At 38.2% G+C, this 144,179-nt stretch overlaps 1 protein-coding gene across 1 annotated transcript; it reads left to right on the top strand.

The window, feature by feature from the left end:
- The first annotated feature begins 6,577 nt into the window (after positions 1 to 6,577).
- Positions 6,578 to 114,993, top strand: BICC1 (BicC family RNA binding protein 1). The gene is made up of 21 exons (XM_086616751.1): positions 6,578 to 7,037; positions 43,329 to 43,375; positions 61,171 to 61,240; positions 88,843 to 88,922; positions 90,098 to 90,256; positions 91,215 to 91,268; positions 92,211 to 92,405; positions 93,385 to 93,636; positions 96,584 to 96,715; positions 97,855 to 98,041; positions 99,505 to 99,663; positions 100,056 to 100,252; positions 100,555 to 100,696; positions 101,829 to 101,985; positions 103,492 to 103,657; positions 105,019 to 105,058; positions 105,741 to 105,895; positions 108,349 to 108,505; positions 111,062 to 111,222; positions 113,332 to 113,431; positions 114,863 to 114,993. Exons 1-21 carry the CDS (start codon positions 6,578 to 6,580, stop codon positions 114,991 to 114,993), a joined length of 3,201 nt encoding a protein of 1,066 aa, XP_086472877.1.
- Positions 114,994 to 144,179: the final 29,186 nt, after the last annotated feature.

Below are 144,179 nucleotides of genomic sequence, written 5' to 3' on the forward strand. Positions count from 1 at the left end.
TCTATTAGTGCACTCTGAGCCCTGACAGCACACGAGCATAGGTAATGAGGACTGACAGGTGAGCAGTTGTGTGGGATAAAAGCAAGCAGGTTTTAATCACTAACCTACCTAGGTGTTTTTTCACAGAATAGTGACTCACAAAGTGCAAGAAATTTTATAGTAATGAAATCAAGCATTAGACTTGTATGAGAAAACAAAAAAATCCTCAAATCCCATTTTTCTGTTTGATTTCTGGTAGACAACCAAAGGCTGATGTCAGCAGCTATTAGCCTTTACTACTGAAGTGCAAATGCATGAATTACACCAGCCATCTTGCACAATACAAAAGCCTTGAGTGACTGCACACCTGTGCAGTGTAAAGGAGAATTTTTCTTAGTTAAGGGAATATTATAATAACTTAGTAAGTCTTATCTGCTGCTATAAATGGAAGAATATATTTTAAGAATGCATCATTGTTAAATTCAGCATTTTAGCTATGCAAGATGCTAAGAATGTACACAGCATGTACAAATACTAGCAAACCAAAAAAATGACCAGAATATTATTAATAAAGAAGGTCCATCTATTTGGTATTTGACTCCAGAAAACACTTTAACCTATCTGTAATTTTATTTCAATTACTTTAGGAATATAAAGGAAAACTGCTTAACTATATATTTGACTTCAAGCGGAGGATTAACTCCCCTCAGTGGTAAAGTTGTATCAGAAATTATTTTAGATATCTTCTTCTTTAAGAAAGACACTTTTTCCTGCCTGCCACTTTACACTTATTTAAGGGAAATAGAAAGAATGTAAAATACCTACAAATCGCCTGTGAATATTACAGTGGCAAGAGGGGAGTTTCAGAACAGGAATAATTTTTCTTAATCTGAGAGGACTATTTTCCTGTGGCTTCTAGAGCAGAGAGAGACGAAGTCTCTCTTGCTCTTAAGTAAGGAAATAACATGGTTATCAAATTCAGGATTTAGTATTTAGATTCTAATTTATTGAAAATATTACAAAATAACTTTTCCTAACTGACAGACATGTAATGCAGTTCCTTTGACAGCAATGCAGGATATTACCTGACATGACAAGGAGATCACCAGTGCAGTATTCATGTTCTCAGTCTTTTCGGTTCTTTCTAGTGCCATCTCCAACTACACTCTAATTCATGTTATTATTTGTCAATTACTCTCCTTACAAATTAGGCAATATCAATATTTTTTCTGTAATTGGTAATATTTAAATATCTCTTTATAGTTGTTTCCTAATTAGATTTAGAATGTGAATTTATTACTTTGCTTCTGAGAGCCAGAAGAGACAGGCTGCACTCTTGCCAGAAATTGCCAGTGCAATTTCCAAGAGTGAAAATTCCTGGATTTCCGAGTCTCCTACATTTGTTTCTAATTCTCCTAACATTTCAGCAAAGACAAGGTTCACAAAGTCTGTCTGTTGAAAAGTCTTCCAAAGATTAAGATGTTTAAAACTGCATGGCTATCATAAATTACAGTGTACATACAAGGTTATAAAGCACATTGAATGTTACCAAATGTTAACACCTTGTGTGTGATCAGTCAGACTTTTAAGCCTAGATCCTATGGTTTTCTGTCAGGTTCACCAAGGCTGTACTTATTCCCCTGCTCATTCTCACAACCACGAATGGCTTTCTTTAAAATTCTTTGGTGATAGGTGAGGTACCAAAAAAATGAAAAGGTCAAATATAGTGACTGTCGTTAAAAAAGGCAGGAAAGGAACCAAGACACTTTAGCCTAGGCAGTTTAACTTCAGCACCCAGAAATATTCTGGGGGAAAAAAGTACCACGTGAATTGGAACAGGTAACTTGGTAAGATCTATACACAGCCAGTACAGATCTGACAAGAATGAATCCTGTCAGACTGATGTGCTACTATAATAGACCAGGAATATCTGCAGATAGGGGAATAGCAGCAGAGGCCATACTTAGGACTTGAGAAGAGTTTAAACCCCATTTCCTGTAACACCTCCATAAAGTATAGCAAAAATTGACATAAGAATGGGTGAATAAGCATGTGCATACAGGATTGATATGATTGTTTCACTGTCAAAATGGAAGGATGTATCAAATAGGACTGTGATATTCTATTCTGGCCCCTGTTCTGCGCCCATATCTGTTCTATTGATGATCTGTTTCATTGATGATCTGGATGAGGAAACTGAAAGTATGCTTCTTAGAGACATAAAAAATAAAACTGCAGAAGTACAGCATTAGTGCAAATAGATGCTAGAAAAGTCAGGAAAACAGCCTTTAAGAAAAACAGGATGAAATTCCACAAGGGCAAGACCAGGAGACCATGATGAGCAAGAGTAAACACCAAAAATATACAACAAAGAACAATTAGCTAGACAGTAGTTTTTCCAGAAAAGGACCTAGGGAATATAGTACATCTACACAAGCCAGTAACGTCATGCCATGGAGACAGGATAAGCACGACATAGAAATGAATAAGCAGGAGTAGTACAGACTGTGAGACACTTGATAAGATCATGCAATTCTCTTCAGCACTGGTAAGGCCTCAGCTGGGCTACTCTCTCCAGTTGTGTCCTTTGTATTTCAAGGATGTAGATTACTGTGGAAAGTGTTCACTGGAGAACAACATGGAACACAACATCTGAGAATGAGCTGAAAGAATTAGGAGTGACCAGCTTACTGAAGAGAACACTTAAGGATTAATCAATGCTTGACAAAAGTATTCACAAGCATCTAAGTTTGCTACAAAGGAGAAATAACCCATTCACTGTGTCCATGTTGGACAGGACAAGAACTAAGGGCTTTAAGTTGCAGCAAGAATAATTCAAGTTACTTATTAAGGGGAAAAAGTACTTCTTGATGGTAAGTGAAGCACAGGAATTTCCTGGAGAGGTCATGGAGACCTCATCATTAGAAATTGTAAGGAGTGGATAAACAAATATCTGTCAGGAATGAACTCAGCATAGTTAGGAGACGAACTAGATGACCTTTTTGAGATCTCTTTCAATCTTTTTTTATGGTCCCATGATTCAGTATAGCTTAAAAGATGTTTCAGAATCTCTCTGCTCTTATGGTTAGAAAAAATTTATCTTGGGAATTTCTAGGGATGGAGAAGTTTTTACAACAGTTGTGGAGGAACTTTTATTTATTTGCTAGCAGCCCTCAAGTGCACAGTACTTTAGTACACAGTAGGCCACATTATATTATTCTGAGAAATTGGAGTTAATGAGGCCTACTTGGGGAATATGGCACAACATCATAAAAGACAAAATATTATGGGCTTTTAGTTCTGCAAAATAGATGAATGCAATAAAGCCTTTCAAAACATCACCAGCATTAATTTTCGCCAGTAATAAACCTCTCCCAAACAACTAAAACCAAATTTAGCACTCTCCCTAGAAGAGCATTTCTAGATACCACAGACCATTAAAGATTCTGTATGCCTCCTTCTCTTTCTCCACCCTGACTTTGCAGCTTTCCAAGCTGGTCTTTTTGCACATGGCTCCCACCTCAGAAAAATACCAACAACGGCGCTTTGCTTCATAATGGTGTTATGAAGTAGATAAATTCAAGATCAAGAATAATAAATAAATGCAAGCTCTGGAATACAGACCGTGCTGTATTAATGATAAGATACATTGCGTCACTCCTCCATTAATAGATAACTCCTACATCTTGCGCTCCTGGAGTGCAGATAGCCAGCCATCAGCTCGATGCTTTGCCCTAAGGCAGACCTGAAGCCATCTAACGGTGCTCTCTACGTGGTGACTGTCACTTCTTGTCCGCAGGCTCAAGGACAGACTCACATCCTTCACAGGAGAGATCCTACACTGCTCTCAATTTTCAGGGGGTTTATGCAGTCCCAGAGAGATCTGATTTATTACAGTAGATCAACCGATTCATGAATCCCCTTTAAAATCATAGGATCTAATTCACCTCAACAAATATTATACAATAGACTTTGCATGTAGGCTGAGTGTAAGAATAAAACATTTTTCTATTCAGTTACGCTTTTTCTGAGATTTGCAGATATTATGTGTGTGTGAGGTGAGGAAAAGAGACCAGGAAAAAGAAAGAGGGAGAGAATGTAGCAAAATAGACACAGTATGCCAAAATGAGAAAGATCCTGTTATTCTTTTCTTTGATCAAGATACTGGCCACAGAAAAATGGCCAACATAAATTATACATGCCAAAGTCAACTTCAGCTGGTGTTCTTTCTAGCCATTTGATCTTTTATTTGCCAACTTCCACCCATTTTCCCCAATTGTATCCACATTTAATATTATTTTAGCCATTAAAAATGTGGTTTTCTACTTAGCTCAAGTTTTCTGTTTAACAGATATTTTATTCTTCCACTGCAATATACTGGAGAAATAACATACCATTTATGCAACAGAAGTGATACTCTACTGAATATATACTACCAAAAATAACGCCTAATCACTAAAACTGTTTCTTTTTTGAACATTTATACAGATTTAAATAGGAAATCAGAGTTTACTTCTTATTTTTAGTCTAAACCACACCATGAAAGTGTTATTTTCAATGAATGAAAACTAAACTGTGTACATCACTATTTTTTTAAAGATCTTTGATTTATTATATTGTTTACATGGCTGCTGAAAAAAAAATACTGCTGAGTTCAACCATAGCTAATTGATGAGAAAGAAGATTTCTGTGGCTCTATTGCAGGAACTGATAAAGCGCAAGGAAAGAGACCTCCTACAGTGAGAATCTCACTAATCTGACTATAAACCTCACTAGTTTATGAGTGGAAAATACCCAAATAATGGTTTTGCTCGGAGGTGCTAAGCACCTGTAATTGCTGTGGACTGTAACTGGCACTGTCAACACTCATTTCTTCTGAACATTTGAATTGTGTAACTCACTGGTCCTGGCATCTAGAAGACAGACAACTCGAGCTGGTGCTGGTCTGAGGTGAGGCAGCAGACTTCGCTGAATTTCAGGTTGTTCTGATATGGACAATGTTCACTTTCCCATCTGAAAAAAAAAAAAAAAAAGAGGCAGTTGATAACTGTAAACTTCTACACTGGGAAGAAAAAGATTTTCAGTCTTTCCTCAGACTGCCCTGCACACCTAAAGTGTTATCACGCTACAAGCAAACTATTGAAAGAAATGGAGACTGCGTTGTTTTCATGATTTATATTCATATTTTGTTCTATTGCTTTTGACATCAGCTGTTTTATTTCCCCTGGTCATGAGAAGTACCAGAGGATCTTGTGAGCAGTGTGCTGCCTGCAAGCCACTGGCTAGCATCCACAGAGGCTGTGAGACCACCAAGACAATTGCATACTACAACTGAATACTGGACATTTCCAGTAAGAGTGCCTCCCTCTGTGCACGTAGTGTTCAGTAAAAATGAAACCTTGGGAGATGTAGAATTCACACTGTCACGGCGCTAAAGTGAGAAATATGTAAAGACTCAGTAAGCCAAAACCCGAACCTCCGTAAAAATGACCACATACTGCAGCTGGACACAGTGCAGTTCCCATCTACCTGGAGTATCAGTGCAGCTCCTGACAAATTTTAACATGGTCCTTCAAGCTGATGTTAACTATAAGGTGAGTTCCATCACCTGAGTCAGCTGTAATTTTTGTATCACTTTCCAGCGGGTGTACAGCAACCTGGTTCGGCCATCACAAATATGTGATGGTCCAGTACCGGAGAAGGCAGACAGCAGGCGTCTGCGGCACTGCAGGTGAGGTGTGATGCTCTCAGGGTGAGATACCTCATGGGATTCCAGACACGGCACTGCCGGAGCTCCTTGTAGCAGACTGCTTTTTCACCGGAAAAAAGTGATTCATCAAAACAGAAAGCTTTTGTTGGAATGCGTGATATGCAGCATAACTTTTTTTTTTGTCAGAAAATATTTCCCAGATTGAGGAGAAACAAGCTGGCTGTCACTGGAGAGACCCAAAGAACTAGGGGTGTGCATGCCTCACCCTCGCCTTCTAGCTTTGGGCAGCCAAACTTCGGGCAGCGATCGGCCTCCCGGTCCGTGTGTCCGGCTGCGGGAACAGAGGAACGGCACTGCGGCAACTGGACCAGCGCGGCCGCTCACGCCGACGGTTCCTCTACACTAGTGCACGCTTTTTGGGCTTAAACTGTTCATAAAGGGATAGGAACTGCGCGGCGGTAAAGCCTGGCACTGGGATGCCGGGTGCGGATTAACGCAATTACGCCTCGAAGGTGAGGGATGCGCGACGCCGCGTGCGGCGGTGCAGCGCGGCGCGGCCAAAGGCTCTTCGCCTGGCGGAGTTTCCCTACGGAAACACGGCCGCGGGGAAAGCCGGGGCCCACATCGCCGTGAGCTTCGCCGGACACGCCGGCAGAACTCTGGCTTGTTCGTTTCTCCCGCACACACAGGCGCGTTTCGGGGGGACCGTTTTTGGGCGAGGGGGGCGTTATTGGCCGCCCCGAAGCGGAGGCGGTGCCGTTGGGGGCGGCATTTCCCCTCCCCTTCCCCTCCCCTCCCTCCTCCCGCCGCGCCGCGCCGCTGCCCCCTCCTCCCGGGCCGCGGCCGGGGATATCCCCGGCCCCTCCCCAGCAGCTCGGCGGCGGCCCAATGGAGGCGGAGATGCTGTGCGGGTTGCGGGCGGGCTGGGGGCGCCGCCGAGCCGCGGACGCCGCCGCCGGCCCGGGTACGCGCACACTCGGCGGGGAGCCTGAGGCAGAGGCGGGCGCAGGCGGCGGCGCCGGGGCCGGGACTCTGGCAGGCGGCGGCTGGGATGAGCCGGGCGGGCGGCTGTGGGGGCAGATAGCGTCCCGCGGGGAGGCGGCCGAGTGGGGCTCGGAGCGGCGGCGGGGTCCGCCCGGCGGCGCCATGGCGGCTCAGTGCGACCCGCTGAGCGGGTACCTGCAGCAGCCGCTCTCCGACCCGGGCTCCAACAGCGAGCGCAGCACCGACTCGCCCGTGCCCGGCTCCGAGGAGGACTCGGCCGGCCTGCCGCGGCCCCTGCACAGCCCCGAGTGGGGCGAGGAGCGATTCCGGGTGGACAGGAAGAAACTGGAGGCCATGCTCCAAGGTGAGGGCGGGGAGAGGCGACAGCGGTCCCTGGGGGGCGCGGGGCGGCGGCGGCCGGGGAGGAGAGGGGGCCGCGTCCCCGGCCCGGCCCGCCGTGCTCTGCCTTCCCCTTTCCCGCCGGGCCGGGGATCCTCCTGTCAGCCCCTCCGGCGCCGCGGAGGGGGCGGCCGCTGGCCGGCCGGGCGCTGGCCGCGGCCCTGGGTCGGCAGAAGCCCCGCGGGCCGGTCCCGGGCTCCCGGGAGCTGTCGTGGCCTCCCCGGACGGGGCTGCGCGAGGCCGGGAGAGGAGGCTCCGCGTTTCGCCCCCGGAGCGGAGCCGAGCGTCGCGGCCTGGGAGCGGGTGCCGGGGGCACCCCCAGGTCGTCAGATGTCGCTCGGGGCCGGGGCCCCGGCGTGGCGGGTGGTGCCGGTGCCGGTGGCCAGCGCCGCCGGGCTCCTCCCGCGGCGGCGGCCGGCGCGCTGCGAGGCTGCGGCGTTGAAGGTCGAGGTCTCTCCGAAATCCTTCTCTGCAAACATAATATCCCGCTCTAGCAGGCTGGTTCAGGCTCTCGGCTTTCGAGGAACAGCCGGGGCCGCCGTGTAGCGGGAAGGCAGCCTCCGAAGCCGGGCGTCCCGGCCGGAGGAGCGGGACGGCTCCGGGAGAGCTGACAGCGGCAGCCGCTGCCTTTGGACTCGTTCTGCCTTTGGCTCTGCTTTCTTTCTTCCTTTTTTTTTTTTTTTAAGGCAATTTTTGACAAAATAGCGTAAAAGTAGCGATTGCTGGTTTTGTTGCTAAAGAGCAGACAGATTTAAAGCCGTTGAGGGTATTGCTGAGTGGGACAATTCCCCCGGGTTGTCCCTCTGAAGAGCCCCTGAGAGCGGAGGTGAGTTTCAGGTCTTGTATTGTCAAATCTTAGGGCATGTTTACATCAACAAGGAAAGATGAAGCCTACTCTTTCCTCTGGGATTACTGTTTTGTAAACATTTGATGTTACACTTAACATGGTAACTCATGTATTTACATACATTTTTCAAAACAAATAAACCCATAACAAATGTTTCACTTGTTCATGTGGCACGTTACACAGAAGGCATTTCATTCACTTACTGGAAGCCGTTAGGTGCTCGTTGTCTGACCATCCCCTATCTGAGCACCTGCCTCTTGCAGCGATGGGAGGCTGTGGGAGCTAGCATGGGAACAGGAGTGGGTGAGTTGAGCTGGTCACTGAAGAGCTGTGGCTTGACTTGGTGACTACAATGACTGGAATTTGTTTAATTGAGATTCTCTCTCTTGGGGGTGAGTTAATCTTTAATCAGTTAATTCTTTAGTGCTAGTAGAAAAATCTCATTATGTAATGCAGTAAAGAGAAAGGAATTCAGAGAAACAGAAGTCTCATAAGCAGCAACTATTTATAAAGTTGTGCTCATCAAAAGTGTCTTAAAACCAAAAACGTGGATATTGAAAAGTAAAAGTACTTCTGTGTAAGAAGCGGAAAGAACAAGAGTCAAAAGTTACAAAGTGCTGTAAGAAGATTGAAGGTTGCCTTAACGTTTTCCTCTAGTAGCAAAATAAATTTCCATTATCTCATCCCACACACAGTCTTTCCTTCTACGGCCTGAGGTAGTAAGCATGCAAGGGTCAACCAAGCTCCTGAACAGAATCCAAATAGTGTATTGGTTGTGTCATCCAGTAGTAACCAGTGTCAAGATGTGAGATTGGTTTGTTTGCTCCTTTATAATTTTTTTCTTACGTTCATAAGAGTGTAGTAAAACGCATATGATTGGCGTACAATGAATAAATGCGAACAGAATGCTGCCTACTTTTTGATGAGAGGTTGTTGTATGTCCAGGTTAGAATACATGTGCTTCTGGTGATGGTTTGAGGAGTTTTTGCATCAGATAGTTATCCTTTTTGTGAAGAGAAGTATGTGTTGGACGTGGTAATATGTGATTTTGTGTGAAAATTTAAACTTTCTGTCTTATTGGTAATGAGAAACTGTTTATTAGGAGACATGAAGCAAACATAATAGTTCTTTCTGTCAGAAAACTGTGAACTGTTTGTTAAACATTATGGCTTTCATTCAGTTTCCTCTCTGTACTTTCCAAGTTTTTATCTCCTCTCTTGACTTCCAACAAGATAGGTTTTACTTATCTTGTTCTTGTAGGACAATACCTCAAGCACTGAGTAGCTCTGCCAGGATGTCACAAAGAGCATCATGAAGCCAGATCTGTAACTGGTACCCAGAAATTCAGAGTCAGTTATACTGCTGATTAAAAGGCAAAATTGATTTTATTTTTTAACGCTTTGTTTCCCTCACTTTTTGTTTTGTGACCATCTTTTGGGAGTGGAAAGTTTGACTCCCCTTAGTAGGAAAGCAACAATGGAAAGGATGCAGTGTGCCATCTCCAGAAACTAGCTTTTGTTACAGTTCATAGGGTCGTGTTTCTAATAACAGATCCTTTGCTAGAAGTTCTTAAAATACGCATAAATTGCACTGTGAAAAGGAAACATCTCTGTAGTCTAAGTGGTGTTGACCAGGTTTCTGATTTGCAAAAGTTAGGCAATTTTTGGCTTGCTTTTTTTTAATTCAAGCTGGTGTAAAAGATGCTTAAAGGCTCTTCTTTTGCTTTTACCAGCTGCTAGAGAACATGTTTACAGTTGTGAAAGTAACTTTTTAAATGATTTAAAGACTTATGATTTCTTCCAGTGTTTACCATAGCTTTCTTATACTATGGGAAAGTGAAAATACATCATCTTTAGTTTCGTTGTCTTAAAAGCCAATTTTGAAACAGCATCTGTTGAAGAAACTTGTCAGGAAATGTTCTCATTCTTGCTTGGAGAACCCTTATTTTTTTGCTAGACAACATCTGTTGTTTACTGTACTTATGATGAAATGTGGAAAAAAAAAAAAACAATCAGGCGTAGAAAGAATATGAAGGAACTCAGTGTTCGGCTTGGTGCTTCGGTTACATTCTGTGATTGCGTTGCTGAATTTTTTATGTGTTTCTGCCATGGTTATTTTCATCTTTCCTGTGCTTGATGTTTTGTGGGTAGTTTCTTGTGGGACAATGCTGACTTGAGGAAGGCTCACCTGGACAGAGCAGACTGTGTAGCTCTTGGGTGAGACTGGGATACCTGACCGTCAGGTAGAGAGTCCACAACTGAAATAAGTGCTGTAGCAAGACACTGGGCAGCTCTCTCTGAAACAAGAGATGGTGTGGCTAGTTTGCTACCAATTGCATCTGAACCGGAAACCTAATCTGAATTGAGGTGTCAGAAAATACTAATAGATTTGAGAGTGCTACTGATACTTTATTCTTCTTTTTCCATTTGGAAATAACTGTTTTAGTATTTTTGGTGTGGCGAAGTTTGGTTCCGAATAGTCTTAAGATAAATATGTTCAATGAAAGATAGAGGGAGCTTCTCTCGGAGCTTTGGTTTTTCTGTTTGGAATATCAGGAAATGCAAAAGCTGTGGTGAAAACCTTGGACATAAGAATGATTGTTTTCTTGTTGTGTCCAACTGTTTTGTATGACTTTTATTATTTGCTTATAGATGACTGGAATAATGTTCTGTAAATGAATCTCGATCTTTGCGTTGGGGTGCATGTCTTCATCAGTTTGTTGGTGAACAGATTTCTTGAGAATAAAATTTTATTTTTTTCCAGGAAGCAAATTTGAAGAAAACTGATCAGCTATTCTTTTTGATAGTGATAGAAGATGATATTTCATAGTAGGCCTATCGATTATAGTTCCTCTGCACTAAATTCTGGTGAATGCTCAGGTGACTTAATACTATGGAATGATTTACTGAGTGTTTGAGTGCCTGTTACCATAGCAGCTGAGTATTATTTAAAAAGTGCAAAACATTAAACTCAGAAAAGCTGTCCAGAGAGTATAATCTAATGGCTAATGTTGCAGCCATCAGTAGATTTAGATGTTAACCATGTAACCCAAAAAACCCTAAAAAAACCCTAACAAGCAAAACCCCACACCAGCACCTTTTTCTCTTGCACGTTGTGTCTTATTCTTGGCTATAAAGTGTTACGCGAGTATTGATTTCAGATAATCCGTTTTCTATGTCGTGTTCTTTAACAATTATTGGGGATTTTGATGGGATGTATGTACTGCACACACTGAAATAATTTGTGATTTTTATAATGCACCATCACACAACAGTACTTGAGTAAAACCAACAAATCCATGTCATTGTTTTAGTGGTGTGGATGCTGTATTATATATGGCTCTTTCTTTAGAAAAACAACTGTGTGCTGTTAGAATTCAGCTTTCCTCTGTTCTATTTTGGTTTTTTATGCATCATCTTTCAGATTGGGAACTCTTTTGGGTAATTTTAATTTTGGGATCTAGAGACTTTTTTTATGGGTGATTTTGTGTTTTGTTTCTTTGTTGTTTTTTTCTCTCATGAGGTAATTCAGCATTTGTCTTGGCTATTGATAACCAAACACATGAGGAAAAGCACAAACCTACATGCTTGGGAAACTCTGAAGAGGACTCAGCACCATAAGCACCCTGTTTGCTGTTGAGCTCGTCTTCCAGAGCGGGTTGTGTTGATACCAAGTGGGAATCTTGGAAAATAGCAGTGCCCTGTGCTGACTTATAGTGCCTTCATATGTTAACTGCAGTAGGTCAGAATTTATAGGAATCGTGTCAGTTTTAATTCACGTGATGTAGATGTGATTTCTAAAAGTAAAAAAAAAGCATCACTTACTATTTTTCAGGCAGTAAGGATCAAAGTACTCCAGTTCAAATTTAGCATGAACAGGCAGTACGAGCAGCACATTCGAGTACCTTTGCGTAGCTCTCCCTCCTGCCATCGCAGTGTTGAGTGAGCACTTCCCCGTCCCGCTCCCTCAGTTTTGGTGCTCTTTGCCTGTCATGGAGAGTTAGAAGAATGCTCAACTAGTAATTTTTCACCAGAAGTAGCCCTACTTTTCTTAGAGGGGAATGACGCAAATCCTTAGCTATCTTTTTTGCACAATTTCATCTAGGTGAAACTTATTTACTGTAAATCTACTGAAAATGAATTTCTAATTCCTTTGCCTAAAGGTCAGCCTTGAGGCCATTGCCCAATCCCAAGACCGTGCTTACGCAATGCCTAGTTCTGATGATTGGATGATAACCAATTTATTCTGTTTGCTGATCCATCAGGTGAAACTTGCTGTATTTAAACAAGTATATTTTCCTTACTTAATACATAACTATGTGGGAAAGTGTACTTTTAATACCTTTCTTGGACTTCTCTACTAGTTGTTTCAACTACAGAGAACGATAATTTGATAAGTCCGACAAGCACAGTTTGGGGGAGACGAGGGTGCAGGAAGAAAAACGCTTGTACTTGAGTGTACTGAAGAAAATGGAGATGTTCCTGGAAACCTGGGCCTCTGCTGAAATTTTGCTACAAACAATAGTTTTATTAGAGGCTATGAAGACATGAATTAATAAATTTTGGGCAGATTAGCTGCTTAATACAGTCACAACTTAAATAGAATGGTCCTGACTGTTTTGGTTTTTGTGTGGGGATAGCAAGCTCTGTGTTAGATTTATGTTGGGTTTTTATGTTTAAATGGCTAAGCAGGAATTACTACTACTCTTTGGGATGTATTTTTTCATGTGTGTGTGATGGCGGCAGAAATCTGTGTAATAGAGCTAAATGCACTGTGTCCTTCAAATAATTAGTGTACCTTGCTAGCAACTGAAGTTACAAATACTCAGAGCTGTTGATTTATACTCTAATTATTTAGAGTTCTCCGTGTCCCTGTTGGAGCTTTAAGAGATACGAAGTACACCTTGTCTTTTACCAGATTCTTAATGAAGTATATTCTCGAACTCTTTTTAGTAGGTCCTAAACAGAATTTCTTTTCCTGGAGGAAGAAAATGTGGGTTTGTTTTTTTTTTTTCTACTGAATTGTGAGATTTCTGTTGGTGGTTTTTGTTACTGTTTTTGTTCCTTGCAGTGTATCAGCGTAACCTGAACGAGGACATAGTTGTGGGGAAACTGGAGACTTTCTAATAGCATTTACATTTGGTGTTTAACTTGCATGTAGCAGGAAAAAAAAAGTTATTTGTCAGGTTTTCAAATCCCTAAAGTGCTGAATAGTCTATTTCTACAAAAATAAATAGATGAAATGAAGTTGTGTGACTTGTAGTTTAAAAATGTTCTTGCATTCCATTGTTAACAATTGTAATAATACCACTTTCTCAAGTTTCAGTGTTTTTTAAGTAGTACAACGGACTATCATGGTTTGGCATGAACTGCTAAGTTAAGTATTGCTGGCTTGCACATTCCTGTTGGTTATATTGTAATCTTTACCTCCATTGGAAAATATGTCCTATTTTGAGTACTTATTTAAAACTTTTGGCTTTATGCCTGTCAAACAATGAAACATGCTAGTTTTCTTTAATTTCAGACCTCTGAGTTGAAGAACTAATAACTTTTTTAATTTATTTTTTTGTACAGTCGTGTCCCTTATTGTGAAGACTCAGTAATGACTTTCTTGAACTTTGAGCATAAAAACTAATATGACTATATGTGAGTTGGAGTTCACATAGCTTATTAGTTGTGTGCGTTTTTTGTAGCTGAAGGAATGAGTACTTGATTTAAGGATTTCTTCTTTAAGATGCTACCTGTTTATCAGTAGTAGTTTTTAGTAGTTTCAGTCAAAATTATTTTAAAAAACATTCCTTGAACATACCTGCAACTTCTGTTTATTTTTGTTTATGACTAGGCTTTCTTGTCTCTAGTTCAGATCAGTGTGGCTACATGGCATGAGGCAGTGAAACTCTTCATGTTTCAGTGCCTTTTACAGCTGACTTATGTAAAAATGTCTACAGTGATATCCTTTTTACTGGAAGAGGAATACATAATTTCAAAAAAATTACTTCCTGTTAAAGGTTCATTGCTACTGTGAGGGAACGCTTCTGTGTGATAGCAACCCTCTGTCAGGTCATTCTACGGGCGGAGCTATGGGAATAGCTGTAATCCTCATAGAAAACACAGAGCTGTATCCTTTCTGCTGTATATGTCTAGCTAATAAGAGTCCGAGGAATCTGGGTGTTCAACAAATTATTTATTCATAGAAGCGTTGGTTTTGGATGCTGGGGTGGGGGAGAACCCTTAATGTCTCTGCAAGAAGGGATGGGTGTGATGACTAGGGAGTTTAAAACACCCATTCAGACACCTAGTGTTATCTCTGTTCTGTATGTCACTGGCCTAGTAGCAGAACTACGTTTAATTTTTCTACTAAATTTCATGAAGAGAGATTGAGGGCCATGTAGCAACATTGGTCTGTCCTAGTCATTATCCTGGCCGAGTAGCTCTAGTGTAAGAGAAACCAGGGCATGGAAATTGGGAAGGCACACAGTAGATGGGTGCCTGCAGGATAGTTACAGGAGAAGCTCTTGTACCTTTTCTGGGAAATCTCAATGAGTGGGTATCTCCCTGAAGGGCCTGATGCAATGCAGGCAGCATGGAAGTCAGACAGGTAGAACTGGAGGTCTGCATGCAGTCACAGGGCTGTGATCTCGCTGAGGTTGGAGAGGTGTGGAGGGATAGCTCTGGGACTGACATGCTTCAATGACTGGATACATGGTCTTCAGGATAGACAGGCTGGGGTGCTGAGTGAAAGGGCAGTGGGGATGCATGAAGCTCTGCCTTGGGGCATACAGTGAGCCAGTTGAGAGTGCATGGGTCAGGATCATTGGGTAGACCAATCTGAGTGCTGTTATGGGAGTGTCTGCTACAGACCATCTGGTTTGGAAGAAGCAGCAGATGGAAACACCTTCAAACAACTGGAAGAAGCCTCATACTTGCAAGCCTCAGTCCCCATGGAGGACTTTAACCACCCTGCTCTCTGCTGAAAAAACATCACAGCAGGACACAAACAATACAGGAGGCTTCTGGAGTGCATTCATGACAACTTCCAAACACAGATGATCAAGGAGGTGCTCTGCTGGACTTTGTACTTGCAAGCAAGGAAAAACTGGTCAGGGATGTGAACGGTGAAGGGCAACCATTCAGAGGGACCTTGACAGGCTGGAAAAGTGGGCCAACAGTAATGTGTGAAGTTCAGCAAAAGGAAACATGAAGTTTTGTACCAGGGGAGGAGTTACTCCATATACCACCACAGGTTTGGACCTGACAGGCTGGAGAGCAACATCCCAGAAAAGGAGCCGAGGGTCCTAGTGGACAGTCTGACCGTGAGCAAGCCTGGAGTGTGATGTTGTGAGAAAGAAACTCAACAGCATTCTGGGCTGCATGAGAAAGAGTGTTACCAGCACGCCGAGGGTGGTGATCCTTGCTCAGTACTCAACCCTTGTGAGACACGTCACGAGTGCTGTGTCCAGACCTGGGTTTCCCAGTACAAGAGAGGCATGGGCATACTGGAACAAGCCCAGCAAAGGGCATCAAATATATTGAGAGGCTGGAGCATCTGATGTAGGAGGAGAGGCTGAGAAATCAGGGACTGTTTAGCTTTAATTTTGAGAAGAGAAGGCACAGGGAACACCTGATGAATTTTGTGTATATGTGTCAGGGGGCATAAGCAGATGGAGCCAGACTGTCCTCAGTTCTGCCTAATGACAGGTCAAGAGGCAAAATTTCATTTTATGACTTTTCTCCTTTTTCTGAAAAGGAAACAATCCATAAGATCTGGAGACTTGTCAGTTTTATAGTGTTCGATGCTGAAGTGAGATCACTACTGTCTCTCTTTTGGAGAGGGAAGGAATCAAAGGATTCTTAACTACAAAGCTTAACATTAATTTTACATTTTCAATTGTTGAGTTAAAATACTGAATTTAATATTGGACTGTAATATTAAAGCATAATATTTATTCATGTTATGTATTGAATAATACTATAAATATACATTTTAAGGTAAATGCTTGGTCAGATACTAATATTAAAAATGGCAGCTTGCAGCCTGGACTGTACTCCAGGGTTGATAAAATTATGACTCAATATAAGGGTCAATTTGCCTTCCCTAAGGCAGTGAGAAACATCTGGGAAAAAAAAGGGTCTGTAGGTAGGATTTATATCCTTTTTTTTAAAACTTCAGATGTTTTTGTGCTTAATTATTGATGCTTTTTAGTGTCATGTCAGTGAAACTGAAAATACTGATGGAGCAGTCAAAAGTTGTTTAGGTTGGTTTTGTATTTTTGAGCTGTGGTTCTCCTGAACATTGAACAGGTAGAAAATCACCAACACTTTTTAAACTTTGATTCTTGTTGTATTTGTTTAGTGTGGTTACTGCTGTTCTTTAGATACTTACCACTTGATAATTTATGGTGGCTCCTAAATATTGACTAATCATCATCTTGCAAGTCATTGTTTACTATTTTGTAGTGTTTTCAAATTCTTTTTTCTATGTGCATGATGTGGTTTCACAGGCCAGTTGCTGACCACCAGCCTCTGCCTGGGAACTGTTGTTTCATGATGAACAGTGAAGATCAAAACATTGGGGCAACTGACCTCTTCCTCCTATACCCACTTCTTATTTTATTTTGGCCCTTGTATGATATCTTGTGCCAAGACTGTATCCTATTTCCTTGAATATTTACATTTTGACAAAAGAAAAAAAAGGAAGTATTTTTGAATAGTCTGTGTTAGGTGTTGATGTAGCCCAGGCTTTCAATAAGCAGCACTGAGAACAACTGACAGTTCTGCTTGAGCTTAAACTGAGGCATGAGGACTCACTTACAGGAACTGCATGAACTGGAGGTTCAGTGGTGAAGGAGTGGGAGCTGGCTGTGGGTTGGAGTGGCCTTGCTGGTTCAAGTGGTGTAATTTGTAGACTTCACGCTATGCTTCACACTGTGTCCTACTGAGCTCTACGTTCTTACTGATGGCATGTAGCAAGTTGTGGAAACGGGTCTTCCTAATGCAGCTTGGATTGGAGCACAGTCGTGTTATCTCTATCGCTTGGTTTCTGTTGCATAAACCACAGAAAAACTTGTTGTTCAATGTATCCTTCCTGGAAGTCTCTTCCTTGCACATGCGAGTGAGAACAAACAGGAGAGATAACTTGTCCTTTAGATTTCTTTTCAAGGGTGAAGAGTTTTTCAAAAATGTTTGTAATTGAATCACTTGTGATGAGGAAGATGGACAGTAATAGACGCTGCATTTAAAAGGCACGAGATTTCCAGTCATTCTGACTACCTCCCAGATGGCCAGCTGCCAGCAGCTGTGTCTTTTGAATTTGACGTCTTGAAATCAACAGTTTTATAACTGCTGTGTGATAAAGCCACTATTTTTAATACTCAGTTGTAGGGATTTTTAAGTTGCCCAGGTTGATGTAGAATCCTACAATGGTTAGGGTTGGAAGGGACCTTAAAGATCATCTGGCCCCAACCCCCCTGCCATGGGCAGGGAAATCCTCCACTAGATCAGGTTGCTCAAAGCCTCATGCACCTGGCCTTGAACACTTCTAGGGATGGGGCATCCACAACTTCTCTGAGCAACCTGTTCCAGTGCCTTGCCACCCTCAGAGAGAATTTCTTCCTTACATCTAATCTACCTTAAATCTGCCCTCTTTTCAGTTTAAAGCCGTTACCCCTTGTCCTATCACTACATGCCCTTGTAAAAAGTCCCTCTCTGTATCTCCAAAATCCCCTAGAACTTTAAAGATCAGGTTTTGAAACATTTTATTAGAAGCTAAGGACTATGGAAGCACACCGTGGTCACCTGAGAGGTCACTTGCCAGGACACACACAATGTGCCATCAACTGAGGATTATTTTGAAGATGTGTTTAGCACCTGGTAAGTGATACACGTGTATATAGTTAAATGTTTTAGCTGTTAAACTACACAGTCTTTAGCTGTACCTCTAGAGAGGTACAAATGCAGCCTGATAGAAACATCACTGCACTGGGAGCAGTATCCTCCATTGATCTGCCTTGACACCTCGATTAAATTGCTTTTCTTTCCCCAGTCTGATGTGACGGTTGAGCCTTTTTCCAGAGGTAGCAAGCTGGTCCCTGCCGTGCCAGCCACAACACGGCCTCAAATTCCCTCTTCCTGTGCAATTCCAGTACTCATCTGGTGTGTAAGGGTTCCTATAAATCTTGTGAAAAATACTCGTTATGTAGAAAACTTGATGAACTTGTATGGAGAAGCGCTCTCTCAAATATTAATGAAGTAGTGACTCCCTGTTCCTCTTTTGGCTTTTTGCCTGTTGGGAACATGTGTAGATGCAAGTGAAGCATAAGCCGTCCGTTCTCCTTTTGCTAAACCTCTGTGCAGGCCAGGCCTGGGAGGCTTTGCAGAGTCTCAGTTCCATTTTCTGCTAAAACTAGGTGATATGAATGAGGTCTGTAAGAGTCATTTTCAAGGAAAAAGAAGCAGTAATCTTTGTGCTTATACTGCAAGCCTCACAATAATTGTATGTACATACTGAAGAATTTCTTTGTAATACTGTGGCTTTTATAGGTACTTTTTTTTTCCCCTTGTCCCATAGAAAGGATATTCTGACTTATTTTTCTGTGGGCCTGCTCAAAATTTTATTTAAGAATCTATGGGATGGTAATTTTTTTTAGGTATTTCAATCCTTCTGTAAAGCTTTTTAACTTGCAAAGGTAACTTCTGTTTGCAAGAATTACAATGCCACAGGATGCTTTTGCTCTGGGTGCTAGAATATTACAGAGCTTTTGAAAGCAAAAATAATTAATAAAGTATATGCCAAGGGGAAAAAAAAAAAGACCTCATTCCAGATTGTTCAAGTGAAATAGTGTATAATTTCAATATGGATATAAAAAAAATATCAAGCTGCGCTATTTCTTACTCAGTGCAAAGTGCCTGTAAAAGGTAGATTCATTGCCTATACTAGCAATGAGATGACTAGCAGAACAAAACCAAAATGCCATTCTGCTGCCTGTGGAACAGGTCAGATCATGGACTTCATCTGGTTAAACTCCATTCTTGGAAGGGGATTATACTATGTTTCCTTATGAGGAAAGCTTGCGACGTTTTTATAATGAAGTTCAGCTGAACAGTTTATAGTATAACACATCTGAAAAATCAGCATTAAGCCGAGTAAATCTGGCCTGAAAGAAACAATGCTCATAGATAGTTGGAGGTAGAAATTGGTAATGAATGATTTATCCTAGTTTTTGAAAAAGTGCTGTTTCAGTCCTTTTGAACATGTGGTATACATACATGATATTTTCTTCATGTAATATATGCACACACAAACCATCTGTTGTATGATCTACCTGTCCTATTAGTATCTTGCTGTATAAAGTTTTAAAATTCTTAATTGTATTGATATTCTAAAGTTTCATGGTGAGGTTACTAGATATTCCAAAGTTCAAAATATATTTTCACTACTTCCTTTTTTGTTTATAAAATATTTTTTAATTCTACTTACAGGCGATGATACTTTTTTCCATTTTAAGCGAAGTTTGGTTTTAGGAATCTGTATTGCCATGCTGAATTAGTGTTTTAAACTAACCTTTAAATTTGCCTTTTTCCCTATTGCAAATAACTTTGTGTGAATGGAGGGCTTTGATTATATCTATTTTCATTGGCTCTGTTCTGTTCAGACTGTGCCTGCAATAAATTTATGGTAGTTGAATATAAGCAATTGGTAACTTAAGACTAAGCATCTTGAGAAATGTAAAAAATGAAATCTGTAATTCCAAAACAAATATTAAGTCAATTAAGTGATGCATTTTTATGTTACGGAAAGCTTTAGCAGATTGATATCTTCTGAAGATATTCCCCCATGACTTTATGGTAAGATAATTGAATTGCTTGAGGGAATGTAAACTGGGATTTGGTGAACTGTTTGCATTATAATTAAGCCAGAAGCTATGTTGTAAGGTAGTTCCTCTGCAGATAGTTATACTGTGCTACAAAAGCCGTGATGAGTGAAAGGTTAATCACTTGCTGAAAAAAAATCTGTGTTTTAAATCATATTTATATGTGTAATACATATATTTAAATAACAAAAATGTGTATATAGTTGAAATGAAGGATACATGTGTACGTTGTCCTTTCTGTGACATGGAAATGCTTCATTTCATCGTGATTTACTTTAAAGAATGTAAGACTTGGTCTCATTTTTTTGAAGGTAAGTGCATTTATGGGTGAGAAGTGCTATAGAACGGTGGTATTACTTAAAAAGGCCTTTGTTTATATACAGTTAAAGCAGTTAAAATAGCATTGATTTAAAGAGTTTGGATATGGAATACATTTTTTAAATTTTGTTTTATGTAGTGGAAAAGAATCTTGGTACTTTTTTAATAGAACAAACATAAGTGCTGTTTTTCCTTAGTAAATTTACTTCTGGAGTGTGTGTAAAATAGCGGATAAGAGAGAATCTGCTTCTAATCTATTCCATGTGCAGAAACAGTGAGTAAATTTGGTCAAATCCTCTAGTCCTTTATAAGCAATTCCTTTTTGAAATACGAACATATCCTGCAGAATTTTCTTTTCTCCCTCTGTGTGGAAGACGTTACCATCTTTAGAGCCCAGAATACATGGATTCTCAATATGTGTGAAATTTTTTTAATGCACTAAACAATTGAACAAGCAAGGATGTTTTCAGGGTTGCTTAGCAGCAGTCAGGTTTTTTTACTTTAAGTGGCATTCAGTGACTTCTTTAGATTGTTCATAGATTTGACAGAAACAAAAGTCATTTCAGCACTTGAAACAAGAGGAATTGTTTAAGCTGTGGAAAAAAAAGTAGGATTGGCCTATTGTAGAGTCTTGTTTAAATATAAACATACACTAAACTTTATATTCTGTGTTCTTGTAAATGTTTGGGAGAAGTGAGTGCTAGAAGAATATTCTGTTGGATGTTGAGTATAGTTTTAGGTGACTCACCACCTGAAAGATGCAACCTTTGATTACAGATCAATTGTACCTGAATTAAGTTTTTAAAATTGGTATCTATCTAGTTGGAAGTATATTTTCTGTATTATATATAGAGCTGAGTATTGCTAGTGGTGTTTTGAGTTGAGAATATAATTCAAACCAACTAAAATGTTAAATATTTAATATACTTTTTTCCCTGTGGGATATCAAATGTGTATTTACAGGAATCTTTTAGTAGGGTGGGTTGCCTGTATCGCTGCAGAGCTTGCGTTGGCACTGCCTTCCACTGTGGCTTGAATAGCCAGTGTAGGGTTTGAGGCTGGTTTTAGCACGCGTTGAGGGGTTACATGCTGTCAGCCTTGTGCTGCAGCTCCTTGCTGACTTAAGATGCTTTTAGTATCTCTCTTCCTCTTTACCTTCTTTCTACATTGCACAAGTTAAAGAAGTGTTCGTCCTCCAAACGCAGTAATGGCTTGGATCTAGCAGGAACATGCTGCTGGAGCAAGTAAGGTGTGGGAGAATTGAGTGGCTGAGTTAAAGGAAAGATTGACATAGCTGCCCATGCAGGTTAGCCAGACCAGAGCTTGAGTAGAAGGATGTAAAGGCTAAGTTTTTCAGATGGATAGGAAAGATTTTTAAAGTGGGAAATCTTGGCACCCAAGAGGTGAACAGAGACATGACTAAGAGAATTAGAAAAGTCCAGTAGCATTGGACACACACAGGAATGGACACGCTCCCCATACATCGCACGGCAGCCAGATGTGTTGTTCAGAGAGGAGCTGCTCTTGGCGCTTCTGTTCAGCTTGTCTTCTACTCTCTTTCTGCTCATACTGTTTTATGAGAGGAGAGGAGGAGAAACCTCTCACCAGCTCTGCTCTGCCTCCTTCCAGCACTGTGATGAATCGAGATCAATTGGAGCACGTTGTGGCATTTTTGCAGCTGGTACGCAGACTTGATGCTGTTGCCGCTTCGTACAAGCGAGAGCAGGCTGAGGGTAGGTATTGGGAGCTGGGAACTTGCTGGGGCCAAATGATTATGCAACTTTGTTCCCTCCTCCTCTATCCTGCCCTTTCAGGTGTAGAGCTTTGGTTAACACTTGTATGTTAGTGTAGGCTTTGGTGTAAATACTTTCCTACTTACCTACCCTGGCTTGCCTTCTTTCCATGTGATGTGTTGAGCAGGGAGTTCTAGTGCTTATGGCAGAAGAGGGCTACTCCGGTTAATCAGATCTGCTTTACTGGACTGGAGGCAGTGGTAAGACAGTTGGGATAGTGCATTTGCCATTCTTGGTGGTAAAGCAAATTCAGATGCCTCAGTGCATGTTGACTTCCATATTAAAGATTAAACTTGGAGAACCATGATGTAGAGCTGCGGGTTGTGCATCAGCCATCGTTGTTTTGCATCATTCTACTCGAAAGAGAAAAGCAACAACCATAAAATAAATTTTGCAGTTTTCTAGGTAACGCTGGAGACTTTTAGATTATAGCTTTGAGTTCAGATGAGTATTCACTTTGTAAAGCATTGGTATTGTGCTGTTTTACTGATCATCTTAATGTCTTGCACATTATTTATAAATAATTTAGACAATATACATATTTTTCAAGGTAGATCAATTTTACCTAGTAGCGTAATGGTAAATTTACAGATAGAGCTTCTAATTCTGAAAGACTTTAAAGTCCTTAGTATTTTGTGTTATGTTGTTCTTGATCCTTTCTTAAATCATTTTAATAATCAAAGGAATAAGAATGCGTTCTTAACAATGTCTAAGTAATTTTCTAACTCGAAAAGGAGTTAAGCATCAGTGAAAGTTAAAACATCATAGTATTTTCTAATTATAGAATAGAAAAATCTTTCATTGTGATCCCTTGTAATTCCCAAGTGATGTAGTCTTCTCAAACGTTCTGCTCTTGAGCTGTATCTCTTCAGTTCAGGTTCAGAAATGGAGAGGCAATTTATCTTTTTAAGTAGTTCATGAGTTAAACTTTAATGAATTTAAAGGGATAGTATTCCAGTGTTTTTAAGGACAGAAGAGATTAAGAGACTGTTTAGGAGGAAGACACCTTTTAAGGCAAGTTATGATGTAACTTTTAGTTGAAGATTTTTTTAATGTGTTCTAATGACTCTAGTACTTTCTTCTGTAAGTGGCAGATGGACTGCAGGTTCAAACTAGTATGTTACCAGCATCTTTAGCTCAAATACAGACTGTTTTGTGACTTTCTGGCAGGAACTAGCTAATTGCTGCAAAGTAGAGGTTGGCAGCTGACTGAGCATCCACACTGAATACATTAGTGATTGGTGCCTGAGCTAGCTCCCTGATGCTGTTTCTCTAGCAATGTAAGTACAGTTTTCTGGGGAACCTCTCTGAACTGTGATCCAGTGGGCTCATGCAGGCACAGTTAGAGCTGGTAAACATTTCACTGTGACAGCTTAGGCAACAGATGCCAATTTATTTTTTTCTAAAACAAAATGTTTCTTCTGACACCTTAAATTTGGTGATTATTCTTCAGCAAGTTACAGAGAAGATTTGTATCAATTTCTGCAGATTGGTTTTGCCAAGGTTGCGGGTTCACAGTAGCCAAGCTGTCTCATGATTTCAGGGTAGCAACTTACAGACTCAAAGTATTTTATGGTTAAAGCCGGCTGAGCTGTAACAGGAAACCCAAATTCAACCAAAATCAAAATAAAAGAAAAAAATGCAAACAGGAAATGTTGCTTTTTTTGACAGTCTTAATAATAATGGCTTAGGAACTCTAGAAATGGGGTAAACTGTCCAAACTTTCACCTCTGTTAATGATGGATTTTTTTTTTATATTACGCACTGTTGAGACTTGCAGAGACTTTCAAAACCTCATGAACTTTTTTGACTTTTATTCTGGCCATTGCAATATTTTTTCCTCTGTGTCTTTCCTCAAAGACAGCTTTGGGATCTTTGCTATGTCTATGGAAAAAGAGTAATTTATAAACTTACATACTTGTCCTTGCAGAACAATCTACTAGTCTCAATACAACTTAATTAGTCCTAACTATGTGCACCGCCTCATTGTTTTTAGTAATATGCCAAAAAAAAGCAAACAATAGCCAAATTTTATTTAAAGGAACAGCTGAAATTGTTGAAGTAGCACTGGTAAGAGAAATCTGAAGGAAGAAACTTAAAAGCATAAATTAAGTGATAATGTCTTTGTTTGCACAGTAGAAAACAGTACTGTCATGTTTATCTCGAGAAGAAGCTGTGGAAGAATTTATTTTTCTCAGATAATGGAATTGTACGAAGTGTGAAGACTGGAGCTGCACGTGGTGCATTGTATTTGTGCTATTGCATGCAGTTGATGTTTGCACTTTTGTAGTATCATGAGCTGAAAAATAAGTAGTATTAATGGTAAGTATTGTCTTTAGAATGTGACCAAATAAATAGTGTGTGTATTCTTTATATTTTTTTTTTTTTAAATACCCAGATTTCAGTATTAGGAGATGAATCTTGGGTTTGCATTTCTATGAATATGTGGACTTGTCTATTTTTACAGTTAAAAAAAAACCCTGATATAAAATAGCTTGGAGTCTCTACTATCCTATTTTCCTATGGATTAGTTGCAACTCTAAGAAGACTCAGTTAAATAAAGTCAATAGTAGGAGGCTTTGCTTGATACTTATCATGTGTGGGTAGGGCTGTGTTTGCCAGTTTTCTGGAGTAGGCATAATGTAGTTGTATGCTTCTTATTTTAAATGCACACTTCTAATTTAGGGAGGATTTTTCTGAACTTAAAATGCTCATTTTTCTCTGGTGTCCATTGCATCTGCAGTGTGACAGCAGAGCTGAGCATCTGTTTTGCTTTTAAGAGTTCTCTCTACAGTCACTTATCCTTTCTCAATGCCTTTGTGATTTAAGATTACTGAATGAGAGCTCCTTTGAGATTTCAAGAGCTAGTTCTTACGCAAATACCTCATGTCTGGAAGTGGAAGTTTCCAGTATGATACATTTGCAAGAAAGCTCTACGTATAACTTCAAGTATTATTAACCTTCTTCCTCTCCAAGTGCAGTCTTCTGCAGCCTTGAGATACTGTTTACTCTGCTTAAAGACTCCTGAAATGTGAACGGTCCGAACGTTCAACAGAGGAACTAGAGAAGCAAGTCGTCTTTTCCCTTTCTGCTTAGTTTTAAAGATGATCTATTTTAACCTCACGAAGAATGTACTTTTTTTGTTAGCTGGTTTGCACTGCATGAAACTCTAGTTCACATTGTGGAACATCTTAAAGTCTATATTATTGTAACGGCAATGGAATGTTAGGAATCTTTTACGGACAATTTATTATTTGCCACAGAGCTTTCTGTGTCCTTGCTTTGGATGGGGAAGAGCAAAGACTGTAATTGCTTGTCTAATTTTTCTGTTCTGTAGTAGTAGGCATTTTCTGATGCAAGGGTTCCATGAACTATCCTCTGCTTCCTGTCTTAGGGGAAAAAAAAAAGTAAACATTGTAGGGTTGGAAATTTTAGGTGAGATATATATCCTTAAATTTCCCATTTTTGGCTGGTGACACACCCCTCCTTTTTAGTTTAAGTTTTTTTCCTCCTGGATGACTTAGTGGCATTATTCAGCATTTTCTATGCTTTGCATAGTCTTGCAAACTCGTGAGATTACTGACCTGGCTTTCTCTGTCTTGAGTAGCTGTGTGTGAATAAGAAAGCTGAAATAAGAGGTGAAAGGCTCAATATACTGAGAACACCACATAAATTTAAGAGGTTGGTCAGTGAAGTGTTGTTTTTTATCTTAAATTATAAGAGGAAGACGCATTAGAGGGTAAAGTTAACTTGCAGAAGTTCCCAGAAGCGTAAATTGGACCCATTATGTGAAAGATTTCTTTTGTGAGGGCTTGATAAAGCCTAGATGTAGTAATGGAGGACTTAAATTTCAGATTTTTCTGGAGTTGTGATACTTGCCTGTATGCATTGCAATTTGGTGTTAAATTTCTGTGGCTTAGAATAGTAATCAGAAATAAAGTGAGACTGAATTATAGAGGGTCTACCTTTTAGGTAATCTGTATACTTTTTAAGGGGGTCTTTATATTTCCACTGGTCATTGTTTATCATTTTCTTGTATTACTCTCTTAATACAAACTTTGATGGAGAATGTAATCTGAAAGCAATTTTTTTTTCAGTATTTATTAATTGGGTATGATTAGGAACTAGAGCAAGGCATTGTTGCATTTATTTTTCTTTTTTAAATCAACTACTGACTGGTGTTTAAGGGAGACAGTAGTGAAATATGAGCACATGAGGAGTATTGACCACTCTGTGCTCCAGGGTGGTGGTGGTGTTGGTTTTTCACTGCAGTACGAAACTGGGATCCCCTTGGCTGTCAAGTGGCAAAGGTGCCATTGCATTTTACACTCCAGCAAAACCGGGTACTCTATGTTTGGCTTACCATTAATTCTGTTGAACATAAAGCGTTGATATCGTTCCGTTTTGACTGAGGGTACTACTGATGGCTATTGCAGACAAGCATTTAGTCGTTTTTCAATTGATGGGTAACTTGTTTCCTCGACAGAAGCCTGACCCCAGTCCCTGCGTATGTCTGGGAATGCTGACTGAGTTACTTTATGCTGCTCTCAAGTGGACTGTGTTTCTTTAGGATGGTTTGCAGTTCAAAGACCTTCACCTGTTTTGAACAAAACTGCTGTTGAATTAGACATTACACATTCATACAGTGTTCTTATTTTCTTACATATCAACTACAGATATAATTATTGTAAATTAAAAGTAATTTATTTGTGTAATTGAATTGAAAATATATGCATATGCTCACTTGAGTTTTACATTGTATAAATCAAATGCATTTAGGTACTTCTCAGGAGCAAATGTAGCTCAATAAATAAAGGAGTCATTTTTCTCATATTACATATCTTTATCATTCCTAGCTAGAATTACTCTCAAGAATAACCTCTTTTCGTGTTCCCTCATTATAGTTGTTTGCTGTGCTTCTTTTGATAAGACTTTTGGGTAATATATTTCCTTTTACTAGGCTCACTTGATATTTAAGTTGATGTTTTAAGCTAGTTATTTCTTGGCCTATTTTAAAATAACTTTATCAATACTGATGTACCAGTTAAATAAAAGCATGCTTTCCTGTAGTTAACAGTCAGACACAATCGGCTGCTGTAGGAATCTAATCTTTACATGTCCTGGGATAACACTTTGTTAATGTTTTTTGTCCAACAACTGGCCATGATCTTGGTTTTATTTACTATCAAGTCCTCAGAATGACATTATGCTCTTGATTATGAAATATATCTTAAAAAAATTATAAGGCTTTTGTATTACGTCAGCTCAGCTTCAACAGTTAGGTCTGGATGTGTGCGTTAGTTAATTATGACTACTCCAAATAACACAGATTGGCAGGTATCAGGGCCAAGAACAAGGTTTTAAAGTAGGCTTGATTTAAGTAGACTTGATTTTTCTCATTGTTTCCCTGACATTCCTTCCAAATTAGTGAGATTTCCATGTCACTTAGAAAGCGAGTGTTTTGGCAAAAGCTTTACGCAGGCATGAAACACATGGTTAATATTTATAAAAACTAGGATATTTTGCAAGTACAATGTGTTGAGAGATGTTACACAATGCTCAGTCCGTAGTGCTTTCTACTGATAGGTGATAATGTCCTTCTGCATTTAGTGATAAAGGATTGTGATTTTTGTTTTTGTCACCCCATTGCTTAAAACCTGCTCTAATTTGGAAGAGCTGTAAGCCTTATCAATTATTATGCAGTGTACTGTAGGCTGTCTTTGAGTATTTTTTAGAGGAGTAGAGTGACATGCTGCCTTAGTAAAGAGGCACCACACCATGGTACCTGAGAGACAGATTGTAAACTTTTTGTTTTAGTATGGAATATGCATGCAATAGCAAATGTAAATATAGACTTTAAGGGCACTGTTTATGCTGGTAAATGTCATGTTGGGGTATGCTAAATGTTTGCTGTGATGTTTACCATCGTTTCATCATTGATTGAGATGTGCCTTGAGCTAATAATCAGCAGACACTTAAAAATGGCAATTTGAAACAGTAAGTTGTGTTCGAGGTTGTTTATAAATGTGCATTACGACGTATTAAAACTTTCTGCTGCAGATTAGGTTTTGACTAACTTTCTTATTTCTTCTGTGTACAACTTACTTTATTGCTATGTAAATAGTGAAAAAGGAGTTGATCCTTGACATAACACAGAAGAAAAAACATATTCACATGACCTTTTACTGAAAGGATCTGAGTTGAATAATACTGAGCAGAAATCGTAAAAAATTATTCCTGAAAACAGCATTACATTAAATCAGCTGCACTAACATCTTGCTACTTAATACTGTTTTTGTTTGCAAAAATACAGTATTTCTTGAGCTAAAGCTCCCACACAGGAACTGGAGGCAGAAGCAGGCCAAATATTAGTTCCTTACTCTTTATCGTTTGTTTTTCTAGATTTTGGCAGAAATTGCACATTCTTTGTTTTAATTTTTCACTTCCCCACACTTGACATTTTATATCCTTTAAGTTTACAAGTTTCTTTCCAGTTTATTTTTGCATTAGCTTAAAGGATTTTGGTATTGTATCAGCTCTTCTAAGCAGGACTTTCGTAAGTCTTAAAAGTGGAAAAGAAGGAACTTTAATTTCAGAAATACTCAAGATTACTAGATAAATGAGTTGCGTAACTCAGAATTACAGTTGTCTAACCACAAAACAATGCTTTCTTGTTTACTTGTGGTTGCTAATTTAGCTTAAGCATTTCCTGCACTGCATCACAAGGTTGTGTAAATGCAGTTTTGTAGAATTTCTCTGGCTTACATATTTCTTATAAATAACAGCTTTAGAAATAGTTTTGTGTCCATATAAATGCAAATTAGCTAGTGGGGTCTAGATACTAGTCTTTGAGATCATACAGTAGGTAATGATTTGCCTGTGTGTAAGAGGAGTCTTATGATTTGAGTGACATATTTTGGGCCTGTTTGTGTAGGCAACATAATTTCAACACGAGTCTACTCTCCACTTCTTGACTCTTTCTTAAATGCCTCACTCAGTTCAATAAAGGTTCATTAATCCACAAAGGCTGGCTTTCAAATCTTGTTACACATACTCATACATGATGTTTATTTAGAATTAATTAGTCTGATACCCATGGCAGTTTTGTGATACTTGCTTTGACTGCTCAAACCTATTAGAGGTTTCGGTCCTGTGCAGGATTGCTTCCTGAGTGCTGGAAAGTGCAAATGGAGATTTTTATTTAATTTTTTTTTTTTCATCTTGCAAGTGTAGCAGTTCAAAGGCGTTACCAGGACTTTACAACCTCTCGGGAGCATTTCAGCTACCCTGTGGCAGGACCTTGCCCCTGAGAGGTGGAAATCACAAGGGATCTTATGGTTAGTAGATCTAGCTTTCTAAAAACCTATTTGTTAAGAGGTTTGGAGGAGCTTTAAGTTTCTATACATCTCCCATGTAGCCAGAATACATAATTTGGAAACCAAGAAAAATTGAGTTGAGCATGTTTGTGTATATGAATGTGTGGCCCAAAAATACATGTGGGGTTTGATGGCTGAGCTATAAAGTTGGTGATAATCTTCATTCCTAGAACTTGTTTGTATATTTTCATTTGTTCAAGTATAGCAAAATTTGCATTCTTGATTAATTTTTGTCATTCTCTTGTCCTTCAGCTCTTCATTCACTGTAGAGATAATAATGTGTTGTAGTTTTTCTGTAGTTATTGAAGAAAAATTAACTAGAAAAAGTTGGTGAAAGAACATAATGATTGTTCACCTGAAGTTCACAATGATTTGTAGCCGCTCTGGAAAGTTTTTGTGGAAGATTATTTGCTTTGATAAACATGTTGGTAATAAAAAGACACTCTACCAGTGTAAGTGCAGAATTTCTTTTGGAGCTGCATCTTTTTGTCCAGAAGAAAGCTTTCTCCTAGAGCAATTTTGTTTTATTCCTGGATACATGCATCTGCTATGTCTCAATCCAGTACTGTTGATATCTCTAGAGTTGTCTCAGTGAAGAGCCAGGTAGGATTTCCCAAATGGAGTAATTTAACTAGGAGATAAAACTAATGTAGTTGTTTGTTTTAATTTACTTTTGTCTAACTCTCTGAAATTGGAATGCTTTTGCTTGTCTGAAGTTAGCTGTCCTCTTTTCTGCTAAATGGTCTACAAGACTGAAGTAAAAGCTAACAAATTATGCTTAACAGCTAATGCAGTCCACATTGTCTAACATCACGTGATTTGAGCAGATATGGATGCCAGGCTCCCAGCTAAATTTCATCACTGCAATGTAAACCAGTGCGGGCTTTTATCTTACTGTAAACTGTATCTAGTTATCCTAATTATACAACATTTCTTTCTTCACTCTGTGTGTGTATGTTTCTATGTTTTTATTTATATGCATACACATAAACAGCATCGTTTAATGCTTTGGCAGCTGTATATAGCAGTTGTGTTTTTTAATACGGGAACTGTTCATAGAAAAAATCATGTAAATGTTGAAAATGCGGGCGTAAAAACCGCTGTGAAAATAAAACTTTCACCTTCGCTGGAAGGGTCTAGATGTCTGTTGTGCTTTGATCTTCTTACCTAAACAATTACTTCACTTCCTTAGCTTCTTAGAAAGAGAAAGATCTCGGTGCTTTGAGTAAACTTCAGTTTGCCAAAGTAGCTTATATTGCTGTGTTTTTGTGCTGATACATAACTTGGATTCCTTGCCAAGCTAATGTATGGGAAAATGGGTGAAAAATGAGTGCACGCTTTGTTGTGGTGGTACATAGCTCTGAACTTGATGTATGAGTAAGTTTCTCATTTCCTCTACCTCCGCCCTTTGGTGAGATCCATCCCACTCTCTCCTTTACATGACTACTTTGCAACTTCCACATGGATGTTATTTGCTCTATATGTTGCAATGCACAGAACTAATTTTATTTATTCTTGAGTGAAACAGACGAACTTGTTTTAATCGAATGTTATCTAGATTATGGTGATATCTAAGAATAAGCCAAACTGGGACAATTTTTTTCTGTCTTTAAAGCTGTGGACAGTACAAATTGGAAGTATCGAATGCATTACTGTAAGTTGGGTTACATGTTCAAATGTGATTTTTACCTTCTGTGTCGAAGTACAGGTTTTTGTCTTTTCTTTTTTTTAGCTAACTAAATACTTCAACGTGTTGCCCCAGTGGTTGTGCATGTACTTGTTTAAATCTGTTAATATCTTATGCTTTTCTTGGCTTTTTAAACTTTTTGTCCTTTGCTACTTATACTAGTTTATAGCCCAGTTATGCTTTTCATGAAGTATCTGAGTGGGTTTACATTTTTTTGCATGTAAACTTAGACCTCTGTCTTTTCATTCAGGGGGAGTAAAAGATATAAAAGGATCTGATTTAGCAAATGCTCAAAGCAACAGTTGATATCAAGTGGTTGCTGCTCAGTGGTAGTGTCAATAGTGTACTGCATTATAAATTTAATCTAGAATAATGACTCACAATCCTACCCAGAACTGGAAATCAGTTATTCTAAATTTGATAGTCCTATTCTAGAATTCCTCTGTAGTCGCATACCTTACATCCTAGAATTAGAATATACGAAAAATAAGACTGAACTGGATTTGATTAATGCTTGAAATATCAATGAAGGCATTTTATGCTTCTGTATGAAATGGAATTTTATAGGCTTGTAATATATCTCTATATATTTGATAATTAATAGAACTTACTTTCATGATGCCAATTACATGTAGTACAATAGGTAATGAACACTTGACCTCAGTACTAAATACTTTGTAAGGAAACTGGAGATGTGAAGCAAAAAGAATGAAAGGATCTGTGAATGGTGTCTGGGAAGGAATTTACATCTGAGGTGATCCATCTCTTTTCAAACTGATTAACACAAAATTGAAAAAGGCAGGTGTTCAGAATGCTGAGGTTAAGGGGGGAAAAATGATGCCAAGCAGCCTGGGTGTGTGGATTTGTGAGTGTGGTCTTTATCATCTGAGGTGTTACTGGCTGTGTGGATGTGCAGAAACAAGAGCTCTGATCCCTGGGAAAGGATTCGTAACATATATCCTTTAAAAACTCTGAGACTGTTGGTCTTTTTGTGCTGATAAAGAGACAAAAATGAAAAGACTGTTTTTTGGACAGAGAAAAGGAACTGTTTGTTTTGTTCTCCAGATACTTCAATTGCATCCAGGAAGCTAGAGAGTGTGTTAGTTGTTTTTTCTTAAAAAAAGGAAGAGACCTCTCAATTCCAGAGAATGTTTTTTTGTCCCTGTCCGTATGTATTTGCAGAATCTCATTCAGCATAATCGTTCCAGATAGGTGCAGTGTCTCATTGCTATTTGAAAAGTGTTTTTTTATCTTGTAGCTCAGTATGTAACCTGCATTGCAACAGACTTAAACTGGTTTCCTGTATAAAGCTTTGTCTTTTGACTTAATCTTGGCTTCTCTCCTGTAACTCCACATCTGTGAATGACTCATAACAAGCAGGACCATCAGAAAAATATTGTGTACATTTTTATCCAAATCTGTAGGGTTTTTGTTTCTAATTTTTTTACAGCCTTGCTACATTCTTCCCTCCCATGTAATGAATCATGCTGTATCTGTACGCATACCTGACCAGAAAAGTGGTTGTGCATTGAAAGTCGAATGCTAAACAAATAGAAAGAATATCCCCAGCCATCAGTCTGCTGAGAGCAGAGCTTTTGTATTTGGCAGTTATCCTCTGTCAGCCCCTGGGGCCTTTCTGATTATTATGATCTTCTTTCCCCCTGTAAACAGCAAGTTCTGTTAAATGGATTCTCTGGCTTGGGGGCAGAGTTGGATCTGTTGGGCACTGGCAGCAAGAGAAGTTCTGCCTCGTGAGGCACTCCAGGGCTTTGTTTTGAGCTTTCACAGCATCCAGTGACTCAAGGACAGCCCTGCTGCAGAGCTTTTTAGAAAAATGCCAGGCTCTATGTCTCTTACTTCTCTTACTCTTACATGAATATGTTTGCTAGTTTCCAGATGTGTGACAGCACGGGGTTAGCTCAGTCAGCTGTCCTGTCCCTCCTGGAATGTTTATGGTGTTGAGGCTGCAGGGAAGAGAGAAATGCTAGAGCCTAAAAGATGGGTCCTTGTCTTCTGTCTTTTCCTCTCACTAAATACCTTCCTAGGTGAACAACAGTCCCTAGATTCAGCCGGCTCATACGCTAGTAACAATAAGGGAGTCAGCTGAGGTAGGCAAGATAAAAGCGTGACTGGAATTGCTTAACTGCAGTGTTTTGATCTCTTCCCTTGTGTCAGGGAGTAAGCATATAGGAATGGAAAAGTCGGTTACTGGCATAAATACCTCTTCATTGTTGTCATGAGAAGTATTTTATAACAGCACTGAGTCCTATGGGATACTGGTGAGATTTTCCTACAGCTACCAGAGCAGCCCTTCTCCAGCTGTCTGCCCCAAAACTACCTCTCTTTGGACCATGAGTTAAGGGAATCGATGTTATCTAGACTGTGTTTAATGTGGGAGAGTGCTCTTACGGACTTCATAGCCGGCTGCTGACTGTTCCTCTTGGTTTTGTGACTACAATTGTGACTACAAAGGATTTGGAACAAGTGGAAGAAAAATGTTGCTTATAATTAAAAAAAAAAAAATCTGATGATAGTAATCTGGGAATCTCTTTGCAAAAAAATATCAAAAGTTAGGTCTCTGTGCTTGAAAATAAACCTCTTCACAAAGTGAAGAAAACCTCAGTTTGCCCATATCAAGTGTGTTCTCTGACTTTATATAGTATATCTGGAACTTTAACAGTGTTATTTAAGTCTTGGTGATAAAACAAGAAATAATTAAAATTATCCATTCTTAAATTTACTTTAAGAATGCTTACAGTAATGCACCAACTTTTTTTTTCTCGTTTCAGAAAAATATCCAGTATCTTTTACGACCAGCAGCCCTCTGGTTGGGATACCCTGTCTTAAATTCTTTCCTCCTTTGAATTCTCATCTCCTTTCCTACAGCCTGGCAGCTGACTATACTTTCTGCATGGATATTCTCCTGTAATTTTAACCTCTTAGAATACAGTTCAAGTGCTTACAAACTTGAAATGGAATCTTTGCGTTACCTTGGGACTCCTTATACTTTAAGGAAAATTCTAAGTTGTCTGTGTTTCTATGTTTTCTGGGTTTTTTTTTTGTTGTTTTTTTTTTTTTTTAAACTTCAGTGGAAGTTTGATTAGATAAGGAATTTCCAACAACCCCTCTGCTGCTCCGAGAAGCAGAGCCATTGATTGAATCTATCAGTCATGAAAATGAGGAATTCGAGAGTTTTTGAAGAAAAGTGTAGGATGTGTAGTGACTTCTGAAGAGACTCTTTACTCCTTGGTTTATCAGGTTATGGTTGAGCAACTGGATATTCTAAGGGAAAAGAGGCTTTGGTTTCAACTTAGATTTTGGCAGTGAGAAATAGAAAGGTGAGAACAGGCTCTAGAAATGCCACCATCAAACTAAAGAAGTTGGTAAAAGTGTGGATAAAGGAAGAGGACATTGAAAACTTTGTCTAGAAACATCAGCTGGCCTGTCTACTATAGGAAACAAGCAAAAGTCCTTGAATGCATCTGAAGGATGATGTAGGAGACTTCCAGAAATGTATTACCCAGTATGCTAATGTACAGAGCAGAGAAATGGGACTGCACAGTGTTGAGAGAGACTGCCAGTAATCATTTTTGCTTTTTGTCCTCTTCTGATCTATGATTGCAGTTCTATCTTAGCAGTCCTGATCAAGCTGCTAGGCAGAAAATTTTGTTACTAGGATTTCCATATGCAAGGAACGAAAAGCAGAATAATAGAAATGACAGCATATTTGGGGTTTTAATAGTGAACAAGTGTCAATCTGAGGCAGCTAATAGAGTAATTTTAATCAGGTAATACAGTGCTGACAGCTAGTCAGTCTTCCTGGCTTCGTTCTTAAGAGTGGCTGGCAGGAAGCGAAGCATTTGCTTCATTATCTTCGTTAAAATCCTAAATCTTGTGCCATGCACTCGACTGCACTCCATGTCACATAAGGAAGTGTTCTGTGGTTGTGTGGATGAGCTAGACCCATGTGTGCCTTTCAAAGGAGAGATCCCTAACAAGGAAAAAGGGGCTCCTAAAACAACCCCAACTTCACAGCCTGCTTTCAAGCTGTGACTTGGCTTTAAAAATAAATAAATAAACAGACTTTCTCTGCGCAGAGGCTTGGCAGACAGCTTTTTCCCTAGAGATAAATTTGTTTTACAAAATTAAAAAAATCTGTTGGTTTATATCAAAAATTTACAGTTGTTATGTATTAAATTATTGGTTCTGGATGGACTTGATAGTTATGCAATTCTAAAAATATTGATGGAGGAGGGGGAATTGACAAGGCAAGTAGCCTTCAGTGTAACTCAGTTGTTCTCCCCCCACATGCTGTTAATCATCAAATCCATGGAGTCCTGAAGGAAACTAGGACCAAATTTCTAGGAATACTTGTTAAAAATCAATGTTGTTGTAGTCTTTAGAGTATATATGTTTTTTTCTCTCACATTTTCTCTTGGCAATGTATGCAGAGGCAGTGGAAGTAAGCATAGTTTGTATTTAAGCTTTCCGTTTTTCTCTGCATTGTTGTTCTTATTCATCATAAATGAAGAATGAAACACTGAATTTTGGTTGTAGGATGTTTTAAGTAAATTACCAACAATCTTAATTTTAATATATTGTGCTGAGGGGAAAAAAGGTTATTGAGAAGTAAATATTCTAATAAGTGTATATGCCTGTATAGTCTTCATGATTCTGTATCTGAGAGTAAATGCGGGCTTAAGGGCAGAATGAAGAGTATGAATATCTTACCTGTCTGTGTTTACACGCACATTCAGATGATGTAGGCCATGATCCAAGAAACCTCATCCAGTTAGCAAGTAGTCCAAACAGAGGCCATAGACACTGAACTTCCAGGAGGCTCATAGGCACTGTATTTCAACAGCAGGGTAAAAGTATCCTATACTCCGTCTTTTTTTTCCCAGAATTAGTTATGTCTGTCAGAAGTTATAGCACATCTGGCCTCTTTATGGGTAGCTTAGTGCTGTCCTAACAGAAGGAGAACAGTGGAACCCACCCAAAAATGTCCAGATATTTAACAGTCTATTTATTGTCATTTACTGAGCATGCTGAAATTCTTCCAATTCTTCTTTTGGCTGCTCTACCAGAGGAAGAATGCTCCCATATAAACATTTTAAGTTTGTCTCATAGATATCTTTTTGTCTACATTGGTTTTGAGTATTTCTGCCCACTACCCCTGCAACTTATTAATAAAACGTGACAGTCTTATTTTCACCTTCAGTCGAAGAGTACTTTTGTCACAGAATATGTAGACATTGGGTAGTTTTTGTGATATTCCAGATATCATGTAGGTCCTGACTTGATAAATTTGTCAGCATGGTATATGCATAGGCACATTTTTCTTAGTTTTCTTGGTTGTTGAGTGGCCAGTAACTTCCTGAGTATTTTATGTTTTGTTTAGTTTTATTAGTTTTAGTTTAGTTTTTATTTTATTGTCTTTCTTTGCGTACCCCCCTTTTTTGATACCTGCAGTTGACTTTGTAGCTTTACTCTGACCTGTCTATGGTAAGCATCCTCAAAACCTAAAGGTTGCTTTATATATGAATTTAAGAAAATTTAAATGTCTGATTTTCATTTACTGACTCTGGAAAACTTGGTCATGTTTATGAAGCACTTGAGACCCTAAAATACTGAGATTGATGTGTTACAGGTTACTTCATGAAGTTTATTATAATAAATAACAAAGTGAGAAGGATATGTAATTGTTGTGTTAATAAAAAGCTATTAGAAAAATAGTATTCAAGGTTGATTGTTATGCAGATTTCTTGTTTGTTTAGGCCTTGTTACACTTTTTGCCAGACCCTTTTGTTTTAGTTGTATTGCCTCTCTATTTAGCTGCTTAGTTTCTAAGCTGAAAACTGAAAGTAAGACTAGCTTTGTAATTACAAGAAAAATGGAAAATTGTTTTGTTTGGATTTCAACAAATTCAGTTTAAGATCGGATTATTTTTCTTTAACAATGTGTGCTCTATCTTTTTGTTCCTGAAGGCATATTCTCAGCAATTTGGCTTAACTCTGTGGCCTGTGGGGTGGAATTCTTTATCTTGGCTTGATATAAGCAAGCTTTCAGATTATGTATGGGTTAGTGTCTGACTTTGTGCACAGGAAAACACAATCTTTTGTCAGGTGGTTTCTGGTTCAATGAAAAAAGTTTTTGGTTGGGGCATGATAACCAGCGTGGTAACTTCTGAGAAATAGCTCAGGCTTTCAATATGAATAACAATCCATTTCACTTAAAAAAAAAATATATATATATATATATTAAGTAAAAAACAACCTGGCTATGTAGCTAGGATGTTTGTATGGCAGTCTTAGAAAAAATCAAATCTAATTAACTTGAGGACAATCTTAACGTAAGTGTTAGGAACTCTTTCTCATTGAGTGGATAAGAAAGGATAACCAATTACTTACCTTCAGGTATTTTGTTCTACGGTTTCTTGAAATCTTGTTAAGTTGATTCGTCTTGCTAAATTAAAATAATATCTAGTTATCTCTCCTCTTAGAGTACTTTGATGCAAGGAATGATTTTGTTTCATCATAGCTGAAACCTGAAGAGCAGAACATGCTTTTATGTGTCTTACAAATGTAGTCTTTCAATGCAAATAGAAGAAGTAGTTTTAGTACTAATCAATGTAAAAGCGAATCCGCAAACATAGTACATTGTGTTTCCAATAACAATTTCAAGAGTTTAGAAGATGAGGCACAAAGCTAATGTGCAAGATCAGCACAAAGTTGCAATAATTCATTTAAACAAAACTTGACTTAATCAGTGTATCTTGGGTTCAGTCCCTGTAAAATATGGCCTGTATTGTAACTTTTTTTTTATAATTAAAATAACATTTGAAGTAAAAGTTCAAATTCATTTTTCCATGTGAACTTAGAAGAAATTACAATTAGGCTTTTTTATGATTTGGTGATTAAGTAGACAAGTGGTGTACTTCATGAGTACGATAATAGTTAACACCTGTTTCAACTGTTTTATATTTGTATTGGATGGAACTTCAGCAATCCAATATATCTTGAAAAGCAAAAACCTGATATAAAATATTTCATGGTATGGAAGAAATTATAATAAACAGAGTACAGCTTAAAATATAAAATGCTTATTATGCACATTTACATAGCCTTTCGTCTGTATTTCTGAAACCAATGTTACCATTTTGTGTAAAAAAAAAAAAAAAATCCTACTTTTTTGTGACGGTAGTGAAGTGATTATTCAATATCATAAAATAAATACTATTTCTAAGAAAACAGTGTTTTCTGAGTCGCAGAGATTGGCAGAAATCAATATATTAGTCAGTACACTGTATTAATTACCATTTGTGGCTTCTCTCAAGTCTACTCTGGGGACAGGGACCATTGGCAGAAGTGTGGAGTGGTTTCTCAAGGTGAGTAACCAGGCATGGCTTTCTAGAGCTCAGCTAGAAATCCTGCCAAAGCACTGGTGCTTCCCTATTTCTCATTAGAGACACTGTTCAGCAATTTTCATTGGACACATCTAGTTGAGTTCAAGGAGTACTTTCATTGGCTTGGTCACACTTTTGCTGTAAAACATGCTGTTAGAAAGCTAATTGCGCTTCTACTTGGGTCATGTTTGTGGTGCCCGGTCCTGCTGGCAGAGGAGCGAGGAGCCTGTGGTTCTGCAGAAGACTTAAAAAAAGATAATTTTGTCTGCTTCTGCTTATTGAAGCTGTGGTTGCCTAAACACCTTCAGCTGGCATATGCCAGAGCTGCTGGCTACGTGAGCCCTGAAGATCTCCTCCTTCTGCCCTTCACAGCTAAGTAGGACCAGGGGGGCTATTCCAGTAAATGCTACTTTTTATAGCAAGTCTGAAGCTAGACCTGGTCCCTGCCATCGCTGCACAGAAAGCCGTGCCATCAAACAAAGGAGAGCAGCATAAGGTGGAAGTGAGCAGGAAAGGTGATTTCTTTTGGTGGCTGAAAGTGTTCTTGTGAAACAGAAGTCTCTCTGTCTGCCACAAATAACTACCTGGACTTGTATTTTAAAAAAATTCTCACAACAACTGAGGATAGTGGGGCACTAGTGACCTGCAACTGTAGGAAGAAAACTCTAAAAGTGTTTTTAACCATTATTTGAAGTGGAATCTAGCAAGTCATTAAATAATTGTACTATTTCCTAAATCGGGATTAATGATCGTAAAGTGTAGGCATTAGTGTCACTTCTTAAGGTTATTTGTTGCTGATATGCTGGTTTGGAATCATTAATTCTGTTTGCCAAGTCAGAAGATGAGAAACTTTGTCTATTAAAATCTGAAAGCTTATTTCAAATTTAATGCTCAGATGCACGACGTTGTTCCTTCCATGCAGTGCAGGCATGGCGCTGCTGGCTCCCTTTGCCTCTCAGAAAAGGCTTGTTCTCTTGAGTGTTTGAGAACTTGCAATTTTACAGTTTTTTTGTTTCGTTTTTTTTTTTTCAAGAAAGCTTGGTTTCATATTCAAGTTTTAATGAATACTAGTAAGATTACTAAAATAATCTACAGGCGTACATCTGTCAGATGTAAATCTTGGGAGCTTCTCAATAGATATTTCAAGGAAGAGGTTTATTTTGAGAGTCAGAGTTAATGGTCTCAAGATTTGTTTACAAAGAAGTTGAGTTTAGGATGCAATGACCTAGCAGACTTTTTTTTCCTAAACACAAATTAACACTTGCTTTTATCTCAGTTTATCTGATCTGAGGTAAACCTCAATGACTTACGGAATTGCAGCTCGTTGTAGTGAAGGCTGTAGATGTTTTCTACTTTTAATGACTTGTGCATAAATTTCATGGCTCTGGAATGCTTCTCTTGCTCATTTCCCTGCAAAACATGCTGGTTTTGTCTTGTTGCTTGAACAAAATCTGTTTAGACTTTAAGTTATGAAAGCAATGGATAAATTTCCCCTTGTGTTTGGCTGCTCTTGCTGTTTTAAGAAGTGCTGGAAGTGTCTTTGCCTGTTTTGGAGAGGAAGAAGGGCTTCAAGACAATTTCACGTGAATAGTAAATGTTTTGCACACATGTTGGAAACTTTCTGAAACATAGGTACTTAGTTTGGAGGTAAATGTATATTAAAATGTCTGTAATTGTGGGTAGCATCCCAAAAATCATTAACTGCTGGTGAAATTTAATTATTCATAACTAATTTCTCTTCTTAGAAATACGAAAGCAAATTGTAGGAAGCTAACTAAAATAAAACAGTAAACAATATAATTGATACAAAGAGCTATACCAAGAGGAGGGATGGCAAAAGGAGGAAATAGCTGGAGAACAGCTAACCTAAAAGGAAACGTGATGTATTGCTTCACGTAGTTTATCTTGAAATTTTAGGCATTTGCTTTTTATAGCGAAAGATACTATCCGAAGTGTAACGCCATACTATAAGCTGCAGTTCTGAGCTGCTTTTTTAATTCGGTGCATTATGGAGATGGTAGTGACTAGATCGCCTTAATATACAAGAAGTATTCTGTATGAAAAATGATCAGAGACATCCCTCTTCATCCATTAAACACTGCTGCATCATGGGCATGAAGTGACAAAATACTACTATATTGCAGTATGGTTTTAATTATGTGAAGAACTGCTTTGAAGGTATAGAGACCTTAAACTTCGGTATCTTTTCCAAAAAGCATCATACAGTCTTTCCTGCCTTTTTGTGGGTATCATGAGACTTGACAAATGGGTTATAAATGGTTGGAGACCATCTGTTGTGCCATACAGTTTGTGGTGGGGCCAAGCTGTAAATCAGGTCACCAGAATGATTCAGCTTAAAAATAAACTTACAACAAAAAGCTTGGAATACGCTTTGTCAGCATTGTTTAAATGCCCTGCAGGGCGTCACTGCTATTATCTAAGCCATCTCTTGTTTGTATTCAATTTAGAAATTGTGTATTTGCAGCTGGAACAAAATCTGTCTATTCTCAAAACTGCATCTTCAGCCTTGCATCTGCCGTGGTCTCATCTCCAGTTTATCTCCCATACCCTCTGGTGAAAATCATGTTGGTCCCATGTTTCACTTGAAGTAGTGTGGTGGTACTCATTTCCCAAAAGTGCATTATTAGCTGTTTCTGAGTTAATGGAGGACTTGTAAAACAACAAGCATCTATGAAGTGGCTGCTGTCAAAAGAAAGTTGTTTTGCTGCTACTATCTGTAGGTTGTAAATCTGAAAAACTGATTGTTTTCTCTGCTTCTGGAACCCCTTGTTCTGGTGAAATGTGCACCCGTTTATGCTTCTCTTCGAGGCACTTGTGGATTTTAAGGGTGAGGAGGGCTTTGTTTTCTTCTCAGGCATGTGGAATTGCATGGACTGGCATTGCTCTACAGCATGGTGACTGCTTGACAGGCTTCATTCACTGCCTGGGCGCTGACCACGCTTGAGTTAAATAACACAAACTTCTGAACTGTGTTAGGTAAAACTTTGTAGTGTGTGCTTTCTCCATGGCATTTAAGTGGTGTTACTGATATTTTGAGAAGCCTGTTTCAGGTGTAGTGGCATTCCTTCCTCTGAGGCAGAAAAAGCCATCTCATGCCTCTAGCTTGTATCTGCTTGATTGCATTTGTTTTTAGGTTGTGTTACCTGAATTAATGTTAACTTAAGGGTTTGGAATTGCTTGTGTAATCGGAAGAGTGGGGAGAATTAAGTACCTGAAACAGAGTTTTGAAGCCAGGGTGATGTTGTGAGCTAGAGGTCTGTTTTGTACGTGAGAAATACATTAAAATCGCAATGACGATGAGTTTTTCAGCAGTCCAGTACCATTCAGGAAACTTTTCTTGCACTTGGGGTTCTGTTTGCAGGCATCCCTTTCTCCAAGGAAAAGGAAATTATCCTCTTCATAATTAGCTTGTCGTATTGTGTTTTGAATTGGTTGCGAGGTCTTGGGTCGCAACACGGATAAACTAGAACATAAGCTGTGTGCAAACAGTTGTATCATTTTAAGTGCAATCATTTACGTTAACTAAATATACAGATATTGGTTTAAGTACATACGGGAGATAATCCAGGCCCTAATCCAGGTCTGGCTCTTGAAATCACTGAATTATATGATTGCTTCTTGTATGCTTCCAAGTTGTGTTCTACAATGGTGTTTTGTCCTGCCGTTCTGGTGTTGGCTGTGCTGTTTTTGAAGAGTGCTCTGAAGGCTCTATACTTTGTTTACAGCCTACATGTATTTAGTTGTTATTAGCTCTTTCCTTTGTCAGCGTTGCCTTTTATGTAAATTTGAATGTCCCAGAGTGACCAGTACAGCCCTAGAGTACAAGGGGCGTTTCTGTGTGCTGGCCCACGTACCTCTGGCGATGCCTGTCTTACCTGCTCACCCTCACTGAAGCCGAGGTCCTGGGACCCCCTTCAGCTGTTCTTAGCTTCTTGCACTGGGTCAATTGACACGACCAGAGTTGTGTGGTGGATGTGAGGGGAAGGGCAATGTTCTCTGTTGTCTCTTCTCCAGACGGGATTGGTGTGAAGAGTGTTTTCTGATGGTGTTACTCTTTTCAAAGTCAAGATTTTCACCTTTCAGCTTTTGATTTCCTAGTCAAAGAGAGTTAACATCTCTTAGTTTCTCACTGTGTAACAAGTGCTGCTTTGCCCACCACTGCCAAGCCCTACTGGTAGCCATGTTCAGTGCTGCTTTTAGCTTTGCATCATCTTTCTTGAACATTGTTGTCACATGTTCAAATGTGCTCGTGCCTCTGGTTTGCACAAGGGCACCATTTCTAGTGGAAGTATCTAGGGTTGCCTTTTGGTTTTCAGCTGCTTTGAATATAGTAGCTTATAAGCATTGGGTGGTGGAAAGTTCATGTTGCAAAATTTCACTGGATAACAAGCAATTGAGAAAGGAATGTTTAACAGCAGTAGTAAGTATTTAGATTGTTGTGGTGCTTTCACAGTCTCAGTGAACCAAATAGCAGTAGCTCTGTATTTCACTTCAATTTAAAAAAATAGCAGAATAGAGGAAAAATATTTTTTAAATTATTCTGACTTATCGTAATGCTTATTCTTGTTTTGGTTCTAATTTTTAATCTTGATATAGCAAATCTTGTGCTCTCCTAGCATTCTTTTGATCATCTTATTGGTGGAATTGCATTGCAAAGTATGCAATGTGAATAAATCATTAGACTTAAATGACCGTATTTACTTTGCAACTAAAATAATGTATCGGTATACTATAGCTCTAGTATGCAAACACGAGCATCTGCTTAGACTCCATCTTAGCAAGTGATTTCAAAAGGGTTATTCCAGATAGTAGTTAGTTGTTGACAAAATTACCTGGAGTTATAATTTCACTGTAGCATGTACTCATTGGTAATTTCTATATGTAAACCTGTAAGTTTTCTCCTATGTATTTAGTAACTAGATCCTGCTTTTGTTTTACAGCTGCTGCAGAGGGCAAAGGGAAAAGTGGGGAAGACTTTTTTCAGAAGGTAAGAAAGGTGTTTTAATTCTATAACACCAATTGACTAAAGGAAAATTTATGCCTTTTGCTCATTCATGAGATCAGCTAATTAAATTTAATGTGCAGTTTCCACATAAAAATCTTTTAAAGACCTTTTTGTCATTTAATGTGTCTTCTGACTATCAGCTGTGCATGGAATGTGATGGGAAATGTGTTTTGGTGTATGCTACTCTCATGCATGCACAACAACTTAATTATTCTGTAACTGACAATGTCAAAATATGCATTATGGAAGTTAATTTTGCTTAATAGCAAGAGGTTCATCAAAAAGATGTTGTGAGGTGTTCTTAAGGTTTGTATGTCCATGGATAAATGCTACATCCTGTTATTGAAAAACTGACATGAAACCGTCTGTGATATTGTTGAAAGCGTAAATATTTGGTTGAGAAACTCAGAGGCCTTTTAAGAAAGAAATGTACAATCCACAGAGTGATTCAATGAAGCTTGTGGTTAGACAGAGGCACGGAAGGACTGGAAAAAATAGTCCTGCAGCAGCTAAGCTACAAAGAGAAACATGGTCGAGTAATGACTTTGAAATTACTTTTGCAAAGCGACTTGTTTGTGGTGTTTGATTTTGTTTTTTCAAGGATAGTGTGTAAAATGTTATTTAAAAGTTACGTTAATGGAGATCTGCATATAGAATGCCAATGAAAATGGTGAGCTGTTTTGTCTTTGTGCTGTAGAGAAGACAGTGTAAATTTTCATGCTCTGTACTGAAAAGCCATGAAACTCCTTTTCGACTGGCTGTCTGTTAAACAAGTAGCTTGCCGTGTTCTCCATATTTTCTTCACATTTATAAGTGGTACTTCCAAAAGGTCGCTTTCTAGATGTGAAAGAATACTTTATCCTGCACGTGGTTATCAAGTGCCTTTGATGGAGGCTGGTGAGGAGAAAGTGGTTTAGAAAGTGTTTTATGGGAGTCTTAAGATTACGTTGCTCTAGAATGACAATGAGAGTTACTTTTCTGAATGTGATGACTATACTTAACTTGTACTAACAGTAGTGTGTGCAGAGGAGAATATGTGAATAATGCTTCCTCAGAGTTTTGTCAAAATGCATGGGTTCTTTTTTGATTTGCTGCAGCAAAGCTAAGCCACAGTAGCGTATACTTCATTCTGGTCATCATTCACTTTACAACCTGGTGCTTTCTCACACTTGTATAAATCTGCTTATAATTCTCCAAGCTGTAGACAAATGTTTCCTTTGTGTGAGATTGATTGACGTGTATTTGGATACGTGATTGTTTACTGTAGTTAATGATGTGCCCTACAATTATGTAGTTATTAGTGTAATAGCAAAAAATAATGATTTGAATTTAATAGAGAAGCGAAATGTGCTAGAACTTGAAGTATGTGCATAAGAGTACTCTACTTATCCACATTCATAATAGATGTAGTGGCAATTTTGGCATTAATATCTTGTCAAATGTGTGCATAATTATTACATAGACACAATGTGGGTGCTGCAGTAGGTTAAAGCTGCTTCATTTTGACTGGCACTCTTCTTACAGTCTCATCAACTCTTAGTTTAGATTACTGAAGTTTCTACTTCAGTACATACACACGATACTACAGCTAATAAAAACAGATGGAAACAATCTTCTTTGCTAGTTTTCTTTTGTTCAAAAAAATCTTTGGACAGTTGCTCATAGCTTACTCACCGTCTCTGTCTGTGCAATTTCCTTTAATCACGGTTAAGCTTTTTCCTTTCTCATGTGAAATGAATAAGGCAGAGATTCTGGAGGTAAAATGAAGAGTCTTTGCATATGTTTCAGGTTGTGTAGTGAGGAAGAAAGTGATTTGTAGCATTAGAAACACATTGCAAACTAAGGCAGCAAGATCCTTTCAGAAACTTAATATAAATTTGAAGCTATAGTAAATGCATTTTTTAAAAACAGTTTTGAAAATGATACTTTCTTCAGGGCTGTATTGACAGGCTTTTGAGTGGAACAAGAAAGAGAAGCGTATAATTTAAGGAGCACATCAAGAACTGAGGGTGTAATTTGCAGAAGTAATGCCATGTATAGTATTTCTGACAAACTCTACCCTCGACATGCTTAAGTTATTGTTGGGTGGAAGAGGCGTGTGAGGTGAAAGAATGATGCTGAAATGACAGAAGTAGCAAGCCAAAGATCCAAAAAAGAGGTTTCCGTATGTCAAGACATGCAGACAGAGAGGGACGAGGGAGTGAGACAGTGCTGACTTCTTGCAGATGACTCGGTAAGTGGCTGCTGGGTCTTGCTTGGTGGCTGGTCAGCGGGGGACAGCGCTCAGTTCTTTATTAGCTTGCCCTCAGGAGGAACAGAAGTTGCTCATGTGGTTGCTGAGCTAGGCTCAAAGTCAGGAGGGACCCAGCCTGGATTGTTAAACTATATAACAGTATGCTCTAATGAATCTGTCATACTTTTAAGGCAAGTTAAGTTAATACGAAGTTTTGGTACTAAGTAGTCTTTTACTGGTCTTCAAATGCGAGCAAGCAGTATTATTTTCTTGAGTTTTCTTAACCAAGCCGATGCTCAGTGGATGTGAACTAGTCCTATCAACATTTAACTTAAGAAGTGTAGTAATAATTTAAATGTCAAAAAGCATTATTTCAATGAGCATTTTAGCAGAAACAGGCCTATGTTCTGCAGTTGCTGATGGAGTTACAGAATAAGCCCCATTTATTGACTACAAGGGGCAAGTTAATCTAATATTTCTAGCCTGTCATGGTGAGGAAAAATCAAGTGAAGTGCCCCTTCCTCTGCTCCTGAATTAAAGTGAAAAGTAGATAGATGTTTTTTGGTAGTGTCACTTAAAAAATCTGAAGTCTTTGGCATACTTTCTTCTAATATTTCTAAGTTTAAGTACTGCTTCAAAGGGGATAAAAAATAATATAGTCTAATGTAGATTTTTTCAAATCCACTGGAAGCTGCTAATAATTTAGCAAGAAATAAATAACATGATAGTTTTCTGTCTAGAGCTTTCCAATCTGCAGTTCAGTGACAGGTAATCTGAAATAAACATGGATTGGTTTGCTGATGTGTTACATACTATTTATGTAAAAGATCTTTGTGGACCTTGCTCTATATATTATTGTCCTAATTTATTCTGTGAGAGTAATACATAATACGAAGTTATTACTTGTTCTTGATCCGAGGCCTGTTTCCAGTTGATGGTGGAATTGAGCTCCATAACATCTGGTTCACGCCTCATAGGCAAGCAAGGCCCTGCCCAGACATTGTTCCAAGAAACGTGTAATTTATGTAGCACTATAGATATGCATGGCACTCGTATAAAATGTAAAGGTGATGGATTTCTGACCTGAAGAGTTCATAATCCGAAACAGATGAGAGGCGGCTGTGTGGACAGAGAGGAGTTTAAGCTAACAGAAATTATGCATTGAAGTTTTTGCCTCATCAACTCTTTTTTTTTTCTTAAACACTTGGAAATCTTACTGCTTGTGATAACCTTTCATTCTGAAATTTCTTAGGGCATGAGTGTACATCTAGCCTTATGGGACTGTCAACAGCATGGTGAGTGATAGGTGAAGGTTGAGGGTTTAGTAGAAGTTGGATGGAGTTCTTAGGCTAACGTGGGACTCCATGTGCAGAAGGTAGTGACTGGAAACGATAGGGATGTGGTGCTCTGCCCAAGTGCTTGGCTCTCGGTCAGATGTAAGTTGCTCATTTTTTGGGGAGCTTTTTTGTTTGTGGTGCGTGTTTTTTTTTTTTTTTAATCAAAGAGAAATGGTGTTTGTAGGAATATATTCATTGGCACAGTTTCAGATATCACTGCAACTGGGGTTTTTAAGGTGTCACTTGATTTAGGCAAAATGTGTGTTTAAATGCTGGTGCTTCTCTTGACTGGAGACTCTGTTACTCCCTGCTGGGGATGTGATAATGCTTGGCAGTGCGAAGGTGCAAAGGAACGAATGTTGCATGTGTGTACCAAAATACCCTCCGTTAATTATTAGGAGCTTAGGAGTGTGAAGGAAGAGTAGGGTTTTCTTTTTTCATTTTCCTTCCTGTCCTTAAGTGTAACATGTTTCATATGTAGCTTCTTATTTTATTAAATGAGTAGCACCTTAAAAGATACTGAGGCCATTTTGGAAGTAATATTTGCTGAAACCATCCTTTAAAGTGAGTCGTTCTTCCAGTATAAATATTGGAAACAGTAGCAGCAAGAGATTAAAAAAAACCAAACAAACCCACAAAACCCACAACAAAACCAAAACAAAATTGCAATTATCTGAAGACATTTAAGAATAGGTGTGTCTAATTAATCTTTAATCACCGTTCTGTTAATTTCCTCTTCTGTATGCAGTAGTTATTAATGAATGTACATTACCTTTTATTTGTTTAAGGAGCTCTGGCAGCAAAGGCAGTAAGGAAGCTGCCTCAAGCACTGTTTGTTTATCTAAGAAAGTAAAAGAGCTTGTTTTGCAACATCCTGTATTTTTCACTTGTATCTTTGAAAAATGTTTGTTAGGTTGATCTGGGACAAACCTTGTGACTTTTGCAAAATTCTCATGTGTGAACGTATCATTGTTTACGTGTACATGAATGCTTTTGTAAGTTTAAATGGTATATACTGATACAAATAAATTCAATTTGAAAAAAGTTTTTTTTTTGTCAGCAGTAAGTCAAGTTGAAAGTTGGTTGGTCTTCCTTTTAATCTCTGAATATGAAACATGTAGGTAGAGCTTCAGATGTGAATGGCTTAGGGCATTTTCAGGCATAAAAAATATTAATCATTGACCTGAGACTAAGATGTCTCAGGCTGATTATTATCCATGTTCAGCAGTAACTTCTGAAGGGCTTTCCATGTGTCTTCATCCATAACTTCTCTTGAACTGCCTATTTGTAATTTTAGTTTCCCTGAGGCTATACACCCATTTGTGATGGCAACCACTCAACTATCGGTTTCTTCCACTGGTATTTATCTTGCTAGTGAGACATACTGAGTTCATGGTTTTTTATCCATTATCATGGGGTTTGTCTCTGTTTCAACCACAGGAGCTGTTCTGAGCTGCAGAAGCTGGTTCCATACTTTCCACTTTTTCTGAGTAGAAATCAGTATCTGCATTAGCATTAAAATAACCTCTTGATTTAGAGTTTGGCTCATAGCATGTGACAAGAATATATTAAGGCTATACGTTTCCAGAATGTGCTTGAAATGCCCGGCTGTGCTAGACTGCGATGGGAATGCTGGCATGCACTTCTGATTTACATTGAGCTTCCTCTCATTTAGTTTCCTGAGAGGAGGAAGTGATTGCTCAGAGAGGGTGGTATGGATCACAGAGTTGAAAGAATGTCAGTGGCAGTCCACATTTGCAGGAAATCTTGAGTTTGAGAGGTTTGTCTCCCTTTTGGCAAAACCACACCCAGTGGAAAGAAGGAGACTGTTTAAGTTGGAACGATTTTTCTAAAAAGGTAAATCAAGAATGCTTACTTAACTTTTTGCTTAGTTCAGGCATAGTTAAGTAGGGGGAAAGCTTCATTCTTGTGGAAATCTGCATTCGTCACGTCTCTAGTACAGCAATCATTCTATGCAGTAATTACAAGGCTTTTTTATTTAATCATTAGTTTATTCTCTGTTGCTTCTGATATAATGGGGACGATCATGAGAGTTTACCTGTAACATGAAAATGCTCTCTGATGGGTCTAATCCTTGAAGTGCCCACTGCAGATAGAAGTCTTAAACTAGCAACTGTTCTTGTTGACTTGCTTGTGAATAATTCCCTTGGCCAGAAACAGCGGGGGTTTTGATCCTGTCCTGTTACACTGAGTAACACCTCTACATCACTGCTCTGAGCTGAGTCTGAGTTGGAAGTGAAGCAGAGCTTTAGTTGATGATGAAGTTCCATTTTATGCCACCTTATTGCTTTACTTAACATTTTGTGCAAGATCTCTTGCATTGTAAAGCAGCAGAGGAGCAATTTGTCATGATGGTCTTGAGATGCTTAATCGTTTTCACTCTGACAGTTGAATTCTGCCTTAAAATAGAGGAGGGATTTCAGTCCTCAGAAATGCTTGTAGTCTTTCCTTTCCCTCTGGAAAAAAAAAATGAAGAAAGAGAAGATGTGTATGAGAAAGATACAAATTATTAATATACACTGGGTTCTTGATTTCTAGGGAGGAGACTTGTTGCTTCTGCTTTTGGAGAGAAGAGTTGGCTGTATATTTGTCTTTCTAATGATGTGCTGTGGGGGCTTAGTTGTTAACTAATTATTTTTTTCTTAGATAAATTTCCCTTTTTTCTATTAATTGCATAGAATTCATTAATGCTGTATGTACAGATACATTTCTAGGGTTTTTTTGCATGCTTAGATGATCCCTTTACGCTTTTGACTATACCTTGTCATTTATTTAAAATAAAAGTATTACCTGTGACCTTTGATTAATATTTCCATTGAGGGTGAACAGGACATTCAAGTCAAGTAAAGGAAGGAGGTTAATGTTTCTCCATAGGTGAGGGCATTTGATGGATAAAGTTTTCTTCTCATTTAACTTTATTTGCTGTATTTGTAAATAAAGTACAAAGTTCTGTAAATGTTGTTGCAGAAGGTTCACTTAGTGCAGATTTGGACACAGCAACAATACTGCAGTATGTGCTTGCTTAAACAAGACTCTTGATCTAAGAATGATTCTTTCCCAGTTTGTTTCAGGTAAAGTGAAGGTTAAAAAAACATACAGTGCATGCATGTATGTGTTCCCTTCTAAGCTAGAAATGCCTTAATAGAAAAGGAAACAATGTAAATTCCGAAGTCATATCCACATAGGTAGCTTTCCTTAATTCTCTCTTTACTTACTTAGAGCTTTTCTTTATAGCTTGGAAGTTTGAGTTGTAAAGCTGATGATGTTTACTGTGCCGACTTTATTGACTTTATATATAATCTGTTATTTAGGTTTTTTGAAGTATTATCAGCTGATACTTGTTGCTCAAAACTATGAATAAATGAATACATTTGTCTATGATGTTAACCTTGTCCTTGAATTTTAGCTTCAGTGCCTCTTCATCCTGTGCATGCTTGCCTTAATTCTTGACAGTCATTAGGAATAGCTGTGAATACCTAGCGAAGGCAGTTAACTTTTTTTAGAGTTAATCTGGACTAGGATGTTGTCTTTAACAACAAACAGCCTGCTTGCTTCTTTGTGGAAGTCTTAAAGTCGGTACATGCAGAGCACAAAGCTGTTGGTCATGAGAAGCTGGAGAGAAGCATGTCAGTATTTTGCTTAGTTTGACGTGAAGCTGCGTAGAAGTATGTGAATGGGAGACAGGCATGTTTTCCTTCTCTTGCCTTTTTATACATGAATCTAGATTAGTTGGAAAATTCAGAGACACTGATTTTTTGGATAAAGTTATTTTGACATTTAATAAAGTTAACTTAAAATAAAAATCAGTTTAACAAAAATGGACAAATTAGTATGTGAAGATCAAATTCCTGCAGTATTCTAACAAATGACTTGCAGTGGAAACATGAAAAAAAAACACGTATGGCAGTATTGAACCTTGTCCATATAGATTATCTCATAGGACAGTCTCTGAAATAATTTTAATATTACCCTTTTCAAAGGCAGGTAAAGTTAGGGGAGAAGGGCTAGCCAAGTAGTTAGACACATTTACTTTTCTAAAATTGTGTTTGATGTTTCTGACAGTTGGAATATAAAACAGGAAAATTGGGTACCCCTGCCCTACAAGAGACACATGCACTAATGTCCTTGCACTTGGGAAGGCACTTTTTTTCATAGTGCTTTTTCCTTACTCAGCTGGATCCTTGTCCTCCCTATGTGTCATTTTGTTGTGTATTGTGAAGTAGTTCACGCTTACATGTAAACTATTAGTATTGGCAATCTAAATTAAAGAACAAACTTATTAAAGTTTTTCTATGTTTTATAGTTTTAATTCTCACTGTGCTGCCATTCTTCATAGGAGATGGTTTTTCTGCCATGCAGGAGCACGAACTGCAGACTCGACTCGAAATGGTGTTTTAGTCAGGAATGCAGAGGTGCCCGGGCCATCTGCTACGGCTCCTGCTCAGAAACAGCCCTCGCCCTTACCTGCAGCGACGCAGCATTAATGCTGTGGAGTCGGACACACTGTACCACCCTTTTGTAAGAGTAGTTGTGGTACGTGACTTCTAGTTTTGAATTTAATGTGTACACCGCCTTATGGGAAAAAAATCTGCAACAAGGCTTGGAAATAGGAATCCATTGCTATACCCCAAATGTAGGCTAGACTGGCAAAAGAGCTATGTATTCGCACTGAGCTTTGGGCTAGGTTTGGTCATCTCCTCTTCAACTTCTTAAATGCCTGGAGTTTCCTCACCAAACCCAGGAGTCCTTGATGGTGTACAGTTGATGTGTTCTGGCTCTGGCATCTCAAGCACTTACTCTGGCCTCACCAGTTTTAGAGGCTGAGTTCACACTGTCAGTTCCTGAGTAACTTTAGACAATTCCTTTTTGTGTCTTGTTCTTCCTCCCCATCCTTGTCCTTCCCCTGCTTTCTCCTCCCTCCCAACCTCAGAAAACAACAAGCCATTAAATATAATACTCCTTCTGGTTCCAGCTACATTTATTGCTCTGTTCTTGCTGCCAAAACTCATGTTCAGGGATTAGTCATCCTCTCAGATACTGCTGTGTCACCACTTCGCCATTAGAAGAAGAAGAAGAAATAAATATCAGCCCACATAAGATTTTACTTGTCTGCTGTGACTCTCCAGCTCAGGTGTTCTCCTGCTCATATAGAAATATACATATGTCTTTTTACTTTTGTGCAAATGATATTCCATGTTTCAAATGAACTATAAGAGTAAACTTGTTCATGCTGCTCTGAATGTCTGCATACAGAGGGAGCAGGAGCCACACTAATCTAGCTTTGATACAACTTCTTTGAAAGCAGAAGATGCAAGATGAACACTTTATGTCTGTGATGCAAAATATTCATAGACTGGCAAAATTTTTGTGTGTTTTGTTTTTACTAGGCATCCTGAGGTCTGATTTTAAAATTGTCACGTCACCATTTGATTAATACTGAACTAGAGTGTACATGTAATGGCTTCATTTTCTCAAGTGACCTCCTCATTTGAATGTTAAAATATTTTTAATGAGTGGAATCTGCAATACTGAATTTTGTTTTTTCTATGAGAGTTAGTAAATTGGATAACTAATTCCATTGCCCTGGTACTCTTGTGGTGTTAATTAGAAGCAGATTTTGCATCTAAACCATGACTGCTTATGTTGAACTTAGTTTGTCTGTGTGTCTGTCATCTTAGAAAGAAAAATATTTTTGTCAAAATTAAAATAAAATTGCTGATCAACTGGAACCTCAAGTTTTTTAGTATTCTGTGCGGAGCCCCAGCTTTCATTATGGTTCTTAAAGCAGTATTCAAAATGCAAGCGTATGCTTTTAGTGTTCAGTTTGATTTAGAAATACTTGTTGAGTTGCCTATTCACTTTTCATGGCTTTTTTTGTTGAACTGAAGCAGTTGGAGCACTTGGTTTATGGAAACTGGATGTTTTAGCAGAAAGTCTTGATACGTAAGGCAGCTTCTATGCATTTCTAAATGATGGTGGGTAAGGACCTGTATCTGTCTTAGAATGAGAAGTTTTGTCTGTTAACAAGCCGTTTTACAGATATTGCGGAGATTAAGACAGTACTATGTGTCAGTTTTATATTAACTGGTTTCACTACTTATTTAAGATTGTTCTAGGGAAAGGAAAATTAACAGCCACAAAATGAGGACAATGTTTATCTTGTGGTGAGACAAATGTGATCAGACCGCTCTAGTATCTCTCATAGTGTTTTCAGTTAACTATTGAATTAATTTTGTATCCTGAAGAATGTTTTGGGTAATATTGGAGAAACAAATAAAAATCTGTGTCAGATGATGGATGATGGTTAGTCAAGTTCCATCATATTTTGGTCTCCTTTTTGAAGGAAACCTGGCTTTGGAGTGGTTTTGGTGCTTAAAAAAACCCCACCTGACTCGTTACAGCCTTTGTTTTTAAAGCTCACTTTATCATTCAAAACCATACTTAAAAAGCTTTTGCAGTTATATTATCTGAAGGTTATTCAACCAGCATTGTGATTTAACCTCACTGCTTAAGTATTTTCCATTTTATCCTTTAAACATTGTATTCCCTCTGAATAATTAAGCAATAAAATGTACCTGTAGAAGAGCAAAAAGATATGTGGTAGGGTTTGGGAATCAGTTGTGCTGGGAGAAGTCAGAGTGGGTGTTGATGTCAGGAATCTTTCTTTCTACCTGCAGAGCTTAGTAGAATATCAACATAACGCTTGGCTTGCTTTCTGCACCCACAGCAGCAACTGCTTGACTGTTTTGGATTTGCAAAAAAAAGTGTTAGGTTTTTATGACAGTGATACTATCTTCCCATTAGTACTCCATTTTTATGGAGAAACATGTTTGTCAAATTTTGAAAGGCTATTACCATGGTACTGCTTTTTCTTTTACTACTGATATTCCTGGATTTCATTCTTTTTCTCTGCTGTCTTGCACAGTAAGTTTCATCTTTGTCTTCTGTAAAATTTATGGAACGAATTTTCCTGAGAATTGAGGAAGAATGATTCTCAGAAAACAGCCCCTTTAAAAATGGGGATGAATACAGTGATATAACAAAACAATCAGTCACCTTTCCTTCAGCAGCTGTGTATGAAATATTTCTTGGGTGCAAGTTGTCCTCCATAAATTTATCAATCCATAATAACCCATTAAGTAATGCTGTGTTTTCTCTAACTTGGTGGAGATTCAACTTCAAAACAAGATTACCAAATATCTACTTACAAGAATTTATATTATTTACGTAAAGCTCATGATAATACTTTTTCTAATCTTCTCTGTCCCTCCCTGTCATCATCCCACCCTCACAGGTGGGATTTTCTTCTCTGCAGCAATTTTTAATTGTACACATGTATGCTGGGAAGCATTTGTTTCTCAGTAATACATGTTGTGGGTTGCTTCTGGCTCCAAGCGCTTTATAGTTCTTATCTTTTCTCAGTGGAGAAAGGGATATTTATTTAACAAAGCAAAGGGATATTTGCTTTGTTAAAACTGAGATTAGGAGCCATCTTGAACTTGTGGATGCAGTTGGCTGTGAAGTTCCAGATGGTCAGGCTGCCAATAATAATTCACTGCCCTTACACTTACTGCTCTGAGGTGTGCTCACAGAATATAAATGAACAGTCTGTCCTGTGTTTTAAGGTTGTCCCCATCTACTTGATGGAGAAATTGATGGAACGTTGATCCTTGCAATTTTTTTTTGGAGGAGATGCTGCTACTGATGCAGCTCAACCATCTATATTTTGTCTCACATTTCAGTATTATTTATTTTTCATCTTTTTGTCTCATACTTAGTTTTTTTGTTGTTCTTTTTCTAATTCGGAGTAGTTTTCCCTTCTTTCTCTGTTTGCTTTTTGCCTTGACTTGTTACATTAGCATTGCTTCAAACTTTTTCCAATTTTAAGCTTCATACTGCTTGGAAAAATTGCATCTCATTCGATCATACCTTATTGTCTTGCTGGAAGACGATTTTATACCAAGAAATGCTTTCTCTGTGTGATGTGTAAATGCGAAGTTGAGAATGACATGAAGAGTGACTCTAAGGGTAATTCACAATATAATTTGGACCCTGTCTTGATTGTACACTTTGTGGTAATTTTTTTTTGTCTGCGCACAGAGGCAGTTTCTGAGTAAAAACCAACATCAGGAAGAATATAACTGTTTTTCCCTATAGTGTCCTTTTTCACTTTGTCACTTAAACTGCTGAAGTAGAAAGACCTGCCCCCAGTACCCAAAGGGGAACTGGATCACTTTTAGAAGGGTTAATTAGATTAGAAGAATCACTGCTTGGTTCCCTCCCCTGCTTCTCATCCACCTCTGTGTTTTATTCTGCCTCAGAGACAATGAGTTTTATTTTCATGGATATGATCCAGCTTAATTTTCTTTTCTATAATTTACCCAACTGGTCCGCTCCAGCCAGTTTTACAGTCAGCTCTTGTAAGAAGTAACTTTGCCTGCAGCCTTAAGAGTGCTAGAGGCAGTTCCCCTTAATACGGAATTGATTTCTGAAACTTGTTTCTTGGTGCCCAATTAAAACGGAGGATAGTTGCTTGTCTTACCTCCACTTAGTGAAACTTTAGGTCCTTGCTTAAAATGTATTTTGGTTTTTATTGGGGCATTGTGGGATCTTTTAAGCTAAGATACTTCATGCAGGATACTCAGCTTTAAGTGTTTGTCACCAGGCACTCGGACAGGATTTGCAGTCTGCTTATCGGAAGTGGAGCGTAGTCTCTGAAATATTCCAAGTAGCAGAGAGTGAGGTGCTCTCTGAGGATTTGCATTGTTTGATAGTTGAAAATAGGGTACCGATGCAGTACTTCAGATGTTCAAATGTCTAGTGCCTTTGATGTTGTTGATCTAAACCTGGGTGTTTCTGTTTGTTTTAACCTGCACAGAGGACAACTCTTGGAATGCAAAAACCCAGCTGTTGGAAACATGGCAGGACAGATGATAAATAGAAACACCCGTAGGCATACAATTTCATTGCTTTCTAGGGTTTGTAATAGCATGAAAAATTCAGAATATCTACAAAGCCTACTATTGTGTATTTTAAAAAAAACCTCAAGTATAGATTAAGAGAAACATGTATTGGTTCTAAAAGTATTATTTAAATGTGTTTACAAGGTTTTTAACATCTATGGTTATTCATTGTCTGAGTACTCTGTGTTAAAATGGGGTACGTACCTACTGTTGTATTAAGCAAGGTTAAACTGATGAAGTTAATGCCTCACACTGAAAGAGAGGGTTTTTCCATCAATGAAATAATAAACGGGCTTTTTTTGGCAGTTACACTTGCAGTTTTGAGAGTTACTCTTGTCATTTCTGTTGGAATGAGCTCTTTGAGCTGAAGTTGAGAAAACCAATTGCAGAAACCCACTGGCAGATGCAGGTTCTCCTCTCACTTTGCTTTCGCTGTAAGAACCGAGGCAGAAATGGCCAAGATGCACGAATCCCAAAGGTGGGAGGATCAGAAATAGATAAATTTGTAACAACACTAACTATAAAGAATCTACTCTCATTTAATGTACTTGTTTTAGATGCAGAAAGGTCTGTTTGATAGGTGGTTCTTTTTCATCTATTGTCTGTTAAATACTTCCTTTGAATTCTGAAATGCTTCTGGGCTTTTGGAGAGTTTTGTTTGGTTGGCTTTTTTGTTTGTTGGTTTTTTTTGTTTGTTTTGTTTTTTTAATTCAGGACATTCCAGTTTCCATCCAAAATCAGCTAAACAAAAACTACAACTTAAGGAAAAATAACTTCTTACCGTCTTAATGTAAAAACTCCCTGAAGTGCTTAAGCTATACGCTTTTTTCAAGCTGGAATTCAACGAAGCCAAAAGCTTTTCCTCCAGCTGCCTTACAGCTAGAGGTTTTTTTCGTGAAGGCCTAATGATTTGCAACTACAGCCAGTTTTTTTTCAGGGTCAGAGCACAGTCTTATTTGTTTTGTTAGTATCTTCCAGTATCTTGTGTCATCTTCTCTATGTTCTCCACTGAGAATAGCTTACATATTTTGGCTATGTAAACACCACAGCTTCTCTTGAGGAAAGGAAAGGAAGGGAAGATGTAGATAAATTATTTCTTAGGATTTCCCACATTTTGAGAAGCAGCACCATGAGATTTACTATGTGATTAAATCTTGCTGCTGAATGTGCTTGCTCCTTCTTTAAGTCAGTTGATCCTTCAAGGTGAGGAGAATAAACCCTATCACTTATTTAACATGAAAAGAAGGAAAGTCTAAGCAGAGGTGCTGTTCTGCAGTCTAGATGATCATGAACTGATTCGCTCATCCCTAGGCTGAATTTCCTCTAAACATTCTTGTAGCTAAAGTTTTTATACAAATAAAATACAGGTGTATATTTATATCACTTGTAAATTTACTTGTTTTCTGTTTTGTGCATTTGAGAGCAGTATGGCTGATTTCAGCATGCATGATGTAACACTTGAGTTTTCACTGATAAAACTACTCCATTGCAACATGCAGTTGAGGGTTTCATGGAATGATTCCAACTTTGTTTCTGGAAAAAAATGAAATCCTGACATTTAAAACTGTCGGGGTTAGAATGGTAAAACAGAACTAAAAGTTGGTGCAGAGTTTTACTGTCACACAGTTTTCAACATCATGTTTACCTTTAAGCTTGACAGCTCTAGTAAAAACTCAGTTTCTTGTTTTCTAGAGCTTTGTGGCACTCCTGTTAAAATAAATACAATACATAAATAATAAAGTAAATACAATAAATAGTTAAAGCAAGCAATAGCGTTTAAACTGTTCTTAAGTGTTCCTATGAAAGCCGTAACTTCTCAAAAATAAAACTAAAAGTTACTTTCCATTGCAAACCTTTTTAGGCAGTTAAAATTCTCCAATTGTTTTACAGGCGAGATAAGTTATTTTCACTGGTGGAAAAAATAAATGCTGCAGCAAAAACGATTTCGTTTTTTTCCTGTATAATATATGGTTTTCAAAATTGTGAAAAAGATGATTATTGCAATCAGCTTGGAATTTATGATAAAGTTTACTGCTTGGAGTTGAAAGCCAGCACATACTCTGAGCATTTTTATACTTCAATAAATGCTCTTCATTTAAATGCTTCCAGACTTAGGTTTGTCTAAGCCAGGAGATAAAATTTATCTTTGTAGTGACCAAACCAAGTAGTCTTATTGGTCTAATGTGGTAATTTTTAGCATTGCGTTCTCCAGAGAGCTTAAGGATATTAGGTGGCCAAATCTCAGTGGCTGACAGTCAGACGACTTTTCCTTTTGAAGATCTCCTGTGCATCTTTCTTGTCTGTCCCCAGAATGTGTGCATCTCAAGTTGTGGGCTTCGATTTTTGTTTTGGTTTAGCAGGAGGAATGAGGAGGATTTAATTTCTTTAAGACAAAAGTCTCCAAACTTTATTGAGAGGGTAAAGGACTGATGGGATGTAAGGCTTGTCTTGAATGACATTCATTCACTCCTCTTCTGTCTCCTCTCTTGTGGTTCCTTTTATGTTGATCTTCTTTAACTCAGTCCTGCACCATTCTTTGTTTTAGCATTGCCCTTCTCCTTTAGCTAATGCCTTTTTATTTTCTGTGTATTTCATCGCCTGTTGCGCAGTTAAGAATAATCCTGCCCAAAGCCCAGTATCAGATACAAGTGAATTCTTTGAAATAACTTTTTTCACATCTGGATTGGAAAATGGTGAAAAAGTATGTATATGTCACTGATTGAATTTCACCCTCTTGGAAATGTCTTATTTCAGCTGTAACTTATTATCCAATAGTTGCTGAAATGAAAAATATAGTATAATGAAGTCTGGCTGACACTTTCAGTTTTTTCACATGGTGTACTATCTGGAAGCTGTTGTGGTGTCCTGGGTGTTTGGATGTGGAAGATAAGAATTGTTAGAGCGGTCTACCTTAGTTCTCAATTATAGTATTACAGAAAATGTATTAGTATTGTAGCTGTTTTCTTAATGCATTCATTCTCTTCTTGGAAGTGGCTTTGTTAATTACTTTGGAATTTTATTTTTTTATTATTGTTTATTTGTGTTGCAGATGACTAGAAGTACTAAAATGTACTGCTCTACTTAATTCTGCCCTGCCACCTCCACCCCCTCCCAATTTTGGTGATTTGACTTTTTTTGATAGTGTCCACTTTTTGTGTATTGTAATTCTCATTTGTATCAGCAATCAAAAGAGCACAATTATTTTTTTAATCCTTCTATGGAAATTGAAAAAATATTATTTCTCAGGGTTCAGTTCATACTGTATAGTTGCCCTCTTGAAAAGCTCTCTCCTTTCCCTTTCCTGTCTGTCTTCCTTGCAGCAATCAAGTATTCTTTCAGTTCTTCTGATTTATGGTGTGGTTTTTTTTCTAGTTTACAGCCTAAGTTTACAGTGAGCATGTTACCATTATATATACATTAAATAATCTTCTCAGTGTTAATGACCTCCCTTTTCTGGCAAAAGTATTTTTACATAGACTCACTAACTTAGATAGTATGAGTCAGCAGATCAAAGGAAGTGGTTATTCCTGTCTGCTCAGTTACTGTCAGGCTGTGTATGGAGTACTTTGTCCAGTTATGTCCCTCTCAGCTCAAGAACCTGATGAGCAGCAGTGATTCCAGTGGGTGATCACCAGCTTGATCAAGGGCCTTGAGGAGATGATGTACACAGAGAACCTGAGAGCAGGATTTGTTCAGCATGGACGAGTTGAGGTAAAAGACAGATCTGATGGCAGTCTTCAGCTACCATATGGGTCATTAGGAGGTAGACTGAGTCAGACTCTTCCTAAAAATGCACAGGTAAGAACAACCAAAGATTGAGCAAAGAAGTCAACCAGATGTGAGAAATTAATTTTTCGGTAAAAGTGACCACACACTGGAATAAGCGTGCAGAGAGGCTGTGGAATCTCCTTCCTTGGGGGTAATGAGAGCTTGATGGGCAATGTCCTGACAGCAACCTGACCGAACTTTGCAGTTGAGGTTGGGCTTAAATGACTTCCAGAGGCTCCTTTCTTCCAAACTTGTTCTGTGATTCTAGTTCTATCACTTCTAATTAACATTTGTCAAGCTGAGCAAACTGATTGCTCTTAATCTCTTTTATAATAAGCTGCTGAAATTTTCGAAGGAGTGAGGACCTTTTTGTTTGTTGCTGTACAAAATCTTGTCCAAGTGTGAGCAGAACTGGACAATTTGTTCCAGGTAAAGATTCATGAGGGCCCTCTATAATCAACATCTGTATTAAAAAAAAAAAGTGTCTTATCTGATGCAGCCTACCATGATACTTGTTTAATAGATGTGTTTTTCTTGTCATCCTACAGCCATCTTGTCGTGGACTAATATGGGCAGATCTTTCTTGTTCCATAGATCCTCATAATGATGAGATACTCTGTTGTTACTCATGATGATCAGACACTCTCATCTCCTAAGTACGATGAGAGGTATGATCTCATCATAGTTATTAATGAGATCTCAATTAGTAGACAGGCCCAGCATTTCTTAGAACTGAATTTCAATTCATATATATGAAGTCTTTGGTGTCATTAAGTTCCTTCTCCTGTATTACTACCAAATGTGTTAGTGAAGCACTGTAACTCTGTGCCAGTATTGAATTTCAGTATAATATGCCTATGGCTGGTGGATTTAGTCACTAAAAAACGGCAACAGAATGACTCTATATGGAGCCAAATGACTACGTGGTTTTCAAAATGTAAGTGTGAGTGCGTGTGTTGTGAAGTCTGGTTAGGCTTACAGTGCAAAGTTGTTTTCACGTAAAGGTGGGGCAAAAAAACCCAAACTCTGTGAAGGCAAACTTATGGAGACTCAGAAGGACTTGATTTAAATTTGATAGGTTTTACTTAGAAGCAATTTTAAGGTAACTAAATAAATTATTTTTTTTATTGAATTGTAAAACTTTGAAATTCCCTCTGAGGTGGACTTAGAGCACGCTGTAGCAAGTAGTGGTCATTTGAACTTCATGAAAACTGTTGAGATTCTTGGTTCTCTCTTTGGTTTTCTTTTGAATTATCAGAACTCAGCTCCACCTATCACCAGACAAAAATTATTCTCTAGCAAACCAGAAAAGTAGTTAATGACTTGTGCTATTTATAAGTAATAATAGTCAACAGATTTAAAAATGGTAAACATAATGTTTTCCAAGAATGAGCTTTTGACTTTGTAGGAGAACAATAAAAGCTTAATTTTTCATAAATACTTTCTTTTTAACAGATTATGGAAGAAACAAATACACAGATTGCTTGGCCATCGAAGTTGAAGATTGGAGCAAAATCAAAAAAAGGTATTTTGTTTTGTTCTTTTTATGGGTTGGCATTAGTTGTCAGAGTAGTAAAACCATGAAGTAAACAATTCTGTCTTCAGAGTCACCATTTAAATACTGGACACCTGAAATAGTTCCATTTCAGTCTACTGTTTTTATAAGAATTTCTTGTTGAAGTTATCTCAGATTTATATAGATATTTTATGTAGAAACCTTTTTTCAGTAGCTTGCATGTCTGCAAGTACTTTATCAAGACTGTTGTACTTACTGTCTTTAGCATGTGTGCTTTCTTCTGTATAATTCTACGTCTCATCTGGATAATTTCTTTATTTTACAACAGCGAAAGCCTGTAAAGTCTTCCTGGTAACATTGTAGATCAGTGGGTATTCTGTAGGGTTTTTTTTGTTGTTGGTGGTTTGGGGTTTTTTCGTTTGTTTTGGTTTGGTTTGGTTTTTATGGAGTACAAAGATGTGTGTTGGTCAAGCCCAGTTAGAACAATATCTGCTCGTTGTGTCCCTGACAGACAGTCTGCATGCTTTATTGATCTCTTTAAGAAACCTAAACAGAGCTGTTTCTTAGGAGTGGCCAGTATTACATGTTTTAAATTATCCTTCTTTTGGAAGTACAGCCTACTAATGTGAACCAAATATTCAACCTGGAACATCACTCCTTGAAACAAGCCTTCTAGTTCTGTTCTTAAAGAATCATAGCTGTGACTGAATGAAAGGAATACTTAATTCCTCTTTTACAGGAAAAATGATATTGGCAGTGACTTTTAACATCGCATGTATTTCTGTTCAGGCTGATAGCTATTAAAAACCAAGAAAGTGGAGTTAAAATAATCTGTATGTTATATTTAGAATGTATAGGTGGAGATGTGGGCTAGCATTTGTAAATGAAGAAGGTCTTACAGGAAGAAAAATAATCTCTGTAGAAAGGTGCAGGATTAATAACATTTTTATGGTGTAAAGTGAGATTCAGTCTCTGAGGTACTTTCCCACATGGTATTGAAGTACCAATTGATTCAATTTTTTTATTCCCCCACTTGTATGGAAAAAGAATCTCAATTGAGAGGGGAAAAATGGGGAAGGAATTGAGACTGGAAAAAAATGCAGGTGTCACATGTATGTATATATTCATATGTGGGGTAAGGGAACTGACTGGTTGGGACTCTGGATTGGGACTGAGAGATGCAGCTTTATATGTAGATTTAGTGATCTCAAAGAGAAGATAATGTTAGTTTTGTGGTAAAGCTCTATCAGTATACGGAATGAATTTGAATACCAGGGGAAATAAAATGGCTAAAAGTTATAAGCTGATAATAAAACTAACAATTGAGGTGAGGGAATGCATAATGCAGCTGGCAACACTGAGTGCATCTGCAGTGGGAATGATTATCCTGGAAAGTCCTTATCCCAAAAGAAACTTTAGATAGTGATGGGCTGCAAACTAGGCATTTCAGCCGTACGCTATACTCATAAGAAAAAAATAAAAACGTTTCAAATGCCTGTAGACCGCAGAGTGGCTCTAGAGTTAAGACCTTTACTCCCTGGCTAGCTTGGCTCTGGGAAGTTGTGTGTATACATACACCTAAGATAGTAAATTACAATGTGAGTTCAAAGAACCCCTTAACCTAAAGGTTCCTATTTCTTGTGAAATAGCATGGTTTATATACTCTGTTTACACTTGGTGTCAATTGTTTGCAATTCTTTAACTTTCCATTTGCAGCTACAGCAGCTGTTTATATAGGGGAAAATATTCTAAGTGTTTAACATACTCTAGCTTCACTTAATGCCACTTTGTGATTGAGAAGAGAGTCTGCAACAAACAACTGGCCAGCTCCCCGGGGACTTGAACTCAGAACATGCTCTTCCCAGTGCCCTTGACTGGGAACCAAGTGCATGATAAGCAGTGCAGGAGAAGCAGTTACCAGTGGACAGTGTTGCACCCTAGCCATGCACTGCACCCCATCATAATCAAGTGATACCAGATTTTTCTTATAATTTTCCAGTATAATTTGCCTGCAGTTTCAGTAGCTTCACATTCTGTAGATGTACGTTGTGGCTTTTGGTCATTAACAGCTTTCCTCCCAAAATATGAGGGGAAAAACAATCATTAGGAAGACGTCTCTAGTTGTGCTATTGTTTCTGTCATATTATTTAGTCTATCATGAGACATTTAGGACTTAAGGTAGTGTCCTTCTCACTGCTGTTGGCAGTTTTTAATTTTAGATCGTCGATACTAAATCAGTAAGGAGGGAATACATTTTCTTTCTAATTACAACACATAGGTATTGAAATTTGCAAATGAGGTGTGCATAATAAGATTCAGCAGGGATGTGAAGATTAAGTTCTGTTTAAGACCCAGAATCTTTTTATGATCTTGTGGAAATAAATTTACTGTAAAGCTGGAGCACTAATGGTAGATGAGCTGCAGGTTGCTAAATTGTCTCTGTCCTATGTTACACAGGTTACAACTTTGAAATCGATGATTGCAAAAGTACTATATATTGAGTATCATAATGGTAATTCATTAACTCAAACTTGATAAATATTTTCTGGAATTTTTTCAATTGCAAAAGACTAATACCTGGATTTAGCATATGCAGAATTAAAAAAATTGCTAATTAAAATTTATTGGTTAATATCAAGTTGCTAAAATAGCTCTCTGCAAAGGCTAGAATTAAAAAATCTATTATCAAATCTCAACAGTTTAATAAAAAGCAAACCAGGAATTTCCTGGCTTTAATGAGCACCAGATGCTGCAGTCTTGCTGCAGTGATGAGGGGTGATGAGGGTTAAAGTATTTTGAAATACATGTTTAGAAAACACAGAAACAGATATAAATCTTCCAGTAGCATCTTTAAGCAAGCCATTTGTTCAGGTTGACAGAGAGATCCCATAACATTAAGGCTTCAGAGAGGGAAGCGAAACAGTTTAAAGCACTTCTGTAATGACTGATTCCTGTCCAGCAGTAATGAAACAATTGGCACTGACATGGTCTACCCTGCTTTGCATGGGTGCTGAAGAGTTCAGGGCATAACAAAACCTCATGTTCTGGAGGTTTGAGATCTTCTGTAGTCTAATGAATTAAAGATCAAACTGAGAGACAGCAACTTTTCTATCCATTCCCCTTTTGCTTTCAACATACTTTTTCGCTCTGTTATGGTTACTGTTCCTTAGGAATGCTATTAATTGTCTTTTAAAGATTTATTCAGTGGTATAAAAGTTCAGAGTAGATTGCCAAATCGTAAATGGTAAGATGCTGTAGTTGAACAAGCTCTTTCAAAGCAGGCGTAAGCTAACATTTTCTCCCTCTCTCTTCCCAAAGTACTGACCTGTCCTGCTCTCCTGTTCCTGTCCAGCCCTTTCTCCTGTGCTGTCAGTGGTGCTTATATTGTTGCATAGGGGACCAGGCTGGCTTAATACTAACTGTGGATGATATTTAGTATTGGAGAGGGGTGTCTGGGTCTTTTTGTGCACTTGCTAGCTGTTCTAACCCAAACTGTGTCCACAGTCTGCTTCACCATATGGTTGTATGACTCTGTAATGCTTAATGCATTGGGAGCAGGTGAACATCATGTTATTCAGCAGCAGTGCTTGTTTAGGCTAATTTAAGGTACTCTTTAGGAGCTTTAGGAAATGAATATATGTGAGTTTAGATTTCACTCATATTCCTTGCTTTCTTTACTTTTAATTTTTTCCCCCTCTATACAGGTGTGTGCCTTTGTATTTCAACAGCCATAACGAAGTTATGGGAATATGCAAGTGCTCAGAATGCAGATAGTCTTGAAATAGCATTTGGGTAACAACCAGCCTAAGAACCATTTCAGCTCCTGGAAACATAGTGGCTCTAGGGAGGAATTTGTTCGGAGAGTTGGAGCAGGGAAAACTTTGTGAGGTTAAAAAAGGTGGTAAGGGGAAATGCAAAGTAAGTTGAGCTTACAGAGCAGGGATAATTCTGAGTTATATTTCACTGTTCACTTTAAAAAAAGGCTACTTTTACTGAACTTCTGTTGCTCTTTTTTCTTTTTCTGTTCTTCCCATATTTTCATCCCTCTTCCACTTTCTCCAGATTACAATCTCCAGCTCTGTATTTGTCATCTGTTGAAGTTACCCATTCATTTCTTTTCTTTATTTCTTGAACTGCTCTTATTTCATTTCACCTGTTCTTTCATTTGCTCTTTTTGGTTTGGGATTTGTTGGGTTTTTGTTTGATTGGTTTTTGTTTGTGTATTTCTGTTTTTCCTCTCTGATTACTGATACATTTCAAGATGGTTAAGAAAAAAAAATCCAGTCCATGTTCTGTTTGTGTAATTTTTTTCCCTTCACCTGATTTTTCTTTTTGCTTATTATTTCATATTCTGTTTCAAAAATCAAGCTTCAGTAACTTTTTTAATTTAAACTACCTTCTAATATCAAAACATTTACTACATGCTGTTTTTCATGAGCATATCTCAAAGGCAAGTCAGGTACATAGCGTGTCAAATTGGTGTCTAAGGAGAATTGCAGGAGAGGAGGAAACAGTGATACTGAAGTCATTAGAAGAAAGACAATAATAACTAGTGCTGGGCACTGCTGGCATTCAGTGCCTCACAGCTTGGTTTCACGCGCTTTGCTTAAAACTTTGCCTTTTGCAAGCTGTCTTGCAAGCAGAGTCTAGTATTTCCTTCTTTGCGTCTTAAGCTGCTGAGAAAATATGCAAAATAAATTTAGCAACTGTAGTGCTGTATTTGATTCAATAACCGTACTGAGAGACTTGAACCAAATTAGTAAAATATTGTTCCCATTTGAGTGTTATTTAGACACAGGGAAGAGCGTTGCATGTGCCAGGAGGCATTATGATAAAAGCTAGAGACTTACTTTTTTTGTTAAAACAGCAATATCACTTCATGGTGGACTTTAAGGCCAAACTTGCATGCAAGTTATTGCCTTAGATATGAAGAGTAAGCTAAAATGTAATCTTTTTGTTGCTTCAGACCTTTAAGTCAACTTTCAATTGTATCCCAATATTGTAATAAAAGCTGAAGTTTACGTTTTGAGAGGAAGAAGGGAAGGAGAGAAGAGAGTTGTGGCATCAGGCTATGCAGCCTTATGAGTGTGTGCAAATACAGTGCTGTGTCATTTACTCTTTTGGCACAGATTTTCTGATAAAACTCCAGTCTGATTTTATGCTTTTCAGATGATTTCTTTTTCTCTTTAGAAATACTTGATTTTTCTCGATTTAGTTTGTCAATAAAATCTTTAAAAGGAGTGAAAACTTCTTTCGATGCTCAATCTCTTACAGTAAAATATCATACATGGAGAAGTGGTTAACATAAGAGCAGTTCAGCATTGTGCTTGCCAGTTTTTAGTGTCCTATGTGGAGACACTTCATAATTTACACACACGTTCCATGGAGAGATTACATCATTTCTTAAAACATAAACGCATTCTCAACTGTTATGCAATATTGCCTTCAGTATTTGAACTGAGCTGAATTCTACATTCATACAAAGGAGAGACTGCCTTTCCCAAGTAGAAATTTCAGTGAAACACATGGCGAAAGAGCTATAGATAACACCTCGAGTTGTTTGTTCCAATAAATTAATGCATGCAAGAAAGACGTTGTCAATGGTCATGTTCAAGCCTAATATTTTGTGATGAAGTGTCAGTGAAAATGGAAGAGTTAATAACCTTGTGCAGCATCGTTCTGTAGGAATTATGTGAGCTTTGAACAACATCATAACCTTTTCTAGTATGTCTGGTCTCTGGATTCTCCCTCTCCTCTCAAAAAAAAAAAAAAATCAACCCCAAAAAAACAACCCAACTGAAAACCGCAACCCCCAAAACCTCAGCAAACCAAAACACCCCTGAGCCCAGTGAGGCAGCAGTTGAGAAACTTTGAGCACTGTGAAAGGTGTCTGTGTGGCATAAATTGGTCTTGGGCCTTCACTTCAGGAGATTGTGTATCATGGCATTGATGATATTTTGTAATAAATACGAAGTTTAGAGAAATGAATGGATTTTTCTGCTTTCAGTTATCTCTGGAGTCGCTGGAATGCTAAAAGGATTTCAGTATATGCTACTAAACTTTAAGTTATATACTTAATCTTTTTCTAAATACCAGGTGGCTTGTTGTACTTCAGAGGCTGGCATGTTTGCAAAGTGCAGTTATATAATCTGAAATTTTCCCTCAGAAATTGGCCAGGTCTGAGTTTAGTCAAACAAACATAAAAGTAACTAAAAATTACCTAATAGTTTAGTCTATTTACTACTTTGTCTTATATAACTGCTTAAGTTGAAAACTGTAGACTTTTTCCAGCAGTTTGACATCTACAAGACTGAAGACCTTGCAGTTTAGATACATAATACTGTGCTGTATATGTACACCTCTGTATGTGTATGCATGTAAAACAATGACTGTTAGGATAGCTTTAATTTTGAAGTCTTCAGTGTTTTCCTTTTATCAGGTTTTACATGTACATGTTATTCCTACTTAATATAGTTGCAGCCATAACAGAACTTTTTAATTCTCTATTTTCCTTAAATGACTTTATTATTCTGGGCTGAAAAGGCATTAAGTTCTTTTTTCTTTTTCACAGTGCATATATATATGCTTTGAATTTTGTTTTAATTTTGTTGAAAAGTGATTTGGAACTGGCTGTATTGTGGAAAAACTGCAGTTGTTGGCAAAACAGCATCTATAAAATACCCCTGTTGAGCTTGGAGATCTTTACTTTCTCATTTTGATTGTGGGTGTGGAGACAGCATTGTTTGGCTCTTTGGATTCAAAAAATAATAATCTACCTCAAGAAACAAAAACCCAACCAACAAAAAAGTAAACTCCACAACCTCCTCACAATCCAAAACCTAATATGAGGCTTTGAAAACCCATTGATTTAAACAGCAAGAGTTCTGTTGTAATAAATTCTGTCCCGGTTCATTGCTTTCAGTAATGGTTACATTCTGTACAATCTAAGATGACCATTTCTTAAAGTGTTCCTAGAAGTGAATGGTAAGGAGGAATTGCTTGGTTTGTTTTGTGTTTGTGTGGTTTTTTTTTAATAAATGTACATATATAAAATCGGCATTTCAAAAAATGACCCTAAAAAAAAAATCTGTCCTATTTCGGTACTCTGTTAAACTCAATGTACTGTTTGTGCAATGTAGTGAGGGAGTAAAGTATCAGCTTTTTTATATCTGAATTAATGAATTCTTCATGGAGAAGATCAGTATAATCTGGAAAGTCAAAGGTATGTGTGAAGGTGTACATATACTTTTATATATAATGGCAGAACATAAGCAAAACTCTTCTGTGAATATGGACACCGAGGTTAACAATATTCTCAGACTTCTTTATATAGACTTAGTTGATGGCTGCAACCTGAACATAGAGATGTTTCAAACCAATTGATGTCTATTACATACACTGCTTGGCAAATTGAGACTTACGTATCAGGGCAGGAGGAAGAGGAATTTACATCTATATATAAACCTGAGCTACCATGTTAGTGTGTTTTTTTTGTTGGGTTTTTTTCTTCAAAAGAAATTAAAGGTTGTATATTTCAGAGATGGTTTAAGTTGCATGAAAAGATTTTCATTGCTAAGGCTAAATTTTGTAATCACACTTGCTTTGATCTCAATTCTTTGACTGTAGAAGTGAATCCTGCTACTTTTCTAGAAAATATGCCTGTATAAATTGTGTGTTAAAAGTCCTCCTATAACTTCATTCACTTCTAAAATGACAGTCTCTTCATTTGTAACCATATCTGACCTCTGAAACTGCCTAGAAATGATGTGGTGAATAATGGGAAGCAAAGCTTATTGTGCAGAAATGGCTTGTATGTTTGGCTGTACGTATCTGTGTTGCTAATTTATCAGTCTTTAAGCTTAAGAAGAATTCTCTTTACGGTAAATTACTGTAAAAGGAGCTCATAAATTGTGTTTCTGTAAATGCAATAATGCATTGAGTTTTATTTTGCATGTCAGTCTTAAATGCTGAGCCAACCTCACTTGAGAAGGTCACATGGCATCACTACCAAATAATTCAGACTTGCTGATGAAACAAGTACTATAAAAGTAATTTTTCATAATTTTGGTCAACTTTTGTTCTTGACCTTCTTTCATCTCTTTGTGTGCTGTTTCTAGTTACAATAATTGTAGCTTCTGCTGTTTTCACACAAAAAAATCAAAACAAATAGAGTGGAAGAGGGTGAACGTGGGATATAATCAGCTAATTTTCCTGCCTTAAATTCAGTGCTGTGAATAACCACATAATTGGCTTAGAGCCTTAAGTGTCGCTTAAAAAAAGAAAAGGAGAAAAAAAAAAATAATCAGGCCCTTGGAGACCTGCAGTGATCTGTGGAGCTTTTTGACAAACTAGCTTCTAATCCATTAAGATGCTTTTGAAAATTGTGCCTACTGTCTTGTAAGGCTATGCTTTAACTCTAATAGGAATTGAAAACGTATGGAATAGTGTCCACTTCAGAACAACCACAGGCTGTTCTATCATCTTTAACTGGGGATGTAAAGTGATGCAGAAAAGAGAGCACCTAAGCCTCTGGAGCGCTTAAATGCATAAGAAGAAAGGTAATTTTTGTATTGGTTCATGATCAAGTTGTAATTCCTGCTATCTCAGCATTGGTTTCAGTGCAGATGAATGGAAATACAGGTTCAAATTTCCCAATGTCATGCTGCTTCTTACAAAGAAAATGTACTGTATACCAGCTGGACCTCTGCCAGTAGCTCTATCACTGCTGCTGATCCGAGGATTGTTTTAGGCTCTTACAGTGCTGTTGGGTGCTTTCCCTTGTTCGTGTAGATCACCACCATTACAGGGCAAGAGAAATAGTCTCCTGTCAATAACCCATCAGATAAGGTGGGTGGAGGTGATGATTTGGTGGTTCTGTGCTATAGGAACCTGTTCCCTCGGGAGAGGATCTCTCTACTTGCTTACACATAGGTCAGTAAAAAGGTGCTATAACATGAACTTTTGAAGTTAGTCCACCTTGTTCCTGTCTGTAAGTGGAAATGGGATCCTAGTGCATCAGCTTGAGACAACTTTCATAAAATAGCAGTAGGCACAATAGCTTTTCATCACAATACCCCTACATTCGCCTTATGTTGCAAATAACAAAGCTGCACTTGGTTGTACGTTTTCCAAGTACTCCTAAAGGGAAGACTAGTAACTAATTTTGCTAGAAATGAAATCAGAGGAGGCAGAACTGTTTTCACAGCTGCTAAACAGCACGACTTTGCCGTCTTATCTCTCCTGCCTTACTGCATGCTTAAGATCTGCCCCTCTGCCTCCATAGCGACCTGCTAGGCAGCTCAGCCCTCCTGCCTGGCATGCCTTGGTGTCAGACCCGCTGGCGGAGAGGGCATTCAGCGCTGCTGGTTTATTGAGGCCTGTGCTCGTTTGTCAGCAGAATTTTTCTTAAAGCTATTTTAGTTTTGGTTCCCAAGGTATGAAGTTGTAGGTCTGACTTTATACCCGTTCAGTAGAGGTTTTCTTAAAAATCTTGGCGTTTAAATGCTTTTTCCTTGTTGGTGCCCATGACAACAGAACTGTTGATTTGGGTATTCTGTGTCAGCTCTCTATGCGTGGAGCAAAGTTCTTTTGCAGCTCTTACTTGACCTCACTAAAAACAAGAAAAAAGATTCATCCTGTTATGCAATTGTCCAGCTGATAACTGTGTATTAGTAGAGTTTTTTAAAAATTATGCTCGTACCTTAGAAGCACATGAATTTCACAGCATGTTTCTGCGCATTGAAGGTAGTCGTGTCAGGAGATAAAGGATGTTCTGTAATGTTTCTTGAAATGCTAACAAGATTTGAGGGGGGAAAAAGGATAATTTCTTATATTTGCACTTGCTTCTTAAAAATAAAATTTCAGTCAGATGTAGTACATGATCAGGGAAACTAAGTTTTTTCTGTTCCTTAGAATGCCATTAAATTTATTTTCATACTTGACGTTTCTGCAGCAAAGCTAACGCTATTCTGCATTTCCCCATAGGTAAAAAGGGATTAACTTGATCAATGGGGAATCGTGTAGCTTTTTTTAAATCATGCAAGTTAGGTGAAATAGAACTGAAGAGTTACATAATCTGAAGTGCAGAATAACTTCATTTTGGAAGTTCTTTCTAAGATGAGGTACTTGCTAAATTATTTTATGCCTTTCTCTAATTATGCTGGATTGTTACTTCTCCTTTGAATTGCTTAAAATCGGTTTATCTGACTTAATCTTGCTTTGATGTAAATCAAATAGGCATATTCAAAAGAAATAAGGTGACAAAAATGCACTAATAGCCTGCATTGTCAGTGACAATCATCAGAATACAGAGAAGGGAGGTTGGATAATTTCTGTCAATCAGTTAGGCATTTTAGTCTGTCAGGCTTTAGAATGCAGCTCTTGGGGAGGCTGCAGTCATCTGCTTGTGGTGCTATAACTGCTTGTTAACTGTTACCACTCATTAATTCTCTTTTCCTTTTGAGAAGGGATTATTCATGCTCTTCAGTGTTTTCCATAAGAGAAGATAAACTCTTGGTGTCAAATGTCAGTTGAAGCCCATATCACGTTTTTGTTGTTTTGGTTTTTAGCATGTACTTTTTCCTGGGTTTTGTTGGAGAAGCATTGAGAAAGGGGAAGTGTCGTGTTTCTTCTTTTCTCAACTCACTCCTGCTTCCATGTGTTTAAGTCATAATGGTTCAGAAGGTTTCAAGTGATGTCGAGGTTCTTGATGCCAATCTAATGCATTATTGTATGAAAAAAAATTTGACATTAAAACGAAAAACTTATTGTAAGACCAGTTGAAGATGCTAATTTAAACATATCAGGTATGCATTAAGCATTGGTCAGTGAATGGTAATGATGTGTTAGGTTAGCAAACATGATTCGAATTTTTGTTTTGATTTGGAACAAAATTATTCTGAGTGGAGGAGACTAGGATTCCAAAACAGCTTTCAAAAGCATGGAGAAACTGGCATGCAGAGCAGAAATCCACTTGAGGACCTTGTCATGGTTTAAAAAAAGAAAAATAAAATCTTATGCTCACCAGTATTACTGGAGAGAACACTACATTTTTAAATTCTGAAAGAATAATACCTAATGTGTGATATTCTGTAGCTGATAAAATATTTTTAAAGTCTTTCCTGTTTCTTATTACTGTGTTTCTGTAACTGCTATCCAAAGAGCAGTCTTCTCCAAAGAAAGCCAGTGCCTCAGCTGATACTCCAGGCTTTCCTGCTGACCATGGCACTTGCAGGTGGGGCTGGCTACTGTGTTGCCCTCTTCAAACCTGTGCAACTCCTATTAACTGTCTAGAATTACAGTGTAAGAGTAGCATCCTGTCTTGGCAAATCTCTTTATGTAAATGAAATTCTGAATATTTTTTTTTAGATTGCTTTGGTTTCAAACATTCTTTATAGTGTACATTCTAAATATAGACTGAGTCTGTGCCAAAGACCAAGTGCAAACACACAAAACCATCATTGAGAGAAAGTCTTTAATGACTTCCTCTGGAAACTGTAATTTGAATCATATGATTATTCTGGAGTAGCAGTAGGAGGGAATATCTGAAAAATAACTGTAATATGGTTTTCAGAATTTTAAGCTTTTCATCTGTACAAACTTAACTTTGTGTAAACTGTGCTATTCATTTTATTCCTTGATTATTTGGCAAGACTAACATTTCCTGTAAAGCAAGTCAGATCTAAAGAGAACAAAATCCAGAGCAAAAATGGTGTTCTTGTGATTCCCCCACCCCCAGTTTTTAGCAGTTACAAAATAATTGTTATTTTATGGTAAACGCTTGTCGAGAACTCTGGTAGCCTGTAGTTTTTTTGGCTGTGTGGCAGCAATTGAAGCTGCTGAATTGGTATAGTTTAACTAGTGAGACTGATGCCATCTGGCAATGTTTATCAAACGAGGCTAGTCACTGAGGACTGTTGGCAACATATACTCCCTATGTTAACTCCTGTGAAAGGGAAAGGCAAATGATCTCTTGTTAATGGGAAGAAAGCTGTGAGAAAGGAAAAAATTGGGAATGAAGTGGAATGGGGGAAGTGAGAGACATGGAGAGGTAATGAGAGACTGATGAAGACCCTTGAAGACAATTGGAAAGAGGTAGGTGTGATTCAGCAAATGAATGGTAGGAAGCATGAGGTAGAGTGGGAGTCTTAAAGAAATTAGGCTTTTGAAAGAGCAGAATAGTAAACAGTAAATTACAAAGATGATGTAAAGAAAATGTACGTGCAAAGAAGTAGAGAGGAGCATTACAGTGCAGTGTTCATAGGTGTCTGACGTAGGCTTCCAATACGTATCTTTGTCTTATGAGACTGGATGCAATTCTGAAGTTTCTGCTTGATTAATATCCTGGGGAAAAGCTGGTAAACACCACTGTATTCATGCAGACTTTCATTACTGTGCTAGACCAGTGATTACTGGGAACAGTGACACGTTAGGTATTTATTCTCATATCTAATATCTTTGTGCTACTTCCATAAAGATGCAATTTAGATGACTGCAATTTCAATTTGTTAAACGTTTAACAGATGTCTTGTCTTGCGTCAAAGCATATGTATGATTTAAAACACTGGGAACGCAAGACATTAATTTCTAGTCCATGGGAATTGAGGATATATTGGCACTTTCTGCTAAAAATCAGAACAGAATTAGAATGTGTGCAAGTGAAACAAGACAGCAATAAAAAAGATTAAGTTTGAGTGCAACTGTCGTCCAGTTTATTAGATTTGCGTCCAGCGCAATGTCAAATAATATCATCTGCTTGGTTTTGCAATGCTGGAGGAGAATAATAGCCAAGAAAGTGAGCTGAGAAAATACTGGGCTTCAAGAACATGCAAGCTGTTTTGTGGAACCTGCTTAAAATATTGCCATGTCAAACATTTCCCACCAAAACTTTTAGTAATAAGTTTGTAGAGTTACAATACACTATATATGTGCAAAATACATTGCTTTGTATATTTCTCCTCTCCTTTTTCTATGGTAATGGAGTGCAGTGAGAAGTTGAGCTCACCTTAGCTTTTCTGCCTGCGGGTACTGTCGTGTGGGAAACTACAAGCATGAATTGACTTGATTATAGATACACGTTAGATCACTTAAAAGAAATCCAAACTTTCAGAATGAGCATATGCTTTCTGGGAGGGGAATAAAACACTGAACATGACTGTTCTGGTGCAGTATTTCTTGTTTTATTTTCTGCTTTTAAGAAATCTGCCTGAAATGTAAGAAGATCCAGTGACTTCCTATCCCTAAAATGATTGCAATGTAGTAGTATCTTCTGTTAAATGTTCTGATGTACTGTCTTATACTGGGCAGTGTTTTCATTGGTCGTTAATTGATGGGATAGTATGTATTTATAAAATTTGCAAAGGGTATGAAGTTGACAGAGAACAGAATTCACACCCCAAAAAAATTGGTGAAATGTTGCAAAATTAGTAACAGTAATGGTAACTCAACACAGGCTGCTTGAAGAAGAAAGATCAAGTGCACAGGATTGAAGAAAGGGATTTAAACATCTTTGTGTACCACTGATTAAACAGACACTACAGTGTGTTGCTGTATCCCGGAATAAAGCAAACTGGGATGTATATTCAGGCTCATTATTCATAAATTAAATATTTTTGTGCAACTTAGTACTGCTGAGATTTCACCTATGAAAACATACTGGTTACCAGTCCTGATCTTCAGAGTTTGGACAGTTTAAAGAAAATCCAGGAGAAAACAAAGGAGATGCTTTCAAACCAAGAACTGGGAAGAATTTTTAAAAAATATAGTGCTATATATAATGAAAAAAAAAAAACCAAAGGCTATGTGGGAATAGGAGAAAGGTCATTATTATCATTGTCTGCTTAGGGCAGGATTAAAAGCAAACATTTCTGTCATAGAGATTTCCCTTGGATTTTAGGGAGAACAAGGATAGTTAATTATTGTAATAAGTTACGTAGGCTTTGGAGTCCTTACTAGTGAAGATTTTTCAGGACAGACTACATAACTATCAACAGTGCTCTAGTATACTAGATCCTGCCACAAAAGTGGCTTAAATGACCACCTGTATTAGTTCAGTTCTTCACTTCTAAGACTTTTTGAAAGACCTGATCCAGATTTAGATGCTTACTGAAGGACGCTGCAATAAGGAATCCATGTAGAACAGCCATGACAGCGCACATCTGTGCACTAGGGAGCGGAGCAGACTTTTGGATTCTGTAAGTAAATACGAGATTTATTTCAGAGTGAAGGGGTTAGAAGAAAAATAAGCAACAAAAAAATTACTATAGAGAAGGCCATTTGTAGCACAAACTACTGGTAAAATGTGAGACCAGAGATAATAAAGTCTAGGAGCTTATGACAAAATGGATTATGCCTTTAGTCAGCTGACTCTTTATATTAAAAACATACTACTTAGCAGTGTAAATAGCATACCAGCCCAAAGGAAGAAATTGTCAAGGAGTAAGAGATTTTTTTCTCCCCTTCTCTTCATCCCCAATATACAATGAGAGACAGGGATTTTTTTTTTGTGCATTTTTTTTCCTTTTTCCTCTTCTGTCATTTTAATAAATAAAACTTCAACCACAGTCATCACTGACTTCAGCAGCAGCTGAAAATGAATGCCTGGTAACTTATATTTGAGTGCCTAAATTTAGGTTCCTAAATCTGTATCTGCCAGCAGTGTCCTTTGCTGTTCTGTTCTCATCTGCTGGCAGGGAAAAGATGTGAGCACAGAACTGAGCTGCGAGTTGGTGCTCTGGGGGGATCGTTCCTCATGGGTGAGATTATGCAGAATTTTTTGCCTTTTTTTAAGTTCTGTCACTTTTCTTGCCACGGCCCCAACTTTTTGCAGTTGTAGTATTTCACAACCAGTACTCTGCCATTAGCAGTGCCTAGACACTAAGAATGAAGTGGTGAATATTGTGCTATCCCAGCCAGTTTTGCTAGTGGATGGCAGGTTACTAGGTTTGTTGTGTCCTTTGAACCAAGGCTCTTACGTGCAGCAGCTCAACTGTGCCTCCCCTGGCCTTTCGCTGCCTTATTAGGTGGAGAAAAGCCAGTCAGGTACAGAGCAAATATTTGGAGTAGATCAGAGTAAATGGTTATGAAGAACCATAGGATAGCTCTGCATGTCCGCGGTTCTATCTGTAGAAGAAAGCTGTAGGACAAGCAGCTCTTCCATTTTCGCTGAGTTGAAAGGACAGGCTCTGGAACTGCTGTGAGAGGATGGAGAGTTTGCTTTTTAAAGCTGCCGTGCCTTTCAGAGGGAAGGTGGGACTTCAGAGGGCTAGATGAGCAAACTGAGACTTCTGGGAGACAGAGGGTTTGTATTTGTGCCACTGAAGAGTTTTGTAATGAAAATGTTGCACATATCTACTTCCTGCTATTAAAAAGGACTCTTTCCCCTCACTTGCTGACCTTTAGTTGCCACTGGCTTAACCACGCCAATGATACAGCTTGCTTTTTTATTGGCATGGGCAGGCTAAAGTTTTATCTAGACAGTGAGGTATGTAAGGTGATAGCTGCTAATTAAAATATTGACATAATGCTATGCCCAGCATTGACTTTCAGGAGTTAAACCGGCAGGGTAGTATATGGAGAGTGCTAGGTCAGATTTTTGAGTTTCTCTCAAGCAGTGTCTTTGTTTTCTAAGTCTTGTGTTTGCAGGTGATTTTTCGAAGTGACTCTTATCCCTGGTAGTAGCAGTAAAGAAAAAGAAATATTTGCAAAAATTCTTTAATTCTGGTTGAAGCTTGTCAGAGTAAAATCAGTTGAAGGCAAATTTTGAATATGGCATAAATTTATTATTGATTGAATTATAAATTTTTACTTTTAAACTGTACTTATGAGCTAGAATTTTACTTCAACTTTTCTACAGTTAATGGAAAATTTATCTTCTCCCACAAATATTTAGACAGCCAAACCATGGGGACAATTTTCAACTGTCTTACATTGTTAGTCCACAGCTGTTCCTCTGCTTTTTCCTGGTTTCAATTGATGGGATATGATGGATTTGTAGGAGATGTTGGAAAGGGGCTGTAACTTTTTAAATTTTTTTGCTATAGAGAAATAGTGGAAAACTAGCAATGGGAAACTTTTTTTTTGCTTTAAACTGTGAATATAGAACTTGAAACAAAGACTTTTGAGATTCTCAGCATCTCACAGCCACCCTTTTTCTAAGCAGACCTATTCTCTACCTGAAGGCCCAAATTTTATATACCTCACTATCTTCTAGTCTAGTTTTTCTATAATTTGCCAAGAGTGATGGTATTTTCATATTTTGCAATCTGAAATACAAGCATGCACACAGAATATGCAGTCTCTTTCATGAGTGGCTGTTCTCCTTAGGCTGAGATAGAAAACTGGAAAAGTCCAGCTGTTTTCTCTGTTTATCGTGTTTGGCTTGTGAATATATCAAGGAAAATAATAATTGTAGTTTTAATAGTTCTCCAAGTTTTCATCTTAGGTGCTCGCTACTAAGCTTTCTAATTAACCTACAGACTACCTGTTGCAGTTTTTTTAACTATTGCTTACTCTAGCCCAACTTTGCAAATGGTAGATGTGTTGCTAAGGCAATGAACACATAATTGACTTAAAGATTTAAAGCAAGTATCTTGCTGACATTGTGTTTATTGTTTGGAATGCCAGATTAATTACAGCATGTATTGCAGTCGCTGTGTTATGAGCTACATCTGCTTTTTGTTAACTTTCTCTGTAAATGAGAAACTGACAGTGCATACTGTTTCTCATTCTGAAGAAAAATTCCCCAAACTCTATAATTATGTACTTTAAAAATTAAAGAACTGTTATGTTTAGATCACAAGTTCGTTTATTTCTTTTGTTTCTGGAGGAGCTGACCCAAGCATAGCTGACTCCTCCCTGTTTTGCAATAAGTAAATTAACAGAAGACTGTCCCAGGCTATTTGAATCTTGGCCGCAGGAGTTCATGTTGGTTCTCTTCGATCCGAGCAGATAGACACGCACAAATCCACAGCATCCCTTGTGCCAGCAGCTGGCAGCAAATACTTCATTTACTGGAGTTATTTAAACGAGCCTCCAGATTGCTACCATTTCAGAAACCAGCCAGATCATTGAATTCTCTCCTCTTTGCTTGCAGCGTGGGTGACAACTGAGAAGCCTTTGTAAGGAAGGCACGTTCTCTTGAGCCTTTTATCTTGTTTGCGGTGAACTTGTCAATTCTTCTGTGTTAGGTGTGCGTGTGTTCCTACAGCAGTGAATGCTGTTTCTATGTAAAAATGTGAAATTATGAATTTGTATCAGCTCAGAGAGACACAATACGTTTATGGTCACATTTCTGAATGATTCAAGGAAACAAATTCTAAGTAGCAAAGGTATCAGCAGGTGGACATGGTACTTTAAGTAAACTTACGGTAGGGTGATTTGAACTATGTTCATTCCTGTAAGAAGAGTAGTAATGAAGTTTTGGGGTCTTCCATTTTTTGATTAGAGCTTGCTGTACTTGCTGTAAAGAACAGCAATTTGCTTATACTCAGGCAGATAAGAGAGAGCCAAAATATAAACACAGTTGTAATATGAAGGGAATTATCAAGGGGCTTGACATCCAATGAAATGGTTTGGCAGTAACTATAGTAAAAACTGAAATTTTGAGCTCTGGAATGTAGTAATATAAACTCTTATCATTGTAGTTAAATTACTTGGGAATACAAGTTTGTCACAATCTTTCAGTGAAAACTAGAATTAGCTGACATACTGGTTTTGGATTTTTAGGGGCTTCTATCTATTAGCAGATAACTTGCAGTGTGCTCTGTACTGCGTTTACATGTAAACTAGAGACTGACATAGTCTTCCACTCTGTGATCCCCATCCTCCTATTTAAATTCAATTTTAGGGCACACAAAAAGCAATTTATCAGAATGACTGCTGACATTTACATCACATAAATGTTCAACAGGCAATTAATTTTCTAGAAGTGAGTTTTGCAATTGGTCTAATACTGGAGAGAGACAGACAAACAGATGAAATGCAGAGAAGATTCATCTAAGAACAGCTCAGGGATGATTTCCTGATTTAAAAGGCAGTATTTGTGATCTTTCAGGTTTGTTTTTTTTAAGCATATCACAAAAATTACTTACAGGGAACAATGTGGATAGTGTGTTGTTTACTTGCTAAGAACCCCTCCCTGGAAAGAAAAGCAGAAGATTTTAAGTAGGTCACTCTTCTTCAGGAGATGAAAACTCACTTCCTGGATCAGCTGCAAACTACCTGAATAAGAATAATATTTTAATTTCAGATATACAGCTGTTACAGTGCAATGTGAATACTACCATGCTAAAAGCCAAGAAACGGTAGATTATTATATGATTAAAATGTGTAATGCAGTATTCATGTAAAAAATGACTTGTATAAAATAGTCTTGACATTTTCAACAGTCATAAACAATTTCCACTAATTATTTTCTGGATTAGGTGCATCACAAATGGATTTAGAAGAAAGATGAAAACACTACTTCCTCTACCTGCCTATTTGCTTTTTTTTCTTCCTGGAGACTACAGCCTGCACAGCATTGATAGCTGAAAAAGCTATTACCTTGCCATGCTGGCTGTAAAAAAAAAAAAAAAAAAAAAAAAAAAAAAAAAAGCACCTTGTGCTTTTAAAAAATAAAAATGAATAATAATCTTGTTCAATGAATGGCAGAAACTAGTTGATAACAATCATAGCAATTTTGATTTAAATTTCGTGCACTTAATATTATCATAACTTCAAAATATGTATTGATGTCTAACATTTCAAATTTCAAACCCAAGATATAAAAACGTAATGTATGTGACAATGATAGAACTTTCTGTAACAAAAAGAAAATGACTGCCTTCCTTGTAGCTTCAGAAAGAGTTAAGGAGGCTTTTCTTCTCTATTATATATCTATTATAAGTAATGTTATTTGTATCTGGTAGATGAAAATACAAAATAGGCAGTGAATATGATCTGCTTGCACTTGAGTTCTCTTTCGTAAGAGACTACTAAGCCATTAAATCAGTATTGGACTGTGGACTGTTAGACTAGTGTTTTACTGGATTGTCAGTGCTGTAAGAAAATCCCTGTATTGGGCTGCTGTGTGTCTTTATTATGCCTGTGTCTGTTTGCATGCTCTGTGTACCAACAGCACACAGGCAGCTGATGCAGATACATCACGCACTAGGATTTATGAGCAATACGCCAATGACTTCTCAAAATACACAGATGTTATTTTTTATTACAAGTAAGAAAAAGTAAGTACTGTAAATAACGTGTGTGCAAGATAAGTAACAAAAGGTCTGTGAGAGCTCTAAACTCAGTCTTTAACAGTAGTTGATAGATTCATAGATTTCTAGGTTGGAAAAGACCTTAGAGATCATCGAGTCCAACCGTCCCTAATCCCCATTAAACCATATCCCTAAGTAGTTTGTCCACCCTATTCTTAAACACATCCAGGGATGGGAACTCAACCACCTCCCTGGGCAGCCTATTTCAAGGCTCTAATTCAAATGGTAAAACCGTCTAATGGGTGTCCATTTCACTCTGTAGAAGTGTGATACTAAAGCAGAGCAAGTAGTAAAGTGTTTGTAATGGTAACCAAAAATAGTATGTTTGACTGTCTTTGGCTTTAGTCACCAGGTGTCTGATGTCCTATCTAGAACCAACTCTTTCCATCTTCCTGATAACATTTCATCTCATTTTGATTCTCAAGAGGTTCTGTTTCTCCGGTTCACTCAGGTGTATCTAGTGCATTAGTCTTTGCTGAAGACTAGCTGCCTCTTCCTGTTCCAGCCACAGAATTCAAGGCTTTCCAATGGCCGTAGGAAAACGGGCTCACGCAGTGGAATGGAGTCAGTCAGAGCAGTGAGACGTTAAAAGGCACAGCAGTAATCAGGCAGCGTGAAGATGCAAAGTAAGCGTAGTTGGATTTGCATGTGGGAGAATTTGCAAAGAAAGCTGAGCTTGAAGGCAGGCATTTAGGCTCATGAGTCACATGTTATGATGCTTTTTATTTAGCAAAACACAGCCACAATGACTCTTCTTGCAATTGTGTGTGTAAGGAACTAAAATTATCTCAAGGCTTATGCATCAAAATTGTAACCTTGAATATGACTCTGTGTGCAGTGAAGATATAATGGTGTTATTTTTCATAGGAATGTTGTGGGTTGGGTTGGGGTTTTTGTTTGTTTGTTTTTAAGTCCTCTATTAAGTTGATCTTACAACTCTATAGCTTTTTTCTTCTCTTCATTTCTTATTTTCTTTCCCAAGCATTGTGGTTGTATGTTTGTGCTTGAGATGCAATGCCAACGGACATTTAAGTAATGAACCGTGGATTCATTGGTTCCATGCTGAAAAAAGACATAACAGACTTCGTGTCCTGCTGAGAGATTGCCTTGCCTTGGGTGGCTGCTTAGGCTAAAGGCTGGAGAACAACTGCCCAAGAAGCAGCAGAATTGCAGCATGACATGTGCTTCTTAGCATCTGAAGGCATTTATAAAATGTCCCTGATGACCTTTTTTTTTTTAGAAAAAGTAAAATAAGGAATTTAAGCTAAATATGATGGTAAGAACCTGAAATTGTGTAACTGAAATGGAGTCTCTGGGTGATTACAATTAATTCATTCTCATTTCTTCTTTTCAGGTTTTCTTCTTCTCCACCTTGGCCTTCCCCTTCTCCCTTCAAATCTGGTCACTTTTCTGTTTAAATTGCCATATGTTCTGTTACCTCTTCCTTGTCTTACCTCTTTGCTTACACTTTAAGAGAAGTCTTTTCAACTTCATTTCCTCTGTCACTGGGTCCGAAATCCAGTCATCAATAGTTTGTTTCTCCAAAAATAATAAGTTATGCAGGTAATCTATTTTTTTTTAAGTTTATCTCATGTTTATGGCTAATTTTCACTTAATTCTGGGCATTCTGAACATTAATTTTAGGTGTTCTGCTGGGATGTTTCAAGACTAAGAGACCTGAATGTGAGATTCAGCTATGATTTGATGTATAAATGCTACTTATTTTATTTCTTTTCATTTGTGAGACTACACCAAACAGATATTTCACTTTAAGTAGCCATTTTATTTAAAGTAGCCCGTTATGGATTTTAAAGTTTTCTTTTGAACTACACTACAAAATCTTTGAGAAACAAGATTCTTCGCTCTGCTCTACCAGATGTTGCACAGCATTTCTTCAGTTTTGTGTGTGTGTGAGGTTGGTGTTTTACCCAGTCTCTGCTTCATTAATGTCTAGGTGTATGTGTGTTTCTGTATGTATATATGTATTTATAAATGGTGGAGAGAAGTAGGGAGGGGATAGTAGGCTTTTCTGTCATACAGTTGTTACAGTGCAGGATTGAAAAGCAAAACTCTGATATTTAATACTCCTCAGGTGACTACATAACAGCAATCAAAATGCAAGAAGAGCCAAGGGTTGCATGTAAACTTCTTTCCCTGGAGCTCAGGGAGAAGTGCAACAAGTGTTTACTTTTTCTCAGCTGCCGCCTTGTATTCTGAGTAGAACAGAAATTCTTCTCAAGATGGCTTGGAGTTAGATGCCAGTAAGAGGGGAAGTTAGGAGTTAAAAAGATCTGAGAAGACAGAGTCTTTCAAATGTGTGCACACATATAGGTAGTCACTTCAGCTCTTTGAGAGGACGTTTTGTAACAGCTCTTGGTCCACAACAAACAGGTCCAGTAGAATGCCCAGAGCTTCAGGATATGTCTACTCTGAAGACAGTATTAATTTCTTGCAGCCCATGTTGAGTTTTGTGATGCTTTGGGTAGGCTTTTGATCATGTCCAAGTAAACTACTTGAAATCTTGTTCAGAGATGATATTGCAGTCTAGTTTTAACTACAAAAAAATCCCCAACCCGAAACAAAGAAACTCGAATCATTGAGTGGTATGTCTAATGATACAGGGGGAGTCTGCAGTAGGAAATGGCCCGTTGCATTCTGCCTTAATACATGAGTAGCTTTTTTTTCTTCTCTGGTTTTGATACTGGGAGGGTGAAGTAAATGCACTGGGGTGCATTGGAGAGAGGGTGAGAATTCTTTCAAACTGATAAGCCAACAGCAAGAAGTGCCCAAGCACTTGCTTATTCAATTTGGTTACTTTGCATATGCCCTTAATCAGGAGTATTTGCTGCCTGCTCTTAGCCTTAGTGTTTCTTCTCCATGGGAACAGATTGAGCCTTCTTCAAGTCTATCTTGGCTATCATCAATCTATCTAGTTTGGTCAATGAAAGTCCACTCTAACAACTGTACACCCAGGACTTCCTAATTTTTTTAAAGCATTAAATAAATTGGTTTAATTCAGTTATCTCTTTTTTTCATATTGATGGGAAGTCCTACTTGACCTTTTGATTAATTCACTTGTCTTATAGACCTATGCTTCATCTTGTTGTTGTAGGCTGAATGATGCACTTATTCTTTCAGTTGAGAAACATACTGACTTAAATGTGTTTATTTGGCTTTTATTTTAACTCCTCATATAGCTCAGTGTGATTTTGCTAGTAATTTTGGGGCAGATATTTTCATAACTTGTCCTTAAAAACGCTAGGTCTCTTTTGTCTTTGTTTTTCTTTGAATGGCTCAAGTTCAGTAATACTCATGGGCTATTCAGATCCTAATCAGCTGCTTATTAAGAATGATTGTTGTCTGCCCTGGTGTTGCCCAGTTGTCTAGCTATTTTTAGACTAGTGGCATTTCTGTAACTTAAGTAAAGTCTATTCATTGTGTAAACAAGGTAGATGCATAGCTGTGGTCTGAAGAGCTTGCCCAGACATTAAATGTAACATCTGATTTGCAGGAGACACCTACATAGTTAAATTTGTTAGTTATTTTAAATACATCGTGCCTGACAAAAGCTAGTGTAGATGCACGTGCACTGGCACAAATGTATTTTTGCTTGGAGGAATTTTTTTTGTTTACTGAAATGTTGCACACAATAGTAGCAAAAAAGCTGGAGGCTTATTGGTATAGCTGTGGACAAAGGCTGGGGAGGTGGAAACTCTGCCAAAGTATCGAGTGAGGAATTTGAGGATAGGAGCAATAAAAGGCCACTTCAAGGCAGGAGTCTGGCAAAATGAAGACTGAGGAAAATTTCCAGTGTTTTCTGTTGCGTAACTTTAGCTTTCTATTTTATGTAAATATTCTCTCATTCTTGAGAAGCGGGGGGGAAATCTGTTAAAATAAATCTTATCTTTTCCGTTCTTAGGGAAAAAGATACTGCCCATCAAAATCTATTGAAAGATAGATTACTATACAAGGAATTTTTTTTTGTATTTTGTAAGACACTAGTCATGTTGTTTCTTATGAGTCAAGCTCTTTTCCAGTTTCTGATACTACACTTATATTTAGAGCATTAGAGCCTTATATGCTTTTAGCATGCAGACTTCTTCTGGAGCTGTTACTCTGTGTTTGCAAATAGTTTGTAAAGCTTTCATGTCGCACTTCTTCATTCATGGTAAGCACCTCTTCTTTGCCGTACCTCTGGTTTTATTTAAAGTATACTTCCTCTTGTGTTCTAAAGCTTAAAAAAAAAAAAAAAAAAAAAAAGCAAGAGAATGGGATTTTTTACCAGTAAAAATAGGTCCCCGAAACTAGTGTTCCTCAGGGATAAAGAATGGCATAACATCTTAGTGATCTGATCCAGTTGTCATCTGGACAAAAATGGTATTGCTATGGTCCCAGTCTCACCAAGAGCCGTTTCTGTGGGAATCAGTTGGTCTTTTTCAATGAGTGGTCTCATTCTGGTTAAGACTGTGCAGATGCTGTGGGCAGTCGAGTCAGTCTTGGTACTGACTGGAGGGTGGTTTTAGGCGTATCTGTACTGAGAGGTACTATACATATATTACACCTGCTATGCCTTTATGCCTGACATCCTCTTCAGAGGATGCTAATTATCTAAGAGTGCTAATTATCTTGCTTTGGATTTCATTGAGAATGCATTGCTACAGTTACACTCTGTAGGTATTTCAAATATTAAATGTAGAGCTTTATCCAACAATTATTTTTGCCTTAGTACTAAGGCAAGGTAGTTGTTTTTTTTCTAAATTAAAAAATGCAACTGTAAATCCGTGGAATAAATAATTGCACCTGGAAAATAGATGGGAGAGAAGTTTTGTGTTAGGCCTAATCTGATGTAAACACAATATCAAACAGACATCACTTGTCATAAACAAGTACTGAACACCCTAAATTTGTGATGCCAAGAAGTAACAATTTGTCTGGGACCATTTTTAATGTATTTAGCTCCTTATTTGTGGCAACAGCTTCAGAAAACATGTAGAAAGCGTAAGTGAACTGTTTACTTACTCCCTTGTATTGATGCGCAAAGACCTTACGTAGTTGTTTCATTCCTACTTAGATAGAAATCCTGAAAACAATTTTCAGATACTATCCAGTTTCAGTCTTTTCCACGAAATAGTTCAGATAAACCAGAAAGCTGAAACTGAAAGCAAAGGGTGATGCCATTACTGACAGGTTTTCTCTATTTAGCAGACAGTTGTTTGAGGTCAAATGCAGCCCAGTCTGCACCGGGCTTCTGAGAAGCTTGGGAGAAGCTTGCCTTTTGATTATCTCCTGGTAAATCCGCCTGTGGTGTAGTGTTTAAAAACAGAAACAGGACGTTCTTTACTTTGAAAGTAAATAATTTAGCAGGGGGGAAAAAAGCCAGGCAACTTCTCTAGTCCATTTTTCTTAATGATTGCTCAAATGAGAGTATTTAGGGTTCACTCAGAAGAAGAGTTGGTATAATGATAGGTCATCTAATTAGCATATGTGGACTTTGACTGGAAGACATTATTGAATGCTAAGCGTTCTTTAATCTCAGGGTAAAAAAAGGTAGAATAAGAACAGTGAGCCTAAATGCAAACCATGTCTCAAATCAGGCACAAATCTGAGAAGCTGAAACTGATGAAGCATTAGAGCGGACAATTTTCCACTTTTCCACGTTTTCCAGAGGAACTGCAATGCAAGCAAGCTAATTGATTCCATAGAGAGGTATATTTAAGAAATTTAAGGGTCTGTAATAGACAGAAAATCAGATTATATGATATAATTGCACCTCTGAATTTTTAAGTAATTCCTGAAGTGATCTGTTTGTTTGTTTGATGCTGTATTCTTTGGGTACCTGTTGGTTTTCCTGCAGATCATGCATAATTTAAATGTACTTTCAACTCCTGCAAGGCCAGTTCAAAGAATTCAAACTATATTAGTTGCAAATAACTCTTCTCATGCAAAATTTTGATGTGGATGTCATATCTAAATTGTGTTTCCTTGAGGGGAAGAGTGAGTGAGTCTCAGAGGAATAATTCTGTTAACTTAAAAACAAGTTGCTTCATATCCATTACCAACCACTGTGTCATTGAGAAAGAAGTCAAGTAAGGAGAGGGTACTTAAGACCCATTTTGAAAGATTTCATAGCATATTTTACAATTGTCACTGGCATCAGTAGATCCTTTTTTTTACTTTGTGGATTCTTCTTTGCTTTTGTTTTTGAAGTGAGTAATTGAGCTTTTTTTTTTTTTTCCCTCTAAAAAAAATAAAGGTAAAATGTGGTGGGGTTTTTTTTTCTGAAGCCATCAGTATCAACAAAAAAGAGGAGTCTAACTGAGGTGAGAATTAGAAAAAATGGGTGTTCTAAAATGTATTTCCACCTATGGCTAAACAAATAGTATTATGCAATGGTAGTAATCTTCTTTGGTACTGATAGGATGCCAGGCTTATTTCAGATATTTTTCATGCTTATGACCAAATGTGTGTTAAAATACAATGTTTACAAATACGTGAAAATCAGTCCCAAAGTGGTGGTGGTCTGACTTTGTGTTTTTCCTGCTTGACTCTAAAGAGCATTAGGAGCATCTATAGTGTGCTAGAATCTGCTTCTGGGAATTTCTGCCTGCAACATCCACTTCAAATATCATTCACAGCTTAAACATATTAGAACCACATGGCTTACTGTCAACTTGAAAAGAAAAAATGCCCTTAAGAATATTTTGTTTTTGTTTTTGTTTTTTTCCGCTTTGCTCCATTGTGAAAAGGCTGAAGCAGCAGATTTTTGGAGCTTTTGTAGATTCTGCGCACATACCATGTTTTTGCGACTACAGTTTTTTCCATTTTTAAAAAATGAAATATATCTGTTTCTCAGAACTCAGTGCTGCATTTTTCCTGACTTTCATGAAACTTGGCAGTGAATCTTGTGTTCCTTCAGCATTTCTGTATCCCCAGCTGAACGTGCTCAGAACTTCCCAGTGGTGAAGACAAGAGGTTTTTTATTGTTGGAACGAAAAGAGTATCCAGGCATGGCTTAAATGGTTTCAATTTTCAGTTGAATACAACAGGTTTACAACCTGAAGTTGTATTACTTGGCATTTCTTTAGTAGTGAAGTGATTTCAGTCATTGAGATGATGGGAAAAGCAGGTATGTTGTGTTACAGCTATGTTTTCTTCTACGTTGAGAATATATTTAATTTATATAGTCTGAGATGTATGTATCTGTCTAGCATAATGAATTAGATCAATTCATTAGCCAGAAGAGGATTTAGAATTTTTTTTTTTTGAGAACAGTTCATCCCATCATAGGAGAAAAAGCACCATTATACTGCAAAAGGGCAGAGGACGCAGGAACTGAGGAAAGAAAAATAGGCATCACCTGAAAAATCATAATCTTATTTCTAACACTTAAGAATTTGAATGATAATTGGGGATTTTTTCATTTGTTTTAATTGAACCTATTAAATATTTTGACAGTAATTTTGCATTGTGGCACTTTATGCTTCTGGACACCAGATGGTGCTGCTAAACTATCTAATGTGTAATTTCCACACTTTTTTGAATAATTGATACTTGTTTTAGTTGCAAAGTAATTTCTGTACTTTCTGACCAGATGTATGTTCCAGGATGCAGAACTGTACCTGATATCTCAGCACACCACCTTCTGCTGGTTAAGGACAGTGGTCTGAAAATTTTAATGTGGACAGAAGTGTGTTGTAGAATCAATATTTTAGATCTCACTGGGCAAAAACTGCTATCAGCTGATGTTCCTCCTGGTTATACAGCTTAATAGCAAATCTTAATTTATATACTTGACACATCAAAGATTTATTATTTGTATCATTTAAATTTTATTTGATAACTTCAAACAGAAAACATCTGGTGAAAGCACCTTTATTGCTTGGTTAAAACTGCAAAGGATTAAATATAAATATAATAATAAATACTATATTCATTAAGTGTAAAGAAGTGATGATGAGACTGAGTTTGAGTTTGGGGATTTTTTTAGACATTGACTCTTAAGCTTGAGTAAGGCTGTCAAAAAACTTTTAGTTGTCCTCTGTTAAAACTTGTTTGAGAAGACATGATGGCTTAGCTGCGTAATTGGATTGCAGACAGGTTTTTAATAGTGATGTACATTTGCCATTTGATTTCTATTTATTTTAAGTTATCATGTTTAATAAACTCATTTGGTAATCCAAACCATGGGGCTGATGGGGTGGAACAGTACGCTTGTTTTTTAGCTGAATCCTGAAGGTTGGTGGTACAATTTACTGCTGAACTACAATTAATAGATGAAAATTTATTTAAGCAGAGAGGAAATTTTTGATAGATATTTTACTATATTTTTCTTACAAGTCTTTATTTCTGTTATAGATCCCCATATTAAAGTCTCTGGAAAAAAGGAAAATGTTAAAGAAGCGAAAGAGAAAATCATGTCTGTCTTGGACACAAAAGTAAGAAAGAACTTATTTAGAGTGACCTCTTAACCTCTAATTTTGTGATGACATTGATCTCTAAATGGACTTATTTAAACAGAAGGTACTTATGGATGCTGCAAAGCAAAGCCTGCAGTATATTCCTTCTGGATGTTATTTGGTGTGTACACACATATTTAAACATGCAACAAGAAAATACTTGCTTAAAGTACTTTTTCCAGATCTTAACTATATAGAAATAGTATTTCCAGCCATATGGCTAAAAGCATACATAGTTATTCATTGATTTTTTTTTTTTGATTTTTTTTTTACGCTTTAAAACCTGAAATAGTTTCACTGCAAAAAGTAGTATACAACCACTTCAATGCACTTAAAATTTTGGTTTTGTTTGAAATTCAATTTTAGGAGCATTTATGCAGTTCTATTTTTAACTGTTACTGCATTCATAGACTCTGGAGCATTAGAACCAGAATTTCTAAAATGTCTAGATTTGGCCAGGGGTCTCATATGTTCATCAGATTATCTTTTCATCCTATAGCAAGTTTTCCGGGGCAGTGTATGTGGCTTCTGCGTAATTGTACACCAACATTTTCATTCTCTAAACAGATTGCAAAAAGGAACACTCCAGTGATAAGCACAATTTTTTGAACAACTCTTAATGACGTTACTATGGACTGTTAATAATACAGCTTTTAAGAACAGCTGTAGACAGTGTTTATATATTTTAAAAGCTGATATACCAGAAAAAATTGGTGTGTTTGTTAAAGGAGGAAGAAATCCTGTTATTTTAGATCCTTTGACTTTGTGGTTTGCGAAGTCATCATTGTATGATCCTTTCAGATGACAGGGATGTTTGACTGCAATTGAAAGAACACAGAATTAAAATAAATTAGAATGGTTTGCAAAAGGATGTTTAAGTCACAGTCGATAATAGCCTAGAGTATTTCTTAAAAGCCTTAGACATTTTTTGAATATGTACCTTTGAGATATTATTTCCATCTTGTTTCCTCATTGGAAAGAAAATGTGAGTGGTTTAGCATCTGACTATTAAAAGTATCTTACTTGAGTAGAAGTTAAGCCTCTGCAAAATACTTTGGAAATACAGTTTTGAATATTGTTCTTGAAGTTATATTACTCTAAAATAATCAGGTTCTGCTGTGAACAAATCTAATCATGGGTGTTTGTATTTCCAGAGCAATCGGGTAACCTTGAAGATGGATGTTTCACATACAGAACATTCTCATGTGATAGGTAAAGGTGGCAATAATATTAAAAAGGTGATGGAGGAAACAGGATGCCATATCCATTTTCCAGACTCGAATAGGAATAATCAAGCAGAGAAAAGCAACCAAGTAAGTATTGTTTAATATTTTAAGTCACTTATACTGTAATTCCTGAGAGTATAAAACATCTCTAAATTTCTTTTGTCAGTTGGGTTTTTTGGGGATGGGTGAGTTCATGTTCAGGGAAATAGATTTTTTTTGTGTGTGTGTTTACACTCTGTGGAAAGCATGGGACTTCCAAAGTTAGCAAATCTTTAAAAACAGATGGAAACAATTTGTGATGGCTCGTGAATCATTTCAGATTTTTTTAAACTAAAATTATTTTGAGCATATAGAAATCAACAACTTAGTGTGAATGGTAGAGAAGCAGTATGAAAAGCACTGCTTTTCTAAATTTTTTCCTCTTCAACACCTGACTTACTCAGCATATTGATTAATTTCCTGATGCTTTTGGCTTATGGTGTCACTTAGTTGAAACCTGAACTTGATGGATATCTAGCAAAAATGAATGTCCAATTGTAAGAGTTCAACTTTATTAGAATAAGTCATTGAACTTGAATTGTACATCTTTTGTAATGCTAATATTAGCGGAATGTTTCCTTTCAAGTCTTTCATCACTGTACTTAGAATTCTCTCTTGTGCATCTTAGTGGCTGCTGAACAAAATACAGTAATTTCAAAATGTTCCAGGAAAACCTACTGTTGTTGAATATTAGCATTGAGCACATGTACACAGTAGTAATTCCATTATTTGATCCAAAAAGCTGTATTGTTTGATGTATCATTGTTCTCTAGTTGCTTAAAAGCCTGAGTAGCCTAAGATGCTATAATATTCATAGGTTATTTTTTTTACACGTTTTAGTTTTCAGCTACTGTTTAGAGAACACTTAGGATGTCAACAGGTGTGAAATAAGTGTTGATTTTTTAAAAAATTCTTTTTCAAAAAGAGAACACAGGGATCCGAATAACTCTTCTAATGCCTCATTTCAAAATGTAATGCTATGTTTTCTATATTCTTGTTCTTCCAGGTGTCTATTGCAGGACAGCCAGCTGGAGTGGAGTCGGCGAGAGTTAGAATTCGGGTAACAGTCTGTTTCAGTATAATGTTCCCTTAAAAACACCTGAAAGGAAAAGAAATTATAGTTTTGAGAACTTTAGAGTTGTCTAGCTCTGTCTTACATCAGCAGAACTGTAGGAACGATATGAGTATCCATATGAGTAAAATGCAAAGGGTAGTATAAGAACAGTGATTCACATTCAGGCTAAACTTTTAACTAGCCTAAGGTGGATCTAAAATTGTGTAGTAACTTACCCTCCACAGATGGCCTGTAGAAGCTCAGGCATCCTGTGTGAATCTGACTTAAGGCAGTAATTACCTTTCCCAATTTTATCTGTTTTCATGTATAACTGTCTAAATAATTTGGTGGGATTCAGTTCCACTCTCCACTTGTAGTATTATTCTATCTTTACCTTTTAATTTTGTATGTGTATTTAGGCATGGATAATAATAAATCTAATAAATTATGAAGATTTTTTTGCATTTGTTGTAGTCAGGTATGTCACTTAAACAACCTTATTCTTGACAGTCATGAAAGAAGCTGATGTTTATATAGCTTTGTAGCTAACTTCAGAGGTCAAATTAACCCACAACAGAGAAGAGACTTCTCTAGGAAGTTTTACAGGTACTGACCTGTTTTTAGGTCTGCATGGATCAGTATGGGAAATCACCTGGCTTTATTGTTGCTGCATAGTTGCAAGAGATGCTGCTATTTTGAAGGGAAAAAAAAAACAAACAAAACAAACAGTAACAAAAAAAGACCATGCAAAACAAAAAACCTGGAAAAGTCAGTGCCTTTTTCCAATTCAAGATACGATACTATTTTTGTCACTGAACCCTGGGCAGAAAATGCATTCTGTCAGTTTAATCATCTCTGACCAATACATTATGTTCCAGTAGTAAAATTGTTGTAGTTTTAGTGAGTATGATTTTGATTTTCATTGTTTGCTCTTCAATGTTGTTGTAGGAGCTGCTTCCATTGGTACTCATGTTTGAACTGCCTATTGCTGGAATTCTCCAACCAATCCCAGATCCTAATTCTCCCACAATTCAGCATATATCTCAAACATATAATATTTCCGTTTCCTTTAAACAACGCTCTCGAATGTATGGTGCTACAGTCATTGTCAGAGGGTCACAAAATAACACTAGTGCTGTGAAGGTAATGTGTCTTCTTAAGTAGGTTTCTGCATGTCATAAATATAATCGTAATTTAGATAGTTAAGAACTGTATTAACATTGTATCCTGCCTCAGCTATACATGTTATTATTGTATAATCACTTGAAGCCTAAGGGTTTGGGTTTTTTAAACTTAATTGGTATAAGTAAGGTGTAAAAATGCGTAGAAAATGGTTCGAAGATTAGGATTTAGCATTGTTTGTGCTAAGATTTTAATCTGTTTTTCATCTCTTGCACACCTGTTTGGGTTTCCAGCAGTTCTGGAATATGTGCTAATCTTACTTTGAATTTAAAAAACAACCAACCAAAAAAAAAAACACCCCAAAAAAACAAACCAGAAATATCCCCCCCCCCCAAAAAAAAAAACACAAACCAAAAATAACCCACAACCCTGAAATCTTCATGCTTTGATCCTTTCAACACTCAGATATATAACCTTGCCTTAAGTCAGTAAAACTGGCCTTGCAAAATCAGAACTGGGATATGAATTTGACAGTCAAGTAGAGGAACTGCCATGAGCCTATTTATCTTAATAAAATAAAAGAATTTCCTTGTTAATAACTGGCAGTGCAATATGGTCTTGGATGGGTGTATCTCAAGACAGTAAGGACATCTTAGGCCAAAATTGAAAGACAAATTTTGCAAGTATAACTACCCAAATAAATCTCTATTGACTTTCTTGTTGCTGTATGTGGGCACATAAGGTCTATCAGGACCAAACCATTCGACATGATCTTACTGCCTTTTACAATGGCAATTAAACGCTGCATTTGGTCATAAATGGGAAGAGTAGGTGGAGTTTAGTCCATCTGTTACCTTTAACAAATCAATCAGGTTTCTAAACAAAAAAGAATTTTCTTAATCTTGAACGTGAAATGCATGATAAGTAAGGAAACAGTCTCAAATATTGTTTTGTATGCCTGTGAGCTCTGTTTCACCGATTTCTTGCGTTTTCCCCACAGGAAGGAACAGCCATGCTTTTAGAACACCTAGCTGGGAGCCTGGCCTCTGCAATCCCTGTGAGCACACAACTAGACATCGCAGCGCAGCATCATCTCTTTATGATGGGCCGAAATGGCAGTAACATCAAACACATCATGCAGAGGACTGGTGCTCAGATACACTTCCCTGACCCTAGTAACCCACAGAAGAAATCCACTGTCTACCTCCAGGGCACAATTGAGTCTGTCTGTCTTGCCAGGCAATATCTCATGGTAAATATTTTCAGTGAAACTTGCTTGAAAAAAATGCTAGATTATAGAAAATACGCTCATTCATTTGTGTCAAATGTAAGCTAACCTTGGAGAGGAAGGATTACTACTCACATTGCAGAAAGCTGATTCGGTTGATTGCTCTATTTTTGTCAGTGTTTTGTGGGTGTTTGTAGTTACCTAAAATATTTGTAATCGCTGGTATCATGATTTGAAAAATGACCTTCATAATAAAACTGCAACATAAGCAATTAAATTTACTGTAACAATATGCTTCTGAGTAGAAGGCAAATTTTTGGAGGGTTTTGTTGTTGGGTGGTGGGTGGGTTGTTTATTTTTGCCAGCCTGCCTCTTCCATGTTTGTCAAGTAAGTAGGTTTCTTTTCGGAGGAAGTGGCAGGAATTTCTTAGTTCTTATGTAGATGAGTTTTCAAGGAAACTGGAGAAACAGAGGAAATAATTACTCATTCTACGTTCTTATGTTCTTTCTAGTACTGTAGCCTCAGAATTGTAAGGCCTTTTAGCAAAATAGCTCTGGTGATGAATATTGCTGCTATTTGTACAGAGTTTTGTTATATTTGTCTTCAAGCTTCACAGGAGCCTTTAGGCATTGTCATAGTACTAATATTTGTACATATATGGATTTTTATGAACAACAGATGCGAAGATTGTACTTAAATCCAATTCAAAGCTGATATTAGGATAAGCAATGATACCATTAAATTCCACAAGTTCACATCTCTCTTACATTGCAGTGTCTTGCTGTATAGTGGAAAATGAAAAGATGCCTTTCTGTTCATACGGTTAAATTCATGATTATTATATTCTTGGATATTATTGTCTGTAAATACTGAGAGAGAGCTTTATTCTATGTATTTCCTTGGTGAGGTTTAAGTGGTACTTTTCTGGAAGATCATGAAGTAGAAGGAAATGTGAACAAGCTATCATATGAACATCAAAGTGCACCTTTACTGTAGAAACTTAGAATTATGCAAGGACTGTTTTTTGAAATACTGAAGTTTGATTTAATTCCAAACACATCAGTACAACTTAGTATCCCAAATGACATCCGCCATGTCACCCTTGAAGGACTGTACTGACCAGGAGACTTGTGCTGTTTCAACTCACAGGTATTACGTGTCCTGAAACTTATTGTTTCCAGTTTTGTAGATAAAAGAAGTATTAAAAGCAAATTTTGCAAAGAAGGAATATGTGTTTTAAGAAACAAAAATTTGAAAAGCTGAGGGAAGAAGTAACTAACCAAATAAAATTTACCTCCGATTTCTAACTTAGTAAAACCACTATGTTTCAGCTTCAGATAAAAACATTTAAATATGCCAGCAATGCTGATACCTTCATACAGATAGACAGCTGCAGATAGGCATTCTCAGCTCCTTTTGAAGTAAACGTCACTCGATTTGTTTTCTTCTTGGGTGTTGTTCAGTGGGATAGATAATTTACAGTAGGACACATGTAATGTCTTGGTGCCATCTTTAAAAATTGCTTAGCAGTATGTCTAAATGGAGACTTTAATAGCAACTAGTAACGAATTTCTTTGAGAAGGCAATGAATTCTATGGTGTATAAACCGTGAATATCCCTTATCTCTAACAAGCATTGCACGTCTCGGCGTCTAATAACGAGCATATTGCTTGCAGGAAAATATTAAATGTGGTGGTTAAGACAATAGTCATAGTAGTGATTAGTGCAAATCATAAAAGGAAGAAAGAATATGTAATGATTTAAAATTAAGTACTTGTCTAAGCAAGAGGGATTTGGAGTCTTGTTTAAAAGGTTCTTATTCTATATCTTCCCCTTATCCCAAACCCTTTGATTTCATCTGTATTTTGATCATCACTAAAAAATAGAGAATTAACTTTGTGTGAGTTTTGCACATAATAACGACTGTACTATATTTAATTACAGAAGACATAGTGACAACTTAGTTGTGTTCACTCTTTTCCTGTCAAGAACATTATTTGTCCTGTTCCTCTTATCATGATCATGTAGGTGCTGTAAGCATAAAGTAACGAAACAGTAGTGCAAAAAAAGAGCCTTTTAATATGCTTATAAAACCTGTCATTTCAACTTCAAAATTTGTTTTTCCAGTTTTTCTTGTTAACCTTTAGCTGAATTTTCCTTCAGCAGGCTTTTGGTGAGACCTTCTGATATTGCTTTCTGTTGCTTTTTTACAAAAACATTTGGAAAATCCAAGTACAAAATACTCTCAGTAGTTTTGTTACTGTAAAATCCTTAATTATTGATTTCAGTGGTTTTAAGTAGATTTTATTTATAATTGTTCTTTTCAGGCAGGTTCGTTTAGGTTTTTGTTGGAGTTTTGGGTTTGGACTTTTTTTTTAGGGGCGCTTTTTTTACATAAAGTTTTAGTATTTCAAGTGTTTCAGAGATGTCATCCATATCACTGGAAAATTCTTACCTAGCTGACCTACTGATCTAAGAAAGGAGAAGAGAAAAGTAAAAGTTAAGACTTAGATAATGATGACTTAGAGAGAAATTTTTTCAGAAGTGTGTTTCCTTTGCTCAGACATGAGCCATTTGAGTATGTGAGAGTCCTGGTATCAGTTCCTGACAGTGTTTTGTTCTGATTTAATAGGTGACAGTGGTTTCTGAATTTGAATCCTCCAGACACCTCTAAGTCTGTATAAATATCTAATGTGGGGTGCATATGTGCTGATTGGAATGTCAAATATTCAGCAAATCGTTTCACCCTTATACCACCAAACTGTCCAGAATCTCAGGGTAGAAAGGTATATCTATGTTCTTGCGCGCCAGGAAATGGCTTTACTTAAAATTTCATCCTTGCTATTTTTTCTGAACTTCCTGTGTGATGATGTACATGTTACAATCTCTATATTTCAGTTTCTTGCTAACATTTTTGTGGGAATAGAGTAGGTTATAAGTTTTATGAGTTTTTGTATCTTGTCTTTTCAGGGTTGCCTTCCTCTTGTGCTCATGTTTGATATGAAGGAAGAAATTGATGTAGAACCACAGTTTATAACACAGCTAATGGAGCAGTTAGATGTCTTCATAAGCATTAAGCCAAAGCCAAAGCAACCAAGCAAGGTTTGTGAAAAGCTAATGCATTCTTTTTAGACTTTCATGACAACTTTACAAAGCTGATGAGTTGACTGCTCCTCCTCCCTAACCTAATGGATCATATGCTTATAAAAGGCATATATATTTTCTGCTTGAAATACCAGTTTAAATGCTACAATAGCTCTCCTTTATGGTAATTTGACTTTCATTAAATATTTGACAATACAGAGATCAGCTTTTGCATGGAAGATAATGATAAAAGAAATAAATTATGAGGAGGCAAATTGTATCTGACGAAAACTTTTCTTGATTTGTTTTTAAAGAAATTTGACTTAAATTGCAGCTCCCCCATGTAACTGCAGTGCTCTTTAGCAATCAGAATTAAACAAACAAACAAAAAAACCCAGCAGAAAATCAAACAGTATGACTATGAAAGAAGTCTGACTGTTCTACATAAGATGTTGAAAACAACCACAAGAAACAGAATGACAAAGTAATTCTAATGGTAGATGTTTATTGTAAAATATAGAGGCAAGTATGAGTAGGAGACTCTCACAGTTACCTGTATTGTTGTACAGAATGCAATAATAGACAAATATTTCAAAATATTAAATGAACCTTCTACTGTGTCAATAAGCTTCTCTGTATAGGGTTATATAAAGTCAAGACAAAGAAACATCCTGCAGAGAATGTACAAGAAACAAATAATGGTTTTCGTAATTTAATTTTCTAAGTATTTTTTACTTTCTTCTCACAGCTACGAATTTAATAGCTGAATTTAATATGAACAACTTCTTTGTCCACTTGGAGGTATAGTCCACTGATAAAAGAGAAAATTTTATTAATTGATTTACTTCTCTAGATCTTGGGGCATGTAAGATTTAGTATACCAAATAGCACCAAGGTACAATAATAATTATTTTTCTTAGAAAGAAAGGTCTTTCATCATTCTCATCAAGTGCATACAAAATCTCTAAACTTAACATCGAGGCCACTGAATATGGCTAGTTGCAAATGGACATTATCTCATGCTGTCTCACACTGCTGTGTCACTGATAGCCATTAAGGAGTATTAAGAAGAGTTGTGTGTGGGGGGATCCGTGTTATATAGTTGTGTTATTCATTGGGTTTCCTTTTTTGTTTTTTTTTGTTTTCTTTCCCTACAGTCTGTGATTGTAAAAAGTGTTGAACGAAATGCCTTAAACATGTATGAGGCACGGAAATGTCTCTTGGGACTTGAAAGTAGTGGAGTCACCATAGCATCAAATCCCTCTACTGTCTCGTGCCCTGTTGGTTTGTCTTGTCCTGGTTTGGATATCTTGTCCTCAGCAGGGCTAGGACTCACTGGGCTTGGTATGTGTTATATTTTATATGTTACAGGGGTTTTTTATAGATATATATTTGTTTGAAACTTAATTCACTTGTACTAGAAAAAGGGATCAGATTGTTTTGCACAAGGAAATGTGTTCAAGCATTGGAGGATTCCAAAAGTGTCTGGCCTTTCAGGGATTTGTTGTAAAACTTCCTCCAAGGCTTTCATAATCAGCTGTGTGACTCATCTCTGTAGAAAATCCTCTCAGCTGAAAGTGAAGCTCAAAAACCACTCAGCTGAAAGTGAAAGGGAGGGAAACACAGGTGAAGTAGGATGTTGCTTTTACAACTTTCAGAAGAATCTTTTTCAAATGGAATTTCTTTCTTTGGCAATATTGTGATGTCTTAGGCTGTCTTGAATTTGGGTAGGTACTTAACATTCATGGTACTGTTGACAGGCTTAACCTAGCAAACACCTCCCTTTCTGTTCTGACTGTGTCTCACCGTAATGGAGGGATACACATGCTACTAGTTTAGACCTTACTTATCAGTATGAAATTTAGGACAGAAATGTGTAAGCTTTCTATCTTAATGTAATTTTATAGCAGAAGCACGTAGTCCAGACTGGAATTACCATTTTATTTTCAAGCTCTGCAAATACCCTATTATCAGAAATCTATAGAAAACTAAACAGTTTCAGAAAAATCCAGTGACAAATCTTGACACTGGTTCTTGAAACTGAGTCTCACGTAACCACAATGCTCCCTTGTGACCTGCTGTCCAGGACCACTGCGTAGTTCCATGTCACATGTATTCTTGGGGGCCACACAGGGGCAAGTGCTCGTGCCATTTGACTATGGTTTTTAATGCTGGTTTTGTTATCATTCTTGTCATGCCTGCACTTTGGGGTTGGTTTTTTTTACCTCTTTAGAGTATAGTACTGAACTGCCTTGTGAATCCTCTTACATGAAGACCTGGTTTGAGGGAATGTTTTGGGAATAAGCAATGCGTTTGGGGGATGATTTGCAGTCAGTATTGAAGATGCAAAAAAGGAATCGAATAGTTCTTAGCGTGGAAGTAGCAGTTCATTCATTTGAACTTCTGAGAAAAATGTTACTGTCTGAAATGAAAGTAAGGTGTAGTGCAGTTGCTTTCTTGTCTCCTGTGATGCTGCTTTGAAAGCAACTGACAAGCAACTGAGGAGATAAAGGGATGGTGGGGCTGAGAAGCAGCCAGTGCAGGCTCTTTGTTATGACAATAGTTAGTGTCCAGTAGAAGGACATAAAAATGCTCCAATTTTTCTTGGATGTAAGATTCTCAGTTTAAGAACAAGCATTCTTAATGTGCTCCGTGCACCAAATTAACAGCAGGTTTAATATTAAAATTTGTTTATAGAATACATGCTAGTTCAATTTAGTGGGGTTTTGTTTGTTTAATTGGTACTTATTTGAAAAATGTTTTTCTGTAAGTCTTAGCTAAATATTCACTTGAATTATTTTTTGCAGGCCTTTTAGGTCCAACAGCCCTGTCAGTAAACACTTCAACTGCTCCAAACTCTCTGTTGAATGCCCTTAATAGCTCTGTGAGTCCCTTGCAGAGTCCAAGTTCAGGCACACCTAGTCCCACATTGTGGGCAACATCTCTTGCGAACACAAATGCTTCAGGTTGGTAGAAGTTAAACATGAATCAAATGAACTATGCGACACTAAGTCATTCAAATGAAAAGTCCAGAATCATTCATTCTTTAGAACCTTAATAATTCTTAAATTTATCTTAACACAGGTGAATACATATCCGAATTTAAAGTTATAACTTAATATAAACTTATGACGTGCTACCACATGCAATGTTTTCATCTGTTTTACTGTGTTAGACTGTGTTAGCCTACAGACTAATGGTTAGATAAAGCATTATGGTTTTGGCCTGCAGTTCTAATGGAAATTTGTTTAGTGATGTATCAAAGCTACAAAAAGATAGAGATTTATATGAAGTATTACAATGCCTGAGAAAGTTAAATGAGAAACTTTAATCAGAACATGACCATATTTTGTCACAGGTTTCTCTACTATTCCACACCTAATGATACCATCTACTGCCCAAGCAACCTTAACTAGCATTCTGTTGTCTGGAGTACCTAATTATAGTCAAAACACTCCGTCTCCACCACCAGGCTTGACTCCTGTTGAAGTCCATGTTAACGGCATGCAATCAGAGAGTAAAAAAGGCTCACCTTCTTTAAATGGTCATGTAAAGGTAAGTAGTATTATCTATCTCTGGAGAACAAGATCTGTTTGTAGTAGACCTCTACTAAGAACAGCTGAAAGCAAAAACTAGCTGTATTAGTAGATTCTGAAAGCTGCTAAGTTTAGAAATAGAACAGTGATGTTTTCAAAATATGAATTAAAGTTTGAAAAATGGATCATTCAGATACATTGTTCTCCTGTATCAGGGATGAATTTCTTGTTCTCCTGCACAGATAGGAAAGGGAAATTCTTTCAATTTTTCCTTAAGCAGAATAATCACGTTAGTGATTTTTTTTTTAACAATCATTTCAGACCTCAAACATCAAATATGCTGCACTGTCTGCCACATCACTAGGAGAAAATGTGTTGAGCACAAACCACAGTGATTCGGTGAGACAAACAAGTACTCATGGTGCCTCAGAACAAGTAGCTGCCAAGTCAAATAGTGGAGAAGGTAAGATTCTGACGTTTTATTCTTTTGTCTGGTAATGTTTGTGCAATCTATGTACGGTCCATGAAACAAAAATGTAAATGTATTGCCTGTGTATTGGTTTTGCAACTATGTTGAATGAAAGTGTCACTGGATCTCCCAGATTTATTGTCAAAGGAAGTAAATACAAGTTGTGTATCCGAGCTGTACTGTTGATAGAAACACCTTAAGTCAACATAACGCACTTTTAAGGTTTCATTTATTCCCTAAGAGCAGAGGGAAATAACCTATGAAAATCTCAGTATGTTTTACAGCAGCTTAACTTCATTGCTTAAAACAATTTCTGCTGATTTAAGCGATGTTGTATTTTTGCTTTTTAATGAAAGGAAAAAAATTAATGCCTTTGAGAAGGCTTTTGCAGAAAATTATGCTTAGATCAAACCTAGATGACACTGGCAAACAGAATTTATTTGCATGTTTTCTAACAGCATTTTATAGTTATGCTGCCTTTTAGAAGCTAAAGGAACTAATGAACTGTTCCCGTCATTCTTGAAGGGAGGGAAAGTCAGTTCCACTTCAGACTTGAGCAAACATTTGTAAAGGCCTTGTTTCCCTTGCAAATACTGATCAACAAGGAGATGCTGTTTTATTAAGGGTTGTGGTTGTTTGAAATGCTGATTTTAATAAAACCTACATTACCCAATTAAGGTGATAAATATTTGTAAAACCGTATTCTGAAGATATTCGAATGTTAAGTGAGGAGCTTTTATTCCAGCAAGTTATCTGGGTATCTGGCAAAGTTTATTAAAATTGGATATAAAATCAAATTTGTTCAAAGTACTTAGTCACTTTTGACATTTCAATCCAGATTTAATATTAAAATTTCTTTTAAATTTCTTCTCTGTAAATAAAACAATTATTTTAAAAAAGAAAATACTTAGTGTCTACTGTATATGTTAATACCAACACCTTTTTTGTGCATTTGAACTTACATTTCTGACTTCTTAACCTTGAGCAAGTTGTTATCCATGAAGTGTACAACAATTCTGTAAGGAGGAAGAACAGGGTTTGTTCTACACTTGTCATTCCTTCACTACTAAGTTCACTAGAACATAAGAGGGTTTTTGTTTAACTATTCTCTTTATTGGTCTTTTAGGTTGTAATGATGCTTTTGTAGAAGTGGGCATGCCGAGAAGTCCATCCCATTCAGCAAATACCAGTGATCTGAAGCAGATGATGAGCTCTTCCAAACAGGCCTGTGCTAAGAGACAAACAGTTGAATTACTGCAAGGCACCAAAAACTCTCACTTACAGTAAGTGAGAGTTCTATATAGATACAGATTAGGTACAGGTAGTTCTATATAGATACAGATTAGATACAGGTAGTTCTATATAGATACAGATAGTTCTGTATAGATACAGATTCACAGAACTTTTGCCATGCAGAAATACTTCACGTATTTTTGTAGATAGAAGGGGGGTGGTTAAGTCATAAGATACACAAAGAACTGGTTTAAATTGAGCTTGTTTTTTTTAATCACATTGGGCATTCATATACCTCTCAGTTTGTCTGATAATTTTAAACTTTGCATGCCTTTTGTACATCCTAAGTATTTTCTTGGGTTTCAAAAAAAAAAATCAAAAACCAAACACCTTTCTTTCCCACGAAAGAGTGGGGATTTTTTTCCAGAGGAACTTTCATTACCTGTTTCTGAAGGATAGGTTTTTGCATTTCCTTTTTTTATTGATTGCTTTGAGAACAATTCCTAACTGATAGCCTTTTTCCTTTTGTGTGTACCTGAAGCTGTTTTCTTCCTAGAAAAACAATATTCAGGGCATAACAGCATGTTCTCAAACATTTGTCTGAATGACTTTTTTTGTTGTTTTTGTTGTTTCGTTGGGGTTTTTTAACGAGCCAGCAGTGGGAAAGGCTCTTTTGAGTCATAATGCATCTTGGCAACACAGGTTTTGTGCTTAACGCAATGTTTTGTTCAATCCACTTTAAGTAGTGTTTTCACTATTCCTTTTGGGAACTGTTTATCATCACTCTTTTGAGATTCATATTTTCTCTTGCCTCATTTATTTACACTGTTAAAGCTATGATATGTATTTCATTAATTCTGCTCTCATAGTTTAGAAATCCAAGCATTCCTGCTAACCAGACTCAGTTTGTATGTCAGTCAGTTGTTTGTATGTTGTCTTATTTTCGTTGAGGATGTAGTGCTCACAGTTTCCTTAGGGCATTTTTCTGGGATAGTCTACAACATCTAAGAAATGATCACTTCGCTTTGAAGTAAGAGTTTACACTCTTCTAGAGTAGGCATAAAATATGACTGATATTTAGAAAGAAAAGATTACATTGAGATGCTTTGGCATGTAGGACTGAAATTATTGAAGTTTTAAAAGCAAGTAGGATCCATGATAAATTCTTAGTCCTCATTAGGCATCTCTCTTTATCCTGTTACTATCAGTTTTTTGGAACTGCTGAACAGCTGGCATGAGCAAGGCAAAACATATGAAGTCACACTGTATAGGGACTGCATGTGAATGGTATCAGACAGCTCAAATATGAATCTATAAACTATGCCTCATACTTGGTAATGTAGGAAGCAGCAATACATGCTTTGTTTCACTGACAGAGGAACAGGTAAAGGAAAGCTGAGACTTTGGGTATATTACTGAAAACACTGAGATGTTTGGGTACCGGCATTTCTTAAATTTTGCCAAACTTCTCAGGGTAAAGCTCAATTATCAAAATTGCGTTAGATGTTCACTTGTGAAGAAGAATACTGGAGTTAATACTGACTTTGCTCCCGCAGTACCGCAGAGAGGCTGCTCTCAGATGCAGAGTTAAGTGCTTCTGAAAGTCCCATGGCTGATAAAAAGGCTCCTGGAAGTGAACGGGCAGCAGAGCGAGCAGCAGCTGCCCAGCAGAACTCTGAAAGAGCACGTCTAGCTCCGCAGCCCTCGTATGTAAATATGCAGGTACGTGTCTCTGAATAAACCCACATCTAGCACAAAACTCGATAATTGCAAAGTGAAATTACAATTTCAAATTGTAACGCGAAGGTTACTGTTGACTAGTAGACTGGCTTGCCACTACCATTTCGGTAAAAGCATTTTCCAGCAAAGTTGTTAACTCTTTCAGCTGAAGAGTGGATTGTCACCTGGAAGTCTTGAAGACAAAAAAGCCCTTATGTTTCTGTTGAATAAGAAAAATTTAGGTGCAGAGTAAGTTGGATGGCTATGTTAGTCTACACAAGCATCATTTGTTAAAAGAAAATTAAAATCTTATGTTGTTGCTTTGAGAGAATTGTATCTGCAAAAGACATGTTACAACTTTTCATGAGCAGGGTCAACAATTTTTTTTATAGTTTCAGGTTCATACAGAGGGAGATTTACTGGAGGCTATACCTATGCTGGTTTTACTTTACAAATATGAATCTATACATATACTGGGGGTTTTGTACCGTTCCTACTTGGTTAATTACAGCCTACTACTATACTATAAACTATTTCCATGTTATTGCAAATTCCCCAAAGAGAGACTGCTTTGATTGTTTATCAAGCAGTAGTAGCAGCATGGTTTTCAATATAGATCTATCAGGTGGACATAATTAGGATGCACGGAGTAGTTGAAGATTAAGGTTAGTGTTTTGCAGCCCTTTTCCTTATCAGAGCTCTAGTTATTTCAAGTAGTGAATTTAAATGCTTCAGGTTAAATACTACATTTTTGTAGTTTTATGTGTGTGTTTAGATTTGATAATCCATAATTCAAAGAAGTGAAACTTACTTAGCCAGGGGTATTTAAACTTCACATCTTCCATTGTCATAGGTAGTGCAAATAAAAAGCTTTTTTTTAATTCTCTCAAAACTTAGGTTCTTTTCCTTCAAAAGATGAGTGCATGAAGAACTAAACCTGAAAGATGATTATTGAAAATAACTGTGGTGCCCAGATTTGCTGTCTAAGATATATATTATCTTTTTTTACTGTTGGGGAATGTTGTAAATGCTAAGAACAGATGATTAAAGAAAGAAACTATGCTTGAAAAAAATGTCTTATTATAAAATAAAGAAAAATTCTGCCTAAACAGTTTGTAAATACTGCTGCAGCCTCACTCAAATGGATATCAGATAGTTATTTAAAATCGCTGTAATCTATGTTTGAGTGAATGCTTTAAGGCTCTGACTGGATTACTGTCAAATTACTGTGCACTACTTCAGGTTTCTCCTGCATGTATTCACTGGCCACTTTCAAAACTTTTGGTTTTTACAAAGAGCTGAGTAGTGGAATGACTTTTAGTTAGGATGGCAATTAAGCTATCTTCTGCATGTTTAATTTTTAGGCATTTGACTATGAACAGAAGAAGCTACTAGCAACCAAAGGTATGTGGATAAATGGTGACTCCTGAAAAGTTTGTTGGTACATGACTGAGAGAATTTTCTGAAGTTTCAGTTTTGTAATTTGATTTTTAATCAAATATAAAGCTGATAGTGAAACAGTTTTCTATTAGTTCTTATGTTCCATCCAAAAATTTCTCAGTACCAACGTAGTATAAAACACAGTATAAACAACTTGCAGATGGGATGATCTCTGTATGAATATATCCATATGCAAATAATCCATGTTGTTTTCACAGACCTCACAGCTGTAATACTTGATTTTATTTGGATGCAAATTAAACTTAAGATGTTTGTCATATTGGCCAAGTTGCTTTTTATTTCAGGGCTAAATTAAGTTAGAAAATTGATAAGGGACTTAACCATATCTTTGACCCTGTTAAAAACAAACCAAATACCCACATGCCAAAAGAAAACTGGAAACCCTTCTTTTTGAAACAGATATGATTCTTTTGGCTTCCTTGCAGCACTATGGGGTTTAACTATCTTCTGACAGAGTAAATTGCCTTAAGGAAAAGTAGGATTCGAGCTGTGTAGCAAGTGAAGGTGTTCAGAATTTACTATTTGCTGATTGAAGTCTATTGGCATACATGACTTCAGGGTTCTTGTCGTCTCAGTACCTTTACTAAGGTTAAGATTTACTTATTTATCTCTGTATTTTTTCCAGCTATGTTAAAGAAGCCAGTTGTGACAGAAGTGAGAACTCCAACAAATACATGGAGTGGTTTGGGGTTCTCTAAATCTATGCCTGCAGAAACTATCAAGGAACTAAGAAGAGCAAATCATGTATCGTACAAGCCATCTATGACAACTACGTACGAGGTATAAAAAAACTATAATGGAAATTTTTATTTCTAGTGAGTGATACAGTTGTTTCTCTTGAGAAATGTCTATAACTTTTTACAGAAGTCTTGCAGATAAGATTTTTAGCTTTCCTCTTGGAGTTCTTAGTATTATTTTTTTATTATGAAAAACATTTCTTACGTAAATATTAAGGCATATGGAATATGTTCAACCCAACACAAAATTGTATCTGCTTTGTAAGTATTACTCTAGCTTTATAGAAGTCTGCTCTTGGAAATATATTTGTTTAAAACAACTTACGGTACCACATGTCTCAATAGTTGTAGACAAGTGGTAGAAATTGTGTAACGTAATTAAAACAATGTGTTTATAACAGATAAACTATATAGCGCGAATCACTACACGATAGAGCAGAATACTAGGACAAGAAATGGTTGCAGCTCATCTTCTGTTGACAAAGCTGTGGAACTGGAAGAGCTTTCTCTGTTTGCATTATTCACTGGGCCTGGAAATTCCCAAGGGAGATGGCAGCTATAGGGTCCAGCAAGCTTCTTCAGAGTCCCACCGTGGGAATCTTTCACGGAATTTATGTTCCTTCCTTTTCAAAGGCATTCTGCAGTTCCTTTTTAGTTTGTTTCGTTGCTATAATCTTTCCCAGCTTCCAGAGAGAGACCTTTTTCTTTGTTTCTGTCCTGCTTACATAAAATGTAAATGGTATGTTTCTTCAAGACTGGGGCTTCATACAGCTTTTCTCTAGGATATACCTGTCTCTTAATGCAAAAGAAATATTCAACTGTGGTAAAAATGTGCCTTGACACATATGAGCTTTTTGTCGTTCAACTAATGTAATAGGTTTGGATAGATATAATGAGCTTGCAGTATTAACTAGGGGGAAAGAAAAAGCTGCAACTGAAGTCTGAATTTATTTTTTTTTACATACTTTTCTATACTGATTGAGCTGGGGTGGGGTTTTCCCCCCACACCATGATGCACTGCTAAAAGTCTCTAAGTAGGCATGTCATTCTAACCAAGAACACTGTGTCTTAGTCACTCAGGGTCTGCCCATGTGCAAACCATAGGCTTAGCTCTCTCCAGTGAAATGATAGCATGTTAGGACTCCTGTTTCCCTTGCTTGGTATGTGCTATTGTGGAAATGTCTAGGGGAGCTAAAAATCGTGGATTTCTTGTGTCCTTCATCTATTTAGCAGTCTTCAACATTATTTGTATTAGAGGCAGTACCGTCACCCTTCTTCCATACACATGCACGTTTGAGTCGTGTGCTGAAGTCTTTGAACAGACGTAGCATTGGTATTAGTCTAATGTCTGGGAAGTTAATTTGTAAAATAAGCTCACCAAACATATTTCATCTTCACTGTATTTTACTGTGCATTCAGTTTTCCGGAAACATTGGATGACATCATCTTTTTTTTACTTCACGACTGTCAGCCATCACTCTGATCTAACATAATGTAGAGGCCCTGTCTCTTCTTGCTCTTCTGTAAGACTTGAAGTGAATTCATAGAATGGTTTGGCTTGGAAGGGACCTTAAAGATCATCTAGTTCCAACCTCGCTGCCATGGGCAGGGACACCTTCCACTTGGTCAGGGTGCTCAAACCCCCGTTCTTGCCTTTCTTCATTTGTTGAGTCCTGCTACCCATAGCTCACACCTTCTTGATTTTGCCAATGACAAGGAGCTTTTGCCTTTTTTCTTCAGTGATGTCAATTTTCCAGAATAGTAGAAAAGATTGTTGCCTCCTATGTTATGCTTTTTAATTATAATTTGATGCATGTGTATAGAATTAAATTGTTTATTTGATTCCACAATTTTTAGTTCATGTAAGTGTGTGGTATCAATAATGTCTATCTTTTCTGGGTATATCCCCACCCAATTCCATAGTTAACTGCTGCTTTCAGGAAATACTTTTGCCTTATTTTGGAACACTCTGACCTGCAGTGATGAGAGTTGATAATTAGTACTTTACAGGAATATGAAAATCTATTTTTTTAAAAATAATCTGCAAATTCACAAACCATTGCAGAATCGGTGTATTGCATGCAATATTGTTGTCAGGTATTGTGTACTTGATCCACTTATCTTCAGACAGACGTTCTGTTATGTTCTATTCCTCATGAAGGGATGTAGTCGGTAGACTGCTTTGTCTAGAATTTGTGTGGCAATTTGATACCGTGGAACATTTCAGAAACAAACTTGGATATACTGAGCCATTTATTTCAAAGCATGGTCTTTAAATAACTGTTGCTTAAAATCTGTAAACTGCATATATTTTAAGCATGCCTGCTGTTTTGGTGTCCGGTTTGCAATTTTTTGACTATTGATCAACTGCCAGAACAACATTTGCAAGCATTAAAAGGTGATGGGTTTTTTCAACTGAACTGCTTCAGAGAAAACATTTGACTCACAACGAAACTTCTGGTTTCTGCCCAAATTTTCTTTTTGTGATATACACAGGGTTCATCGATGTCTCTCTCACGGTCCAGCAGTCGGGAGCACCTGGGAAGTGGCAGTGAATCTGATAACTGGAGAGACCATAATGGGCTTGGACCCACAGCTCATAATGAATTTGTCTCCTCAATTGGCAGCCCAAAACGGAAACAAAATAAATCAGGTTGATAATTTCTTAAGATCTGATTTTTAAAATAATATTTCATACTGATATTGATGAATGTTTGTTTTAATGTGTTTCCTGACATACTAGGGATTTAAATACTGGCATCTGTAAAGTAAACTTATTTTACAAATTAAAAAGTGAAAACATATGCAAGGTTGTGTAACATGATAGACGAATAGTGGTCCAAAAGGAAAACCATTTAAGGAAATCTTTTAAATGCAAGGCATTCTTGCTGAAAGCTCTTTGCTGTCTTGGAAGGGGTTTTTCAAGGTGTACTGAAACCAGACCTATTTAAAGGCTTATTTCTAGACTACCATTGTTCTGCTCTGTTATCGATGCAACAACAACAGCCAGGTGTTTATTGGGCTATTTGCTCACTAGTGGAGAAGTCATAATCTGTGCTGAGCTTGAATTTTAAAGCATCATTCTCTTTATGGTGATAAAATAAGACTGTCCATATGTTTGGTGTGGCCTAGCACATACTTTTAAACAATGGTTTCTGTGGATACAGGCTGTAAATTTTGTGATTACTTTTTAAACAATGCTTAAAATTACAAAATAAAATTTTACTTCAGTTGAACTCTCTGAAACTTAATTTAATTTTTTTTAAATAATTTAATATATGCCTTTCTGAAAGAGTGGAAAATGGAGGTAGAGGATACTAGTCCATACTAACTAACTGCATTATGGGAAAATAACTACTATGGCTGGTTTTACTTTTTTGTTGCATTTTTCTTACAAAGGTGAATAAAACCTGTATCCCAGATTTACTATCTGTGTAATTTGCAGTTCAAGTTGGACATCCTAAGAAAGCGTAGCTTCAGTTAGAGGAAGTATTCATGGTTGGTATACTCATAATTATTTATGATTTTAAAAAGCACATAAGTTCAGCTCTGAATGGTTGGATACCATATTCTAAGTACTTGTAGAACAAAAGAGATTAAAAGTTGATGCCATTGATGTTTCCAAGTTAATTGGACAAAAATGGAAGCTCTAGGTAAATCAAAATAAATAAGGATTAAAAATGCATTTACATATGTGTTAGAAGAAAATCAGAGATGTGAATACATCGGCAGTGGGGGAAACTCTGTTCTATAGCAGCTGTAGCTTTCCCTGAGAATGAAATGTGTGGAGGAGGGATGAAAGAAGTAGTTATAAGTTGGCTGGACAAGTGTATTTACCTTAATGAATGGATGCCAAAGTACTAAAATGCAAGTCTTGATTGACACAATTGCATAGTAGTGTTGAATGTCGTCTTTGTTTTTAAGATATCACTTCTTGACTGCACCAGTAAGAAGTATTTCTTAATATTCTGTTTTTAACACTTGACCTTGCATCGTCTGCCCCGAGTGTAGAATCATGAATTTCTGTTTGGGTATTCTTACGGTTACCTTACTCTGATAGTGAAGAAATTGAGGCACCACCTTTTAAAGTCTGAAAAATCAGCTTAGTTATTGCTTCATTTGTCAGCCTTAATGTTCACATTATCAACATTGAACAGTTTACTGTATTTTTAAAACTCTTTTTGAAAATGGAGCTGAGGTTGATAGAAATTCTCCAAACTCTGTAAATCCAATCCCAAATGCTTCTAACTAGTTTGTGCCCAGAAAATAAGAAATGTAGCATAGCCAGTTGTGAAAAATGGTGGTTTTCACATCCTATAGTGGAGGCCATAGCACAAGTCTCTGGAGCAATCTGAATTTTACTCACCTGGGCAAGTACCCTTTACCTCCTGCAAGCCTCTTATGCATTCACTGTTATTCTTTTCTGCGCCCATCACAAGGGAGGGAGCACTCACAATGGCTCTGTTTGCACAGATGCCTGATGCACTCCCTGGGAGCTATCCTTTTTCTTGCGCAGCATGAGGAAAAATAATTGAGCTGTGTGATTACATGCTACCAGTATTCACACACAGAGGAAAGGGATTGCACTGCTAAATTAGTTTTCTTGGGGTTTTTAAGAACCTCACCCTGGAAAATTTTTTTTTTAAAGATAAACCTTTTAGGAATGTAATTTAAAATTGTACAGGGAGTGTTTTTCCAGTTTTAGATTTTATAAAACTATTGCATTTTTTTTTGTCTGTGTTGTACTAAAATAGTAGCAAAATCATGTGGCTACTGTGTAGTTCCTTTACCAGGAATTGCTCCAGCATGGTTTTCTCCCTGTCCAGACCAAAAAAGGCTGGTTGTGTTTGTGTGCAATGGTGTTTTCCAAAATATTCACTGGAGGAAAGAGGAGAGGGCCTAAGAGGAGGAATAGCAACAGAGTCTTACAGCTCTTTCCCCTGTATGAGTTCCTGACTTGTATCCATGTGACAGTTCACATAATGTGATTTGTTTTCTATAGAAAGAATAAAACACTGGAACTTAATTATCAAAAAAAAAATTGCTTTATGCTGTTTATTCTCTCAGACCACCAAGAGGTTTTTTTTTGCTAAATAATAGAGATTTAAATATTTTGTTAATGTAGCAATCTAATTGAATACAACGGTGCTATGACAGAAGATTGTGCTCTTCTGTGGCGTGACTAAAAAGTTCACTTCTTCCCTTTCAGCTGAACACTATCTCAGTAGCAGTAATTACATGGACTGCATTTCCTCGCTGACGGGAAGCAATGGCTGTAACCTGAACACTTTGTTTAAGGGATCTGATCTGCCCGAGCTGTTCAGCAAACTTGGTTTGGGCAAATACACAGACGTATTCCAACAGCAAGAGGTTAGTATTCCTTCTCTGTGTTTGTAGCAGGCTTTCCAGCAGTAGTTGTTCTGTCTCTTGACAGGTTTTTTTTCTTTTCGTTCAAGGAAATTTAAAGAAATGTAAACCTTGGCTCCTACTTGTAAACTAGGATTTAATGGCTTTTGGTCAACTTTATGTATAGATTATGGAAATCCAGTCTTCGTTCAGTAGTAACATCTTTTCTCGGCCGATGCTGGCATTACATATGTTCGTTCCTTACCTCTTCCCGTGTGTGCCAGTTGACTTTGTTTGATTCACTCCTAACAGGGAGATATGGTCAGTCATCTCTGTGAGCTTTCGATCTCCACACCAACTAATCTCCGTTTAGTCCAAGTGGTAATATTTCATATCCGTAGAATACTATATAGGAAGAGTCAGCTTTGTTATCTGCAGATAGTTTATTCCGGTGACAGATTTAACTGTGTCACAAAAGCACAGTGAGTGCAGCTGACTGAGACATAGAGCCCCTGAGCTTGTCTTGAAAGCACTGTAGTTGTATGTGGGAAGCTGTACGTGTCACACCGCTGGAACTGAGTGTGCTAAGGAACAAAACAGATGTCTCTCTGCGTTTTGTCAGTACCTCATGCATTACAGGGGAGGGACTGCAGTTGGATTTGGCATCTTCCTGTGTTCTGGACCTGTATGGCCGCTTTGCATCTCTTGTCAGCAGTGAAGTCTGCACCAGCTGCTGGTCTCGGATTTGCGCCTGTATATTTTCTCATAACAGACCACACAAAGTGGGTTTTTGCACAGATTGCCATGTCATTAAGAGAACTGTGCGTATGTTCACGAAGAGCAAGCTCCAAGAGGACCTTCAATTCATATTGCACGAGTTGCTCTGGTGTGCCCATATTTAGCTTCAGATTTGCTTCCACGAGAGGAAAACAGCTCACACCAGGGGCACACTGAAGTGCACACTATGCTATTCCAAGGGTATTTCCGAGACATGAGGTGAATTTTGTACCTTCTCCTGTGTGCTAAGTCGCTCATGTATATGCAGTCACAGAATCATCCTGAGTCCACTGAAGTGTACTGCTGCTGTCTCAGCCCTGGGACAGCTGGATCTGGTGTATTTCCTGCCAGCATTTCGTGTGTCTCTCTCTAGTGGTGCTGCTGAAGTGCTGTGGGGGAATTCTGTTTCTCTGCAGTACTACACAAAAGTGCTTAGGAACTGGCTGCACCTGAGCTAATGAACTTTTTGGATTGCAAAGCGCTGGCAGATGTGTGTGTGATGGACAACACAGGTTTACCTGCAACCAGTCTGAAAGTGGCAAGATCAATCCTCAATGCGAGTGAATAAATCTAGCTGTGCCTCAATTAACTCTGTGTACAGTTCCTCAGCTTTATCTCCTCCGTACTCCCCTGCATGTTCCATACTACCCATATTATCCGGTCATTAGTCCTTTCCTATTATCTTAGCCACTCTCCTAAAAAGGAGAGATGGCCGTGTTGGTTTTTAACACTAAAGATGGCTTTTGTTTGACAGGGGGTTTTTGTTTTGGTTTTTCTTACCTCAAGAGTTGCTAATTAGATGTAAGATGAGCCAAGGAGTTTGGCCAGAGCAAAAACTAAACCATTTTCCCCTATGTTTCTGTAGATTGTATTGGGAGCAAGAAAACCACAAACATACATGGTTGCATGCACTTTGGAATGCTATGAAATACTCAGTGCTTTAGCTCAAATGAGTCGTCAGTAGCTGAGCAATCATCGTCTGCTAACCTACTATAGTCTGAAGCATCTACCATATCTACAGACATATATATATGGCTACTCCCAAGTACACTGCAGCAATTGTGGTAAATGCTCAGAATCTCAAGAGTCACAAATAAATAAGATCATCTGTGCTTTTCTAAAACTGCTCGCTTTTTAGATTATCCATCAGAAATGCAGAGTATCGAATGGAGCAACTCTGTGAAGAAGCCATTGGGAAGCAATGATTGCTGTTTACATGCAAAGAATAAGTTGGCAGAATAACTGTAAAATCTGCAGGAAACAAAAATTGTGAAGCTATTCTGAACTGTGTTGGTAGCATAATGGTTTTGGGGAAATGCTTGTTTTACATAATTCTCCTCTTTCTTTTTATTCTAGATTGATCTGCAGACATTCCTTACTCTGACTGATCAAGATTTGAAAGAGTTAGGAATTACCACTTTTGGTGCCAGAAGAAAAATGCTGCTTGCCATCTCAGGTAAATAACACAAATTATAATTTGTTGATTTTAAGTATTGTTTATATTCTCAAGCAAGTTGTGTGTTTATAGTTGACAAAGGACCTTGGAAAGACTGAAAAGTAAGAATCTAGTCCACAGAGGTCATATTGACTTGCCTCTCATCAGAAAGCACTTAAAACCAGGCTTTATAGAGCTTTTCACATTACTGAATAAGATTTCAGTTGCATAGTCCTGTGTCTCCTTGTAAAGTTGGAGCTTACTAGAAAGTTTGTTTCACAGCAGACTGTGAACTCTGTTTTATGCCCCAAAACTGCGGGTCCTAGAAGCTCTGGGCTTACAGGCTTTATGTAGTCTGAACAGCACTACGTACCTGTCAGAACTGGTATTTTCAGGCTTTTACTTCCCTGTCCTCCACTTTATTGATTAACAGAGCAATCATCCTGCTGGGAAAACTGCCTGGTATTTGTGGGGGACTTTGGTTTTTTGTGGGTTTTTGATTTTGTGGTGTTTGTTTTTTGTTTTCTAAGGCCAGTTGTTTCTGCAAAATATATAGGTTTGAAAACAAACACATAAATCTTATTTGGAATTTTTCCAACCCACGGTAATTAAAAGGTTGTCCTGTACCCTGCATGCCGAAAGATGAAGGCTAAATATAATTTCTTACAATGTGTTTTATTATTTAATGCCTAACTAGATTTTTTTCTAATTATAATAAGTAGCGTGAGATTTCATAGTGTATTGTCTAGGCAATGAATCTGTATCAGAGTTTTCTTCAGATACTTCATTGTAACACTAGATCATTTTTCTCCTGATTGCATCTCTTCTACTGATGCCATTAGTGAATGCTTTTTTATGAATTTAATATGGTGGCATAAAGAGAGTTAAAATGCAATGTACATAGTTCAATAGCAGTCATGAAAATCTATATAATCTTTCAGTGTTTTGTATATCATGGAGTTTGTTTATAAGAATAGAAAAGTGGGGAAAGGAAAAACATTTAGGATGAGCAATTGCTAATACAAGCTTAGGGCGCATGTTTGAATGAGAGGTGAGCATCTGTATTTTTCTGAAAGTCCTTATAAAAATATTGCTTCAGTGTTGTGTTTAAAATGAAGAATTGTGCATGTAGAAACAATGAAGTTGCTGATAAGCTTTTCTGTCATCTCAGTTCACATTGCATGGTTGCACTGCAGCTGTACATTCTGTGTGCATGTACCTTCAGGAAGAGCGCAGCCTTTAAGTATTATAACAGAACCTTTTTAAAGTGTTTCAGCTATGTCAGTTTGATCTAAATGAATATTGCAAAATATTATCTACTCCACTCTGTATCAGTGCCGAATAAGAATTGCACCAAATAGATATGTGCATCCCAAGCAGCCTCTGAGAGTCTTAACCTGGCACTTTATTTCTGATGAGAGACCTTTTTTTTTGTGTATGTGACCTTTATAGAACTGAATAAAAACCGAAGAAAGCTCTTTGACCCATCAAACATACGTGCCTCGTTCCTGGAAGGTGGAGCTAGTGGAAGACTGCCGCGTCAGTATCATTCGGACATTGCTAGTGTCAGCGGTCGCTGGTAGCAGCAAGTTGTGGCTCAAAGTCAGCTGTAAAGATGGACATGGCAATCCTGTGGACAGCCTTCACTGCACACCACCCTCTGCACTTTGGGAGTTTGGGTGTCAAGGACCAAAGCATTTTGTCTGCACAATACTGTGCCAAAAAAAAACAGAGAAAACACATTTTGTCTGTTGTCTTTCAAAACACCAAATGTGGGTTACGTTTTACTCGTGTAGATTGGACAGAATTTGCAATAATAATAATATAGGGTTCTTTGTTTAGTATTTTATTACCTATAACTATAATGTATGCACTGAATTTTTACTTTGTTGAATGAAGGAAGAATGAAGAGCTGGGATGAAAGAGAGCATAGATTTTGGTTTTATCAAGATGGATTTTTCTGGTACTGCTTAAAATAATTATTGAGGTCTTTCTGCACTTTACATGTTCTGATTTCTTGTCCTGTGGAAATTTATTTCTCTCTTTCCATTTCCATATCAATTTTTATATTGGCACTAATCAAATTTTTTCAGGTGTTCCTGCATTGAGTCGTATCTCACTACAATGGTACTAGAAACTGGTTCTTATGCAGATTTTTCCCTCTCTCTGTCTCCCTGGTAGTTATCTGAAGAGATTGCTCCAAAATTAAGCCACTTGGTAGCAGACCAGTCGTATTACGCTCTTACGAAGCAGTCTAATGCTGCTTGCAATAATACTCACTCACTGTAACAGATGCAATGAAAGACCAAAATGGACCTTGCAATATTAACCCTTTGCAGTCATCATATTTAACTGCTGCCTGTGATGCTAAAACTGTTTTTAATGGTTGTCTCAAAGCAAAGGGCTATTTTTAGTACCCTGCCACTAAAGGACACTTATTTATATCAGACTTTTATTTTTAGGTTCTATACACCTACAATACGTAACAGATTAAACTGATCTACTGCAGATTTATGGTAGAGAATGAAAGGCATTCATCAAACTAGAGCTCTGGGCTGTCAGTTTGATTAAACAGACAACTAATCTAATTTGACAAGACAGCACTGTTGCCATTTAATAAATGACGCATATTACTTACATGACTATGCATGCAGCAATTAAGCGACCTACATAAAATAGGTGTAATAGCATCTGTTTTGTTCAATCTAGATTTGTAATTGTCAGCTGCAGAAGTGTTTAAAACGCTGGAGATGAACTATTTCTGAAACAAGTTATGTTCAACAGAAAGAGTCCATATTATAAGTGGCTAGAGCTAAGTGTTGCGTTCTTATACTGTGAAAGTCCAAATAATTTGGCAATATTATTCTTCCGTCTTCACAGATGTCTTGCTATGGGTTTATGAAGGGTTCTGATAGAATGAAGGAATTCATAAAGTGCCTCTTTCTGCAATGCAATATGAAGTTTCCAAGCATTAATTTGTTGAAAAGCATTCCCATAAGAAAAACCGCGAATTGCCTCTACTGTAATGTATTATTTATGTTCGGTGTACAAGCCTTTTGAGATGGACATAAACCACTGTCAAGTGCTCTTAACAGAAGGCATTAGAATAACATTTACAGTAGTTGGTTTTTATGCAAAAATGGGTGAGAAATAGTTTTGACACTTTCCATGGATAATTCTTTCTTTTAAGGTGAGAATACAAAATCATGTATAGAGAAATTTGCACACACAAAGGGAATTTAAAGAAACTATTACTTTAGGGCATAGATGATCAAGCAGTAATATAAAGTCTTGTTGTGGTTAGCAAAAAATAACTGCTCAGTACTCATTTCAGCCATATCTACTTAATGGTGTATAGCTGGGGGACTGCCCCTGTAGATCAAGTAGCAGTTAGCTTCCTCTGATTTTAAAATTGTGCTGGAGATCCGAATGGATAAAACCGCATCTTGTGCGCACGCAGTTGTTCACATCAAAGTTACTGTGCTCAAATGCTAAAAGTAAATATCCACGTATCCATGAGATATTTTTGTGAATGTCTGTTGCACGGGCAAGAGCAACTTCATGGAAACCCTTATGGAAGCCACAACTACTAATTCTAAAACTATTTACACTTGTCCTTGCTTCTAAGCGTGTAGGTACTTCTGTTCACATGGACTACTTACATGCTTAAAGATAAGCTGTCATTAAAGTGTTTGTATTTGCAAGACCAGTGTTGCAAATCAAACTATATTCAGTCATGTTAATTTTATAAAATATTTTTAATGAAATAAATATTCAGCAACACTTTGTACAGAACTTTCTGCAACCCCTTCTTGCTTGTTTTGCCTAAACTTAAAAGCATCAGAAGACCTTTACACTCTTAGATTTTTAGTCTTTTTGTAAGTACATACTCTGTATCTAGACAGTACTATACTCAGAAACTGATTTTATTACAGTATTAAGTTGATGTGGTTTTTTGCTGAGCAGTGTTTATATCATCTACACTAAAGTGAAGAATTTCCCATTAACAACATTATTTTTCAATAGGGCTTCACACACAAAAAAAAGAACACACTGGAAGAAAAAAATTTCTCACTTATTTTGATTCCACAAAGGGAATATGACAGTACAGTGTACCGTATTGTTGGTGTTATGTTATGCACAAATATTTGACTTGCTACATAAAAATGTTAGTTTTAAATCTGTGCCTTAATAGTGACCAGTTATCTGTAAATATAGAGCAGATACAGATTGTATTTTTGTGGGTTGTGTCCTTTTAGTGATTTTTTTTTTTTAATAAAAGATGAAATTAAAAATGGGAATTTTCAAAACTAATCAATGTTGCATAAAATAAATTTATATAACTTCCTTGTATTCTGATTGGTTAATGAAGTATTTTTTATATAGACCCAGTTCCAGGGATGCTTGCTTGTTAATAAAATATAAAAAGCAGTATTTGACATAATTGCAACATGTTTCTTTCACATGCTAATGCTTCGTGTGTTTTACTGTTCTTTTTATATCACATACAGTGTGTTTGTCTGGCTTTTAAATGAGTGCTTTTTTGAGATACCTCTCCTTGAAAATGAATATGAAAGGAGTTAAATTATCTCAGGTTCAATTCATATGAGGCTTCAGTAGTTCGACTTACCTGAGTTTTATTCTTCTTTGGTCTTGCCATTTTAATGACTACATGTGTGCGATGTGGTTAGCCGGACATTCGTGTGTACTGTTTCGTGATGGCCATTATACTGTCACTTCCAGTGTAGAAGTGGGGAAAAACAACAATAGGAACTCTTTATTGGGATGTTGGCCATGCAACAGTCAGACCCTAGCGAGGGCCATAGCTTTCACACTGAGGTAATATGTACATAACGCTACATCAGTCTTGTCTGTTTGCTTGACATGTACTGAAACAAGTTTAGTATTACTGACCTCACTCAGTGCATTCAGGCATTTCATTATTCCAGCCTAATGTGCTTTCTTTCTTAACTATTTTATACACACGGGTCTCCGCTTAAATGCCAGTATTCCTGCCTCACTAACCTTTTAAAAATCTGTGAGTTATTTTTCTGAATGCCTACTGGGAATTGCAGATGTGGAACGTGTCTGGGAAAGGGACACATCAACAGACTCTTCTGTTGAGGGCAACTGAGGGGTGTGGTGCCAAGTACCAACTCACGGGATTGGTGTAAACTACATGGAAATTGCACAGGCAGGTGGACTTGCAAATTGCGCAGCGTTTCTGATACCTGAGCAGTAGTGAACTACAGAGGTCTGAAACAAAATAGTTTTCTTTATGGACATTTATTTGGGAATATTGCTTTGAAGTATCACCATGTGGCTTCAGTCAGCAGAGCAGTAAAGATGGTGTGGGAAAGAGGAGGAATGGTGATGGAGTGTCAGAGCTAGATGGCCACTCTCCTTGTGGTGTGAGCAGTGTTCGCAGTGGCTGGCATGGCACAGCATGAACAGGATTACTCCCTGGCCAAAGAGGTTGCACTGTCCAAATGCTCATTACCTCTCTCTGCCACCAGTCAGAAGAGCAAATCTGGTGATTTCCTGAGGATGAAGATATCTACTAAGAAACGTTGCCAATATACAAGAAAAAAGATGTAGGTTCTCCAAGCTGTGTGAAAGTTAACAGTGAGACATCTGTCCTTACTGTTTGACCCCACTCCAGTCTGACACTTGGTGGAGGAGACTTGTTCTTCCAAAGCCCCAGAAAACATGGTTATGAAAGGTATATGAGTGCTCTTGCAGGCTGATCAGGAGAGGTGTGGTAGGCAAGGATATTCAGAAATTTGTGCTTGTACTGTGAAGTAAGCTAAGAAGTATTTGATTCCAGACAAGTTTGGGCACTGTTGGAGCTACCTTTTACACATGAAGAGCTGGCTTGTTTTGTGTCACAGACATCTGAGCAAAAGAAAGGCTTGGCTTTTATTTGGAGTTCCTGCAAAGTTCTTGAGGATTTGAAGATGGAAATGCAAATGGACTTCAAGAAATTTTTACAGTATACATCATTTGTGCCTACAATATTTTTCAACAGCTTCTCTGAAAGTGGAGAACTGTAAAGACATGTAAGCAGCTAGGGAAAGTGTTTACGGAATGTCTAAAATGGTTAGAAGATAAATTGTCTTGTTTTGAATTGGGGGTAGTCGTGAGTGAGGAAAACCTGAAACCTGAAAAGCACCACACAATAAACTCATGCTGTTGGTACAAATTTCCTTTATTTTTCTTTTGGCTTAAGATACTATCTGGGGCATTTCTGTATCTGAAAACTAAACCTGCAAAGAGCCTCTCGTTATTTCTGGATTATGATTTGCCATTGTTTTAAGGAAAACTTTGGGTTTATCTTTGTTTCCTGTACTACAGACATGCAGAAGTTTGTTTATAGTGTTCCTAACTGGCATGTTTTAAATGATTTCATGAATCAACGAAGCAAATTTTAGAAATTTTGTAGATTATGCAGGCTGAATAGGAGTCAGCAGTGTGCCCTGGTAGCCAAAGGGGAAACCACCTCCTGGGATGTATCAAACACAGCGTAACCATCCAGTCAAAAGAGATTATTTTGCTGTGTATAGCATTGGTGCAGCCTCACCTTTGAGCTCCGGGCCCCACAATGTAAGAATGATGTGAAGGTACTTGAATGCATCCAGAGGAGGGTAACAAAGCTGGTGAGAGGGCTGGAAGTAATGTCCTATAAGGGTGGCTGAGGACTTTGGGCTTGTCTAGTTTGGAGAAAAGGAGGCTGAGGGGTGACCTCATTGCTCTCTGCAGCTTCCTGAGGAGGGGAAGTGGAGAGGGAGATGATGAGCTCTTCTCCCTGGGATCCAGTGAATAGGACACATAGGAATGGTGCAAAGGAGGAGGTTTAGACTGGATATTGGGAAGCATTTCTTTGCCAAGAGGGTGGTCAAACAGTGCCACAAGCTTCCTGGAGAGGTGGTCAATGCTCCAAGCCTGTCATTGTTCAAGAGGCATTTGGACAATGTCCTTTTAACTCAGTCAGCCCTGAAGTGGTCAGGCAGTTGGACTAGATGATTGTTGTAAGCCCCTTCCAACTGAAATACTCTATTCTAGAAATCAAAATAAAGTAGTAGAAGAGTCATATTTGCCACTTTTTAATATTGACACAACTATGAGGAGAAGCTAATGGTTGTTAATTAGATTTTTTTCTCTCACTTTGAAGAAAGTATGCTATTGAAGAACAGACTCAAACGTTAACAAACTACTTACTGTAATAAGGTTTAATAGCAAAACAACTGTAAGGAAAAGCAAAAATAATTAACTCATAACTTCTCATCAAAAAGCAAGTTTTAGCTTTGGAGGAAAAAAATTGTTTGCAAACACTTAAGTCATTGGTTGGGTTGTTTTTAATAAGCAGTCCAGAAAATACTCTGAAATTCTTGGAATTACATGTGAGTATATTTACAGTGTGTTGTTTTGTTCTTTCCAGTACTCTTTAGAATATCTTGAGCTATAATTACAAGGAGTAATTCTATGAATTTATTTTGACATTGAACTGAAGGAGAGTAGATATGAGTTATGTTGGGAAATGAAGATACTTGGTTATGAAGACACAGAAATTTATGCACTAGTCAAAGCATCATCTAGTGTCGAGTTTCTCCGCTCTTCTAAGGAGTAAGATTTGGGCAGTATTTGCTCTACTGAGAAATGCAGAACGATTCCAGATGTTTGACAAAAATGTGAAGATGAATACGTCGTGATGGAAATTACCTAGATTGTGCCAAAACTGTGTTGCAACTTCATGGAAACTAACAGATGGAAAAAGCAAAACATAATACGAGAAAAAGAACCAATTATATAATGAAATAAAAATTTGTCACTTATAACAATGGGTGATGAATGTTTTGAGAAATTATGTTGCCATTAATGTAATAACCCGAGGACCATCAGATGATATGGATGTTGTTGCACTTTTTTGTGATGATAAAAATTGCAGTTTGTCATCTATGAAGGACAAGATTTGAAAAGGCCTGAAATGCACATGCTACTATATTATGGTTTCCAAAATTAAAACCATCCGTGGAAAATGCAATCTCATGCTGTACATGGACCATATAGAAGAGAAGTGGAAAGGATGTTAGATTTTTTGGGGGGAAGGATAAAGAGACCTTCAGTAGAGAGGAAATCTTGCCATATATGATGTGTGAATGTACTAAAGAAAAAGGAAGATGGAATCTAAGAATGCCTAAGCTCATCTCAATGTGAAGCTGCTACTGCATGGTACCAGAAAGATCCTTACTCTGAAATAGCTTGAATGCAGCATTGGATGCTTAGCAGTGACTGCTCAATACTAAAAATGCTGATCCTTTTGGTACTGAAAGATTATTATTTTTTTTTAATCAAGTCCAGCATCTAGAAATCAGTACAAACAAAGCTAACATGGTAAGTGAGGCTAAATTGCTGACAGCTTTGAATCTTGCTTGGAAACTGAATGTGAGACAACTAGCTAACAAATCCCTGTGGGCCAACAGATATTTTTGTGCAGCTTTGTTAAAATTATCTTTGTTCCAACAGTGTTTCTCCTTGCACCAAATGGTGTCAGCAACCAGCAAGTTGGAATGCTGGAGGCATCTGTCACGTAGGAAGGCTCCTCCTGAGCATGTCTCCAGCACTGCTTTATCTTCTGTCTTCACTGAAAGTGGTTGCAGATGCTCCATTGTTGACTCAGTGCTTTCTTTCCATTATACTTTTGGACTCCAAATGCTAGAAAGGGCTAATTTTTAAATTTCACATGCAGTTTCATGGGCTTTTTTCTTGCACAAGCACAACGTTAACTTTTTTTTCCTAGGAGTGATTAATGTGGAGAATATCCAGAACCGCTAGTGTGGATGAGAGCTTTGAAGATTTTTTTTTTGAAGAGTTTTAAAAGTCGTGACTGGAGACTGGAAATAACAGTTCTGGCACTGCTGCCTTTCTTGGCTTCTGGTGGTGTCTGCTCACCTCTCCTAGATCTTGGCTCTCCCATACTTGGCTCTAGTTTCTGCACTCTTCTGGTGAGCAGTCAAGTTTCAATCAAATACTACTGGGAAGTTTTGAAGCATTTTAAATTTTTAGGCAGACTCATTTCCTTTGCTTTTTGTTGGACTTAAAAACTATGGCAGTGAAGGTACGGATGCTAATGGTCATCCTTGGCCAGCATGAGGAATGAAACTTGTAAGCACAACATAAACAGTACATTGTGACTACAAGGCCAATTTAGACGAGGGCATAACTTCTTCAGGTGGGTGGATGTTCATGAAGAATAAGTAAATAAAACATTCATTTACTTGTTTGTTTTTTCTTTTTTATATACATTCAGAGAAAGGAGCATCTGTCCTTTCGCTTGGTGTTCTTATTACAATTTAAAAATGATTATGCGAAGTGACTCCACAGGGTGCCTCCTGTAACCAATAATAAATTCAAAATTATTCATAGGCAGAAGGATTCTTCGATGTCCGCCCATTTCCTCTTTAACATTAGTTATTGGAGTACAACAGCACATTGCTTTCTTGCTTCCCATCTGTCTGTAATATTTCTGCCGAGGGCAAAACACAGAGCTCTTCTAGCTGTTAAAAAGAAGAGCTGACTCCATCCCAGCTGAAACCAGGACACCAGTACATCCATGTTCTTCAGTTGTATATTAACACGTGGTTATTCTCTGCCCTGGAGCTGTTGCAGAGGCGCGATGACAAAACCCCAAAAACCGAATCACTTATGATCTAGTTCCTAGTGCATCTTCTCGCTGTGTAAACACGTCAGGAGGTACGAGAGAATTTCTGGACTGAACAGATATGGTGGTCACCTGAAAACTTTGAAACCCAGTATTTTCAAGTCCTCTCTCTACTTAATTTGTATGCAATGAATTTGTAAACTTCAAGGCATTTTACATCTGATTCTGTTTGTCAAATCACTTTCAAGTGTTCAGGGTTTTTGTAATTATACTATATGAGCATTAAATCAAATACTGTGGGAAAATGCACTGTCTTTTTAAGGCTGTACTAGAAATTGAATATTGGAGGGGCTTTGTACCCTTGGTCTATTTGGAGTTTAAATGAAGTTGTACGGACACTTAAAAATTTGTGTGTATACATAAAAACTCAGAGTATAATGACAAAGAGTCCCTAAGACCCTTCCATATCCCTTCCCAAAACCAAACAACAGTTCAGTGTCTCATCTTAAAGCATTTTTTAAATCTAAGTAAGATCTTTCCAAGCTCACAAAATTTGGCAGGAGACAGATGAAGTTCTTTATGGTTTCTGAAGGCAAATAATTTTCTGATAAACATTCTAGTGTGTTTTTATGCGCTATTCAACATGGGAGGTGTGCGGAAATATCAAAAAGATGTTGAAAGCTTTCTTGCTTGACCTCTAACTCTTCACCAGGTCAGCTCTTCCTTTTGCTTGCACATAGTGAAGTAGTTCTGTGTTTAAACACAGAAAAGAAATCCACAGTAGAGCAATATTTCCTTCCTCCATGAATGCTGTGATCTTGCCTATGTTTTTGAAAACACGTTCTCTAGACTTCTAGACCTGGTAATACATTGTAAGAAATGTCTAACTGCTACATGTTCACCTACTCAGCGATGAGAAGCTTGTGCTCCGTGACGAGCAGGCTCTGAATTTGTGTACCCAAAGGAACCAGTTTATGCCTATGTTTCATGCTTTAGTGTGAAAAGGCAGAAGTTGCTAGAAAGTATAAATTTTCAGGCCTTCCTTTTCCCATAGCTGTCTCTTGCTAAGCTGCTTCTGTGAAAGTATAGTTCTTTCAGTTCCTGTTAAAAAAAAGTGGACTGCCCCTGTTAAGTAGTTAGTCAAAACAAATGTTATGGCCTATCTCCTTGTGGCTACTCAAGTCTGCTTAAAAGTGAGTTTTACTCCATGGGGACACACAACTCAAACCCAACAGTGGCAAATGCTTGCCTAATGGTTTATTTTCCTTTTGCAGCGCTCACAACTTTCATTATGTAACACCCTAATGAAGAACTCTTCCAGCGTGGTTTTTTTTTTATTTGCAAGCTATAATATTGCTATGTTACAAAGAAAGCGAGGAGTTGGATTGTCAAAGATTAATGTGAACAGCTATTAGGAAAACTAGATGAAAATGTCTGTATTTGACTTTGGGAAGAGTTGCTGCAACAGGTCTTGAAGGAACAGAAAATACTGCAAACCTTTGCTTTGCTGTTGCTTATTTGCTGGAGTAGAAATGATTAATGATTAGAGGAGGAAACCAACTCTGCAGTGCACCGTGCGTTTTCAGGAGCTTTATCTCAAGTGAAAGTGGGCAAAGGGAGCATCTGCTTGGAAGTATGATGTGCCTTTTAAGAACGATCACCAAATGACTGCTCTGAATAGAGAGAGGTAATGTTTAATGAATGGTTTTAGTATCTAATCATTAAATACTGACCCTATTTTTGATAAATGTGGGTTCATACCTGTACTCAGAAAGTGTGAAAGTTTTCAATTTACAATAACAAAAAAAAAAACACACTCAGTTTTCAGTGATCTGCCAATCTTCAGCAGGTGTTTGGACAGCTTTTCTTCTAAGCAAAAAGTCTAATGTTGCTTTAAATCTAAATAAAGTCAGAATCTATTTCCAACCACTTCTTCATATTTGTCGTATAAATGAAATCATACTGCAGATTTCTACAAGGAGATACTGAAGTTGCAATAAAGCCATGCTTCGATTTTCACCCCTGTGAGTTAGCTAGATGGAGTTCCATGGAGGTTGTTGGAGGTTGTTTTAACCCATTCTCTATCCTTTCCATGTGCTGCCGTTTAGTTCTTCAGCGTCGCTTCTGAAAGGAGAGCACCAGACATGGACACATTATTACTGTGGCAGCAAGGGCAGTATCTAAAACAACAGCAATACTCTGGCTTGGCAGTGGCACAGGGGTACTTGATCCCGGATTTGGTGTGCTCTCTTCCAGCCCTCAAATACTCTGAACATTGAGCATGACAGAAAACTGGAATATAGTCATATAGTCTCCTGGCTTTTTTTTTTTCCCCTCCTCTATTCTTTCAAATCTCCCCCACCTCAGCGGGGCGGGGGGGAACATGAGGTGAAAAAGCTCACGGGTGGAGATAAGGACAGGGACCTCCCGCACTTACTGCCACAAGTGAAACAGCCTCAACTTGGGGAAAACTTATTTAATTTCTTGACAATTAAGAGAGGTTTGGGTGGTGAGAAACAAAGACGAATTCACACACCCCCCACCGCCACCCTGCTTTTTGCCTGCCTCGCTCTCCCTGCATTGCTCCTGACTCCTCTGCTGCTCCCGGTGCCCCGGTGGCATTTCCCGCCTCTGTGCCCCTGAGGTGCTGCCCATGTGCGGAGGGCTGGAGGGCCGGTGAGGCAGCTGGAACGGCCATGAGGCAGCTGGAACCAGCCGCAAGGCAGCTGGAACCGGCCAGTGAGGCGGCCGGAATGGCCATGAGGTGCTGGAATGGCCATGCCCGCCTGGGCAGCATCGGCACTCCTCACAGCACCCCGCTGCCCCATCCCTCCTTGGTCTGCCTGCGCTCCCTCTTTCCAGGGGGGGTTTGGGAGCAACCCCACCCAGCTCCAACATGGAAGGTGCTGCTACTGCTCACGGCGTCACCTTCAGCCAAAGAGAGATGGTGCCCGTGGCCCCTTTCCCCCTCACCTCAGCACCCACAGGCCGGGCAGCCGAGGCCGGTTTTGCTGGTTTAACACACCAAGTCCGGGATGTCCCAGCTGCCGGGAGCCATTTGGGAGGGACGGTTTTGGTGCACAACGAGGTGCACCTGGAGTGGCTTCAGATCAGCCGCCCCTGGCCCAGGTGGGAGCCATTGCTGGTGATGAGCTGCCCCAGGCTGGGCAGGACGGGGCTCCTCAGCACTGCCAGCAGCGGCTGAAGCAGGCGCCTTTGTTGCCACAAGCTCCTGCCCAAGTTACCCTGACACGAGGAGCTCCAGCCCTGGCAAGCAGAGAGAGGCGAAGCAGGAGAGCCATACACCAGGAGCACCCACAGAGGTAAGTCCTTTCTTAATATCCTATGGAAGAAGCAAGTTGACTGCAAGGGTGTCTGTGGCTCAGCTGTGCCCAGGTGGTGTGTTCCTTCTTTGCTTGCTGTTACATGCCCCGTGGGGTGCTCCATAGCAGGGGTTTGGCTCTGCTGTCCCTGTAGGTCATATGTTGTCCCCGAGGCTTTGGGCAACCTGGTGCAGTGGAGAGTGTCCCTGCCCATGGCAGGGGGGTTGGAACTAGATTATCTTCGAGGTCCCTTCCAGCGCTGACCATTCTATGATTATTTTGTGTCTGGCTGCGTAGCTGAGTACCAATGCCTATGTTTAGATCACAGAAGGATTGCAGAGAATGCTTTCGTTTCCAAATGCTTGCTTTTCCTCATTCTAAAATGCTTCTTTGTAGCCAGGCATATTTCGAATTGCATATCCAGCCTCATCCAGGGCTCTGTGTGTCAGGCATGGGTGTAAATGCTTACATTAAACCAAATAGTAGCAGCCTGCAGAAGGTCCCCTCCACTGCTGCACGCTCGACCTCCAGCTCTGGGTGCTGCATGGGCAGAGACAGTGTGTTTCTGTGTATGACAATTCATGGTTTTAAATTGCATGCCTGTGCAATAAGTTGTGTGATGAATTTAGGTCTTGGTTTTGGAAGAGAATAATGTGTTATTCACACAGGTCAAGAGTCATCCACATCACAGTTTGAAGAAAGTGGTTTTGTAAGAAATAAGTTTGGGGTAGACTGTTGAATATATTTAGTTATTTAATGTCCATATAAATCTGACCTTGTGCTTTTGTTCCTTAATCTGTGCTTATATGTTATGTTTGTGTGACTATAAAAGCAATCAAAAAGCAGTCATGATTGAAATTAGCGATATTTTTAAACATCCAATAAAGGAATTGTTTTCTATTAAGAGTCACCAGTACTTTCGCGAGGCGTGAGAGTAAAGGCAATAGCAGATGGCAAAAATTTCCAGCAACAGGCAGTGTGACATCTAAGCAGAGCTTTCCCAACACCCCCACTGTGACAGCAGATGGGGAGATTGGCAAGTAGGGAGGACGTTACTTTTATAGCGCGCAGTGCTTCGAAAGACGGACTTTGCTGGGTGAGCCGGGGCTGGCAGAGCCGAGCGCGCCACGGCAGCCAGGGCTGAGGGAAGAGTAACAACTGCTAAGAAAAGGGATGCCAAAGGCACTGCAAAATACAACAAAACTCCTAATGGTATTTTGAGGTTTTCCTTGCTTTTGACCTTTTATGACTTTTTCCAAGGTAAAACTTTGTGGGTTTCCATCAACCTGTGCATACCTGCGCACACCCTTGCAGAGAAAGGCATTTCAGAGTTTTGTAAACCTCTGTAAAACATTTGTAAACTTTAAAACCTTTATGTTGTTTCTAGGACAAAGCAAACTTAAATATCTGAGGACATCATTCAAACAATTGGTGTCATCTGTGCTTGCTATCACAAGTGTTTGAAATAACGGCTAATTGTGCTAGAAAATGAACCCACCTTTCTTCTGCTACGACTTTGATTTTTTCAGAGCTGGTAGAAAATGTATTTTATGAAAGCTTATAGGTTAGTTCTTATTTTACATCATGCATTATCTACTTCATTATGTTTTCTTGCAACTTCTTTTCACTCAACCCATCCAAAATGATAAAACTTTACCATTTCTTTATAAGCAGTCTCTGTAGAACCGATATTTGGAACTGCAGTTCCAGTGGTCAGATTAGTATGTGAACATCTTCGCTTTTGGGGCTTGTGTTGACTAGGTGGTTATTTTTAGGAGCTTTAAAATGATATCCTGATCTAGTTGAAGATGTCCCTGCTTGTTGCAGCAGGGTTGGACTTAGATAACTTTTAAAGGTGCCTTCCATCCCAAACCATTTTATGATATCCTTAACAACTAAGAAACACAAATTAAAAGACTCATAAATAAATTAGTTTAAAAAATTAGGGTTATTAAAGAGTTGTTGATTGATTGTATTGCTGAATAACAAATATGTTTAAAGGGAAACCATTTACAGCATTTTCTTCCCTGCTTCTCAGGCTTTGCCATCAGCTTGTGGAAATAAAAACTGTTTCTTCAGGTAGCTATGGGCCTGGCACATTGAACAGACATGAGTCTCTTAATGCAGCTGTGGAGAAGCGTGCTGGGACTTCATGGTTGCTCCGATACGGTGCAATGAGAAGAAGCACACATCCACTGCACTGTTAGAGTGGTATATGGGAGGCTAAAGAGTTTCTAGTGACAAAGAAGAGCATAAAGACAGTTGCAGCTCAAATTTAGGTCAGAAGCAATAAAAGAAACCTCCCTGTGAGTGTCACTACTTCATGATTAAAGCGAAAGATTTTTCTTCCTTTGCCTGTAAAGCTACAGTAGGTTAAAATTTCCACAATACGCTTGTATCTAGCTGAAGTTTTGTCTGAGGACAGTGACCTCTGAATTGTGTTTTAAAATCTGCCACTGAGCTTTGAGGTGCCCAGAGGCATGTCTGGACTCATCAGGAATTGTGGAGCAGCTGTACTTCATAGAAGTCAGTAAATGTGCTGGGTGATAGCCTCACAAAACATTGTTCTGGCTGAAATGATAAGCTTTGTTAATATAGCTATGCGTACTAAAGAATTTAAAACATAGTTTTGCAATATTACACAATAACATCACATGCTTACAGGCCTTATAACTAGTGAGGTCTGAGGAAAATCAACTGGTGATTATTAAACTTTCTTTCATCCTCTGAATTCTGCAGTAAACAACACTGATGTACTCCGGCTATTATTTTCTTCTCTTTGGTTAAAAAGTAAGAGACCAAGTTACAGTTTAGACGTTTCAATACTAAATATCTCCCTGCTTTATATGGTTTGTGGAATTGCAGTAACTTCTGCTTTTTTTTTTTATTATTTGAGCATATGATTTATGTAACTTCAGGAAGGCAGGTAGAAGACTTGAGATGAGGTTAGGGAGCCAGTGACTAATGTTTTATTTCTGTGCATGGTGTATTGTATTGTGAATAACTTTAGCTTTCAGTAACTGGTTTTTGAGAAGTCACAGGGAGTTGGTGTTTATGGTGTTCTCCTGAGTATATTTATCCCTACTCTTTTTAGTGGTTAATATTGAACCAAATGTAGTACTGGAAATGGGAGATTTAGTGCATCTGCTGTTGTTTGCACAAAAGCTTAAGGTAGATTAGGTGTTTTGGCAAAATCTGATTGCAGGAGTTAAGTGTGTGTGGGTGTGGTTTTTTTTAAAACCATACAAAGGTATTTTTTGCATGCATCTGTGAATGTGGGCTTTTAATGCAGATTTCTACAACATGCTACTTTTTGTCTTGTTTTAAATTGAGAAATTAGCTGATGGTTCATCTTTAGAGGTCTTGAAGTTGTAGAGAGTTCTTGTGTGCTGCACAAGTACTTCAGCTGTACGTATTTAAAGCAAATTTGTAAAGACCTGCTTGGTCAAAGCAGACAATGGCATACCTGGGAATGGCTGTGCTGGGATAGGTCAAAGTCTGTCCAGTCCAGGACTGTGCTGCCAAGAGCTGTGACTATTCCACAGGATGTCCTCTTGGGCTCTAGCAGATTACTCAGAGGCTTCCACAGAACAGAATCAGCTTTCATTTCGATAGTTGTGTTGAGAATGTGGAATAAAGGTCCACCATTTAATTTTCGAAGTGCCTGTCTGGTTTTGTTTTGGTGTTTGTTTTGTTTTTTCCGGAGTTTGTGAGAGGAGCACACAGCCAGGGTGCTAGCCTGGGGAAGCCCAGCCCTTTCTGAGGTGTCTGTCCCTCCCTGCCCACTTTGCAGATAGGGGCAAATTTCCATTGCTGCAGCAACATTAGCCTAGTTTCTTCAAACTCGTGACTTCTTGGGATTTTTGAGTTTGGGGTTTGTGGTTGGGATTTTCACGTTTTTTCCATGTTTAAAGTGTTAATCTCATTTCTTCATCTACCCTAATATATTGCCTGAGTAAAATACATGGATGAATGTGGTGGTGGGGAGCAATGTTTTCCACATGTTCCTATGTTGTCCACACAATAAAAAAGGAGTGAAACGAACTCTTCAGTGGCTCAGGCCAGGCTCATTCCTTGGTTATACAGGTTGCAACATTCTCCCCATGAGTGATGCTCTCATGGTACAATGCTTTGAAAAAGTTTTGTGGGTTTGGGTTTTTTTTCAGGAGAATTTTTTTTTGTTATTGTACTCTACAAGTTTTGTGTTCTCAAAGAAGTCTCCAGAGCTTCCCCTTCCCAACCAACACTGCCCTTGATTTGCAGTTGACCCCTGTGGGATGAAGTCATCAGGAGAAAGTTCTTGTTTTCCTGTATCTGTTTTCCTACACAGCCTTGTTGCTTTATTAATTTCACCAGAGTAGGCATGTGTTTTAAGTCTGATGGCTTATATTATGTTAGGAAATCCTCCCACAGCTCAGACCTTTCTAAACACTGTTTGTTGACTTACGGGAACAAGATCATTCCTGTTGCTCCAGTCTGCCCTTCGGAAATGGGCTGACTTTTGTGTGTGGCAGCCACATGCTCTGGGAGATGGGGACAGCTCAGTCCTTTCCTGTTTTCAGCGTCAAACAAACAACAACAAAATAAAAAAGCTGTTGTCTGAGAGGGGCCTTTCTGTGTGAATATGCATGGCAAGACAGCTTTGAAGAGGCATCACTTTTATTAAAAAGAGGTGTTTGCAGCCAGGAGGCTCCCGAGAGCCTTGCACGCAAGCATTTAGGGGGGAGGCGGTATGTCTGCATCTGTCAGCCTGCCTGAAAGAATCAGGGCAGGAGAGTCCGACTGAAAAACAAACAGGCACCGACTTCCTCTCATCCTAATCCCCATCCACCAAAAAAGAAGAAAAAAAAACTGCAGGGAGAGTACTTGGCATCTCCCTGAGGAATGCAATAATATCAAACGTGGTGTGAGAGCACTTCACAATCACACCCTGGCACTCGCTCCCCGACGTTGCTGCCAGTTTCCCTCCCACGCTTGCTCAGTCTCAGAGGTAATGTGAGTCTGGATGCTGGACAGTTAATCAACTGCAGGAAAATTAACATTTTGGAGCCTGTTCTTCTGTTGTGAGGTGCTTGCTGTTTAATAAAAAGCAGCATGCTGTCACGTATCGCACACTTACACGACCCTGCTGGCCGCCTGCTCCGTTGGCTTTGGTTTTTGGCTGGGGTTTAGCATTTCTCCGTGTTATATTTCTCTCTTCTGTTGCCATTGCCGAGGGGAGGATGGGCTGTGTCATGCTGGGGAAGGCAGCTGAAGTCCGGCCCCAGTTGCCCTGTGTTTTCTCCAGGGCTGCGCGCCCTTGAGGGAGCGGCGTCCCCGTCGTCCCTGGGTACCTGTGTGCAACTAGGAGAAACGCTTGCAATGTGGAAATGGCATTTTGAATGGTCCTTGAGAGACTATTATGGGGAGAGGATGATGAAGGGGAGGTGAAGGGCCATCCGCTAAGGGGTGCACAGGTGTTTCTTATGGTGAATTTTATGCGAATAAGAGGCTTGCACAGCTTTTCGCTAAGGATGACTATGAGGCTGCAGGTGTGGAGCCAAAATCCCCTCCTATTTCAGACCCCTCCTCCCTTGAGGACAAGGATCCTTGCACAGTGTGGGGAGGTTTTCTAAAAAGAGCATGACAGCAGTGGAGGGGTTGTTGCCGTGCAGGCAGAGCTGTGGGACAAACACAGGCCAACCATGGAGAAGAGAGGAGAGGAGATCTGCATGCAAATCCCGCACCTTATTTTGTCCACACCTGACAGCAGTTAGGACCCTGGCATGTGAAAACCAACCCATCCTTTAAAAAAACCTTGAAGTCATTCTTTTGCTATGATGAAATATATGAAAAACATTTGCTATGAAAAATAACTCCATTGAGAGGCACGTGAAGTGTTTTGCCACTTACTGCCTAGAGTTTGGGTAACAGTAGTGCTGTCTGCTTCCACTGGGGGTGACTCAGGGAGTGGTGTGTAAGTCGTGTATGTAAATCCCACGTCAGCAATATGTGCCTTTGGGATGAGTTGTTTCCCAATGTGGCCCGGTACTTGACCCCCATGCTCTGGCTCATTCCATGAGTTTTGCTCTGGAAGGGCTCAGTTTGCGCCATCCCACTGGCCAATAAATGTGTACAACTGGTGTAATTTTTTTTTCTGAAGCTTTAGCTTTGGCTCACTTTTATCGTTTAAATAAATGTATGGAATGTGATAAAGAATAGAACGGTCCTGTGATATAATATCCAAAAGAGACTGCAAACACTACACCCTGACTCTTAAGGATGATTTTTCACTTTGGCTTTGCACAGACAGAAATCTCCATTACTTTACCTTTTTCCAAGTCATTTAAATGCTCTATTTTCCGTCTTCGTGACATTTGAAAAATATAACAGTAATCTTGTTTGCTCATTTGCAGTTTCTTACAGGGCTTGGCAGCTCTTCCAGCCTTCCTTCTCTCAGGCACTGATCTCTGTCTTGGTAAAACACCCATAAATTCAGTATTTGAAATGTAATGGTCTGAAGTTGCTTTTGTGAAAGGTTTTCTTTTTCTTTTTTTCCCCTGGTATATGGAGAGATTTTAGGAATGTAAGGGAAAAAAAACATACACATAGCATATCATTTCGTTGACCTTCACCTTCAGAATGGTCCTTTTTGTGCACCCTGGGGGAATGACTGGAGAAGCTCTCACCAGCCCAAAAAACTGGTTGATGTCAAGCAGTTGGGACGGTGCGGGGAAAGTGGTGCACCCTGGGGTTATGCTCAAGGACCAGAAAATGAAGCCGCGGCTCAGAAAACAGCAGAGGCATGTGGCTGGAAGAGGTATGCAATTTTAGGCTTGTCCAGAAACAAGTGAGGTAAGGTTTTAGAGGGATAATTTAGCGAAAGGAAATAGCTCTCCTCCCACCCGTCGCACGCAGGCAGGCAGATGCAGGGAGGGGTGGCCAGACAGAGGCAGGGGAGGGGGAGATGTTTTCTACTGACACAGCAACAGCGTTGTCTGGAGAGCAGTAGAGACTTTGTCACTGTTTCAAAATAAACAGATGACTTTGGACATAGGAGAAAATACAGCAGCTCCTCAAGACAACGTTGACTGCTGCCGTCAGCAGAGCTGTGCTCTTTCACCACGGGAAAAGCAAAGCTTTTCCTCGTCTTTAAATCATAGCGGTAAAGAAAAACTGTTTTCTGGCATTGGTTTGCTGGCCAGGCAAGAGAGGAGCCTCGGGGGTCGCAGCTACTGCCCATCTGGGCCTGTTCAGCCCCGGGGGCCACTTGCCTTTCCAGACAAAAGCATCACGATGCCTCTGAGGAAGGACAGCACATGACCTCTCATCTCCCATGCTCCAGAAGAGAAATCACTATAAAGTCACTACACTTATTTCCACTATTAAGGAACGAATGGAAAATATCAGCATGAGAAAAATTTTAATTGTTAGGGTGTTAACCTTTCCTCACCAATGAAACGGGTCCCGGCATGCGTCGGCTCTTGTTAGGGAGCCAAATACAACCCCAATTCAATTTAAGCTCTAATGCTTGTTTTATTAGGTGTTTTTATATCTTAATATTTGTTTTAGGTGCCTCTCTAAAGTTCTGTCGGTAAAGTAGATGTTATTGCAGCCAGCTGAGAGGTGCAGGATCTCTGGTGTGTTCCCATAAGCTCAGCAGGGCTGCTCCTGCCTTGGGAAAATGCTCTGTCATGCTCCTCCTGAGCAGTGCTGGTCTGTGACAGCTTCCCTGGTGGTGGGTGCTGTGATTTGTCAATGTCTGGCCTTTCTCAAAGCAAGGCTTCTTGTGGAGCCAGCCTGCTGCTCTGCGTATTGCAAAAATGTAAATTTTGCACTGTGGCTCCCCTGTGCTTGAGCTCTCCCCTCTGCTCCTATTCTCCAGCAGACTGGGGCTGGCTATTGATTTTTTTTTTTTTTTTAATTATTTTTCCATCACAAAGCTGCAGGCACAGCATTGCTTGGCATTGATTTCTGACTGCATCACAAAGGCTGCACGAGGTGTTGTGCTTGCGAGGCCAGCCCGTGGTTGGGGAGAGCTGAGCCCCCGCGCTGCAGAGCTGCACGTCTGCATCCCCCCAGTCCCAAAGGGGAAAGCACGGGAGGAGAGGGCTGACTGGAGAGGGGAAGGAAGGGCAGCACCCGTCGGGTGGCTGATAAAAACACGCACCTGGGTTTATCAGTGGGGCTGTTTTGGCCTTTGACTGCAGAAACTTGGAGCTTTCAGAATCTGAGAAAACCTACACCATTTCTCAATCTGCTCCAAGAACAATATGCTGCTGCTGCAGTACGCAAAAAGGGCTGAGTTTGTTCAGGACCTAAACAAAGACAAATCAGAAGTGAACTGTTTGGCACATCATAAAGCATATAGTTTCCAAAGAGTTTGACTCCTAATTGTTTGGGTCATGCAAGGGTCTGTTCCCCTTTGACCATTATATCCTATCTATGTAAAGCTGCAATCACATTTTAATATTTGTCTGCCTGAATAATTTCTAATGGGCCCAGGGCTTCTGTAGCTAGGACTGGCGCTCAGACTGCAGTGCTCTGTGCTCCCTCTGTCCGCATTTGAGTCGGGGTAACTACAGCTTTGCAAAGTATTTGATCTAGATCTGCATGTGAAATTTAGCATTTCAGGTTTTTGCAGCCTATCGGGATACACACGGCACAACATTGATGCAGGATTTAAACTGGCTCAGAGTTGAGAAAATCTGGGAGTTCGATCCTGTGAGCTCTCTGAAATGTTTTCAGCTCCAGTTGCATCCCAGAGCTGTAAATGGAAGTTGCGACTCACAGCAGTGAGGGCCATAACCTGCTTTTTGGCTTACAGCAAGTGACAGAGGTGCAGGCACGAGATTACCAGTGGCTTTTGTGTCTCTAGCAAATAAAAAGTTTTGATTCTAGGATGATGTAGTAAAGCTAAGATCAAAAAGAAAAGACTTTCCCTCCTGCTCGCCTCTCCTCCTTTCCTTGTGTCCTTCCTGTGTGCCATCATAGCTGGTATTTTACAGAAGTGTGAGGCAGAGTTTTTGCTACAGGACCTGGGTACTTCATTGAGGCACGGAGGCTGCCAGGGACTACACGGCTGCTGTTCACCTATTCAAGCATTTATTCAACTCTTTTCAGCAAAAGTTAAACATGTTTTTCCTTCCTTTTATACATCCCTATTACAACAATTTAGGCTCCCCATACAATAAAAGGCAAATTAGTTCACTGAGTCCCAGGGAACGCCCATACATAAAATAAAAACCACCTTGTTACTTTTAATGTATCTCATATGCCACTTACACCACTGTTTTCTCCACCTTCCTGGTGGCCTTCTTACAAGGTGAATATGCCTGAAAATAAATGAGACAAACTGTGTGACTAATGGCTGTAAAGATGAGGTTTTTTTTCCTGTAAAGCAGGAAAGAAAAAAAAAAAAAAAAATCTGTTCTCAGTTCCTCTGCTTAGGTGTGAAACTTGCCAGACAGCTTTCAAACCATGTAGGTGCTTAATTCCCAGGAAAAAGCAGGATTTGTCTCCACAGTAATGAACTAATTTTTTTAAAATGTTGATGCTTTAAGATGAGAGGCTTTTCTCATCACCCAAGAGGCAACAGAATGAAATTTAATGTATTCGATGCATTTAATAAGCTACCCAAAGTCTATATATTAAAAAAACCCAAACAAACAAAAACTAAAACAAACCACCACCAGTAAATTCAAGAGTGGCTTGAATCTTTTTTCCTTCTTTAAGCTCAGTCTGAGCTTCGTTGTGTCTTTTCCTAAAATAGTTTGGTCAGTGCTTGTTTGGAGAATGAAAACTTGGTGTGAAATTTCAGGAACCCTGGATGTTACTGCTGTTTACAAAATGATTTTGAATTACTAGACATTGCAGAACCGTGACTGGTGGCTTGTGTTTGGGTTGGGATTTTTAATGAAGACTTTTCAAATCAGTGTGCATGCAAACTTACATTTTCTTCTGAAGTTAAAATGAAACAAAATTTGGGAACTTGGGCACATAAAAGCTTTTCTCTGCTTAAAATCTCTTCCAAATGTCTCTTCATAAGTTTCTGTCTACATTTGAGCTGGGAATGGGCTCTTGCTAGGCAGGTTTTTGCCTGAGGAGCAACATCATCAAAATATTTGTGTTCGCCTTGCAATCTGAGTGACTTAGATAAATAACAGCTTGATTAACTGCAAGTACTTGTTCCTTGCATTTTAGAGATGCTAGGGTCTGTAAAGACACAGCAAGTTCTGAAATGGCTTTTGAGCTGTAAACTAAGGTTAAATCCGGTTACACAGACTTCAGTGATGTGTTTTGCTGGAGTTGCACTTGCTGCAGGTGCGCCAGTGCTTTCTGCCCCAGTCCTGAGCAGCGGCAGCTCCTGAGCAGACAGGTGTTTACTAACAGCTAAATTTGCTTATAAAGCAAACATGCTTTCGAAGACCTGCATCCAACGTGGCATCACCGTAATGGTACCACTGGGCATGAGTCAGTGTAAGCCATGGTGCAGGACCTGTTGCTGAGAGCAACTGTCGTGGTGTTTGTGAAGCCTCAGAGCAACTCTGAAGTTTGAGATCTCTTCCTGCTTGTGATTTTTGTGAATCATGTACTGGAGTAATGTGCTAATCTCACAGCTTCTAAAAACATTTACTGGTAACAATGAAAACATGTTGGTCTTTGAGAGAAACTTGCTGCAGTTCTAGAAATCATGTCAGGGATGGAACAAATTCCCGTGTTATCAACCATGACAGCTTTATTGTAATTCGTAATGTAGCTGAGAGTGCAAAATGCTGTGTTTCATCAGGACTTTGGTATAAGTTTCTATAGTGCATTTTCCTTCCTTTGAAATACTCTAAATAATTGAAATTGCTCAAGTCTTTTTTTTTAAAAAAAGGAATGAAACAATTCTGCAAATAGAAACTAAATATGAACATTGTACAAACCCTTTTTCACATACACAAGAAAGTTTCTGGTCCATTTGGTTTTTATTTGGTTTTCCCTATATGTTGGGAAGCTTTCATGGACCCAATGCCATGTTCCTGCATGCTCTTGGAAGAAATGATATCCCTAGGATAACGAATAAGTTATTTCCAGATGTCTCAATAGCAGTTGTTTCTCTGTTCTGATGAAAGCCCGTTAGAGGTATGTTTAAAAAAAAAAAATAAAGTTTTGAACACTTTGAAGTGTTGTGGTTTACATATAGTATTTAAAGCCTTAGCAAAAGAAGTGAGTGAAATTAATTTTGTAATCAAAGCCAATCTCGCCAAGTTGCAATTCCCTCAGTGGAGCGAGTTGGTGGCCACAGCCTTGGTGGCTGCCATGTCCCCAGTGAAGGTGGCCAGGGTGGCTGTGGCTGCCCGGAGGAGCTGCTTTGCCTTCCTCCTACGTGCTGGCTGAGGCTATTGGGGAAAACCTTCCTAGGAGGGTTAACTTGGCTTTTGTGATCATCCCCTCAGGCAGCTTGGGGAACATGGGTGATTTTGCAGCCCAATTGGTCTCTTCTTCAACTATGAAGTGAAAAACCCACACTATAACACTTGCACAGAGCAGAGGTGCTGTCCTGTACAGACAGGCCCTTTCCCTGAAATATGGAAACTAAGCCAAAGTACCTATGGTTTTGGACTCTGTGGGCATGGCACAGCACTGGTCTTTTTGGGAGATGGAGGGCTGCAGTGGTCCAGAGTGATAGTTTCCAGCCAAGGATTCATCTGGGTAAGGAGAAGTCCTATAGGCGACTGGATGTGATCCAGAGAAGGGGAAAGGGTGTTTCCCATGTGCATTTCTGGGCTGAAGGTGCTACAAATTCCTGTTGTTCTGCCAATGATTGTGAATTGTGCATCAAAGGCTTTGGAGCATAGGCTGGGAACACAAAACCTGTTGTTGAGAGCAGAACTGGCTTCCTTCATTCAGGAAAAATCTTTGTCTTAAATGCATGGTAAGCCCCTAAATCTCAAATAGAGTATAAGCCAGCATGAGCCTTTCTCATAACCACAGAAAATATATTTTAAAGTTAGGCGGAAAAACGTATCGTTCATTTCCCATTTATCTGTTTCTGTATTTCCCCATTTTCTTCAAGCTAGAAAATAAACATCCCGAATGACAAAAATAATCTTTTCCCCCTCCTGTTTCTGCTGTGAGCCCAAAACTGAAATTCCACGACTCTGATAGGAAACCTGTGCTCAGGGACTTGCCAATCCGTATCCAGCTGAGGCACCGACTTGGCTTTAGTTCAGCAATAAGCCAGTCTCTGGATGTCTGGGGCTGGTACGCACAGCTGAGTTCACCCTTTTGTTCTGCAATTATACGCCTTTTGGGCTGCAGAGAGTGTTCTTGGGCAGACAGCCGAATATTGGCAACCTGACTGCGAGGCTGGTGACAGCCGCACGGGCTCAAACTCATAAATCCATTTTTCAAAGATATTCATTCATGTACTAGAGAAAGTGTTAGACCTCGGATACACAAATCAGAAAACTCAGTAATGTTAGCTGGTGACCTTGGATACACAGATCATTAAAATAAGGTGGCAGTAGCTGCTCGGTTTCTGAGTTGCTTGGCTGTAGCTTCACCCTGTGCACTGGGATGTAACTTGCTTTCCGCTGTCACAGCCAGATTACCTTTGCTGTCACTGTTTTTGAAGATTGACAGAGTACCAGTTAGATTCCCTGTTTCCCAGACACGTTAGTGTAGGCAATGTCCCACACAACCCTTGCTTCATTAGCTCTGCCATCTCCAGGTCTTTCTCTTGTTTTCTGCAGCTCCTCAGATATTTAGTGCTGTTTCTATTTGAAAACAGAAGCTTCTCCCAGCTTGGCTTTTCAGGTCTCTTACGCTGAGTCAGAAGGACCTAACCTTGCTCTGTCAAAGCTCTGGTAGATGCTAGGAGGACTCTGGTTTACAATTACACTGTTTTTCCAAAGCTCTGTGGCCTGCTTTGTATCAATTTAACTGCATTTCAGAGCAAGCCAACTTAATTAATGGCTTCCCTCAGGATATCAAACAGCAGTATATCAGATTTCTTACTGAAATCCGTAAACATTAAATTGCCTCCATTTCTTTAGTCTTTAACTTCTTCAGTTTCTTTTTAAAAAAAATATAATCAAGCTTGTTTGACAATGTTTTCCTTTAATGAACATATGTTGTTTGATCGTCAAGACGTGAGTCACCTTGACCTTGTTTTCAATTAGCATTTCATGCTCAGTAATGAAGAAGATGCCACATCATCTGTTGAAAAATCCCCTTTTTTTTTGAGATTTTGGAAATATTAATTCCAAATTGCCAAGTAACCTGTTTTTCTCCTTCTTCACAGACAGCCCTCTGTCAAGGAGCTTACTAAACAGGGAAGGGTTACCCTTAGAATCCTTAAAAATAATCATTTTCTGCTGAAAAATATTCTGCTCTGATTTTCATCTCTGCTGTTGCTATGCCAGCAGTTTCCTAGATCAGGGAGGCTTTATCCTTTTTTTTTTTTTTTTTTTTCTTCTCACCTCATAGATAGGAAAACATCTAGGGGTTTGATTGTGTTTCCATTTCCACCTGTGAAGCTTGTGCTGCTGAGGTGGAGGGGAGAGAGAAGTGCTGGGTGTACAGGTTGTGTTGACAGCTGCACCATCATGTTGAAGTTGCTCTTGCAGAGCCACACGGGTTGTGACCGACCTAGGCTAAGTAGTAAAGGGGGTTACCCGGTTGAAAAGATAGCACTAGGATGCCGAGTTCAGGTTTCTTAGGAAGTGGGATGGCTTTTGGAGTAAGTGTACAAGAAAGACGGGCTTCAGCTGAGCCAAGCCTGGTTGGTTATAGTTATTCTGGTGGCATTATACATCACCAAGGCTTATATGCATTTTATTTTTTTCTTTTCAAACTGGAAAAGACATTGTGCTTGGAAGACTGCACAAATCCGGGTGACACATCACAAGCAGATGAAACAATGAAAATCCTGAAGCCCAGGAATAAAAATTATAGAGTGTAATAAAATTTGTAATATTCTTTGTTATTCCTTCACAAGTAAATAGCCCCTGATAATCACAGCACATAAAACCAGACAAGAAACAAATGTAGACACATTTTATACACAAACACAAATGCTGCACATCTGAAAAAAAAAAAAACAAACCCCAAACCAACTACAGCACATGAAAAGAAATGCCTGGTTTGTATCAGAATATAGATACAAAAAACATGTCAAAAGCTTGGTAGAAGTGGAATGTTGTAATAAAAAGAAATAAATCATACAGGTATGACAGCTCCCACTACGAGAAGTCTTACTTACCAAGTTACCATTTTTTTAAGATGTTGTCAAGGACAGAACAACCTACTTCATATAGTGTCTTTAGCTGTGTAGAAAAGTTATTATAAGTGCTTCAGCACGTGTTCCTATAGATACTAAGCCGCTGTGGGATAAGAAGGATTTTTTTTTTTTTTATGGATTAATTAACACAAATAGATGAAACAGAAAAACAGGAGGAACAAGTGGCCAGTCTTCACATGGGAAGAAAGTCTCCACTAAGAATCCAGAGCAATCCATTGTTCAATGAACTCGTAACTATATGGGAAAACAGGTGACTAGTGAGGGATAAAGTTTGCTGAATATGTCAAATCTTTTGGGATGGTTCAAGCAGATGTTATAGGGGGTTGGAACTAGATGATCTTTGAGGTCGCTTCCAACCCAAACCATTCTATGATTGTTCAGGGTGGTGGGAATGTGTTTCTTACAATTCTGATCAGCTATCAGATAGGGATAGGGACTTTGTATTGATAGAAACTGAATTTTAAGTTCCGTAGCAGGAGGAAGCAGCTCCAGTGGTGCTAACCCAGGGATGGGCTCCAAATGAGCTACTGCCTTTTTAGGAAAGAGTTAGTAGGTTGTTATGGAAACTTGCTTGGAAACGTCTACTCAGTCCCACTAATGAATATATCCACTGCAATTTTCCTCCCTGATGACCAACAGGTAGGGTTTTCTTTATATCTCTTGTTTGAACTAAAGGATCCTCCTACTGCTACCATGTTAAGAAAATTAAGAGCATTACCCAGCCCTTTCACCTCCCAATTTAATCCTCTGGCATTTGGGACTGTGTATGTGCACTCATATTTTAAAACATGTTATCTTGTTTTGAGTCCAGCCTAGTTTCTAATGTAAAGGTTTTGCCCTGAATTTCCTCAAAAGCTTTCTGCGGTATTTTCTTTTAATCAGTTTGTATAGAGGTTTCTTAGTGTTAGAAAACCTTCACTCCCTCTACACCAGGGATTTAATTAATTCAGTGAAGATCTAGTGCTAGTAAGGATTTTATACAGTTGAGACGATATATAGTTCGCAAACTTGTTGGTGTTTGTAGATTTTCTTGAAAGAATTTTTATTTTGGTTTTATAGGCACTAGTTATCTATAGCAGATATTCACAGCTTATTCAGTTTGCTCAGCTTTTTCTTGATGTTAGTAGGATTGGATGGAGTTTGAGAATTATACTGGAAACATTTAATAAGAACAGTAAACCAATTTAATAAATTTAATTTCTGAAGGCTTAGGTCTTTATGAGCTTTCAGTCAGAGGTTGACTGCAGTGTGTTTAAAATGAACTTCTCTTAAATAATCAGAAAAGAACCTTCTGGTATAAAAACCTCTTAAAATCTCCCTTGTGACATTCACTGTTTATTTAGTTTTTAAAAAATACATTTTAGTTTTTGCAATATTGTAATATGGACATGAATATTTGAATTGTGTTTAAAATGCTGACCAGAGCAGAAGCTATGGCAGAAGAGTCTCTTGCATTCAGCGACTTGAGAACTGTATAATCAAAACGTGGTAAATCTCCATCTTCCTTTTCTGGATCATTACACACAGTGAAATTCACTCCTGCCACATTCAGGCTCACTTTTGCTAACTCAAACTGCTAGGTGGGTGAAGTTTGTCTCCTCAGGGAACTGCTTTTGGGATTCGTGCCCAAGAGCACCGACCAGGTCCCTGGGAAGTGGGGCCCACCGCAGCGCAGAGAGCACGAGGGAGTGGATTGTTTGCTTTACGAAATTCACGCAGCAAAATGAAGAGTAAAACAGTTTTGCATGATCGAATGAAGGGTCTGTCTGCATATAGAAGTATTCATTTCGAATGTGTTTCATACAGAAATATTATACAACATACAAGCTTTTCCTTCTTATTGTTGAGATACTCATTCAGCAGATTTGTTTCCTGCAGATTTGTTCACTCTGTTGACCACACAGGTGCATTTGCTACTCTGAACTGAGCTGATCCACATTTAAAAAACCCTCAGAGGGTTTTTCACTGGACTTGCTTTTCATTAATGCTTTGCTGATAATATATACAGGAAGGTGGAAAGAAATAAGTCCATTTATAGTTTCATTTGAAGAAGTCACTTAGGATTAATAAGATTATTCTTTTTTTTATGGACAGTGTAATAGCTGACTTTAAAAGAATGAATTTATCGTTCTGACAAGATACTGAAGTCCATTTTTCAATTAAAATATTTTTTCTAAGCCTCACATTCTTCAATAAGAAAATATAAATTATTTCATTATTCATGGTTAATTATCCTGCACCACAGAAAACATAAACAAGAATTTAATTGGAAGAAAGATTAGTGACTGCTTCTCTGTTCCTTTCTTCTTCGCCCCCCACCCCCCCCCCCCATCCCCTCCAAGTCTGGTACAACTATGAATGCAATTTGTAAATAAGATGTTTTAGAAATGAGTGTTTCTTGGTTGCATTGGAGATCGAGCAAAGTTCCAAATCTAGAACACAAATACAGAATTATCGCTATGTATTAATCGTTAATTACTTAGACCTAAGCTGAAGAATGGTTGCAACTGTCACAAATATTTTCTTTAATGTCTTTTCAAATGAAGTTCCTTCTCAGAGTGTATAAATACTTCTGAGAATCACATTGGTTCAGTTGAATTACAGACAACAACTCAGAAAGATTAGCTCAGTACCCTGTAGTAATTTATTTTCGTTTATTAAGAAAGTAATATATTGTCCTATTTTATCATTCTCTGAAAATATCTCAGGACTATCCTCCATTAAGAGAAAGCTAATCTGAGCTGATACCCTCTTTCTCTTTCCCCATCACTTAGATGGGAAGATTAATGTAATGCCTTGCTTTCATGTAAGAATCAAATCATAGGATCTTAAATAGGATCAAATAGGAGAATTTAGACTTTCATGCCATCCAGTGCACCTTCCTCCATCTGGGATATGCTCACATATTGCCCTCATTGCCGGCTGGCTCCGGAAAACATAGCAAGGAAAGAAAATGCCTTTACCTGAACATTTGTTGCACAAATGACAGAGGCTCTTGTAGGTGTTGAGTCTGTAACCACATTGTGAATAACTCTGCTTTGCCAAGCCCGGGAGGGATGAACTTCCCCACCTTGGCCTGTTTCTCACCTTTTTCATCTCTGTGCCATGTGCTATCAGCTCCTAAATTGTAGTTCATTAAGAGAAAGGAAGAGCAGTTTCTGCAAGGAGGTGATGATTGGCAATAAACTTGTCCCTTGGGAAAAGGAGCTGGACACGAACTGAACTGTCTCCAGCATCAGAGCAAGCATCCTGCTACATCCTCCCAAAGCTTAAAACAAAGGATAACAAATGTCTTAGAAGAAATATCAAATTGTGTGTAACAAATCCCACCCTCATCACGCTGATCATGGAGGCAGTGACAGCCCTGTTTCCCTCTCAGCTCCCTTTCTCCATTCATGGCTTCAGATTCTTGCTCGGAGGTTTTCAATCCTGCTGCAGTAGAGCTGTGGAGCTCCCTAGAGACAGAGCGCGCTCCCTTTTCTCTTCGACTTTGCCCCACCCAGACTTGGTGACTTAATA

The sequence above is a fragment of the Tauraco erythrolophus genome, chromosome 9, assembly GCF_009769465.1.
Source record: "Tauraco erythrolophus isolate bTauEry1 chromosome 9, bTauEry1.pri, whole genome shotgun sequence".
NCBI classification, from domain to species: Eukaryota; Metazoa; Chordata; class Aves; order Musophagiformes; family Musophagidae; genus Tauraco; species Tauraco erythrolophus.

What these genes read in the sequence shown, in the direction of transcription:
- BICC1 (XM_086616751.1), top strand. Translation starts at nt 6,578, where the DNA reads ATGGAGGCGGAGATGCTGTGCGGGTTGCGGGCGGGCTGGGGGCGCCGC. An exon ending in GAAGCTACTAGCAACCAAAG is followed by an intron (nt 105,059 to 105,740) that starts GTATGTGGATAA and finishes TATTTTTTCCAG; the next exon opens with CTATGTTAAAGAAGCCAGTT. An exon ending in ACGGAAACAAAATAAATCAG is followed by an intron (nt 108,506 to 111,061) that starts GTTGATAATTTC and finishes CTTCCCTTTCAG; the next exon opens with CTGAACACTATCTCAGTAGC.